Consider the following 144,179-nt stretch of genomic DNA (forward strand, 5'->3'; position numbering starts at 1 on the left):
AAACCCCATCGAGCACGTCTGGGATGCTCTCGGCTGACGTATCGCTGCACGTCTTCAAACCCCTACGACACTTCAGGACCTCCAACTGGCACTGGTGCAAGAGTGGGAGGCTATACCCCAGCAGCTGCTCAACTACCTGATCCAGAGTATGCCAACCCCTTGTGCGGCCTGTGTACGTTTGCATGGTGATCATATCCCATATTGACGTCGGGCTACATGCGCAGGAAACAGTGGCATTTTGTAGAACATGTGTTTCGGGACGGTTTTCTCAACTTATCACCAATACCGTGGACTTACAGATTTGTGTCGTGTGTGTTCCCTATGTGCCTATGCTATTAGCGCCAGTTTTGTGTAGTGCCACGTTGTGTGGCACCACATTCTGCAATTATCCTTAATTTATGAGCATGAGTGTAGTTTCATGAGCCTTCTCCCAGAGCAATGAAAGAAGGCGCAGTTGTGGCCGGATTAAGGTAGTTTCGCCTGGTCGCAACACACATTGTAACCCAGAGACATCTCTGACATACATGAGGCACGGAGAAGCCATAATTGCAGCCCTGTCCAATCTCCTGATAAAGAGATATTGCTAAATACCACATTTGGAATGGTAGTGACATTACGAATCAAATGCACATCAACCACGAACTGACAGAGTTATTAATTCGAAAGTCAATAAAATTAATGAATGAAGGAATTGTATTAAGTCAATTTTCCTCGTCTATCTGAGACCAATGGCCACCGATGGCCAACCCGAATAGGGAATCAACTGGTGGGGACGAAGAAATTTTCAGGACAACATATTAATTATTACAGTTTTAAAATGGCAGTCAGCAACCGCATATAAGTTTCAGCATAGGAACCACACAGTCTACCTGTTGCAAATAGCTGTTTGGCACATTGACCTACGTTTCGACTGCTCTAATGATGTCTTCATCGGAATGAAATTTTAAGAAACAGTATAATTACATTGCAAGAAAGCAATGGTCACAGTTTCGAGCAGATATGCTCAAGACAAAAATTAAAACTAAACGCGTTCATGCAGGGCTTGCAAATCTGTTCGAAAGTTTGACCATTGTTTTCTCGCAACGTAATTTTACGGTTTCTTAAAATTTCAGTCTGATGAAGGCATCCTTAGAGGTTTCTAAGGCTAGATCAATGTACCAAACAGTTATTTCCAACCGACTGGCTGTGTGATTCTTATGAAGAAAGTAATTATTGTTATTATGGACAAGATGGTCAAATTTGCAGAGGTTTCGAGCCTTTAGTTTAAATTACGAGCCACGGCTACATCGATGTACGAGGTTAGAAGACTGGCCTGCTTTCGCAGAATTGGCGCCATTTCAGTCTCTCCAACCCCTGAACCGGGACTTCGTGGCATCACTCGTGGGATTGTAACCCCCATCCACTGTTAGTTTGGCTGCAGAGAGTTCTTTCTGCTAGCGGACGCTTGCTGTAGATGAGCCTCCGAATCAACAAAAGTGCAGAGCCGCTCTAATGGTCTCATTTCGTTACAATTCTAGGTTGAGCCACTTCCTGATAATAATAAAGAGCATGTTGTCACCATTTTCGATATCTGCGAACTTGCTTCCGTTGCTTGGTAGCAGCCATGGACCAAGCAGTTCGGTGCAGTGCCGCTGAATCTGAATAACATGCTCGTGGTAATTTCAGTGCAATCATATGCGCGTCACGATTGATAAACATGGGGACTTTTTCCATGCTGATGCGATAAGCTAATCATTCTGACGCAGTCTGGGCTTTGCTCACATCCGTGGCTGTTGATCATTTCCCTTTTGATTTCAGATTCTCAAGCTTCACCACGATTTGCTGCTAGCACACTCTCTCAAGGGGACTGGGAGAGCTGTTCGTGTTTCATGCCTGCGTTCAGCGATAATTTATCGTTCTGCCTTGACCTACAGCAAGACATTTTTGAGGCAGTTTATTTGATTAATTTTGAGTGGGTCGATCTTTTACAGTGTTTAACAGACTACATCTCATTTCAGGTGCTTTGTTTTGGGGAATATATCTAATTTACATACCGGATCTTTCCATGTATTGGCCTGTAGCTTTCTCTTGTTGTCTTTAATCATTAAGTTCTTATTTAGCTATAAAAACCTCTGCTAGACGTGAAGAGCCCCGATGCCACCACGGTCAAGGGAACAGAAGATTGCCAGGTGAGGTTAATGATCCAGCTAACAGGAAACCAGCGGCAGGCAGTTCATTCATTTCCTTTAGAATCACGCCATGTTCACTGAAGTGAAACAGCTACAACATGATTAAGAATGTGTTGGGCTGACTCCATCCACACGCCGCACAAACGAAATACCAAGTCGACACATGTGAAAAAACCAGCGGAAACGCGCCTGATAACTGCATTTCCCCTCCACTGGTTGTCCCATACAGCCGCAGCTATAAGCGAAATTAAATAATATTGCTTGTTGTATACACAATATCTGTTCTGCAGATTACATGGAACTTATAAGAGCAACAAGGTCTAGCTTATATATAAAACTATTCCCTGAGCAAGGGATTGGTGACATTCCTGTGCAACCACTTGCCGTCGCGCATTATTGCATAACAGTTGTTCGGCTTGAACTTCTATTTATTCTTCAAATTTGCTTTGACGTACTGTCTAGTTTCCTATTATGAAGCGTGGTGCGCCACGTTTGAACACAGTACTCAATGTATAACTCATGAACAATGTTGTTGTTGTTGTTGTTGTTGTTGTTGTGATCTTCAGTCCAGAGACTGGTTTGATGCAGCTCTCCATGCTACTCTATCCTATGCAAGCTTCTTGATCTCCCTGTACCTACTGCAACCCACATCCTTCTGAATCTGTTTAGTGTATTCATGTCTTGGTCTCCCTCTACGATTTTTACCCTCCACGCTGCCCTCCAATACTAAATTGGTGGAGCCGGACGGGGTGGCCGAGCGGTTCTAGGCGCTACAGTCTAGAACCGCGCGACCGCTACGGTCGCAGGTTCCAATCCTGCCTCGGGTATGGATGTGTGTGATGTCCTTAGGTTAGTTAGGTTTTAATAGTTCTAGGGGACTGATGACCTCAGCAGTTAAGTCCCAAAGTGCTCAGAGCCATTTGAACTATTTGAACTAAATTGGTGATCCCTTGATGTCCTACCAAGCGATCCCTTCTTTTAGTCAAGTTGTGCCACAAATTTCTCTTTTTCCCAATTCTACTCAGCAGAGTCGCCGCGCGGGGTAGCCGCGTGGTCTCAGACACCTTACCACGGTTCACGCGGTTCTCCCCATCGCAGGTTCGATTCCTCCCTCCCTCGGGCATGGGTATGTGTGTTGTCATTAGTGTAAGTTAGTTTAGGTTAGATTAACTTACGACAAATTTCCAAAATTTCTTAATTCACAGTATTATACAACTTTTTAAACAACTGCTGAATTAAATGAAAAAGAATGAGATCTCATACTCCGAGGAGCGGAGGGGACGATACGGCAGACCGGCAGCGCCGTATTAGGCAAGGTCCTAGTGGAGGTGGTTTGCCATTGCGTTCCTCCGACCGGAAAGGGGTTTAATGATGATGATGATGCGGACGGCACAGCAACATCCAGTCATTTCGAGTCAGGAAAAATCCCTGACCCCACCGGGAATCGAGCCCGGGATCCCGTGCGCGGGAAGCGATAACGCTATCGCAATACCACGAGCTGCAAACACACGAAAAAAATTACTAAACGATAAGCTACGATAATGCACGGTGCAGCCACATCAATGTGACCACCGCCTACGTTCGACGTCAACGTGGAATAACGACTCGCAGGTGGCAGCATCAGCAGTGAAGGGTATATAAAGTATGTCGGGGAACAGTGTAGTCGTTGTCGTAATGCGGAAAGGAAGCCATCTGTATGACGCCCAAAAGGGAACGATCATTGGCTTTCGGGCCAAGGGTGGAAACATTTCTGAAACGGTTAACTTCTCTTCGCGTGGCGCCGTGGTTAAAGTACACCGTGAATGTCAGGGAGACGCTATCCAAAACCGGCGCCGAGGCGGATGCGGTGCACAACAGGCCGTAGGTGACAGGGGTGAACGACGGCTGCTGTGTACAGGCAAATACACGTGCAACTTCAAGCACTCAAATGAACCGAGGAGCTACCAAAGTGTCACTCGCAGCCGACCGCGCTGCAAAAGGTGGTTATTCAAGCTTTCAGCAGGTGGTCACATTCATGTGACAGAATAGTGTACTACTAACGATAATGACCTTCGAACATGTCACTCAAGTAGTGGCATAACGTGTCTCACACATCCCTGTATTTGGTTCGTCGTATCGAAATCTGTACCATGTTTCTACCAGTCGATTATTATCTGGCTCGGACAACACAGGTAATTGCATCTCCTGTACTTGTTGTGATGTATGACAGTGACCGGGTCTTGGATGGTCAAAAATGTTTCAAATGGCTCTGAGCACTATGGGACTTAACATCTTAGGTCATCAGTCCCCTAGAACTTAGAACTACTTAAACCTAACTAACCTAAGGACATCACACACATCCATGCCCGAGGCAGGATTCGAACCTGCGACCGTAGCAGTCCTGCGCCTAGAACCGCGCCTTGGATGGTCCTTACGGCAGGAGTAGACAGGGGCCCTACGCGGAATAGGCAGTTCCTTAGAACAGGGCAGCTGGAAGCATGGTCAGTGACCTGGACCCTGGAGACCAGGTAGGCAGTTGCCGGACCCAGGAGTGTCCGGGATAGCAAGGGAGTAGTGCGAGTAGTCGAGACAGCAGTGTGCACAGCCAAGCGCTGTGGCATCAAACAGTGTCCAAAAAGAGCCGGTATAATGAACCGTGTCGCAAGTCCGGCCAGTACACAAGTTGCTATTTCTGCTCAAAGAATACCTGGGTGGAATTTTATCTTCCTCCAGCAACGGTTTTCTTAGAAAAAGCGGAGGGTCCCACGTTGTTCTGGAGATTTTCATTCGTGGTATTTCGTGGGAAGCTCAGTCGCTGCTTAATGATTACATTTTTTCTTCTGCCTTTATTGGGGAGAAAGTACGAAGGTCTGACAACTCCATGTGGAGTAAAGACTTCTCTATTTAGTAAGACAATATGAATGCCCTTTGGCTATTCTAAAAAATATCTGTAAGTGGAAGTTGAGGAGCCGTTTTCTAGGAATTTAAGTTGCGAGAGGAGAACGCGAAAGTCGGCACATTGGATGGAGACGCGGAAACAGATACTTGGGGCTTGGAGATGTAGAGAAGCGGACTTTCAGACTTTGGAAGTGCGACGAAGGCCACACTTTTATTTCTGAGAGTTAGTCGATCACACGTCGTCTGAATGACGGACGCGTACAGGTATGGAGACAACCTCATGAACCCGCGGACCTTGCATGTCAGCAGTGGACTGTTTAAGCTGGTGGAGGTTCTGTAATGGTGTGAGCCATGTGCAATTGAAGTGATTGGGACCCCTGATACGTCTAGATACTACTCTGACAAGCGACACGTACGTAAGCATCCTGTCTGATTACCTGCATCCATTCATGTCCATTGTGCATTCCGACGGCCTAGGGCAATTCCAGCAGGGCAATGCGACACCTCACACGTCCAGAATTGCTACAGGGTTGCTCCAGCAACACTCTTCTCAGTTTAAATACTTCCGTTGGTCACCAAACTCCCCAGACACGAAAATTATTGAGCATATCTGGGATGCGTTGCAACGCGCTCTTCAGCTCTCAGTTTCTTTGGCTCTTCAGTGTGTAAGACATTAGTTTCTTGTGTTGGGTTTTTTACATTTACACAACCTTGAAACTGACTATATACGTGCCCTGACAAAAAAAGTGGAGCACCTGGAAGACGTGGTCGGATGTCAGTATAACTTCGTACATGTACTTGCCATCGGCGGGTATGTAAATAGAGTTGCCGTTCTCTGTCACTGTAAGACCGGCCACTAGGGTCGATCAGTATCGCTCGAGTTTAGTGTTGCTACCAGGCCTGATAGGATACGTAAGGATCGTGAAAAGCGTCAGATGTCGAGTGATGACTATGAAGGAGACGAAGAGACCGCGTACTCGTGTGAGACAGCGTAAATAACACCTTAAAAATGTTTGAAAGAGGTTTTAATACAGATCTCCATCTGGCTGGCTTGTATAATCGTGCAGTGTCCAGATCTGTGGATCATTCGAATGTGACCGTGGCCAGATGCTGGTCAGCACGGGAATGTGAGGAAAGTAAAATTGTCGTCAAAGTGGCAGTCGAAAACCACAACAATGGAGGATCGTCGTATCGTTCACCAAGCATAGCCCGTTCAAGCCTACGCGTGCCTATGCGTGCTATCTGAGAACAAGCTGTGGACTCCCTGTAACATTCTGCGTGGTCCCACAACATTGGTCGGTGGCGAACAGGAGTCAGACTAGAGAATGCATAGGCTGCCAGTAACGCCACAACACAAACGGCAGCGTGTGCAGTGGTGCCAAGCCGGGAAGCATGGAATACTAATGAATGGTGTCTTACTGTGTTCAGCACTGAATCGCGGTTCCGCACTACCCTGGATGATCACCGGCAGGGAGTGGTGTGGCATCCTGGAGAGAGGCCTCATTATTTCAAGGATCTGGAAATACACAGCGTCGTGGTGTGAGGGGCCATCGGATATGACGTCAGATGATGGCTGGTAGTGATCGAGGAAGCTCTGACGCCACAACGGGACCTCGCTGACATCCTGTGTACTCGTAATTATCACGCAACAATGTCGTCATGCCATTTTGCAACAAGACAGTGGTCGTCTATACATAGCAACTATCTCTGTGAAGTGTCTACGTGATATTGAGTGTAACGCCGCAAGGACAGAAAACCCCGATTAACAAACTTTATGGAAATTTAAAGTAGGGAAGTGAGTCATCTTAACAGTGACGGCAACTATTGACAATAAAGTCTACACTGGTAATATTTTGATTAACACCTGTATCATTCAAATACTTAGAATAGCATACAAAAAGGGGAGATAAAAGGGAAGGATTATCATAAATTCTTTATCAAACATCTATAGAATAAATTCAAAATCATATGAACGAAGGTTAAATCCAAGAAAGTAATTCAGTCAAAGATAACATTTACCATGGAAGAGAGTTGTAGCCGCATCGAAAAGGAAATTCAGTGCGACTACAATGCAACTCGGATATGGAAATGTTCAGTTAGTAAGTTGCTCTTGAGTCGCTCTAGAGTACTTTTGCGATAGTTGTCTGGACGCAAACGCTATTAGATTGTTTCAGTTTTGGAAGTTTAATAATTCGTGACGTAGAGACTGAAGTATTGCTCAGTCATTCGATTGACGAAAGTTAATATTTACCGTTCTTAACGCGACGGTATAGTAAGACGAGTGTTAGACTTCAATTGAGTGATATTGGTTTATCGGACTTAGCCTTCGTACTGACGAACAGTTACAAACCTTGAGAGAAATGGATCAACGAGAGAAAAACAATTCGTAGTCTCGAGTAGGACACAATAAAAGAAAGACACGAAGAAAGACAAGTACGCCGATTAGTCAAAAGTTGTCGTCAGCGTCACGATTACTGAACTGAAGTTAATCTTCAATGAGATATCGGTGTGCGTGTGTTGTAGGAACAAACAATTAATTACAGAAAGAATAATAAAATCTGAGTCAAAAGGTAAATCTTACGTGTCGCCTAACTCATTAAAGGGACAATACAATGTGTATTAATGCAAGTTGATTGACTCTTTAAACATTTTAAGTGACTAAGTGAGTATATGAATAATGGACAGTGAAAAGTGATTAGTTTAAACCAGTATTATGGCATATTAAAAAAAATGTACTCCACTGAGTTACGTCGGATTATTGTTAATAACTTGACGTAGCAACGGCATAGCACCGGAATAGTAGACAGCAAAATTTCATCCCCGCTATGTATGATGTGAAAAATGACCGTAATGATGAAATCAAGAATCAAGATTTTATTTCATCACGGAACTAACCGGGCATAAAAATAAAAATAAACGATGGCAGTTTACCAGCTCGCACAAGCTGAGAAGACTGTTGCGGACAGATAACATAATATTTCTAAAGCACGTGAGGAGTTGTGTTCTTACGAGAGTTACAGGTTCTGTTCCACGTCATACCGACAGGGACGAACATCGTTACGAGTCGCGTCTCGTGCCGGCGAGTGAAGAAGGAGGGAAGGGACGCCACATGAGGCACTCACATGGCCGGAAGGATCTCCATATCTGTCCCCGGTAGAACATTTTTGGGACCATCCTGGACATCAACACTGTCCCACTTACAGTACCCAGACTACCAGTTACCATTTACAACAGTTCTAGGCCAGCTTGCCTCAACAAAGGATACAACAGCATTGTAACACCTTTTCCAGTCGAATCGTCGAATCAGACATGCAGTCAGACCGGAGTGGGTGCAACGTCATACTTTTGAATTCCAAGTTCTTTGTAAATTTACGTCGATCTTGTAAGCACCGAAATAACATCACATACTTTCTCACATCGTGACATTCATTTCGTTTTCCTCTCCTGTTCTCAGCGTTTCACTTTTCTTGTCAGGCAGGGTAGTCGCTTTAATCGTGTTAATTTGATTAAGCAAAGGTCTGAGAACTGGGAATGGAAGCTTGCGCGTAGGTCACGAATGAGGTAGGTTCCTAGTTGAGCTGGGGCTGATAGCGCAGGACAGAAAACAGTGGTCATTAACGAGCGTAGCGTGGCAAAGGTTTTACTCCACCTCAAGTAGGACTGTGCCCACCAGAACTGGTTCAAATGGCTCTTAACTTCGGAGGTCATCAGTCCCCTAGAACGTAGAACTACTTAAACCAAACTAACCTAAGGACATCACACACACCCATGCCCAAGGCAGGATTCGAACCTGCGACCGTAGCGGTCGCGCGGTTCCAGACTGTAGCGTCTAAAACCGCTCGGCCACTCCGGCCGGCCCCACCAGCACTGTTTTGTGTTCAAAACGATATCTGGGCTGATGACTACATGAACTTTTTAGAAAGTGTAAAGATTTTATTTCTTCAGGGAAGTCATTGTCGCAGTTTTATTGTATAAGTGAGTTAACAGTGTGGCTGAAGCTCCCACAGTGACAAAGACCCTCATAAGGGTGGATTCCAACCTGTCTTGTGTCCGGTACACCACGTTCATAGGTAACCTTCATTGGAGGTGCCATTAGATGGAACTCCCGCCAAACTAATGTGTGGAAAATAGCATGGAAATGCCTAAGTGGGCGAAATAAGCAAATAGAGCAAAAGCATGAAATAAAATACTTATTTCAAAATTAAAAACAGCCTATGCAGGACAATGACTTCCCTGATGAGTTTTACAGCGGCTGTGGGCCCAAATATACAGAAGACTACTGAAGTTAAAGTAAACACAAAGTTACCACACGTAAACTTGAAATTTCCTGTCAGGTTAAAACTGCGTGTCTGGACGAGAATCGAACACCTGCGATTGTTTTCACTTGCGACGCTCTTACATCTTAATGTCCCTTCATAGAACAAAGTAGTAATATATAAAAACTTTTAATCTTGCGGTCGCTTGCGAAAAAACTGCGTAATCGCACCCACGTGTACCCTGTTACGGGAAGTTAGATACTACTACTGCCTTAAACTTAACCCGCTGCACACGTGTCGGCTGGTCACTGTCTGCAGTTAGTGCCACTGAAAGATGATCTCCGAGTGCACGCTGTTCTCCACCGTAAGAACAGTCCATGGAAAAAGTCCCACGGCGTGACGGAGTTAGCCGCACATCCTGTGTGTCCCACGCCGTGTCGTGGCGTAGTGTCCTGTCAAAAGCTTCCGCGACGGAAGCGCCGCCAAGGCGACTTCATTTCCGCTGCAGCAACGCAATTCTAGTGTCTCTTAGTGCATTTCAATAACAGCAAAACTATTTGTTGTTGCGGCCTTCAGTCCGGAGTCTGCTTTGATGCAACTCTCCACTCTGGCCCATCGTTTGCAATTCTCTTCAACTCTGCATAACTGCTGTAACCTATCACAATTTCAACCTGTTTACTGCGGTCAATCCTTGATCACAGTCTGCAGTTTTGCAGTATTTACCCGCCACTCTTCCCTCTATGGAGAAACTAGCTATTCCTTGATATCTCAGGATGTAATCTGTCAACCGATCCTTTCTCTTAGTCAAGTTGCGCCATCAACTTCTTGTCTCTTCAGTTCGATTCAGTACTTTCTCATTAATAATCCGGCCAACCCATCTCTTCTTCAGTATTCTTCTGTAGCACCATATTTCAGAAGCTTCTGTTTCTTCTTGTTTATTGTCTTGGTTTCACTTCCACAGAAGTCCTACGCTCCAGACAAATACTTTCAAAAATGACTTCGTAACATTTAAATTTATATTCGATGTTGAAGAAAATTATTTTTTCAGGAAAGCTTTTCTTGCTGTTTCTAGACCGCATTTTACTTCTCTCATCGTCAATTACTTTGCTGTCCAAATAACAGTCTAAAACTTTTCATGTCTGGCGCTCCCATCGATCTCAGTAGTTCTGAGGGAACGTGGTCTACTCCAGAGGCCTTCTTAAATGTCGGTCTGTCAGTGCTCTCTAAAATTATTCTTGCAGTATCGTATCTCCTCTTTTATCTTAATTTGCATTCTCTTCCCATTCCACATTGTACTATGTTTGTTTGCCTACTGTAACTCCTCAGGATATTTCTTCGCTTTTTGGTCTACCACTTCGCTTAGCACTGCTTTGCCATCTCAGGACCCACTATTAGTACACGTGCTTCTCCTTTCTCCAAAAGTCTCTCTACCTTCCTACAGGCGGATCTATCTTTACGATGAAACTGCATGATTGTGTAGCTATGCATTTCCTTCTTAGGTATTTCTACTTTGTCATTTTGCACTTTCCGTCAATCTCGTGTTTTATACGTCTTGTATTCCTGTTTCCTGCTTCATTTGCTCTCTTTACACATTCTCCTTTCGTCATTTAATCCAATATATCGTGCATTACTCAAGAATTTCTACCGGGACTTGTATTTTTACCTATTCGATCCTCTGCTGCCTTCATTATATCTCAATGTTACCCATTCCTTTCCTCTTTTTCTGTTAGTTGTCGCCTAATGCTCCCTCTGAAACTGTAGACCACCTCAGGTTCTTTCAATTTATCCAACTGCAAATTCCTAAACTTCCAACTTTTTTTGCTACTTCTTCAGTTTTAAACTGCGGTTCGTGAACTACAAATTGTGGTCAGAATCCACGGTTGCCCCAAGAAATATTTTATATTTTAAGTCTTGGTTTCCAATTCTCTTCCTTAACGTGTAATCTGAAAACTTTCTTTGTCTTCAGGTCTCTTTCACGTATACAACTTTCTTTCACTGTTTTACCTCTAAAATATTTTAGCCAAGACGATGCCTTAGAGTTAAATGCGCTTGAGAAAAATGGTATCTGATGAAAAAAAGAGTGTTTAAAATTTAATCTACATTTTCTTTTTTATCATCGGTTCTTTTAGACTTTGTGACCTACTGTGCTTGGAAGTCTGTTCATGCACTCTGTAAATCAGCCAAAATTAAAACACATGGACCATAGATATCATTATTAACAACATGGCACCTTACAGCAATGTGTTTCGACCATCTTACTGCAGAGATGTTCCTTTTTGTACAACTTAGTAACTTAAAAAGTTAAGGGCATTACGTATTTACATCGTAGCTGATTTAACAGTTCAGTTTTATCCACTAAACATCACAGAAATGTCGCCTCTAATGCTACCAGCCATGGATAGCCTCCAGGTTACTGTTCAGCTGACACGATTGTCTTCAGCCGGGTTAACTGACTAGTGCGCTTTGTAGCATAACAGGTACTTGCTGTGGCAAGTTTGTTTATATGCACACACTCCTGCACGCTCGTCGATGATTAGCAGTAGTTTTACGGCCACAGCTACACCTAACTCCATCGATTCTGCGAAAACTGCGCTAAGCTGCGGCCAGGCGCCTCTCTCTCTCTCTCTCTCTCTCTCTCTCTCTCTCTCTCTCCATGTGACCTAATGGACACGCGTCATAGCTCCGACTCCTTCACTCACCCGTGTTCCTCTCTGCCACCGGAAAAACACCGCTTGCAGGGGAGGATTCACAACTTCCACAACAGTGACGACCAAGAATTCATCTCAACACGCTGAAGCACATGGAGAAGCCTGCCAAAACTTCTCCACTGTCGCTTACAGTATGCCCATTAACTGGCCAGATGTTGGTACGCTTACGGCAAGAAAGGCAGAATGAATTGATTGTTCGTGTTAATAGCTATCATCCTCCTTTACCTCCTCAGCATTACTGCGAGTGACGTGTCACTGTGCACATTCGTTCTGTGCATGCAGTACACATGAGGCGCCTAGTTATTTCCACTGTAGTGTGTGGAATACGAAGGTTCTGTTATAGTTCACTAACCTGCTGCCTTCAAGCTGATGTTCCCAGCGCAGGAAACAGCACGCAGGTCGTAGGTGCTGTATCTTGAGGCTGAAGCTGACTTGTAGTGAGGTTCTGTTCTGAAATAATGTATCACTTCTTTGAGATGCCACTCGCGTATTTTAATATAGCCACACGAGAAGACTACATGACCTTAATACAACACCTCGTGATACAGCAAAGTACGTGATCAAACACAATTTTTTACGAAAATGTATCTTTACACTATTTGTGGCACGTGTCTGTGCCTCATGACTACCGGAGTTAATCTTTTAATACTGAATACTGGCAAACACATCCTGCCACAGACAACATGACTGTACATCTCGACTGCCTAATCCAGAGTGACGAACAGCCCGAAACACTTCGCACGCCATACCAGAAACGGCGTGACCCGATCGCTTCCGAAGTGCTTCGTCTGCAATTTCGTCAGTCTTTTGTTTTTTATTTAAATTGTTTTTAATAATTCTAAAATGACTGATTGATAGTCAGCTGTTGAGAGATATTTATATTAAAAAGTAAAGTCATTCCAATGAGTAGTTTAACTAATAATAATAACTATACTTTAACGTTTTGGCGCCCTTGCTCCGAACACAGCAGCCGATCACAGAGCAGTAGCATTATGTAGGCGGTCTTTCTCACGGGAATAGTATCGAATCTAACATCTGTCACAGGTACCTCACACCACATTTCGTCATCTATATACTTCTTGCATCTCCACTGCTCTGGGAGCAGGTGATGGCTGACTAAGCCAGAAATATTACACTCTGTATACAGGGTGGTCGGAAATTCCCGTTACAAACTTCTAGGACTTGTAGTGGGGAGTGAGTACATAATATTTTGAAAAGGCACGCATGTTCAGAAACGTACCATTTCCGTACTATAACCATTTGAAAACGTGTTGCTAAAGCGACCATTTTTACAAGTAGTTGGTGTGATCCAGTAAATCACTTGTTTTACAGTTCCACTCATTAATAGACAATGAGACTGCTCGTGTACTTGTTGACGGGTTCTCATCAACGTGATGCACTACCGCCTCTTCCAGTTCGGACGTGTGGAGCCTCCCTGGAGCGCCACAGTCACGCCTGCTGCTGGTGAAGATACCCTTTCTCGAAACCGCTGCGTGATTGTGGCGAAAAGGGTACGCGATGTAGTCTGAAGTTGTGGAGAACTATCTTGATAAAGGCGACGAGCAGCTCTTCCATTCCCGTGAGCTTCGCCATTCAGGAAGATCATGTCGGTGTTTTCTGCAAACTTGTACTCGACCATGTTGCTCCAACACTGACATACGCGTGAATGAGGCTCAACCAGGTCAGTGAGGTAGGATACGATGTCAAATGACATCAGCCGATCTGACGTAAGCACCCATCACTATGACTATCCTGTTGCAAATCTACCTAGCACACATGTTTTCAAACGGCTGTAGCACGAAAACGGTAGGTTTCCGGACATGTGTTCCTATTCAAAATATTACGTACTCACTGCCCTCTACAAGTTCTAGAAGTTTGTAACGGGAATTTCCGACCACCCTTACACTGTGTCGCCAGTAATGGCTTAGACAGTGCCTATGCTGATGACCTTTCTGATTAGCTGACGTCATCCGGACAGCTTGATTCTGCAATTTTCCCACAGTCAACAAGTCACAACGATACTGTCACGTATTTGTTACTGCCAACAGGAAATCCATATTCGTCACACAAGAAACGCTCAAGCGAGCTGTGATCGCCCTGCTATGAGTTCCAAGAAAACGCCACCTTGCGGAAAACGGAGACCGACCAGCGTGCCGCCACAAGACTTCTGCCAACCGGAACCAAGCAGAGGCGGGCTTCAGCCGTCCCGTATTCACAGAACTGCGACCACCCTTGTCCATCACTGCACCCTCTCAGGCATGTCTCAGCGAAGGGGAATTCACGAATCTCACTAACGATGTACGAGGGCCGTTCAGAAAGTAACCTCTGGTTGATTTAAAAAAATACACCAAGTTAAATAAAAATATTTTAATATATACATCTTACAACTACATCTTTGCACTATTTTTCTACATAGTCTCCATAGCGATTGAGGCACTTATTGTATCTCTTCACAAGCTTTGAAATTCCTTCTGCATAAAAATCACCCGCTTGTGCCTGGAGCCAGCCTGTGACCACATCTTTGAGCTCTTCGTCGTCATCAAACCACTGTGACCCGAGCCATTTCTTCAAATGCATGAAGAGGTGATAATCACTTGGCGCCAGGTCTGGGCTGTAAGGTGGATGGTTGATAACGTCCCACTTGAAGGACTCAAGAACGGCCGTTGTTCTGCGAGCAGAGTGAGGACGGGCGTTATCGTGCAAAAAAACGATACCGGAAGTCAGCATACCACAGCGTTTGTTCTGTATAGCCCGTCGTAACTTTTTTATTGTTTCACAGTACACGTCTTGATTAATGGTCGTACCACGTTCCATGAATTCAACCAACGACACCCCTTTGGCATCCCAAAACACCGTTGCCATCAGTTTTCTGGCAGAAAAATCTTGCGAGGCTTTTCTTGGTTTGGTAGGCGAATTTGAATGTGCCCACATCTTTGATTGTTCTTTTGTCTCAGGGTTCACGTACTCAATCCAGGTTTCGTCACCGGTCACGATTCTGTTTAACAATGGTTCTCCTTCGTCCTCTAATGCAGAGGCCATTCTTTGAGTTTTGTGGTGGTCGGTAAGAATTTTGGGCACCCATCGTGCACAGAACTTACGGTAACCCAATCTTGCTGTCACTATCTCGTACAAGAGAGTCTTAGAAATCTGTGGAAAACCAGTAGACAACTCCGACATTGAGAAACGTCGATTTTCACGAACTTTTGCATCAACTGTCTGAACGAGTTCGTCAGTCACCAATGATGGTCTACCACTCCTCTCTTCATCATGAACGTTTTCTCGTCCACTTTTAAATAAACGTACCCATTCACGGACAACTCCTTCACTCATAACTCTTGGTCCGTACACGGCACAAAGCTCACGATGAATAGCTGCTGCAGAATATCCTTTGGCTGTAAAAAACCTTATGACAGCACGCACTTCACATTTGGCGGGGTTTTCTATTGCAGCACACATTTCAAACTGCCACAAAAACTAAACTAGCGCAGGTACGACGTTCACTCGACCACGGCTTGATGCCGACTGACCTGTTGAGTGCGTGAACGCACAGATGGCGTCGCTACTCCCCCCACAACCCGCACTGTGACCAATCGGACGTTACTTTCTGAACCGCCCTCGTATTTCCCTGCAGCGCAGTTAAGAACATTAAGCCGCTAACTTTTATTTACTATCGCAAAGCGATAAATGTGATGATACTGTCACAAATGTACTGAAAGTGAAGGCCAAGATTGCCGAAAGAGTCTAGGTTCACAAATGTTGAATTGCTGAGGTAAGAAACTATTTGATACCGGGGCTTGTGGACTTCACTTTTAGGTTATCTCGCCTATTTTTTAAAAGATTCATAACAAAACAAGAGGTATCACTCTCTACACAGCGTTTTGGGGCTTCCGAATTGTGTTCAGAAGTACAAATTGTCGTACCCAGAAAAAATAGTGCCCCCAAGATTTCGTTAGCTTAAGAGACCATGACCATTACACCTTTCCAATCGTTCCTTGTCGAAAGAAGCTAATGCTAGACAACCAAAGCATTAAGTTGTGAATCTTCAGCTTTTGGTGGCGCAAAGACTGTTCCATTAAGTTTCGGGTGTGCAGCCGCAAGAAATCTCCTTCCTCTTCTAATATTTCGGCTGCAAAACGTTCAGCCATCTTCAGAGTGAGCCGCAAGACATCACTCTGAAGATGGCTGAACGTTTTACAGCCGAAATATTAGAAGAGGAAGGAGATTTCTTGCGGCTGCACACCCGAAACTTAATGGAAAAGCATTAAGTTGTTAGACGACGACTGGAATGACTGACACAGTCTTCCCGAAAAGTATTTACCAGAATCAAACACTGACATCGATTCGATGGTTAATGTCTCTGACATCTATAGTGGGGATCTCGTTGCCGAAACCTGAATATCCCCTGGACAGCAAAACATTTTAAAGATTTTCCGAAAAAAATAGGTATTTAATAAACTGCTTGTTCTTGTTTTGCTAGTATTGCTGTTAGAGATTACTGAAAATGGAACAAGTCTAATAATATATTGAGTGGTATTGGAGCACAATATACATCGGTTTTTATAGCTACAAACAGATATGTTTTACATATACAAGTCATATTACTGCAATTTAAGAATCGGATGATGATTAAAACTCTCTCAGTGATATTGACGACTGCAGAGAAGTTAGTGGAATGGCACTATTTCCCAATAAACAGATACTTCTATATGTCCCTTCGCATTGAACCCCATTCACTGCAAGACAAGGGCTTAAGAAAGTTACTGTAAGGCGGACAACGACAGCACGAATGTTCCAGCACTGCGCTGTGGAGAATGTAAACACTTGTTAATGCGGAAACATACTAACAACGTGGGAATACGGCCTCCAGATCTTAAGTGCTATTTCGAAATGTAATGTGTTCAACGAAAATCATATGCAATCACTGGTAGCTTAGTTCCGTGTATCGTGATGAAAACAGTTGTGGCTTTGCTGCAGGCCGCACGACAAACACTATGTGATCAAAAGTATCCGGACATCTGGCTGAAAACGACTTACAAGTTCGTGGTGCCCTCCATCGGTAATGCTGGAATTCAGTGTGGTGTTTGCTCACCCTTAGCTTTGATGACAGTTTCCACTCTCGCAGGCATACGTTCAATCAGGTGCTGGAAGGTTTCTTGGGGAATGGCAGCTTATTCTTCACGGAGAGCTGCACTGAGGAGAGGTATCGATGTCGGTCGGTGAGGCCTGGCACGAAGTAGGCGTTCACGAACATCCCAAAGGTGTTCTATAGAATTCAAGTCAGAACTCTGTGCAGGACAGTCCATTACAGGGATGTTATTATAGTGCAACCACTCCGCCACAGGCCGTGCATTATGAATAGGCGCTCGATCGTGTTGAAAGATGCAATCGCTATCCCCAAATTGCTCTTCAACAGTGGGAAGCAAGAAAGTGCTTAAAACATCAATGTAGGCCGGCGCTGTGATAGTGCCACGCAAAACAACAAGAGGTGTAACCTCCCTCCATGAAAGAGGCACTACACACGCTGACAGATGACGTTCACCGGGCATGCGCCATACCTACAGCCTGCCATCAGATCGCCTCATTGTGTACCGTGATTCGGCACTCCACACAACATTTTTCACTGTTCAATCGTCCAATGTTTACGCTCCTTACACCAAACAAGGCGTCGTTTGGCATTTACCGGCGTGATGTGTGGTTTATGAGCATACGCTCGACCGTGAAATCCAAGTTTTGTCACCTCCCGCCTAACTGTCATAGCACTTGCAGTGGATCGTGATGCAGTTTGGAATTCTTATGTGATGGTCTGGATAGACGTCTGCCTATTACACGTTACGACCATCTTCAACTGTCAGCGGTCTCTGTCAGCCAACAGACGAGGTCTGCCTGTACGCATTTGTGATGTACGTGTCCCTTCACGTTTCCACTTCACTATCACATCGGAAACAGTGGACCTATGGATGTTTAGGAGTGTGGAAATCTCGCGTACAGATGTATGACACAAGTGACACCCAATCACTGGCCACGTTCGAAGTCCGTGAGTTCTGCGGAGCACCCAATTCTGCTCTCTCACGACGTCTAATGATTACTGAGGTCGCTGATGTGGAGTACCTGGCAGTAAGTGGCAGCACAATGCACCTACTATGAAAAACGTATGTTTTTGAAGGTGTCCGGATACTTTTGATCACATAATGTAGATTGGCAGGTCGCGCGTGGCCCATGGGCTGAGCTAGGCTTGCAGCATAACGTTTTATGGATCTGAAACGTACAGAAGTATTACAAACGTCTTGCTACAGAAGTACGTTAACAATGGAGCGAAGATGCAGATTAAGATGCAGCCGACACAAGAAGAAAATATTGAACACGACTAATGGAAATGTATGATATTCACAAGCTTTTGCTTTTGCTATTTCTGAAAGTGAGAGATCAGTTATGCATTTTGGGTAATCATTGGTTTCTTATTAACATTTTTGTCATATAATAGTAAGAATAGTAAGAATGAATAGCTCGTGGAGCAGAAAAGCCCCAACCTCTGAAATTGACGCAGCCACCCGTTTTATAAAAGGTTTGTTAAAGTAATGTAATGCCAATACCGGTGCTTTACTCATGGATTCCTTCAGTGCCACAAACGCCAATTCCTGGAAAACGCTCCACTCGAATTTTTTTCCCTTATTTCTTAATTAATTCTGTGGGGCAGCCTTACGAGCATATTCAGGAATGAGCGTTCTGGAGAAGTTTGTCATCCCGATGAATCTCGCCACTCCTTTTCCTTGGGTGGACGAACCGCCAAACCAGTCTTAACGCTCTCCGAAACGACCGTTACTCACTCTGGAGGAACTATATGCACCAAGAATCGCATACTGTGGCAGCACACTTCACTTTGTCAGGATTAACTGTCAATCCCACCTTCCGCAGTCGCTGGAAACCTCTCTCAGATGCTCTAGATGTTCATGTAAATTGTGACTATAAATAACTAAATCGTCAAGATACTGGGAGAAAACCTGAATTTTACTTAGAAACTATCTTATCCATCAGCTGTGACAGAACTGCAGCTGAAGTGGATAATCCAAAGGCCTTTCGAGTGAACTCCAATTACAGTCGGTCGCGAAATCTGCCAGCCTCCTAAAATTCTTAATTAAAAGGATTTGATCATTTGCTTGAATTAAATCCAGTGTAGTAAAGACTCGTGCCATCCTAAACCAACCAAAGCAGATATATAAATCAGAAAGGTGGGACAGAACGTAAGACTATCTTTTTATTTAACTTCTGGAAATCGACCGCCGGGCGGCTACTCCTCACCTAATTTAGGAACTAGGAAAACTGGTGCTGTTTATAGCGACCTGAATGAGCGAAAGACTCCCTGACCCAAAAGTTTTTCAACGATAGCCTTATGTTCCTTCACGAAAGAGGGTGAGAGACGCAGGTGGTTTATGCACAGGGGTGTTATAGCTGAATTCTATCTTTTATTCCACTAAGGATGTTAGCTCCAATCTGGTACTAACCACGTCAGAAAACTCCTGACAAAGGCCCCTTTTTCTACCATACCTGGGATCCAAACGCCGCACATTAACGTCAGTGGATTTCACCTTTTGCTCCTAATTAGCACTACATCCCATTCCAACGCCGTATTTCTCAACGTTACTGCCTAATCTCCCCATGCTGACTAAAGATAACTTTAAGCTCCTGGAGGGATTTAAAAATGTGTTATCTGGTCAGTTAATAGTTAATCCAGCCTTTCTCGTGAAATCAGTGCCTAGAATGAAAGATGTCGATAGTTTCAAGATGACTCTGAACTTAGTTCTCCAAGAACAGCCATTATTGCTAATCTTCACTGAAATGACTCCAATGACCCCAACACGCGTTTTGTTACTTCCAGTGTACTGCTTTCCTCCTATTCAAACACACCCCGCATACAAATACTTTGATTTTCCTTAAACTACCCTTTATCAACAGCACTAATCATACTACCCGAATCAGTAAGGGACCAAATCGGCCCGTTGTTGAAATACCACCAAACGCGACGCATACCCTTTCTAGCCTCACTGCGTACATCACAAATCCTATTACTCTTGCCACACTTCTTTTTACTAATCTTACACCTTTCTGCCTGGTCATAATTATTCCTGACCTTTGGTTGTTTGCCCGCAGTTCCTCGAAATATGAGTCTCCTTTCCACAACTAAAGCATTTAATTGACTTACCTTTCTTCTCTGTAGAAGCCTCAGGCGGATTTCTTACTGGCGGTCCTGAACTGAATTCTTTCCTTTTGTTATCCACATAAGCTGAGGCTTGAATATGGCAGACCTATTGATCCAGGGTTTGAAGATCGTAGAGGATTTCCCCAAGACTGCCGTGTTGTTTATTCTCCTACGTTAACCCAGTTAGAATGTGTTGCACCACTTGCGCTTCAGTATATGCCAAACAAAAAAGCCTCCGCACTCCCTTTCGCCCAGTAGCATATACCAAACAGCATCGCTTCTTGAAAAAAGTAATGTAAATCACTTTATCGATATGTAACTACAATGGAGCCGCTATACGTGCTCAGAGAATTGTAATTACTATTATCTCTCTATCGTAGTATTGTTGAAGCGACGCCATTGCTGTTAAAATTGATAAAAATTTCTTCCTAGCTATTTAATTTTGAAGGTATTGAAAGTATTTAATGCCAGTAAATGTAAACGGCGTCTCATAATAATTTCCATTTCATTTTAGGCCAGAGGTACAGTTTTATTGAAAGGAATTGTTTTAAATGTGTACGTTGCCATTGCACGCAGGCAGCTATGCTGGAGCATCAAGTCCCACAGAGAAAAATTATTGTTTGAATATTCTATTAAATTTGCTTATCGCGTAACATTAAAGAAAGATAATTTTTTCCATCGTGAGTCAGACGGATGTCTTCACGTTGGAATACGCATGAAATTTCTCGTCACAGCACCCTGAGAAAATTTAGCCGTGGGTTTCAATGAACGTAAAAGAAATTTTCTTTAATCAAACACTTTCATTCCAAATTAACGGAACATTTTTTTCTCTCTTTCAAAAAAAGGTAAGTTACGCGATATCCACTATTAATTCATTCCTCCCTTTTTTCCGGCCGTGATTCTCAAGAACTAACACACAGAATGCTCTAGGCGGAATCAGCTATTCTATCGGCTTCCTGCAAAAATCGGTAAAACTAGAACCCTAATTAATTGCCTTTTGCACTAACTGCAACAAAGAATCTTTTACCATAACGGCCATGAAGCGTAACGATAATGATCGTAAATAATCAATACATCACCTTTATTCTGCAAATGCACTAGCTTCCCAGTTCGTTTCTTCGAACAACAAGTCTCGCAAGGGGTTGGGGAGGGGTTGAAAACAACATTCCTGGATACGTTAATCGTTCACAATCACCCTGCAGTCACTAACTTTCTTCCCCTGTTGCCGGCCGGTGTGGCCGTGCGGTTCTAGGAGCTTCAGTCTGGAACCGCGTCACCGCTACGGTCGCAGGTTCGAATCCTGCCTCGCGCATGGATGTGTATGATGTCCTTAGATTAGTTAGGTTTAAGTAGTTCTAAGTTCTAGGGGACTGCCGGCCGAAGTGGCCGTGCGGTTAAAGGCGCTGCAGTCTGGAACCGCAAGACCCCTACGGTCGCAGGTTCGAATCCTGCCTCGGGCATGGATGTTTGTGATGTCCTTAGGTTAGTTAGGTTTAACTAGTTCTAAGTTCTAGGGGACTAATGACCTCAGCAGTTGAGTCCCATAGTGCTCAGAGCCATTTCTAGGGGACTGATGACCACAGATGTTAAGTCCCATAGTGCTCAGAGCCATTTTTTTTTCTCCCACTGTTGCAACTTCCTCATTAACTCCCAGCAACCCTTGGCTAATCGTTCTAATTGGAATCGTCAGCTCGGTGGTTTTGCCCGGCTGTGTCACTCAAACTATTCCAGTAATATTCCAAAAGTTCCCGGAGAGTGACCTGACATACTCCATCCTTAACTAGACAAGGCAGATTGACGTTAGATGAAATCTGGGAAGTAATTTCCGTTAACATCATACAATAATCGCATTAACCATGACTGGAAAGCCGGCCGGTGTGGCCGAGCGGTTCTAGGCTCTTCAGTCTGGAATTGCGTGACCGCTACGGTCGCAGGTTCGAATCCTGCCTCGGGCATGGCTGTGTGTGATGTCCTTAGGTTAGTAAGGTTTAAGTAGTTCTAAGTTCTAGGGGATTGATGACCTTAGATGCTAAGTCCCATAGTGCTCAGAGCCATTTTTGAACCTTACCGGAAGCATCTTGCCGTGCACGCATCTGGTATGACGCACACGTTAGTAACCCTTTAATTAAATCCAAATGGTTCAAATGGCTCTGAGCACTATGGGACGTCTGTGGTCATCAGTCCCCTAGAACTTAGAACTACTTAAACCTAACTAACCTAAGGACATCACATACATCCATGCCCGAGGCAGGATTCGAACCTGCGACCGTAGCAGTCGCGCGGTTCCGGACTGAGCGCCTAGAACCGCTAGACCACCGCGGCCGGCGAATCCAATTAAACTAATAATTTACTAAATCAAACATACAGTAGGCATGCTGAAACTATCCTGGGGGTTTTCATTAATTTGCCAGATAACTACCTAGCTCACAGCCAATCAGTGCCACCAGATAACATCTTCACGTCAAAATTCGTTCAAGGGAGGCACGCATTAGGTAAACTCAAATAACATACCAGCAGTTCACTCTGAAAATCCATCACAGTGTTGGTGCAACGCATAAATCGCTCTTGCGACCCACTGTTTATTCCAAAAGAGGCGATAAAGTTAGCTCCAAATGGCAGGTGGCAGGGCGGACCGACACATATCAGTTGACATCAAAGGAGAACCGAGTCCTCTCAATACAGCACCTCAAAATTCACTGCCGCTGAACAGTAAAGTTCCACGCATTTCTTAGACGATCGCCACAATACCTACTGTCCATCTTTGTGCTCTCCCGCAAATGTCACAGCGACAGAGAGCTTCAAGGCCCGCCGTCCAAAGGCATCGGCCTCTGGCTTCCAAAACAGCAGTCTCTTTTTCACGAGCTCTCCCCAGGCACGTCACTGTCGGGACCTTACAGACTGACTCTCCGCCGCACCAATTCCAGGGCTCAGCGTACCGAGCATTCCAGTAAGGGAGCGGTACAGACTTCATCAAACGATTGGCCGAGTGACAGTAGCAAAATGTTTACAGTATACAAGGTTCAAATGGCTCTGAGCACTATGGGACATCTGAGGTCATCAGTCCCCTAGAACTTAGAACTACTTAAGCCTAACTAACCTAACGACATCACACACATCCATGCCCGAGGCAGGATTCCAATCTGCGACCGCAGCAGTAGCGCGGTTCCGGACTGAAGCGCCTAGAACCGCTCGGCCACCGCGGCCGGCCAATATACAAGGTGTTTGTTTTGAGACAACTAAATATCCCGAAAACGACGCACCGTGCGAAAAAAATGTTCTAGGTGGAAAGTTAATATTAGTAAAGAGAACATCTGACTGTGCTGCTTCTGACCACCTCCTGAAATAGGTACATGTTATGAAAATTGTAAATTTTAACGTGTTATGCAAGAACATAAGAGATTTATCAATTACAAAGATGTACCTTTGAAAGAACGCTGTGAGGCAGCTATTGCTGAGGCAAAGTATGTGTAACAAACAGCTCATGTTAGGTCACGCAGTGGTAGGCAGTTGTTGCTGAGGAATATCAGCAGTAGCGTGCCAGAGGCTGGCAGTGTCTGTTGCGATGCTCCAGAGTCGGAAGTCGCTTAGTATTAATTATTCAGTGTAATAATTTCAGTGTTGTGCATTAATGATTTATGAAAATACGATTTGAAGTAAAATTAATTAAGAAAATGCTACAAACATTATTATGAAATTTTGATGAAGACTCTTTCTACATATTTGAGCCATGGTCGGCTCGCTTAATGCCGTTTTTCCTTTTGGGCATTTTGTCGCCATCGAGTAGCATCTTATTCCTCCCTGAGATGTTTATATTTTTTCCACCTCCGCGTTGCAAATGTTTTGAGTGAAATGCCCAGTCGATGCGCTGTTGTTTTCACGTCAATTCTACCAACATTGAGAGTTGTTTAATTCTCGGGGTTTTGTAAAATTCCTGGATTCATGTCTCGTCGCTATGCAGCCTATGAAAAGGATTGCGGAAGACTCCCAAATAAATTCCTAAGTACAGTGCAGCTTTAATACCAATATATTTCCAGGACTCTGGTGTCCGAGCCTGGTGAACTGTACCGGTTACATCACCCAAAGTTGACATCAAACGACACAGTGTTAAAAACAATCAACAAGCGAGTGAGCCTACAATACATTTGCTCGCAACCCCAGCCGAAAAACGAGTGACCCAAGGCGCCTGCGTGACCTCTATTTATACTTTTGTTAACAATTACCTACAATGAAAATTACAATTTTATGTAAAATCACAATTAAAAGTTAAACCGAATATGAACTACACATTGCTAAAAATTTACAATCTCAGTGCTGAACAAGGTGAACCTATTTTCAACTTAGTTACGAGTTAATATAACATTTTCTGACTAATTATGTTAAGGCAACAATTACATTTCTAAATTTGTTTATAACAAATCAACTAGTGCCTGAATTTTAGTGCTAACATATATCGGAGATTCAATTAACATGCTTTATTTATATGTTCTATTTAATTTGCTGTAGTTATTTTATACCGATAGGTTTACTGGTACATCCTGACCATGTGCTACATTTCTTTCGATTAGTTACAGTATTAACTTCACATTTATATTGTGTTTCCCACATAAGAACAATGTTAATCAGCAAAGTATCGTTTTCGAATTATATGTATACTGAAATAATGGTTATTTTTGTATGTAATTTGGAAACAGGTCACTTTAAAATTAGGACTGCTGTTTATCTTTAATGCTCTCCGAGGGGTTCTGATAGGTAGCAATGAGATACAGTAATATTTCATCCCTCAGTTACTATCTGAACGAGTTACTCACTTGCCTCCGTCGGTGGCAGCAGCAGCGTTTATCGATACTGGTACTGCTGTAACTTCTTTGGTATGGCAGTTGGTCGGTTACAGCGTAGCAGCATAGTCTAACATAACAGTCGCGGCACTCACTGCTGTAAAAGTTGTTGCCGTTTGACAGATGGAGCGACACTAGCGCTCCAAGCGGCAGGTAAGGTGAACGTCGACGCGTTGTAAGCATAATGTTTGTTTACATCAATTTCCTACGTAATTTCCGAATTATTCGAGTTATTTTCTTGCCTCCAAGAGTTTGTTTAGTATCGGAAGGCATGTATGTTTCTATTAATGATTCTAAAGTAAGCGCAAGTATGGGCAAAAACCATGAATAGAGTGGCAAGCTACAACACATTCGTGAAGAAACACTTGTGACATTGGACAGAATTGCAGCTTACCACGTTGATATTAAAAGAATATAAACACACAGATTCACATGTAAGAAGCACAGACATGTACCTCTACATGCAAAAGCGATTGACAGCTCGTTTATCGTTCTGTAGGCCTACTGTGTGTGTCATTGTTGCCTGTTGCCACAAGTACGACCTTAATCTTTATATTATTCAAAGTGGGTAAAGCAACTGCCAAATAGTGGCAGAAGTATGCTGAAAACATTATAATGATCTGATTACATTACATTTCACGAAAAACCAAACATTTGAATAATTTTCAAACAATCTGTCTGTAGGCACTTTGCTTGTCCCGTAATAGTTTCGCTCGATCTGCACATTCTGACACTTCACACGCTTTTGTAAGACACGAACAGCTGCACTTAATCTAACCACTTTATCGTCAAAGCACGTTTGTGGTGACGATTCGCACGAATCTGGCACTGATACATGGAGAGCTGAACTGGCTGCTTCTGTGTCATATGACTGTTTTACAGCTTTAGATTGACTGTCGAATCTTTGTGGCAGTTTTCTCTTCATCGTCAGTTGAGGTGGCTTATTTAGTATGTCAAACAGTGTGGGTACTGCATTCCACACGAGTTTGTTATTGTCTGCGTTCATGAACTGGTTTTCTTCGAAATGTAGCGGACAAAACCTAATATTATTATACAGGTAAACTGGGTCTTTTTTCATATGGTCTTCTCGTCTGCTATTAACAAGCCATTTTCTGCTCCTAAAACGATACATTCATCATTTATACACATATAGTTTGCAAGTGAATCCTGACGATACAGTTTAGTAACATGATGGTATATACCTCTCAGGATCCTTAGGAAACCTAAAAAGAGACACCTGTGGTGTCTTCTTCCTGTTGTTGCTGCAATTTATTGCGCTAAAAACGCTCCCGATGGTAAAAACCATTGTATAAATCAAAATAATCAATCACTATTCGCTTTCACGATCGCGCCGAACTCACAGTTCAACCTGCCAGCCGCTTGGGGCGCTGCTGGCGCTGTAGGCAACAAAATCGAGGCGAAGTGTCGCGACTGTTATGTTAGACTGTGGTAGCAGCGAGGAAGTCTCTGCGGCGTGTGATCAGGCCGGGGCCGCTGGCGGCGTGCACGCGCGGTCGTAGTTGTGTGGCACCAGCTGCGATTTCTGCTCTGCTAAGCTCGTCGCCCACCGCACCTGCATACCGGAGTTCAGTAATCAGTGAACCTGTCATCAAAGCTCAACCATTGTGGCGTCTTTTCGTTAATTGCTGATTGTTGCATCCTGGGCTGTCCCCGCAAGCAGCAACGTGATGGTGTGTTGGAGTCGCCAAAATTTTGCAGCCGTCTCCCTGTATGGTGTTTAACCTTTTAAATGACTATAATTTATTAGTGAAGTGCACCAGCAGTATCTTCTGCCTCGTGGCCGTTAACGTTCCGGTTACCTGCCTTGGTCGTTAGCGTAGTTCTGCGGCAGTGTGTTTTCGTCACCCTGTTGATGCTGTCCGGCGCGGCGTGTAGTTCGACAGCTTGGTGTTGTTCTCTTTTTCTCTTTGAGTGTTTATTCTGCCTTGACTGTTTATATGCAAATTTTTAAGACATTATCCTGCTGCGATCCTCGTCTTCACTGGTACCTTTGGTTGATTAGGCGGTTGGTTGGTTCGTCAGCCGTCCGTTGGTCATGCTGCAACCTGATTGTTTTGTGTTACGCTTGGCTGCCTGTCTCACCTAAACTGTGGTTAGCTTCCCCCCAGGCCGACCCTTGGAACACTTCTGAGCACCACTGTTTGTTGTTTGTGATTGTCATTTTATTTGGTCACAGGTACTGTGCCAGGCCTTCAGCCGTGTATTAATATTGTCTGTTTTATGTTTAGTATATGGCGTTCAGCCGAACTTCATAACATTAAGATTAGGCCTTCAGCCGTGTTTCATTGAAAATTCTTGTTGCTCTGTATTTAACCCTTCAGCCGCGTTTATTTCAGAATCTGTGGCTTTAATATGTAAATCCTTGTCTGTAAGGTTTCTCTTTAATTATCTTGAATTCTTGAAACGGCCTTCAGCCGTGTTCTGTAAATGTTTATTTTAAGGTTGTTTTTAATTATTCTTGAGTAATTGCTTGGGCTATCAGCTGACAAAATACTTCAAGTTTTCTTAAGATGTTTTTCTGTAGTACTGTGTAAAGGCTTATCTTTAAATCTCTCTTGTATTACGTAAAGAAAATTTTTTAACTGGGCTTTCAGCCGAAGAATTAACTTGAATTTTCCTTAATATGGCCTTCAGCCGGAATTTGTAAATGCTTGGCTTTTAAAGAATTTCCTTAGCTGATCTGAAATTTCGGCTTTTAGCCGAGAAGATATTGTAATTTTACTTAAGTAAGGCCATCAGCCGTTACTATAAATCTGGTGTTTTAAAATCAATAATTTCAACGTATTATTACTTGGGCCCTCAACCGTGAATTGATCTTTGTTGTTTTAAAGAGAAAACTGTGCATTGGTTTAAGGAATAAAGATGTGTGTGCTCTTGTATAACTGACAGTAATTGACCTTAGCCCCTTTCCACAATCTGGACCGCTCTGTCCTACGAAACCAGATTTCAATATTGTTACATCGATGTACTACTATGAGGTAATCAGTGTTCATGTATTTATGGGCTTTTGCTGTAGAACGAATTTGAATGAGACCACCTTCGTATGTAACCCCAAGTTTTTATTGTATTTTTTTCTTAAGACCATTTGTTTTCATATATGTAATTTTTATGATACAGCTTAACAATTGCAAGTCAGTTTCACAATATGGTAAGATTTTCAAGTAAGATATTACAGTCATGTTCCTCAGTCATGTTCCGCCTCCCAGTTCAAAGTCATTTTTATTTAAATATAATCTAAATGTAGTTCAGTCAAATATCTTGTATTTTGGCTTTTGCAACTGTAGTTAGTTTAGCAGTGCTGAGATCAGAACAACGTGTTATCTAAGGCGACACCAATAAGAGGTAAGAAATTTATTTCACACAGTTTATGGATTTCAGCACAGGAAGCACTTTTGTACTTCTTCAGATTTACAGGGCCGTAGTAATATGGGGTAGGTCTGAATGTACTTACCTCTAATGTGTCATTATCGAGCACAGGTTTCAATTCCTTTGGGTTTACTGGTGTTGCTTTCTTGCTAGCAGACATTGTTTAGCCGGCCGCTGTGGCTGAGCGATTGTAGGCGCTTCAGTCCGGAACCGCGCTGCTGCTACGGTCGCAGTTTCGAATCCTGCCTCGGGCATGGCTGTGTGTGATGTCCTTAGGTTAGTAAGGTTTAAGTAGTTCTAAGTTCTAGGGGACTGATGACTTCAGATGTTAAGTCCCATAGTGCTCAGAGTCATTTGAACCATTTTTGAACAGACTGTTTAAAACAGGGTCAGGTAAATATACAGATACATGTAATCAGATGCGCAGTCAGCGCACCACTCGATATAACTGCTCTTTGTTAGACGTAAACATCACACCTTACTTTAGACATAAAAAATACACTCCTGCCATCCTTCCTGAGTGGGCAGAGTCAACTTCGTATCTGCAAATGGGAGTACCTCCGTCCTCCGATTTTTATCTAGATTCGGATTCCACGCCAAAAAATACATACTGTTTACGCGAACCATTGTTTTCCATTCGTGGTATATGCCGCTGTAATCGACAAATATCAAGTGTGCCTGTTTTTACAACTAAGAACCGAGTCATTTCATTCTACTTTTAATTTACGATATAAATATATACCTCTGTGTTGTAACGGTTCACGCTGATGTTCAAAATTTACTTTAGTGGTACAGATCTGATTGTACAGTTCAGTATGGTTAGCCGTTTCAATGTCTGGTTAGAAACTACGTTTAGCGTGATCCAGGAACAACGATGTGGATGAAAACGCTTTCTGTTTCCGACGGGATGCTTGATATCGGTGAGTCCCTTTAACCTTCACCAGTGGGGTACTTAACTTCGGTGAGCATCCACGGCAGCTTCACCTACTACTATCACTTCGTAGACATTTTACCTTATTACAGTGGTTGTGGTGTGTCTTCTGATGGTAACCGAGTACCAGCCAGCGCTAGAGTTAAGCCGGTTGCATAGTTACCCCGATGGTGGTGTTCGAGGGCGGCCACAGAAATCGAGCATTCCGATAGTTTGGGAACCGACCACAGTCAATCCTGCAGCGAACAGAAAATTACGTTACCATAAAGGTAGCTTATTTTTCAGAAATATCAATGTCTAGCCATATTATTTTTACTGCACCATCCATCTGCAACACTCAGGTAATGTTTGAACATCAGTATCAACCGCTAGGGCACAAAGATTTAGATCTGTATCTCAAATGAAATGTAGAATCAAATGCGTCGGTTCTCAATCGCAAAAATAGCCACACTTGGTATTTGTCGATTACAGCACCATCTACCACGAATGGGAAACGGTGGTTTGAGTCAACCGTATGTACTTTTCGGCGTAGAATCCGAATATGCAATAAATATGGGGGGTTTTCCATCTGCAAATACAAAGTTGATCCCGCCCACGGAGGAGAGGCGGTTAGGACGTGGCCAGTTGTAGCACAGACAGATGTCTCCTTTACTAACATTAACTTTTCACCTAGAACATTTTTTTTCGCACGGTGCGTCGTTTCCGAGATATGTAGTTAAGTTAAAACGAATACCTTTTATAAGGGTGACTTTTATTAACGTAGATGACGCAGAGACAAGTAAATTAATACAAGAAAAATGGGGTCGCAAATCTCGGGAACTACCCCAAAAGTGGATGATAAATGTTGAACATGTGTCATCATTAGATGACATAGCTTGCCGCACGTGCAGCGGTGGAGCCTATCGGTCTGTCACATATTATCATCCCAACCCACGTGACGTGTACACGTCGGCTGGCTCCGGGCCTATTTGCGCACCTTGAGCGCGTGGGTTTCAGTGTTCGAATCTCGCGTCTGGCAAGCAGTATTTTTTTCCCCCTTGTGTTAGACAATTGTACGTTTACATTCAGGTAAGATTTATTAATTTATTTATGGGTCTTGCGGTTTCCGATGGTTAATTGCAAAGTACAGTACAGCAAAAACCTGCAGCACTGCGGCACAATTATGTACGTATAAGCTTCCGAATTGCATCGTTATCAGTAAATGACCTATGTGCTCTTTAGTAAATAAAGTCTGTTAACAAAAAAAGAAGGGGCAAAAGGAGAGAAACACAAAATTAGAACAGCTTTTGCTTGGTTACAGCGAGGACAATACTTTTCTAACTTCTGCATTTACAACAGGTCACATTTACAAAATGTGTTCGAAAATAGAGTAGCCTAGCGGAGCGATGTGTAACAGTGCCCCCTACCGGCGAGAATAGGAATTGACAAGTCCGATCGCTGCACGTGCGGCGAGGTACTTCATCTGGTGACGTCACACGTTTAACTTTTGTCATCCACTTTTGGAGTATTGACCGACATTTGCGGCCGCATGTGTCTTGTATTAAATTACTTGTCTCAGTCATCTGCATCGTTTCAGGATTTTTGAAGGTTAATAGGAATCGTCCTGCATGCAAGACATTGTGTAAACGTATGAAGCTTCATTAGGTTTTTCGCAAACGATGTACTTGTCAATAAGAAAGCAGCAACGCAAGAAGACACGAATTTCAGGAAAGTCTGTCGAGGTTCACAAACTGGTGCAAGGATTGGCATTTGACGTGAACGTCTATGAGTGTGACACACTGTGCATAAGCAGATAAAGAAGCCTACCGCTTTATAATTAATCTACTGACGCCAAATGATTGAAAAAAATAACTACTGTAAAATATTTTGGAGTAACAACCGGGAGCGACCTAAAGAGAAAGGACGACTGACACAAATTGTAAGAAAGTGAGGTTTTAGGCCGAGGTTCATTGGAAGAACCTTAAGGAAATGTAATTCATCCCGAAAAGAAATGGCCCACAAAATACGCGTTCCAGTCGTTCTTTCGTATTACTCATCAACCTGTGACGCAGACCAGGTTGAATTGATAGAGGAGAGAGAGAAGATCCAAGACTGGGGCGCTACATCACGGGACTGTTTAGCTGGCAAAAGATCACCGCGTAGATGCTCAACAAAAAATAGTAGCAGACGCCACAGGATAGACGTTGTGTATCACGTGGAGGCTTGAAATTCCAAGAGAGACATTCGGGGAAGAGTCGGCCAGTCTATTACTTACTCCCACATACGATTCTAGAAATGAAGATGAAGAAAAAAATGAGAGAAATTATGGCCCTCAAAGATGTTTACTGTTACGGCGTAAAGAAAAGCACCGGCACGGCAGACGAAGACGAGAGAGCAGAGAGGACTGTGAAGAAGGCGACAGCCAATTTTAAATCTGTGTGATGAAGTACGTTAATTGAGAGTATTGGTAGTCCACGCAACAACCAGATTGTGGATATTAAGCATGCGCAGACTGAAATTAGAAACTATACTATGAGTATATCGAATTTAAAACTGAAAAAGGGATGAAGAGTCTACTGAGTTAACGAATAACTTCTACAAGTATGTATCTCTTATCGTTATACAGCATTACACTGCGGCGACAGAAGTCATGAGATACCTCTTTATATGTGTCGGACCTGCTTTTGTCCACCGTAGTGCAGCATTCGACGTGGCATGGACTCAACAAGTCGTTGGAAGTTCCCTGCAGAACTACTGAGCCATGCTGCCCCTATAGCCGTCCATATTAGCGACAGAGTTGCCGGGACAAGATTTTGTCCACGAACTGACTCCTTCATTACATCCCGCAAATGTTCGATAGGATTTCTGTCGGGCGATTCTGGTGGCCAGATCATTCGCTAGAATTATTCCGAACTTTCTTCAGACCTGTGACGAACAGTTTTGGCGCGGTGACGTGACATCGTTGTTTGGGAACATGAATTCCATAAATGGCTACAATTCGTCTCCAAGAAACATTTCTGGTCAATGGTTGGACTGAAATCTGGTTTCGCAGGATAGAGCGGATCAGGTTATGATTGTGGAGGGGGCCGTAATCAGTTACTGTTAGTTGCACAAAACACACAAACTTTTATTTTCCTAAGAACCACTTAATTACGCATTGCCTTAAAAGGATCAAATTAATGCAATATGGCTGAAGGCCTAGTTAAGAAAACTTGCGATACTTCCTGGGCTGAAGGCCCAAAGCCACACCAAAAAGAAGAACGGTTGAAGGCGTGAACACAAGTTATAAAAATCGCTTTAAAGAATACACGCAGCTGAAGGCCTTATTTTAAAAAAATATTTCACATAAATACTTGGCTGAAGGCCATACGCAAGACACTGAACAACTCAGGGCTTACGGCCTGGATAACAATAATTTCAGATAGAACAAACTTTCAAAATTTTAGTTATTAAAAAAATGAATCTTCCGACCTTAATTTAAGTCGGCTGAAGGTCTTTTCTTAAAAATATTTCACGTAAAAGTTCGGCTGAAAAAAAATGCTTTAATGTTTAAAAGCTTGGTTGAGGGCCACACACTGGACATGGAACAACTCAGGGCTTAAGGCCTGGATAACAAGAATTTCAGGTAGGACAAACTTTCAAAAAATAGTTTTAAAAAAATCAATCTTCAAATTTAAATTTAAGTCGGCTGAAGGCCTTATTTTAAAATTACAACAAACTAAATTAATAGACGGCTGAAGGCCTCTGCACAGTACATCAGACTAAAACGAAAATCATAATCTGAAACCTACAGAACAGTGGTGCTAAGAAGTGTTCCAATGGTCGCCCTGAGGAGGTAGCTCAAACATAAGGTGAGGTGAGATAGGCAGCCAAGAGTAAGGCTAAATAATCGGATTGCAACCCGACCCAGGGACGGCTGAAGCACCGACCAACAACCTAATCAATTCCCATCCACCCCACCAACGGTACAGCACCGGAAAATATCAGCCGAGGACGAAGATACCAGCAGCACTACGTCTTCAAAATTAGCGTCTACAAACAGCCAAGGCACAACAACCACTCTTAAGAAAAAATATGAACAAACAACTAAAAGGCTGTCGAACTAAACGCTGTGCCGGACAGCATCAACATGGAGACGAAAAACACAGTGCCGGCAAACTACGCAAACGACCAGGGCAGGTAACTGGGGCGTTAACAGCCACAAGGCAGAAAATAGCGCTGGTGCACTTCACTGATAAATAACAACCAATTTAATAGTTAAAGATCATACACGAAGACAGCTGCAAAATTTGGCCAACTCCAACATACCATACGTTGCTGCTAGCCAGAACGGCCCAAGAAGCAACAATCGGCGATGAACGAAGAAATGTCACAGAAGCTGAGGTTTCATAACAGGTTATCTGATCACGCAACTTCAGTGTCCAGGCTCGGTAGGCAACAAACTTGTAGCTCTCGCAGCTAGCGCTTCACAATCCGACAGTGTGTGCACGCCACCAGCGGTCTCGGCCTGACCTCGCGGTGCGGAGACTTCCTCACCGCGGAGACTTCCTAACTGCTCTGTCCCAACTGACCGACTGCCACACACACCACCACACGGAAATATGGCAGTCACACCAAAGATGGTACAGCAGTACTAGTATCGATAAGCGCTGCTGCTGCTCCTGATGGAGGCAAGTCAGCAACTCGTTAAGGTAGTAACTCAGGGAGAAAATAAGACGCCACTCGATTGCGACAAAATGCCAAAGAACAAACGGCATCAACGCGAGCCGGCCATAGCTCAAGGACCCTCTCCCCTCGATGTAAACACAGCCCATACCATTAAGGAGCCAGCACCATCTTTCACAGTGCATCGTTGACAACTTTGGTCCATGGCTTTATGGGGTCTGCGCCACACTCGAACACTACATCAGAGCTTACTAACTGAATCGGGACTCGTCTGACCAGGGCACGGGTTTCCAGTTGTCTAGAGTCCAACCGATGCGATCACGAGCCCAAGAGTGGCACTGCATACGATGTCGTACTGTTGGCAAAGGCATCCACTTCGATCGTCTGCCGCCATAACCCATTAACGCCAGATTTCGCAACAGTGTCCTAACGGATACGCTCATCGTGCGTCCACATTGATTTCCGTGGTTATTTCACGCAGCGTTGCTTGGGTGTTACCACTGACAACTCTATGCAAACGCCACAGCTCGCAGTCGTTTAGGGTGTCGGCCACTGCGTTCTCCATGATGAGAGGTAATGCCTGAAATTTGGTTTTCTCGACACACTCTTGACACTGTGGATCTCGGAATGTTGAATTCCCTAACGACTTCCGAAATGGAATGTCCCATGCGACTAGCTCCAACTATCATTCCGCATTCAAAGTCTGTTAATTCTCTTCGAGCGGCTATAATCACGTCGAAACCTTTCCACACGGATCATCTGAGTCCAGGTGACACTTCCGTCAATGCACTGCAATTCTGTACATCGTGTACGTAATACTACCGCCATTTCTATATGTGCATATCGCTATCCAATTACTTTTGTCGCCTCAGTGTATGTAGTGTTCTTGTACCAGCAGTCTGGTGCTCAAGCCATCAACGAGTCCAGAACCTTCTTCACGATTTTTCCTGCTCTTCCTCAACAATCGCTAATAACAGAGTTAACGCAGCAATTCTAGGTGTTAAGTGCGTCCATTTTGTAGAGAAACTGTGTGATTTACACTGCTGGCCATTAAAATTGCTACAGATGACGTGCTACAGACTCGAAATTTAACCGACAGGAAGATGATGTTGTGATATGCAAATGATTAGCTTTTCAGAGCATTCAAACAAGGTTGGCGGCGGTGGCAACACCTACAACGTGCTGACATGAGGAAAGTTTCCAACCGATTTCTCATACACAAACAGCAGTTGACCGCCGTTGCCTGGTGAAACGTCGTTGTGATGCCTCGTGTAAAGGAGGAGAAATGCGTACCATTACGTTTCCGACTTTGATAAAGGTCGGATTGTAGCCTATCTGGAACCGCGCGACCGCTACTGTCGCAGGTTCGAATCCTGCCTCGGACATGGATGTGTGTGATGTCCTTAGGTTAGTTAGGTTTAAGTAGTTCTAAGTTCTAGGGGACTGATGACCACAGCAGTTGAGTCCCATAGTGCTCAGAGCCATTTGAACCATTTTGTAGCCTATCGCGATTGCAGTTTATCGCATCGCGACATTACTGCTCGCGTTGGTCGAGATCCAATGGCTGTTAGCAGAACATGGAATCGGTGGGTTCAGGAGAGCAATACGGAACGCCGTGCTGGATCCCAACGGCCTCGTATCACTAGCAGTCGAGATGACAAGCATCTTATCCGCATGGCTGTAACCGATGGTGCAGCCACGTCTCGATCCCTGAGTCAAGAGATGGGGATGTTTGCAAGACAACAACCATCTGCACGAACAGTGCGACGACGTTTGCAGCAGCATGGACTATCAGCTCGGAGACCACGGCCGCGGTTACCCTTGACGCTGCATCACAGACAGGAACGCCTGCGATGGTGTACTCAACGACGAACCTGGGTGCACGAATGGCAAAACGTCATTTTTTCGGATGAATCCAGGTTCTGTTTACAGCATCATGATTGTCGCATCCGTGTTTGGCGACATCGCGGTATTCATCATCGCCATACTGGCGTATCACCCGGCGTCGTCGTATGGGGTGCCATTGGTTACACGTCTCGGTCACCTCTTGTTCGCAATGACGGTACTTTGAACAGTGGACGTTACATTTCAGATGTGTTACGACCCGTGGCTCTACCCTTCATTCGATCCCTGCGGAACTCTATATTTCAGGAGGATAATGCACGACCGCATCTTGCAGGTCCTGTACGGGACTTTTTGGATACAGAAAATGTTCGGCTGCTGCCCTGGGCAGCACATTCTCCGCATCTCTCACCAATTGAAAACGTCTGGTCAATGGAGGCCGAGAAACTGGTTCGTCACGATACGCCAGTTACTACTCTTGATGAACTGTGGTGTCGTGTTGAAGCTGCATGGGCAGCTGTATAGCTGTACACGCCATCCAAGCTCTGTTTGATTCAATGCCCAGGCGTATCAAGGCTGTTATTACGGCCAGAGGTGGTTGTTCTGGGTCCTGATTTCTCAGGATCTATGCACCCAAATTGCGTGAAAATGTAATCACATGTCAGTACTAGTATAACATATTTGTCCAATGAATACCCCTTTATCATCTGCATTTCTTCTTGGTGTAGCAATTTTAATGACCAGTGGTGTACGTGACAGATACAGCTGGGAACTGCCACTGGAGAGCGCCAAGGTTGCAAATCACAATGCGGAGCACGTTCCGTTTTGTAGCACGTCGCTTCAGAGCGCGAGGCTGCCGCGACAGACACCACGTCTGGCGTGCTTCGCGGTGAGGAACACGACCCGTGTGAGGACGGCTTTGCGTAGTATAGGTGTCTAATGTATGGGTAAGTACTGCAGCGTGGTTAACAAAAAGCACTAAGGTATGGAGGAAAGAGGAAACGTCGCGGCGTGCGCTGCGAGTCGGAAAAGACGCCGGCCCTTCCGCCAGGAGGAGACGCGGCCGGCAAGGTGACCAGCGAGTGCCGGCGTTACGAAAGGCGTTGCGCAAGGCCGCCGTAACGCGGCGCCGCGCCGAGACGAGCCGCCACGTGCCGTACGGACACGCCGGGCCCTCGCACAGCCTTCCCGCCGCCTCGCGCGTCGGCTTCGCAAGGTTCCCTACCGCCCGCGCTCCCGCTTTCTCGCCGATCACGGAGCTGGCGCCGTCGTTCAAAAGTGACATCTTACAGAGGAATGTTGGCACCAAGCTTACGGCTTCAACGCCCCGTCGCTATCGACGTTAGCAGCACTATGAAGATTTCCTAAACGAAGCTGTTGTCTCCCGCAGAACATCACCTTGAATGCGATTGCAGGCTTTCTCGGCGTAATCCAGTGATGAACTTGAGAGGTGGCACGAGCCCCCTCTCATATTTCTATCTTACTCTAATTCGATTTTCCTCTCTAATTGCATGCGCTGAAAAGTTGCTATTCCTTCACACGCGGACTTCCCACGCTGCGTCTCTCGTCACCCGGGTGGTCCGGTGACAGGCGAGTTCTGCTGAGCTTGAAAGGGTTAAGCCGACGGGTGTGAGGGTGCCGAGTGGATGCTTTCCAGACGCCGACATTGTCATAAGAGCGGTAGCGACACGCCCAGATAGGCCGGAAGGGGCGGCTGGGCTAGAGATTCCGTTACTTCGCAGAAACTTAAGTGAAAACCGTTTCTGGCGGGCTACCAGCGAGGCGTGGGAATGACTTGTGTTCCCAGGCAGTCTTGGCGGGCAAATTACCGCGTTTTCTGCAAAATCGTAACTGTGATTGGTTTGCTCAGGGCGTAGCTCCGTGACGTAGCAAAATCGGCGCAGAAATTGGCGCCAAGAATCTCCATTGGTGGAATGGTAGTGCTTCGGCAAAAGAGTGGAATTTTCCATCGGTTTTTGAGTTGCTGATTGGAACGCTTAACCACGGCCAATGTCATGGGGGCGGGAATGTTCTGTGTTCGGTTTGTATGGGTGCTCTTGAGAGGGTCGGCTCTCGACTTTCGGTCGGAGTAGGTTACAAGACTGAGCTCTCGCTGCTCTAGACAGCCTGCCTTCTGTTGGCTGTCTAATATACTTTTATTTCATTGTAACTGTTTGACGAAGTTGCTGAACTTTCGATTTCAACGTACCTTTCCGAGTACAGTTGGCAATTGAGCGTTTTGCGTACAAGCAGCCTATGATGTCCGCCTTGAGTAGTTTTGGCTAAAGTTGACTGTATCGGAGTTACTGTGTGACTTCGCTCGTTAAAATTAATCACTGTACCGTCAGTGATTGTGTGGCGGGCCTTCTTCGTCTCCTCAGAGGCGCATTTGTATTGATAGGAAGTCTTTAGTCTGGAGCAACCAGACCAGGATAATTTGTTTCGGGCTAAACTGGCGACATTATCATCACCATGACGGGACGTCGAAGCAACCAGCCATCGCTTCCGGTAAGCCAGATCGTTAAGAAGAAAGCTTGGTAATGTATGTCCGCCGCATCGGCAGATTAGGGAATTTGTTATGTGATAATCAGAGCTCAGCAGAGCACGCCTGTTCCCGTCTTTTCTTACGTGGTTCTGTCTTGGATGTTCATTGTCTGAGTTCTCACTACTGTAGCAGCAATTAATGTTGGGTTGGCTGGGTGTTTCTGTTAAGATTTGAGTTGCAAGGGATTGGCTCCACATACCACTTCGTCATAAATGTCACAATCTAGTTTATGGACAACTTCACCTTCACAGCATTTATTTGAGTATCCAATTTGATCCAATTTGATGTACTGTAAATGTTTCATGTCTCTTGTTTATGATTTTCAGTTTAGTCATAATAAATCAAATTGTTATTTTGGACAGAACTTTCATTCTGTTAATTGGTAGAGCAACCCTTTCATTCCTCACTACGTTACTGAAACGTTCTTTTATTTAATTAATGTCTATCAAATTAAATTACTGCAGGTGCCAAACTCTTTTCTGCAACACGTTTCTTCTGCTCCGCGTTTCTTCTTAATCCATCTGCAACAGCAAAAGTCGGAGTTAGAATAGGAGGGGCTTAGAGCATCATTTACATATGAAGATTCTAGAAGAATTTAGTGTTAAGTACACTGCTAGCCCCGGCACCTCGCAAACTCTAGTAGTAGTACGTAACTTCCCGCAACAGGGTACACGTGGGTGCAATTACGCAGTTTTTCTGCAAGCGACCTCAAGATTAAAAGTTTTGATATATTACTACTTTGTTCTATAGAGGGACTTTAACATGTAAGAGCGTCGCAAGTGAAAACAATCGCAGGTGCTCAATTCTCGTCCAGACAAGCAGTTTTAACCTGACAGGAAATTTCAAATTTACATGCGGTAACTTTGTGATTATTTTAACTTCAGTAGTCTTCTGTATATTTGGGTCCACAGCCGCTGTAAAACTCATCAGGGAAGTCATTGTACTGCATAGGCTATTTTTATTTTTGAAGTAGATATTTTATTTCATGCTTTGGCGCTATTAGCTAATTTCAAAAATTGTTCAAATGGCTCTAAACACTATGGGACTTAACGTCTGAGGTCATGAGTCCCCTAGAACTTAGAACTACTTAAACCTAACTAACCTAAGGACATCACACACGTCTATGCCCTAGGCAGGATTCGAACCTGCGACCGTAGCGGTCGCGCGGTTCCAGACTGAAGCGCCTAGAACCGCTCGGCCACTCATGAACTACCACCTATTTCAAATATGGTGGGAAATTCTATAAACAAATAGGGGTTGCCATGGGTCCCCCTTAGCTCCAGGTATTACCAACCTTTACATGGAGCTCTTTGAAGATGTAGCATTGTATACCGCCCACCTAAAATCAAAGAATTTCTATAGACACTTTAGTGGTGTGATCACGTGGCAAGGAGAAACTACAGGAGTTCCTACGTCATCTCAATAGCATACATGAAAACATAAAGTTCACTGTGGAAGTAGAAGAGAACGGATGCCTACGCTTCCTGGACAGTTTAATCATGAGAAATCCGGACGGTATGTTGGGATACTCGGTCTACAGGAGAAACGACGCACACGGACCTTTACCTTAATGCTCTAGGTGCCACCACCCAGCACAACGAAACTCGGCACTAAACATGTCGGTACATAGAGTCAGGTCCATCTGCGACAGAAGGAGTTTGCCACAGGAGTTGTAGCATCTGCGGAAAACTTACCGAAAAAACGGGTACAGCGAGACGCACCTAAGACGCGCGGGATAGACAAGAGGCGGCAGCCAGAAGAAGACGAAGCAAATCGTGTGGCGTTCCTGCACTATGCCAGCCCGCCAACAACTAAAAGCTCAAGAATACTGAAAAAGCACAGTATAAAATCCATCTTCAACGTAACACGAAAAATAAAGGATATACGAGGGTCACTCCAAGAGAAATGCACAATACTTTTTTAAATCCATGTTTTATTCTAGATGTGTGAAAGTTTTACAGTGTGTAGATACATCATATAGTAACAATATTTTCATTTCTCCACATAATTTCCATCCCTCTCAACTGCCTTACGCCATCTTGGAACCAGCGCCTGTATACCAGCTCGGTAAAATTCTGGACCAATCTGTTGGAGCCACTTTTTGGCAGCGTGCACAAGGAAGTCATCATCTTCAAACCTTGTTCCACGAAGAGAGTCTTTCAGTTTCCCAAAGAGAGGATAGTCACATGGAGCCATGTCAGGACTGTAAGGCGGGTGATTCAGTGTTGTCCATCCGAGTTTTGTGATCGCTTCCATGGGATTTTTGACTGACATGTGGCCGTGCATTGTCGTGCAATAGCAAAACATCCTGCTTTTGCCGATGTGGTCGAACACGACTCAGTCGAGTTTGAAGTTTCTTCAGTGTCGTCACATATGCACCAGAATTTATGGTGGTTCCACTTGGCATGATGTCCAGAAGTAAGAGTCCTTCGGAAACGAAAAACACCGTAGCCATAACTTTTCCAGCAGAAGGTGTGCTTTCGAATTTTTTTTTCCTGGGTGAATTTCCAAGATGCCACTCCATTGATTGCCTCTTCGTCTCTGGTGTAAAATGATGGAGCCATGTTTCATCACTTGTCACAATTCTTCCAAGAAATTCATCTCCATCATTCTCATACTGTTCCAAAAGTTCGCTGCATACCGTTTTTCTTCTTTCTTTGTGAGCCACTGTTAACATCCTGGGAACCCACCTGGCACAAACCTTTTTTAACGCCAACACTTTCAGTATTCTGCAAACACTTCCTTCCCCTATCCCAACCTAGCGTGACAATTCGTTCAATGTGATGCGTCTGTCAGCAGTCACCAATCCGTTAACTCTCTGCACATTGTATGGAGTGTGTGCAGTACGAGGCCTGCCGCTGCGAGGTCAATCCTCAATATTGCCGTGCCCACTTTCATCACGTAACCTTGTAACCTCCCCACCGAAAATTTTAAAGACAATATTTAATAGAAATGGAGCCAAGCGTAACCTCCCTAGCAATTAAATTTAATGACAATAAAAATGAGAATCGCAATCTGACTCAAGGTGTAAGCTGTCACGAAAATAATGAAAAACAATTCAATGCTAATGAGACTTCAGTGACAATGTAAATTCAATTAAACCAAAATATCGGTCTTTGGCCCTGTGCAAGAAAAATCATAATTAATTTCTTACCTCATTGAAACTGCATGTCAAATTTCTGCTCTTATTGTTGGCCACGGCTTGGAGGAACTGCATCGCAAGTAATATTTTTTTTTTTTTTTTTTTGAAATTTAACTGAAACTTTTCTTTAAAGGAAATGGAAGGAAATCGTTCGTTCAATTAAATAGTTCTTTTGTTAAAAATATTGCTTTGAAAACCAAAATTATTATTGGGGCGATTATTGCACAAATTAGTTACAGTTAATTTACATTATTAGCTGAGCGCATTTAAAAATAATATACCTCATCCTGAATCTTGACCAGAGTGCCATGTCGACGCCTGCCGACTCCTCACACACAACTGCACTGGGCTGCTACTACCGACAGACTGCACTGCTCACAGACTGCCCACTGACTACTGCTCGCAACTGTACTGCACGACTGCTACTGACAGACTGCACTGCTCACAGACTGCCCACAGACTACTGCTCGCAACTGTACTGCACGACTACTACTGACAGAGTACCGCTCGCAACTCTCGCGCGGTCAAGCGCAGACTAGCCACGATAAATGGCTCTCTGGTCAGAGACTCTGCAATGTCTCGCCATCGCCGCCACACAACATACGTGTTTCAACCTGCTTGCCCACCGACTAACTGTACTGCGATCGACAGCAGCATCTCCGTACACCTTTCTCATCCTCTTGTGGATGTTTCCCACTGTCTCGTTTTCACAGCACAGGAATTCTATGACAGCGCGTTGCTCCTGAAGAACGTCAAGTGTAGCAGCCATCTTGAAGACATGCTGTGACAGCTCCACTCACGGGAAGAGGTTGAACTAAGTTTGAAAACAAGCGGGAAGGATGTATCTACACACTGTAAAACTTTCACACATGCAGAATGAGAACTGTATTTTTACAAAAATAGTGTGCATTTCTTTTGGAGTGACCCTCGTACTTGGCTCGACCAAGGACCCTTTAGCATTACAGACGCCTGGCATCTCCAGTATCGAGTGAGAATGTGGAAGGCAATACATCGGACAAACACAACGGTATATATCACAGCGCTGTACGGAGCACATCAGAAACGTGCGCTTAGGACATTTGCAAATCCGCGGTAGCAGAGCATAGCGTTAACGAAGGGCACACCTTCAACTTTGAAGAAACGAAGAAGATATGCAGTGCCAACGGATTCTGGGACTCCGTCGTCAAGGAGGCAGTGGAAATACGTCTCCACAACAGTCTGGTCAACCGGGATAGCGGATTTCAACTTAGCGTAGCGTACGACTCCGCAATTGAGAAGATACGTGAGGAACGCTCCGTTCTGAAGGTGGCGGCGTCCGCGGACAGAGTGGACAGCGACCAGGACTCGACGCCCGCACCTGAGCCGCCCCGTGATCCCCCACCACCGGCCGCGCCGCTCGGCACCCGTTCCCGGAGGCGCCTGATTGGCCCACCTGCAGAAGAGGTTAGCGGTCAAGGAACTATACAGATATGAGCAGCACAGCATCCCGACAGCTCGCTTGAGGATGATGGGTACGAAACTCATCGAAACGTTGCGACAAGACGACACCACCACTCGGTTGATCACCCGAGAAAAGTTCATCAATCATCTTGAATGATCGTAAAAAAATTCGGGACGATGTGGACAGTATTTCCATACGGTATCATGAACGACAGCCCCATTTAAAAGCGAACAAATACAAGGTAACGCGAATAACGTAAAAAAAGACCCCTAAACTAATAAAACCTAGTACGTTGCTCTCGACGGCGAGTGTTCATCAAAGACAAGGTTCAAATGTTTCAAATGGCTCTGAGAACTCTGGGACTTAACATCTTACGTTATCAGTCCCCTAGAACTTAGAACTACTTAAACCTAACTAACCTAAGGACATTATACACATCCATGCCCGAGGCAGGATTCGAACCTGCGACCGTAGCAGTCGCGCGGTTTCGGACTGAAGCGCCTAGAACCGCTCGGCCACCACGGCCGGACAAAGACAAGGGTACAGTTAGGTGTGCCAGAGGGATGTGTGATAAGATCGCCCTCGTTCTCCGTACACACAAATCACCTGACACGTACGTCTACGAAGCTGTGTGGTCCGTCTGCCTTCGCCAGGTGCAAGGCGAGGCCGTCTTGTTTGCGCCCCGTCCGCAGAGTCCCGAACGAGTGTAATTTGTTTACTTTCTCGCCGCAGCTAGTACTAGAGTCCGTTGACATTGAGTCGCTATGCCTCATTCCTACAGAAAAGCCACCATCAAGATCAGCTTCCATCCCGGCCAAGCAGGACCAAGAGTTTTCGAAATCGGACGCTTTCATCCGTGACCTAGTTCAAATAGAACCTCAGCACATTGTCGGTATCAACCAATCCATAAAAAAGAAGCGTATTCTACGTCAAAACGGTCGATGACGCGATATCTAACGCTGTTGTTAGCAGATGTGCGAACAATCTGATGGCCACATGGGGCTAGGATTACGCATACTACGAGTTTTCGAACTCACGTTCCAAGCGCCGCCGCACTTAGTCACCGCGGCTTTCCGACTGTGTGGGACGGTAATTAGCCACGTGGCAGAAAAATGGAACACCGTCCAGATGTAACCGGTTCTCGACGGCGTACGACAAGTATAAATTGAATTAACAGTACACGTGGCGACCTACCTAGCCATAGGTGGGTGTTGAGCAATCGTGATATAAAACGAACAGCCACGCACTTGTTCTGCTTGTGGCCAGGAAGGTCATTTACGTTCGACGTGTATTCAACGTCGGCTTATACAGATCCTCCTATGTGACTCGGCGCCACACCCTTACGATTACAGCCCTCCCCCTCAGTAACACAGGGGGTGACGCGGTCGACCATTATGGCTGACGGAGGAATACTTGGAAGACAGGGAACATCAGAGTCCACAATTGTAGGAAGCTTAATATTGACCAGCACCATGACAGAGTCTTCACAGATTCAAGGATGTCGCCCAGCAACTTCACACGGACATCCAAACGAAAGAATGGAACTCAGCACTAGAGTTTACAGACCTCTGCCTCTCCCACTGAAGGGGGGGGGGGGGGGGTGAAGGTGAGAGGCACCCGCATGCCTTGCTCATACTGTGGCATCGAACAGTCAGGCCTGCAAGATGAGTGGTCTGCCAAGCAAGTGGATTCATTTTTTAGTTATCAAGTAACATGAACTCTAGTACTCACAATTAAGTTAAAAGTTATTCTCCTGCTTGGATATTGCGCAACGGAAACGCACCTCTGACTATTAGTAATTTACACAACTCCGACTGTTCACTACGCACTGGCAATACCACATTTTCGTTCTTATTCAACGGCTTTGATCAACACGTGGCCATCGCACTGCATATGAATGACGCACACATTATAAATTCTGGGTATCATGGCAACACACTATTCGAAGGAAAAGGCCACCAATCTTTTTCTTTTCACTATCTTATTTACTCCGATAAATTCTATAACCTAAACACACGAATTCTATAACCTACAACAATAACACATGAGAAATTCCGCCCAGTGGGCATGGCTTTACATTGGTGACTCTCTATCTTATGGTCTCGTAATTATTTAACGCTACAGTGCATTTTCTGGATAGAATGGTGGATCTTTTGCTATATCTCACACTTCACCTCTCACAACCATCATCACGAAACTTTCCTCCAGACCGAGCGGTACAAAAGGAACATGCATAACCCACTACCTCTGAAACTATCTTGCTACTCTCCCATGCAAACCACACATACTTAAATCACATGACATACACCACACTGCAACATGGAATACAGCACAAGGAATAGTCACAACATTATCACTTTCAGCTTTCCCACTTCAATTAGTATTTATCCCAGTTTCACACGACACTGCCCCACTTCGTAATTTTTCTTTCCTACTATGAACTCTGGAGGATATATGCACGTCTTCCTGTCCAATGCAAGCCAAGTGGCGTTGCTGGATACACGGCTGACTCACCTTGCTTCTCTCTCAGAGTATTATAGTTTGATCCAAGCGTCACACGGAAACGTAACACGCAAAGTAATATTAAGAACATATTCGTCACACACGCGAGTCCTCAACTGATACCATGGACGAGTACTTCTCTTTATCCTTTGTCTCATACACAGATTGAGACTCACACAGTACTCACCACGTGGAAGTACTCGTCTCTAATTTCAAGTCCTGCACACGCCATTTCTTAAATATTTCCAACTTATAGTAAACACGCTAGTAATTCAGCTTAACTTAAGCACTCGGAAGTATTTCAACTTATTGGAACACGTGGTTTCATAGTGACCGTTGGTCACTTTCGAAGATTACTACGATCCCATTAATATTACCTGCCTGACATTTAATTCTCCCCACAAAAGTTCCTGAAATAGAGAAATTATTATTCTAAACTACTCTTAAGTATTTCACATGCATATCATGTCTCCACTCTTTTGTCTTTACGGAGCACCCCTAAGACAGGTCTTACCAACACTAGATTCAGCGGCAGAGTGCTGAAACATGGCCGTTCTTCAGGTTCTCTCGCACCTCTGCCGAAGTGGGGGAGCACCTTGTTACCGTATTGGTCAGCCACATTTCAGGCGCTCAAAGCTCCGGTAAATTTCATCTCTTTGGTTCCACCAAAGGTGGCCAAAGGATTGTCTCAAAGATGATCATATATTCACATTCACTATCTGCGGTTAGCAGACGACCATACATTCATTCATTTCACAGATCTCACCAAACTGGATGTAGGGATTTATTTTGTGGGAGTACACATGTGATCAATTAAATAAATAAATTGTCATTCTTTCCCACACTGGTACCTGGCTTCGCTGTATTAATTGAAATTGAGTTATTATTAGAAAAAATATGTTGTACTGACAAGAATAACGAAGAATGTTGTACCTATTTTCAATTCGGGCAATACTGTACCCTTTAAAAGGAACTACACACTCATTCGGACACGAAAACCTGCAAACAGAGATCACCGAGCAAACATACAAAGCGACGCCATACAGCCTCCGAGGAGTGCCTCCTGCGGACGTAAACCCCGGTTGACGATCGGACAGCTGACGACATAGGGAACATGGATGACACAGGGTCGACCTCACCGGCTGCTTTCCCTGACTTCGACACAGCCCTTTCCAGTCCGTAGGGCTAACAGATCATGAGGCAGCAGCCACCACCGCTACAACGCAGGAAATGAGCGCGGTTTCAACTTTGGTCACCCAGCTCACAAGTGCCCTGCCACAGCCTCGGTTAACTCATGGCCCTTGGACGGATGACAGCGAAGAAGACTACGCGTGCCCAGTGGATGAGGAGAGAGGTGTCTCCTCAGACACCTCGGCCCGTCGCGAGTAGCAGCAGACGACGGCGCGGTCACAGCCTGCAGATGGCAGGGGGACACTGACTGCGGTCCCCATTGGTGAGAAGATCTGCAGAACTATCGCTTAGCGACCATCAACGTTAATATCATTCGGACAAGTATGAAATTTTCGCTGCTCGAAGACATGCTCACTGCGGCAAACATAGACAATGTCTTTCTCCAAGAAGTCTACGTCGACGATTTCCCTGGTTCGCATGGTAACACGGCTCATGTGTCCCACGCCCCATCAGCTAACACAGTTTTCCTCAGGGAGGGTCTGGAGGTGGACCAAGAAAGATATCTCCCCGATGCTAGAGGAATGGTTGAAACGGTGCTAAGCATCTAGCTATCACTCTTCTTTGCGGAAGGAGTAGCATTGCTCTTTCAAGGCAGATACGACGACTTGATGCTAGGTGGTGATTTTAGTAGAGTACCGACGCCCAAGGACCAGTTGCCGCGCCATTCACCGTGGCCCGAACGTGGGGTCCAAATGGTTCAAATGGCTCTGAGCACTATGGGACTTAACATCTGAGGTCATCAGTCCCCTAGAACTCAGAACTACTTAAACCTAACTAACCTAAGGACATCACACACATCCATGCCCGAGGTAGGATTCAAACCTGCGACCGTAGCAGTCGCGCGGTTCCAGGCTGAAGCGCCTAGAATCGCTCGGCCACAACGGCCGGTGCGTGAAACTCAAGAAACTCTTTACAGTGACACTGTAAATAACGCAGGAAGCCTACGGTGACGAGTACTTAAATCGTACTCAGTGTTACGAATGGTTCACACGGTTTAAAAATGTTCAAATGGTTCAAATGGCTCTGAGCACTATGGGAATTAACATCTGAGGCAGTCAATCCCCTAGAACTTAGAACTACTTAAACCTAACTAACCTAAGGAAACCACACACATCCATGCCCGAGGCAGGATTCGAACCTGCGACAGTAGCAGTGGCGCGGTTCCGGACTGAAGCGCCTAGAACCGCTCGGCCACCGAGGCCGGCCTAAAAATGGTCGGACGGAAGTTAAAGATGACCGACCGTCTATCGACGACGCTCACGTCAGGAACGTCAACGAAATTGTGCGTGCCAATAGAAGACTGACTGTCCGAGAGATTGCAGAAGAATGTGACATTTCAGTTGGATCATGTCACGAAATCCTTACACAGCGTCCTGGAATGCTTCGTGCTGCCGCCAAGTTAGTCCCACAGCTCAGGAGTCAAGGCCAGAAAGACCTTCGCCTCGCAATCTGTGTAGAGCTTTTGGATCGCGCACATCATAACTGATGATGAGATGTGTGTCTACGGTTATGATGTTGAGAGTTTGAAAGGACGAGGATTTGCAACGATAGACAAGAAAATTCGCAGATGGCGCTTCGCGGGATCCAGCAAAATTGTGTTCCAATTGTGGAGGACAGTATTTCGAAGGAGACCATGCACGATAAGTAAAAGACAAGCGTAGAAAAATTTGTGGACCAAGTTCCGGAATTTTTTGAATCAACCTCGTGGTTATCGACGCCATATATAAAGCAGCGTCCAACGTGTCTCCTGGTCCCCAAGGACTCCCCGTGGAGTTTTACAGAACTTTTCAGTGTTTATTGGCTTCCAAATTGACGGACATCTGTAGCGAGCTTATAAACCCCGCGATGCCACTCCCCGCAGCTTTCATCGAAGGAATGATTATGCCAGACCACAAACTAACAGGTGGCGCACGAATCTAGTCTCCGCAAAGGACGAGATAGACGCTTTACACAGTGCAGGTGTGTACAAGGGTGGAATGTCTGTGTGGAGAAGTATACATCGGGCAGACCAATAGCAACGAGCATACGAGAACATGAGAGCTACTTTCGTCTGGGGTGGTACCAGCAAGTCTGCAGTGGCCGAACACCGGAATCACTGCGGCAAGGTGAAAATAAAAAATCAATGACACCCGCATACTACCTAAGCAGCGGCTTTGAAGAAATGCACGACCAAAGAAGCCATACAAATAATAAAACACCCTAACAACACGAACAAAGAGGATGAATACAGGCTTGCTCCATCCTGGCTGCCAGCCCTCTAGAGTCCAGCAGGCAGCACCAGCAACACGTAACGCGACTGCTACCGGCTAGTAACTCCGTCCACCAGGAGGAAAACAGAAACCCATGCCTTATTCGGCGAGGAGCACCAGATAGCAAATAATACAAGAAACAACAATCAACAGCTGATCCCCCCTCCCTCCACCGTAGCAACCTGTTATAACAATGTTCCCGCTCTTTCCGCCACAAGGTTCGAATCCTTCCTCGGGCATGGATGTATGTGATGTCCTTAGTTAGGTTTAAGTAGTTCTAAGTTCTAGGCGACTGATGACCTCAGAAGTTTAAGTCGCATAGTGCTCATAGCCATTTGAACCATTTTTCCGCCACAAGTAACCAATCATAACAGTGACCTTTTTAAAAGTAAGACGTAACCTCATGCTCAGTGAGAAGCAATCACAAAATATAAGCGACTCCACACAGCTAAAGCACAGTAGCAGACCCAAAAGAAGGCCACTGTAACCGTGGTCGAAGAGTTGATATGACTATACTCAGGAAACGTATATGTCAACAATTTGTACGGTCACTGCAAACGGTTTTATAAACCTCAGTACCGCTTAATAAATCTGCCTTATCGTTGCAGCTGATTAAGATATGAGCTGTGTTGCCTCTCACGTAGAACGAAGTTTTATAATTGCAAAATTTGAGCGTCATGGTTAATTTGTTGAATGATTACCCTATATATGGAATAGTATGCTAATCGACTTTAGTTGTGACTTTCATTGCAGAGGGACAGAAATGTAGACAAGATCCTTCTTATTTGTTCGATACGTACAATGTTTCCATCTGTGTCAGTCATATAGCCGTTGCTAGATGCAATAAATTAATCTGTGTCTACTTCAGTTTGGAATTTTTTTTTTTTTTTTTTTTTTTTTTTTTTTTTGCCACTGGTACGGATATGAAGCGATGCACCGTAGAATGGTAGGAAGCATGTTTTATTGGATGTTGTGAACGAGGGGTATTACAGAGTCTGTTGTTGTAGCTTTCCCGCACATTTTGAAACAATGTGTATTTGTACTGATGTCTGTGTTAAGATCCGAGAAATTAATGGATGTCTCACCAAGCTCCATGTTGAACAATATGTTTTCGGGATTGAACTTTAGATGTCCTAGAAATGAACTGAGTTGTCTGTAGGTGCCAGTCCACAATACATTACATCGCCTTCATATCTAAACCAATGTTCAATATTCTCATCTACATCCATACTCCGCAAGCCACCTGACGGTGTGTGGCGGAGGGTACTTTGAGTACCTCTGTCCAGTCTCGTATTGTTCGTGGAAAGAAAGATTGTCGGTATGCCTCTGTGTGGACTCTAATCTCTCTGATTTTATCCTCATGCTCTCTTCGCGAGATATGCGTAGGAGGGAGCAATATACTGCTTGACTCCTCGGTGAAGCTACATTCTCGAAACTTCAACAAAAGCCCGTACCGAGCTACAGAGAGTCTCTCTTGTAGAGTCTTTCAATGGAGCTTATCTATCATCTCCGTTACTAAATGATCCTGTAACGAAGCGTGCTGCTCTCCGTTGGATCTTCTCTATTTCTTCTATCAACTCTATCTGGTACGGATGCGACACCGGTGAGCAGTATTCAAGCAGTGGGGGAACAAGTGTACTGTAACCTACTTCCTTTGTTTTCGGATTTCATTTCCTTAGGATTCTTCCAATGAATCTCAGTTTGGCATCTGCTTTACCGACGATCAACTTTATATGATCATTCCATTTTAAATCACTCCTAATGCCTACTCCCAGATAATTTATGGAATTAACTGCTTCCAGTTGTCGATCTGCTATATTGCAGTTGAATGATAAAGGATCTTTCTTTCTATGTACTCGCAGCACATTACATTTGTCTACGTTGAGATTCAATTGCCATTCCCTGCACCATGCGTCAATTCGTTGCAGATCTTCCTGCATTTCAGTACAATTTTCCATTGTTACAACCTCTCGATATACTACAGCATCATCCGCAAAAAGCCTCAGTGAACTTCCGATGTTATCCACAAGGTCATTTATGTATATTGTGAATAGCAACGGTCCTACGACACTCCCCTGCGGCACACCCGAAATCACTCTTACTTCGGAAGACTTCTCTCCATTGAGAATTAACGCTACGAGGTTTTCTGTCAAAGAGCAGATTTTCAAATTGGTCCATGAAGATTTCAGCTAAAAGAAGACTGAGAGGAGAGCTCATTGCCAAGCCATCGATTCTTACAGAGTTGTTGGAACAGAAAATAATTTTGTTACAAGGATGTCTGGGTGGCCAGCCTCTTTTATCTTAGTTGGTCAGCGTGACACCAGCTTTGTAGTAGTTCTGTCAGTACAGTGAGACATTAAAAGGTACCAGTTAATCACCATGTGGGAGAGGAGATGTTTCATTCTGTTAACTAGTCCACATAATTTAAAATCCAAACTTGGATTTAAATTTTAAATGTTTTTAATTCCGAAGTGCAGTTCCATAGCAATTTTGTAGCTTTAAACTGTGCAAGGTGGTAAACAGGTCGATCTACCTCACGAAGTTTAGGAAGTTCACACAGTTTAGGAGCCACTGGGTTCATGTTGTTCAAAGACTTAGCTTCACATTCAGGTACTATGTTTTTGCAGGTTTGGTCAAGTTTTTAATATTTTCACTAAATGTTTTGGAGGAGTCTTTGGTGAGAATATGGTAGGAATAGAATGTGAGGAGTTTTTCCTATTCTCATGGTCCAGGGATCGATTCCCGCCGGGTTGGGGATTTTCTCTCCCAGAGGTTTGGGTGTTTGTGTTGTCCTCATCATTGCATCATCAATCATGAAAAGTGGATTGTGTCCAGATTGGGAATGTGTACGGGCTCTGATGGCCGCGCAGTTGAGCGCCACACAAACCAAACATCATCATCATCATCATCCGACATATCGAACAGGGGACTACTCGACGCGCCACCGTGGCCGTGTACCGAACTACGACGTATCATAACAGCCAGTATCACTGCGACTGGAGGTCACGAATCTGCAGATGTAGAATAGATACTTGCTCTATACAGTATAATGGTGGCACACCTACGTATCACTTCGAGACCAGACATGCAAGTGCACGATGAATGTTGCAACCACAGAAGAAAAAATTGAAATGATCCGGCATAACATGCCTTACATGAGTGCAGACAATCCCCATTGGTTACGCCAAGCTGACCATCGATGTCCTTGGTCGATTAACGTATGGCGTGGAATCATGGGAAACAAACTCATTAGCCCGTATTTTATCGACGGCTCGTTGAATGGACGAAAATATCGAACGTTTTCGGGATAGAAACTACCGGTACTACTGTAGGATGTTGCCCTGGACGTTCGACAACGTATGTGGTTTCAGCATGACTTAGCTACGCGCGTTACGCAATTGAAGCACGGGAGGTAATAGAGTGTGTTTACACTTCTCGGTCGGAGGATCGGCAGAGGTGGCCCTATTAACTGGCCCCTAGCTCATCGTATTTGACATCGCCGTATTTCTTTCTGTGGGGATATTTAAAAGACAAGGTGTACCAGCAAACAGACATGGTCGACCAAATCAGAAACGGCTGTGCTGACACTGCTCCAGATATGATTCTGTCCTGCGTACGGTCATTTGAAAAGCAGATCAGTAAGTGTGTTGAAGCTGGCGGTACTACGTTTGGAAATTTACTCTAACTTCAAAAGTAGAGTAGCGCTCACCTCAGGGCAAGGCAACAGCGGTGTGTCGAGCAGTCCCCTCTTCAGTATGTCAGAGGAATACAACGTTGTGAATGGGGTTACCTATTAGAAGTCATGAAATACCGTCCTACCCTCAGGGCCACTGAGTAGCATGTCATAAATTACGGTTGTGTACCCATTTCCACTCCTTCGATTACAGCGCTGTCTCTGGCGAAATGAAGAAAATGCTTTAGACGAAACATATGTGGATTTTTCCGTAGAATCGTGACCTGCAATAGAAAACAGGGATTCCCATTGAATGTCTCAAAGTTGGCCTCTGTGACCCTCGTGATGTGGGGTCGAGTGTGGTATTCTTGGATGTCCCCCTCCGGGACAAACAACTTGGAATTATAACTTTTTTTTGATCCGATATATAGTTTTTGAGATATTTCAATGTCTTTAGTTAAAATGAACAGCCTGTATAAGCACAACAAGGAATTAATGTGGCATTAGTGACTTGCCGACGTGCGTGCAATAAATGCGGAAACGAGAACTGTGGCGACGTTATCACCACATGCGTCCAAACATGACCAACAGTCTGTTATTCTATTCTTGGCTGGCGAAGGACAAACACCGGCAGACATCCATCGGAGAATGGAGACTGTGTAATGGGTAGCATGTCTGTCGAAAATCGTGTGAACTGCAACAACGGGTGCTGCTGTTTCATGATGATGCACGTTCCCATATAGCAAATGTCGTAATGCAGAAGTTATGCCAACACAGGTGGGGGACACTCGAGCCCCCGTCCTATAGTCCTGATCTCTGCACGTGCTATTATCACGCCTCCGGTGCCTTAAAAACGATCACAACGGGTAATGATTCCTGTCGAACGGGGATGTACAGCAGGCAGTAATGGGCTTCTTTACGCAGCAGGTTCGATGGTTCAAATGGCTCTAAGCACTATGGGACTTAACATCTGAGGTCATCAGTCCCCTAGACTTAGAACTACTTAAACCTAACTAACCTAAGGACATCACACACATCCACGCCCGAGGCAGGATTCGAACCTGCGACCGTAGCAGCTGCGCGGTTCCGGACTGAAGCGCCTAGAACCGCTCGGTCACAGCGGCCGGCCATGCAGCAGGACACAGAGTTTTACCAAATGAGTATCTTCAACTTGGTGCCTCGGTGGGATGATGGTCCCAGCACTCATGGCGATTTTGCCTGGTTGGCATACCGATTTTTGGAATGTACAGCTTTAGAAAGGAATCTTTTTGATGGCTCTTTATTGTATTTTATGCAGTAGGTAGCAAAGTAGAAGCAACTGAGGACCAAACTGCGAATGTACGAAGTGTTTTTCCTCGGTTGGATGGTTAGGAATGGGGTCCACTTACCCATGTGAGAACGAATTACAGTGTCGTGGTAGTAAACCTGCCTGACTGACCTCGACATCTCACGTTATGTCGAAGGAAGCAGTATTGCATTTGCTGCCTGGAGACGAGGTTTTCGGATGAGTACTCAACAAGTCATTCAGTGACATCGGTCGATGTATTTCTGGCAATCTCTGTGTTGAAGTAGCAACTAATGCTTTCGATATGTGGCTCTTAAGGAAAGACTCCACCAAAAAAAATAATTTTCTTATGCTTTGCCAATATCAGTTGAATTTTGAAGTCATGTCAATCACATAAAGATGTAGCAATACCCAAGCTTTAAAGTCCAGAACTTCTTTGTCTTTTGGGTTTTCAATTTTCAATACGAATTTAATGGCATTTTCGAAAACCAATTTTAGCTACTCAGATCCCAGTTTTTCACATTCAGGACATTTTAGGAATACTGATCAAAAGTTCTGTGCATTGATTTGATGAGAAAACTTATTAATTTACTCTCAAACATAAATTTTTCTGAATTATCTGTACATAATTGTGATAATAAAATGGACAAAATATGTTTTCGATAATATTAATGCATAGGAGTATGGAAATACCTCAAGAATACTTCCTGCAAATATCTGTATTTCAGTGAAACCTGTTAATTTTAGAATAAAAGAAGTTGACTTCTTAAAAAAACAATCCTATGGAAAATGGATTTTAACATTTTGTTACAAAAAGAATGCCAATAAAAGTCACATACTTACTAAAATTCGCCAGAACGATACGCTTTCCCCTCCTGCTCCTGTAAGGCTTCTTCTTCCTGTAATTTCAAGACAAGAGTAGCCTTTTTCTTGAATATTTCCTTCTCCAGGCAGCATGTTGTGGACCGCTTGATTCGTCGTTGATCTCTAGATAAGCAGATCTTCTTCTAGGAGGATGATAAAGGAGTCCTTAAAATCTTGCTTTCTTCAGTCTTCAAAATTCACATGTTGAACTGAAAAACAGCTTCTAGGAGACCCAAATGTATATTTTTTTCTTAATTTACTTTGGGACACTTGATCAAACGACACTGCAAACTTTCATTTGCGTTTTGTGTCTTACATCGGTGTACCTTCCCAGTAGTGCATCAGTGCACGTCTCTAATAGACTGGTACTATCTTCACCACTTTTGCAGCTGTCAGAGTGCCACGACTCCTCGGGCAGTCCATATTTCTTGGACGTACTTGTAACTCGAATACAGCAAAATCGTCTTGCGATCTAAGAATAAACACGCCAAAGACGTGAAGTGACCATTAACAGTTTGTTGGAAAAATTGATAGTTTAGGGTGGAGTCTCACCTTAACTATTCAAGAGTATAATAGCCGAGATCCTCTTTAAACTCACTGTTTGATAATAATCTTATTCTCTAAACAAAAAGTCGGTAGAGTCGACAGTAGTGAACATCCACAACGAACTCTCATCACTAACAATCGCCGGCCGGAGTGGCCTTGCGGCTCTGGGCGCTACAGTCTGGAACCGAGCGACCGCTACGGTCGCAGGTTCGAATCCTGCCTCGGGCATGGATGTGTGTGATGTCCTTGGGTTAGTTAGGTTTAATTAGTTCTAAGTTCTAGGCGTCTGATGACCTCAGAAGTTAAGTCGCATAGTGCTCAGAGCCATTTGAACCATTTCAACTAACAATCTATTCGCTGAAGAGTAGCAGCTCGCTGACCTCGAGACACAGCTGACTTCAAGACACTTCAGAATTCACCTTGAAACCTTCCCGTCCCCTCTATATCTCTTTTGTTACGCAACCTTCCCTTCTACAACAACCTATGAAACCTTCCCTTAGGATTTCTATCTCTTGCTTAATGATAACAAATGATATCTTCCCTTTGAAATTTATTCTCTTTCTCAATCTTCGCATACAAATTTAATTGCTGGTCATTAAAAGTGATTTTCTGATTATTTCGACGAAACATAGAATGTGTCGTGTCGTCGTGGCCCTCAGTCGTTATCTGCAATAACCCAAAACTGTTCCTTACCTTTTTTTACTGTTACTGGATCGCCATCTGACTGCTACATCAAACTGCGACATGAATATACTTACTCTGTTTTACTATACTCTATTATCTGCTGCTAGGCTGTCATAATAAGTGGCTGTATTTATTACCAAAGCTGACGTTATTCTTTCATTAATTTGACTGAAGTTACGTAATTCACAGTTAAACATTTTGTTGACAACAGTAAAAATTTTGCAAAGTTCTACGTTGATGGTTTTTGGGAAGGATTATAATCAGTAATGCAATATTGCTGGCAAAAATTAATTATATTCTGAATGAAATGATTTTACAAACGTTCAAATGGGACTTACTTTTTACAATAATCTTACAACTAGCAATGCGCAAACATACCTTCAGTAGTCTTGAGTTTCTCAAAAAATTAATTCAGTAATATTAGTTCCTCTTATTGTAATAGTTAGCTGATGTCTCTGTACATCCGTTTATAATCTCTTGTAAATCACAGCTGGTGGCTGGCAGGCGCACCGCTCCTCTCAACCTCTCGCTTCAGACCTGCTACCGACTCGCTTCACATCTCGCTTACTACTGACTTCCTACGAACGCTAAAGTGCGGTCTCTCCTGCCAACCTGTCTCCTGATGCAGACAGTCCCTGCTACCATTACAAAATGTATCAATGTGCGGTCTTTCCCGCTCTTTTCTTAAAATGTATCCATACGCTGTCTCTCCTGTCCTTTTTAAAATTATATCAATGTGAGGTCTCTCTTGCCAACAATACTTTGGTGCAGACATTCCCTGCTACCACAATTATTTCCAGCATGACAAATACTAATTATTCCTACTTAATCCTATTAATAAAATGTCAACATCTTTCATAAATTGTGGTTTGACAGTATACAATAGAAATATACACGTCTTACAACCTGGCTTGGTTTAGGAGAAACGCTAAGAAATCGGAACAGCTGGATGCAGATATAAAGCCCTGCCTTACAAGTGCGGCATGATGCCCACTTTGCTGTCTCGGTCGGTAGGCTGCATTACAGAACGATTGTCATGTTTACTCCTGTAGCAACCGTGCGCACCATGAGAAGCGAATCTCCAGGAGCCGGTTACGTCATTCTTCCGTTTCGCAGTGCAGGGAAGGCCAGCGAGCTACACAGAACCTAGTTGGGGGCAGACCGGCCTGCCGTCATAACCACGGTCAAGGTCCGACCGCAAGCGCAAGATGGCCAATCGTCTGGCGCAGCCTCGCAGCCACGCGTGACCTTCACACGCGCCACAGGCCTGCAAAAACAAGAAGCACACTCGCACGCACGCAGGTGATGGACCGTTGGCGCGTCATTAGCGAGTGAGTGCCACGTGTAAGTCAACATCCGCGACGCGACGCCACCTAAGCTAGCTAGCTGCTAATTGCGTCAACCAACCTGGGCCGTCCACCGCACAAGGCCTTCCGCACTCGGTCCAGACTCCACGGCCAACGATTCCGGTATCTGCAACCTTATCATTACTGACGCGTCTCGGGAGGAGCTGTGTCAAGAGTTACAGGTATTTCTCGAGAGATCCGCTGGCGATTCTAATCAAAAGACTTGCTCTTCTAAGAAAGCCATATGAACGTTCAACCTCAAAATTTTTCAAGCATTCAATAAAAAGATAGCGCCGGTTCGTATTATCTGCAATCTAACTAAGGCATTTGACCTTTTGAATCACAATATTCTCTTAGATAAACTGGGCTTTTATGGTATTAATGGTACCGCCAACCGATGGATAACAGTCAGGTCTAACCACAAGAATGCAGGAAGTTAAACTTAGTAATTCAATCAATGTGGTCAGGGGAGATTATCTTGACTCAGCAGAAATCACGAATGAGGCTCAATATTAGGGCCGCGATTGTTCTTCATATATTGTAAGTAGGCTGTTTAGGTTTTTATGTTGGTAATGCCACGTAGCGCTCTGTATGAAAATCACTGGCTGTGCTGTGTGCAGTCTGTGGCTGGTTGGACTCACTGTTGAAATATTCGCTATTGTAGTGTTGGGCAGCTGGATGTGAACAGCGCGTAGCGTTGCGCAGTTGGAGGTGAGCCGCCAGCAGTGGTGGATGTGGGGAGAGAGGTGGCGGCGTTTTGAGAGCGGACGACCTGGACGTGTGACCGCCAGAAAAGGGAATTTGTAAGACTGGATGTCATGAACTGATATTTATTTAGCTGGCAGTATTGGCGCTCGTTGTATTGCAGTAGTTTGAATAACGAAGATTTTTGTGAGGTAAGTGATTCATGTAAGGTATAGGTTATTGTTAGTCAGGGCCATTCTTTTGCAGGGATTATTGAAAGTCAGATTGCGTTGCGCTAAAAATATTGTGTGTCAGTTTACTGTTGATCAGAATAAGTAAAGAGAGAAATGTCTGAGTAAGTTCAGTTTTGCTCAGCTGTTTGAAAATCAAATAACGTCCAGCACTGTCATTTATAAATTTTTCTATGGGGATGTTTCAATATGTAAGGTAAACGATCTTCCATCTCATATACAACAACCAGAATTCGTTCTTTTGGTGGATGTCATTATTATGGTAATCAGTTCAAGCATACATACAGCTGGCCGGCCGTAGTGGCCGAGCGGTTCTAGGCGCTACAGTCTGGAACCGCGCGACCGCTACGGTCCCAGGTTCGAATCCTGCCTCGGGCATGGATGTGTGTGATGTCCTTAGGTTAGTTAGGTTTAAGTAGTTCTAAGTTCTAGGGGACTGATGACCTCAGATGTTAAGTCCTATAGTGCTCAGAGCCATTTGAACCATACAAATAGCAACAGAAGAAATGGTAAACAGTGTTCTCAAAAGTATCGTTGACTGGTTTTCCGTGAATGAAAACTGCCTAACACAGATAGTTACGAACCCGACTCACGATGGAAACATATTGGACCTAATGGCAACAAATAGACCTCACCTCTTTGAGAATGTCATATCTCAGTGAGGAACTTGAAACTTTTGGCACAGGTTGGGAGCATATAGAGGAACTCTGGCTCAAGTTTAAAAGAATAGTTGACCACGCACGATAGATATGTACCCAGTAGAAGAGTTCATAATGGGAGGGAACCTCCGTGGTATACAATCTCCGGAAAGAAACTTGTAAAGAAACAAAGGTTACTGCATAATAGATGTAAAACAAAGCGTAGGGCTACAAATAGAGAGATGTTCAATGAAACACGATTGGCTGTCAAGAGAGCAATGCGTGATGTCTTCAGTGACTACCGTAGCAGAATATTGTCGAATAACATTTTATAAAATCCAAAGAAATTTTGGCAATATGTAAAGGCTGTTGGTGTCACCAAAGTTAGTGTCCAGTTTCTAACGAATGAGAAAGAACTGAAATTAAGGGTAGCAAAGCAAAAGCTGAAATGCTTAACTCCATTTACAAATGTGCTTTTACAAAGGAAACCCCCGAAGAACTGCCCCAATTTAATCCGCGTATCGCTGAAAAGATTAATGAAATATGTATTAGTGTCAGTGGTGTTGACAAACAGCTGAAATCGTTGAAATTGAACAAAGCTCCAGGCCCCGGTGGAGTCCCTGTCAGATTCTATACTGAATTTGCAGCTAAGTTAGCCCCTCTTCTCACTGTAATCCATCGTAGATCCCTCGAACAAAAAACGTGCCCAGTACTTGGAAAAAGGCACAGGTCACACCCATCTACAAGAAGGGTAGTAGCAGTGATCCACAAAACTACTGTCTAATATCCTTGGCATCGGTTTGTTCTAGAACCCTAGAATATATTCTGAGATCAAACACAATGAGATAGCTTGAACAGAATGACCTTCTCAATGCCAACCAGCATGGTTTTCGAAAACATCGATCATGTGAAACCTAGTTCACACTTCTCTCACATGACATACTGAAAGCTTTGGATCAAGGTATCCAGGTGGATGCAGTGTTTCTTGATTTCCGAAAATCATTTGACTCAATATCCCACCTACGTTTATTGTCAAAAGTAGGGACGTTTGAGGTAGGAAGTGTAATTTGTGGCTGTACTGAGAACTTTTTGGTAGGGACGACACAACATGTTATCTTTGATGGGGAGTAATCGTCAGATGTAGAGGCAACTTCGGATGTGCCCCAGGGAAGAATGTTAGGATCCTTGCTGTTCATGTTGTATATTAATGACCTAGCACACAATATTAATAGTAAAATCAGGCTTTTTACGATGATGCAGGTATCTATAATGAAGTACTATCTGAGAGAAACTGCATAAATATTCAGTCAGATCTTGATAAGGTTTCAACATACTGCAGAGATTGGCAACTTGCTCTAAATATTCAGAAATGTAAAATTGTGCACTTCACAGAACGAGAGAAGGTAGTATCGTGTGACAATAATATTAATACAAATACTTGGGTATAACACTTTGTAAGTATATGAAATGGAATGATCCTGAAGGTTCAGTCGTGGGTAAAGGCTGTAGCAGACTTCGGTTTATTGGCAGAATTCTGGCGAATTGCGATCAGTCTGTAGAAGAGATTGCTTACAAATCACTCGTGAGACCTATCCTAGAATATTGCTCAAGTGTGTGGGACCCGTAAAGGATAGGACCAATGGGATATTGATGGTATACACAGAAGAGCAGCACAAATGATCGCAAGATTGTTTAAGACATGGGAGAGTATCACAGAGATACTGAAGGAATTGAAATGGCAGGTAAGCCTACACGTGGGCTCAAATATCTCTAATTTGTCTTTGTGGTCCTTCCGCGATATACAGGGTGAAAAAAAAAATACCGCACTTGGCAGTCGGTCTGCGATTCCTCAGCTCGGTTCAATACAAAAGAGACCTAGCAAAACCTAATCCTGCCGATACATTTAATAGGAATACGATTTAAAGAACGAGGCCCTGGCAATGATGTAACTGTGTAGAACAGGTAGCATGAACTCTGCACTGTGCCGGACCCGTCGCATTAGCTCAGACAGACGAGGTAATGCTGTGGAGAACGGATACGCAGACTTACGGATGTTCATGTTTTTTTTTTTTTTTCAGTTACATCATCAAGTAGTATCCAGTTTACACATCCACAGTGCGGTATCTTGTGTGTTTATTTCTGTTACTGTTAAACATTAACACATAAGATGAACTTCTTACAAACGTCAAGGACCACTTTCTTTCGTCCTTGACACAAATAAAGCCAACAGTAAATAATAGTGGATACAGTAACATGGTCTTTATCCGATGACGTACAAAAGACACAACAAGTAGGCTACACTAGATTGTACATTATGCTATACATAGTAATTCCATTCTCTGCGCTTGACATTCAGGCTCATCTTCACAGAGCCGGTACGTACACATACGAGCAATGCTTAGTTTAGAGAAAACATTGAAAGCGATCACTTCACCACTCGCTGGATCATACTTTGTTACACCCTACCAAATACACCTGTATCCACCATTGCCGGAGCAGGATGCACGCGAGCTATTAGTTAGTGTACATCCACGGGTGGAGTATTATCAACTTGTTCCTATAAGTGTGACCAAAACAAAAATCTAGTGGGTTAAGGTCCGGGGAACGCGGAAGCCAGAACATTGGACCTACACGACCAAGCCTTTTCCCCGGAAACGCTTCATTTAAAGAGTTACACACTTCCATTCCAATTGTAACGTTCCCTGGCAGCACACACACTATTAATAAAATGAAATGACATTTAATAGTACTATGTACGCTATGAAGCAATTCGTATGTACTGTAATTGTTTAACAAAAAATTATTATTTAATTTTGTATAAAGGACATTCGTTATTATTGTAATATTTTCTGTAATAATATTCTCGATGTATTTATGATTGTAATATTTCAATACTCATAATGTAATTACGAAATATGTTAATATCTGCGATTAAAAAATGTAAAATACAACCACAGAGGAAAATAATGTTGTAAGATTACAAAGAGACATTGACAATAAGCAATAGTATAAATAGGAATACATAATGTGCATTCTTTGTCGTCTTCCTCAAGAGCTGAGAGAGAGAGGAACCTGTGACGTAGCATTTTATCAATGAGTAGACTTCTTTTGTCTGTATCTATCTTTAGCCGCCATTAGAGGAGAAATTGCAAAGTATTGTAAGTTTAATTATTGTGTGGTCTAAATACATTATAATTTATCAAAATTGTGTATTACTAATCTATAATATTTCTTTAAAGAATTTTCAGCATTTTTAGCGATTATCGTTGGTGTTGCTGGGCTGTGCCGTGACCGAACGATTTGCAGCGGCGGCACATTTAAAACATTGTTCCGCTAAAAAAATTAACCAAACCCGTAAATCGGGAGCAGATAAAATTAGCAGTGAATTACGAAATATTTTTCTTTTACAGCGATCCTAAGGCTGACGGAATTTATTACCGGTTTTACATTTGTGCATTCATAGGCGGATAATTAACGTTGAAGTTGTTAATCTGTTGGTTCTTTCAATTTCTAAAGCAAATCACTTAAACGTATAGTGAAGTGTGTTTTGTCAATGATAATTAAACGTTCAGGTCGGCGTGGCAATATTTAACCATTTTCCGCTAACAGAGACAGTCTTATGTTCCATAGCTAACGCCGGGAAAGAATTCAGTAAAATATTAAAAAAAAAACACTGCATCTAGAAAATGTGTGCCAAGGCCGAAATACGTAAAAAATTTAATTTATACAATTTTCAACTAAATGTTCTTAATCAGTTAATATGAATTTATCAGCATGAGAGGGTTGCTAAGGTTCACGTAATTTTAAATGTGCTTAATTCTGTCTACATGAATTTTTATTACCACACGTAAATAAGGAGTTCTACAACAAAGTTCGTACTGAAAGAGCGAATAACAAAAATATTTAAAGCAACATTTCTTCTCTCCACATTATCAAATCAAATCTTTTCATTCATTCAATTACATTTTTAAAAAATAATAAATAAATATTTTCTTTTTTTTATTTCATTAAACAATGTGTGACGGTGCAGCATCATGCTGAAACCATAGCTGTCCTAGAACACCAAGTAGAACGTTCTGTAACCGGTCGGACAAAGTATTGTAAAGAAACGTACTTGTCCGGCAATATGTAAGGGCCCAAGAGCACTCCTCCCACAATTCCTGTCCCCAGGCTTATGCCAAAGCGTGCCTGAAAGTCATGTTCATGGGTGAGATGTGGGTTGTGTCCGGACCAGTTATGGCTGTTGTAGAGGTTGAAAATACCTTCACTCGTAAAGGTAGATTAGTCAGTCCAGATCACGTTATTTATAAAATGTTCGCTATCTTCCATTTGGTACAGAAGCCATTCACAAAACTCTACACGTCGAATGCGTCTTCTGGTCGCCGGTGTTGCCTTAACATGTAATGACATGGATGCAGTTCTTCACCGGAAAAACTTCAACAACCAGTCTAGATAATGACTTCGGCGAGGTTTCAAGAGTCGCGTCCTCTGTTGTGGAGTACCTCTAGCCCTGGGACAGCCTCTGCCCATTCATTGCGGACGAAGATTATAATTTCCCGAAGGTGTTGTTTCAGGCAAGGAAAAACGTTTTTAACGGTATGGCAGCTTGGTTATCGGACGCATCCAGCACCAGAAGCATGTCGACGTATTCGTCGTCTGTGTACTCCATCGGAAAGCCGTCCTTCATGAACTTGACAGGACCAGTTACGGTTGAGCATTGTGAGGTTAGTGGACACAAGCCCTCAGTTTAATGGATCCCACTGTCGTGTGATAGGCTACTGTAATGTGATAAAATGATCCACACCTTATAAACGACGAGAACTAGGGAGCGTATGACTAAAAAATGAAGTAAAATAACATGGCGAGCGTGCGAACCATAGCTCTACGGTGGATGAGAGTTTGATGTCCTAGCAGACTTTTCACAGTCACTAAAATACGGCGGCTAGTAAGCTTCTGTGAGGTGATACACGTTCCTCTGTACATTCCGATTCGCTGCAGCATGTGACAGTGTTGCCAGTTCCTCGTTTACATACATGAGTTTTCAAAATCCATCCGATCTGCTCTTGCTTATCTTGTCTTAAATCTCGATGAGGAATCGCTTGCCGACCTCCAAGTGCAGCATTATTCTTCACCCCGTATACATAGAAAAAAAACTCCGCCCGAGCAGGCCAGGAAGACTCAACGGTACCTACCGGCCGCCGCGTCATCCTCAGCCCACAGGCGTCACTGGATGTGGATATAGAGGGGCATGTGGTCAACACACCGCTCTCTCGGCCTCATGTCAGTTTACTAGATAGGAGCCGCTAATTCTCAATCAAGTAGCTCCTGTTTGCATCACAAGGGCTGAGTGCACCCCGCTTGCCATCAGCGCTCGGTGGACCGGATGGTCACCCATCCAAGTGCTACCCCAGCCCGACAGTGTTTATCTTCAGTGATCTGACGGGAACCAGTGTTACCACTGCGGCAAGCCCACCGTGTATACATAGGAGGGAGCAATATATTGACAGAATCTTCTAGCACAGTACGCTCATGGACTTTTAACAGAAAAACACACAGTCATGGACGACTCGTCGTCTGTAAACTCCTGCCACTGGAGCTATCTGACCATCTCCATGACGCTTCCGCATTCACTAAACGAACCCACGACGAAACGCGCTGCCGTTTACGAAGGTTTCGTAACTTACCTCCTTTGTCGGGGGACTACACTTCCGGAGGATTCTTACAAGGGAACCTCCCCATCGCACCCCCCTCAGATTTAGTTATAAGTTGGCACAGTGGATAGGCCTTGAAAAACTGAACACAGATCAATTGAGAAAACAGGAAGAAGTTGTGTGGAACTGTGAAAAAATAAGCAAAATATACAAACTGAGTGGTTCAAGGATGATAGGCAACATTAAGGACGATGAGAACGCAGGAGCGCCTTGGTCTCGTGGTAACGTGAGCAGCTGCGGAACGAAAGGTCCTTGGTTCAAATCTTCCATCGAGTAAAAAGTTTAATTTTTTATTTTCAGTTTATGTGACAAACTCTTATGTTTTCATCACTTTTTTTGGAGTGATTATCACATCCACAAGAAAACCTAAATCGGGCAAGGTAGAAGAATCTTTTTACCCATTCGCCAAGTGTACAAGTTAGGGGGGTCGACAACATATTCCTGTCATGTGACGCACATGCCGTCACCAGTGTCGTATAGAATATAGCAGATGTGTTTTCCTGTGGAGGAATCGGTTGACCTATGACCTTGCGATCAAATGTTTTCTGTTCCCATTGGAGAGGCACGTCCTTTCGTCTACTAATCGCACGGTTTTGCGATGCGGTCGCAAAACACAGACACTAAACTTATTACAGTGAACAGAGATGTCAATGAACGAACGGACAGATAATAACTATGCAAAAATAAAGAAAGTAAAATTTTCGGTCCAGGGAGACTTGAACCAATGACCTCCCGTTCTGCAGCTGCTCACGCTACCACGGGACCACGGCGCTCCTATACTTACATTGTCCATTATATTGCTTATGTGGCCCATGGACTATTCAGTTTGTATATTTTGCTTATTTTTTCAGTTCCACACAACTTCTTCCTGTTTTCTCAATTGATCTGTGTTCAGTTTATCAAGGCCTATCCACTGTGCCAACTTATAACTAAATCTGAGGGGGGTGCGATGGGGAGGTTCCCTTGTTAGAATGAATCTCATTCCGGCGTCTGTCTTACCTGTGATTACTTTCATGTGGTCGTTACACTTAATCGATCCGTACGCTCACTCCCAGATATTTTATTGATGTTGCTTGAAATGATCGTCCAGCTTTCGTATAATCGTGCAGTAACGTTTCTTTCCGCCTATTTACGCCCAATGCGTTACAGCAGGTCAACTACTAATCCCTGTACCAATTAACGATTCTCCGTATGTCTTCCTGCATTTCGCTATAATTTTCTAGTGTTGCAACTTACCTGTATACAACAGCATCGTCCACGAATATCCTCATGGAGCTTCCGATGTCACCCGCTTTCATGATGAGCTAAGTGTTGTCTGCAACTACGTTCGCTTATCAGTTGTTTTGTTATGACAAGTGATGGTGAGCAACTAAGCTACTGTATGTTCAACAACGACAGCTAGCCTGACGTGTATGCCTGTGTGGGTAAGCATAGCTTACAGAGGGGCATGCATCGTGCCACAGAGGTTTGGATTAAACAGACTGAAGAATGTGAAGCATTTTGTTCATTATTTTGGTTCGTATCACGTAGCACATTTCAACTAATAAACACATTTTAACAAATTTTATGAAGCTGAAAAGTCAAAGAATAAAAGCTTCTCCTAATACGTGTAATATTCTTCAAATCAATAAGTATATCGTACTACACACTTCCTAAAGCAGTCTGTATTCTTCCTCATGGTTAGTAATAACAAATTTGAACGTCATGCATAATGCGACGGTTTGTCACGCATCTCAGGGTTTATGACATCATATATGCTGAACTATGCCTCGTACAATGGCATCTCTTTGCAGATATATTCAGTGGTGTATCTTAACACTGCAAAATATGTCGCGAATACACTTCATAGTCAAGAAGTAATAAATTAAAACGCTATACATGATGCCAAAATGAACAACGAAAATGTTGTAGCAATAAACTATTTTACCTTTCATAATTTTGTGTGTGGGGGGGGGGGGGGGGGTGTAAAGCAGAAAAAGTTTCATAAAAGTTTGAAATTATGTGTAAAGTTTATTGCAAGTCATGTATGTGCTCTCGTTCTCAAATACTGGAGGAATAAAACCTGGGCAATTAGCCCGTCGTGGCCTACACTACTTCTTCATCCCCACCCCGTCCGCTTTGAAACGTAGGTGGTTCTTACACCAACAGCGATTCTTTCTATAAAGTAAGTGATATGTGTACCGAGTTTGGTTGAAATCGGTCCAGTGGTTCTGGAGCAGATGTGGAACATACAGACATTTTTATAATACGTACGCATTTTTTTTTTCGTTATTAGATTGTAATGAAAAACACTGATACCGACATGCACGTATGCAGATGGCGGTAGGATAGCGAGCACAAGGTATAAAAGGTCAATGCAATGGCGGAGCTGACATTTCTACTCAGTTGTTATGGCTTTCGTGGCCATTTGTCGACAAACTGCCTACTGGCTTCTGTCTCGCGTTCTTCGGCCGACGTTCATCTCCGGTGGTGAACTGGAGCCGAGATCAATCAACACCAGGATCAAGGAAAATAAGCGACGTTGCAGGTTGGGGCAGGTGGAGAAATCGGCCGTGGCAGAGCACGCACTGAATGAGACCGACCACGTAATAAAATTCGCCGACACGGAAGTTCTGACTATAGAGAAGCACTATCACACGCGCTTGTTCAGAGACGCTGTAGAAATACAAAAACACGCGAACAGCTTCAACGAGAAAGAGGAAAGCCTTAAAGTAAACGGATCCTGGCTTCCCGTACTGCAGCGAACGACCGTCGCAGGTAGCAAGAGGAGAACCGCACCTGGAATGACCGCGGAGAAGCCCTCGGACGTTGGCGCGCCAGGTACATATAGTCTGCGGCCGCGAGCTCGGCTCCAGTTCACCACCGGCAACGGAGGATGAAGCTTTGACAATACCAGCCACTCGTGCTGGCGAAACGTCAGTAAAATCATTAGATGAACGTCGGCCGAAGAACCCGAGACAGAAGCCAATAGGCAGTTTGTCGTTTGTACTTAGGTCGTTCACGTGAAGAAGTTTCCGACGTGGTTATGGCCGCACGACGGGAATTAACAGACTGTCAATGGGGAATGATATTTGGAGCTAGAAGCATGGGACGTTCCATTTCGGAAATAGTTAAGAAATTCAGTATTCTGAGATCTACAGTGCCAAGGGTGTGCCGAGAATATCAAATTTCAGGCAACGCAATGGTCGACGGCCTTCTCTTAACGACCAAAAGCAGAGTCGTTAGTGCTAACAGACAAGAAACACTGCGTGAACCGCTGAAATCAGTGTGGAACGTATGACGAACATATCCGTTAGAACACTGTGGCGAAATTTCACGTTAATCGGCTATGGCGGCAGACAACCGAAGCGAGTGTCTGTGCTAGCAGCATGATATCACCTGCAGCGCCGCTCCTGGGCCCGTGACCTTTTCGGTTGGACCCTAGACGACTGGAAAACCGTGGCCTGGTAAGATGAGACCCGAGCTGAGGGTAGGGTGTGGTGCATCCCACGAAGCCAATAGACCCATGTTGTTAACAAGGCACCGTGCAAGCTGGTGGCGGCTCCACAATGGTGTGCGCTGTAGAATCAACTCAGTCCCGGGTCCAACTAAACCCGAAAACCATCTGCAGTCACTCATGGACTTCATGCTCCCAAACAACGTCGGCATTTTTATGGATGACAATGCATCATGTCTCTGGTCCACAATTATTCGCGATTGGCTTGAAAAAATTCTGGATAATTCGAGCAAATGATCTGGCCACCCAGACCGCCCGACATGAACCCCGTCGAACATTTATCGGACATAATCAAGAGGGCGGTTCGTGCACAAAATCCTACGCTGGCAACACTTTCGTAATTATGGACGGTTATCGAGACAGCGTGGCTCTATATTTTCGCAGGAGGCTTCCAATGACTTATTCAGTCCTTGCCACGTCCAGCTGTTGCACTACGTCGCGCAAAAGGAGGTCCCAAACGATATTTGGATATCATGATTTTTATCGCCTCAGTGTAGGGCCTAAAGGGAAAACCACTCTAATGACCTCAATGTCAACGGAACTTTAAACCCTGATGTTCTTTCCTTCCTCCCTTGACTTCGTAATTGACATGTAGAAAGACATACACAGTATACCATAATTAATGGCGAATATTGATACGGGTAAAAAATATACAATAAGAGAAGCAAAAACATTATAATAAATATGAATTCGCAAGCCAGCCGTTGTGAGATAATTGCCAATGCACAGTTACGAGCCGCCACTTACTTGAGTGTAACACACAGTTTTCGTTACTACAAATGTTTTTAAATGTAAACTTTTCGATTAAGTTGCCGTATTGTAGGACTCAAATTTCACCCACGGTCTACCTAAACTTCAGATACGATTTACAGTTTACTACCAGCTTGTATCTGTTTCGTTTAATGTCTTTGAAAAAAAAGGATGGATGGCAATCTGTGGCAGATCTAACAACAGAATTCTGTTCTGATGCAGATACAAGTGTTTCGGAGCATGACGTTTAGCGCATATTATTGAACACGGGGCATGGAGGGTGCTGCATAGCAGGAAACTGCTAAGCGTTTCCATGTTGACCGGACAACATCGTTAATCAACACGATTGGAGTGGACACGGCGTCAACGATATTTGAGCATGGATCAATTGAAACAAGTCGCCTCCTCGGATGAACCATGTTTCTTGTTACACAATGTCGGTGATCGTATAGAATGTCTCGACCTCCAAATTCTCTTGATTTAACGTCAACGGAACACATCTGGCGCCAGCCGCTGTGACCGAGCGGTTCCAGATGCTTCAGTCTGGAACCGCGCTGCTCTTACGGTCGCAGGTTCGAATCCTGCCTCGGGCATGAATGTGTGTAATGTCCTTAGGTTAGTTACGTTTAAGTAGTTCTAAGTCCAGGGGACTGATGACCTCAGATGTTAAGTCCCATAGTGCTTTGAGCCATTTGAACACATCTGGGATGCCATCTGGCTCAAGCACTGCACCCAAAAACCACTGGCCCGCCATTCACGTGAATTGCGTGACCGTTGCGTAAACATGTGGTGCCACATACCACTGGAAACCTAATAAGGATTTGTAGAATCCATGTCAGGCAGAAACACTTCTGCATTGAGTTCTGAATGCGGAACAACGCGCTATTAAACAATTCGTCCAATATTTTCGTCCTTAACTGTACGTCCGGGGGGGAAGCGTTTTCTCCCGGCCAGTTTTGGTTTAAAAAATGGGGAATTGGTTGTGGAGCGTCGTGGAATGTCCCAGCTTCAGCCCACTATAATTTCATGAAGTTGTGACAGATGGCGGCGCTATACGTAGCTCTGAAAACGACGTCTGTAACGGAGATCCGTTCCAGTCAGAGATCTCTCATCGAGTTTCTTTTGGTGAAAATCAGACCTTCGTAGATATTCTTAGGGGCTTGCAGAATGTCTACTGAGACAGTGAACAAAAGCACGGTGAGTCGCTGGGCGAAGCGTCTGTCATCACCGCAACAAGGCTGCACATTGAATGGTGGGTTCCATTGTTGTTGTTGTTGTGGTCTTCAGTCCTGAGACTGGTTTGATGCAGCTCTCCATGCTACTCTATCCTGTGCAAGCTTTTTCATCTCCCAGTACCTACTGCAACCTACATCCTTCTGAATCTGCTTAGTGTATTCATCTCTTGGTCTCCCTCTACGATTTTTACCCTCCACGCTGCCCTCCAATACTACATTGGTGATCCCTTGATGCCTCAGAACATGTCCTACCAACCGATCCCTTCTTCTGGTCAAGTTGTGCCACAAACTTCTCTTCTCCCCAATCCTATTCAATACTTCCTCATTAGTTATGCGATCTACCCATCTAATCTTCAGCATTCTTCTGTAGCACCACATTTCGAAAGCTTCTATACTCTTCTTGTCCAAACTATTTATCGTCCATGTTTCACTTCCATACATGGCTACACTCCATACGAATACTTTCAGAAATGACTTCCTGACACTTAAATCAATACCGGATGTTAACAAATTTCTCTTCTTCAGAAACGCTTTCCTTGCCATTGCCAGCCTACATTTTATATCCTCTCTACTTCGACCATCATCAGTTATTTTGCTCCCCAAATAGCAAAACTCCTTTACTACTTTAAGTGCCTCATTTCCTAATCTAATTCCCTCAGCATCACCCGACTTAATTAGACTACATTCCATTATCCTTGTTTTGCTTTTGTTGATGTTCATCTTATATCCTCCTTTCAAGACACTGTCCATTCCATTCAACTGCTCTTCCAAGTCCTTTGCTGTCTCTGACAGAATTACAATGTCATCGGCGAACCTCAAAGTTTTTATTTCTTCTCCATGAATTTTAATACCTACTCCGAATTTTTCTTTTGTTTCCTTTACTGCTTGCTCAATATACAGATTGAACAACATCGGGGAGAGGCTACAACCCTGTCTTACTCCCTTCCCAACCACTGCTTCCCTTTCATGTCCCGCGACTCTTATAACTGCCATCTGGTTTCTGTACAAATTGTAAATAGCCTTTCGCTCCCTGTATTTTACCCCTGCCACCTTTAGAATTTGAAAGAGAGTATTCCAGTCAACATTGTCAAAAGCTTTCTCTAAGTCTACAAATGCTAGAAACGTAGGTTTGCCTTTCCTTAATCTTTCTTCTAAGATAAGTCGTAAGGTCAGTATTGCCTCACGTGTTCCAGTGTTTCTACGGAATCCAAACTGATCTTCCCCGAGGTTGGCTTCTACTAGTTTTTCCATTCGTCTGTAAAGAATTCGTGTTAGTATTTTGCAGCTGTGACTTATTAAGCTGATAGTTCGGTAATTTTCACATCTGTCAACACCTGCTTTCTTCGGGATTGGAATTATTATATTCTTCTTGAAGTCTGAGGGTATTTCGCCTGTTTCATACATCTTGCTCACCAGATGGTAGAGTTTTGTCAGGGCTGGCTCTCCCACGGCCGTCAGTAGTTCCAATGGAATATTGTCTACTCCGGGGGCCTTGTTTCGACTCAGGTCTTTCAGTGCTCTGTCAAACTCTTCACGCAGTATCGTATCTCCCATTTCATCTTCATCTACATCCTCTTCCATTTCCATAATATTGTCCTCAAGTACATCGCCCTTGTATAGACCCTCTATATACTCCTTCCACCTTTCTGCTTACCCTTCTTTGCTTAGAACTGGGTTTCCATCTGAGCTCTTGATATTCATACAAGTCGTTCTCTGATCTCCAAAGGTCTCTTTAATTTTCCTGTAGGCGATATCTATCTTACCCCTAGTGAGATAGGCCTCTACATCCTTACATTTGTCCTCTAGCCATCCCTGCTTAGCCATTTTGCACTTCCTGTCGATCTCATTTTTGAGACGTTTGTATTCCTTTTTGCCTGTTTCACTTACTGCATTTTTATATTTTCTCCTTTCATCAATTAAATTCAATATTTCTTCTGTTACCCAAGGATTTCTACTAGCCCTCGTCTTTTTACCTACTTGATCCTCTGCTGCCTTCACTACTTCATCCCTCAAAGCTACCCATTCTTCTTCTAGTGTATTTATTTCCCCCATTCCTGTCAATTGCTCCCTTATGCTCTCCCTGAATCTCTGTACAACCTCTGGTTCTTTCAGTTTATCCAGGTCCCATCTCCTTAAATTCCCACCTTTTTGCAGTTTTTTCAGTTTTAATCTACAGGTCATAACCAATAGATTGTGGTCAGAGTCCACATCTGCCCCTGGAAATGTCTTACAATTTAAAACCTGGTTCCTAAATCTCTGTCTTACCATTATATAATCTATCTGATACCTTTTAGTATCTCCAGGGTTCTTCCATGTATACAACCTTCTTTCATGATTCTTAAACCAAGTGTTAGTTATGATTAAGTTATGCTCTGTGCAAAATTCTACCAGGCGGCTTCCTCTTTCATTTCTGTCCCCCAATCCATATTCACCTACTATGTTTCCTTCTCTCCCTTTTCCTACACTCGAATTCCAGTCACCCATGACTATTAAATTTTCGTCTCCCTTCACAATCTGAATAATTTCTTTTATTTCATCATACATTCCTTCAATTTCTTCGTCATCTGCAGAGCTAGTTGGCATATAAACTTGTACTACTGTAGTAGGTGTGGGCTTCGTATCTATCTTCCATGTGGTTCCCAAATTGTGCAGCGACCGTAAACCATAAGATTACCAAATATGCAGCAACCAGTCGCAAAATCATGTTTTATTTATTCACTTTTGCAAATCGATTACAACTGATTAACAACTATCATCGGTGCTTTCAACCAATATGTGCCCTCAGGGCACCGATGATGGCTGTTAATCAGTTGAAATTGATTTGCAAAAGTGAATAAATAAAACATGATTTTCCGACTGGTTGCTGCATATTTGGTAATTTTAAGACTGCACAAACCTGTCCGGTCTCCCACGTGACGGCAGGCCGCACACAGGTGTGACCCCGGCAGTTCAAAATGGTTGAAATGGCTCTGAGCACTATGGGACTTAACATCTGAGGTCATCAGTCCCCTAGACTTAGAACTACTTAAACCAAACTAACCTAAGAACATCACACACATCCATGCCCCAGGCAGGATTCGTACCTGCGACCCTAGCAGCAGCGCGGTTCCGGACTGAAGCGTCTAGAACCGCTCGGCCACAATGACCGGCATCCCGGCAGTGTTGGAACGTGCGGACACTTTCATTGGAAGTGATCGACGGATTACAGTCAAACACCTCGCTGCATAACTGCATGTCTTTGATGGTAGTGCTGACGCAGTCGTCCACCAGTTGGGGTACTCAAAGATGTGCTCCTCGCTGCATAACAAAAGATGATAAAGAGCAACGAAGGACCATTACATGCACGTTACGAAGCTGATCGTGATAATATTTTGTCGAACAACAACACAGGACGTGACATTGGGTTCATAATTTCGAACCGAAAACAAAACGGCAGTCAGTGGAAAGGTGCCACACTACCTCTTCTCCAAAGAAAAAGTTCAAAGCCGTACCCTCAACAGACAAACTGATATTACGGTCTTCTGGGACTATGAAGGGATTATTATCTTTGCTGTCCTCTCTCTTGGTGCAAGTATCAACTCTAAAATTGTGGTGTCACCGCCAGACACCACACTTGCTAGGTGGTAGCCTTTAAATCGGCCGCGGTCCGTTAGTATACGTCGGACCCGCGTGTCGCCACTATCAGTGATTGCAGACCGAGCGCCGCCACACGGCAGGTCTAGAGAGACTTCCTAGCACTCGCCCAGTTGTACAACCGACTTTGCTAGCGATGGTTCACTGACAGAATACGCTCTCATTTGCCGAGACGATAGTTTAGCATAACCTTCAACTACGTCATTTGCTACGACGTAGCAAGGTGCCATTATCAGTTACTATTGATATTGATTCATGTACCGTCAAGACCGACGTTCTTCATTAACGGATTAAAGTTAAGTATTCCACCAGCTACGTCCGTTTTTCTAAATTGTGATTTCCTTGCCGTGTTCCAGACCTCACGCCAGCCTGCGTGAGCTAAAACGCGTGCCTTTCGGCCTCCTTCTAGTAACACGGTGTTGGCTCTCCTGCCAACCAAAACAAAAATGTACTGTCTACCTTTAGGAAGCTGAAGAAACAACTTCAGCGTGTTCGTCTCCACAAAAATGCAAACAACCTTCTCCTTCTCCGTGACAAGGCAAGGCCTCACATAAGTCTGCGCACCCGAGAGGAGTTCACATGACTTCATTGGACGGCCCTTCCTCATCACCCCTTCAGCCCGGATCTCGCGCCTGATAACCCCTTCACACAGGATGGAAGGGTAAGGAAGCGTGAGGGGGCAACCCAGAGAAGTAACGTTATGTGTGTTTGACATACAAGGTTTAAATCCATTCCCCCACAAATAAAAAAAAGGCAACTGCTAAAATAGCCAGCAGCAGAAAATACAATTAGTACATTTAACTGGCTGTAGACTCAGGTGATCATATGGCTAATTAAACATTTCAGTTCAAACAGAATTTCGCGTGGGCATCCATAAGAAAACTCTGACCTAGTTAAATCACAAAATTGTTTAAAGAATACTAAATGACTAAGTCTCAATTAACAACATTCTTATTACAAAGGGGGGACCACCAATATTTAAATAAAACAGGTCAACTCTCAAAGTAATCACCAATACAAAAAAATGGTTCAAATGGCTCTGAGCGCTATGGGACTTAACATCGGAGGTCATCAGTCCCCTAGAACTGAGAGCTACTTAAACCTAATTAACCTAAGGACATCACACACATCCATGCCCGACGCAGGATTCAAACTTGCGACCGTAGCAGTCGCGCGGTTCCGGACTGAAGCGCCTAGAACCGCTCGGCCACAATGGCCGACAATGACCAATACAACAGAAGGATAACTAACATTTGTTATGTAACTGCCGTTGCCCACTGTAATGGGACTTCAGCGACCAAATTACACGTGCAGCATGTTATGCAGAAAACCACCCTTAGAGAAGCACTGAAAGGCACAAACACACAATTACTAAAAAATATCAATAAATTAAAAAATGGGGCTCAATCAGTAATCACATTAAATTCAGCCCTTCAGGAAGCCACCAAGACTAGGCAAGGCCAGAAGCTCTCGTAGTGTTGTGCGTGAAAGGTGCAAAAGGGGAAGGCAAGTTGGATATTGTCAGAGCAGCATTAAATATCCAGTCGCACACAGCTCTGAATCGCCTGAATCACAAACCAACGGACGTCAAGACGAATGGAATTCATACAACAGGTCACCGTCTCCCCAAAAATTGCAGCAGGCGAGAAACGCTACGGCCCCGACCAAAGCAAGAACCTTACAAATAGCTGCCGCTGGTAGTCCAGGTCGCTGACACCTCGGCGCATCTCAATGAGACTGCCACACCAGAAGAACAAAGATAACCACAGTATTTATGTAACATCAGTATGATCTTATTGTAAAACTGTTTTTGTAATGCCATTTAGCCTGAAGATGAGGTATTCCCTCGAAACATGTTCTACAATAACAAAATTTGTGACTGGTAGCGGTAATTTAAAAACCCTTTCAAAGAAGGTAACTGCGAAGATGGGTAATAGAAGAAATACTTCATTTGATTGAAGAAAGGAGGGAGTACAAAAATATTGAGGAAATTCAGGAGTACAGAAATTCAAGTCATTTAGGGATGAAATAAATAGGAGGTGCAGGGAAGCTAAGGTGAACTGGCTGCATGAAAAATTTGAAGAAACTGAAAAAGAAACGATCGCCGAGAAGACTGACTCAGCGTGTAGAAAGGTCAAAATAACCTGCGGTGAAATTAGAAACAAGGGCTGTAAGATTAAGAGTGCATTGGGAATTCCACTGTTAAATGGACTGCAGAGAGTGGATAGGTGGAAAGAGTACATTGAAGCCCCACAATGAGTGGGAGGACTTGTTTGATGACGTGATAGAGGAGGAAACAGGAGTCGATAGGGAAGAGATACGGGATCCAGTATTAGAATCAGAATTTAAAACAGCTTTGGAGGGCTTAAGATCAAATAAGGCAGAAGGAACAAATAACATTCCATCGGAATTTCTAAAATCACTGGGGGAGGTGACAACACAACGACCATTCACGTTGATGAGTACGATGTATGAGAGTGGCGATATACTATCAGACTTTCGGAAAAACATCATCCACACGATTCTGAAGATAGCAAGAGCAGTTAAGTGTGAGAATTATCGCACAATTAGCTTACAGCTCATGCATCCTAGTTGCTGACAATAATAATACACAAAAGAATGGAAAAGAAAATTGAGGATCTGTTAGATGACAATCAGTCTGGAAAGGTAAAGGCACCAGAGAGGCAGCTCTGACGTTGTGGTTGATAATGGAAGTAAGACTGAAGAGAAATTAAGACAGCTCCACAAGACATTGTAGGCCTGGAAAAAGTGTTGGACAATGTCATATGGTGCAAGATGTTCGAAATTCTGAAAGAAATTGTGGGAATCTATAGAGAAAGACGGGTAATATACATTACGTATAAGAACCAAGAGGGAGCGATAAGAGTGGAAGACGGAGAACGAAGTCCTCGGAATAAAAAGGGTGGAAGACCGGACGTAGGCTTTCGTCCCTACTGTTCAATCTGTATATCGAAGGAGCAAAATGGAAATAAAACAAAGGTTCAAGAGCGGGATTAAAATTTGAGATGAAAAGTTATCAGTGATAAGATTTGCTGGTGACATTTCTATCCTGAGCGAAAGTGAAGAAGAATTACAGTATTTGTTAAATGGAACTAACAGTCGAGTACAGAAAATGGACTGAGAAGAAATCGATGAAAGATGAAAATGAGGAGAAGTAGCAGAAATGAGAATAGCGGGAAACTTTACATCAGAATTGGTGATCACGAAGTAGACTAAGTTAAGGAATTCTGCCACCCAAGTAGCAAAAGCCCATGACGGACGGAACAAGGAGAACGTAAAAAGCAAACTTGCACTGGCAAAGAGGGTATTCAAGGCCAACGGAAGTCTACTAGTGCCAAAGATAGGTATTAATTTGAGGAAGAAATTTCTGAGAACGTACGTTTGGAGCACAGCATTGTATGATAGTGAATTACGGACTGTGGGAAAACGGGAACAGAAGAATGTTGAAAACCTCCATGGTACTACCGGAAGCTGTAGAGGGCAGAAACTGAAGAGGAAGACAGGGATTGCAATACATCCTGCAAATAATTGAGGACGTAGGTTACAAGTGCTACTCTGAGATGAAAAGGTTGGCTCCGGAGAGCAATTCATGGCGGGCCACATCACGCCAGTGAGAAGACTGATAATTCTTAATGCTTTGTTTGCTAAATAAGTTTGACTAATTACAGGGTAATTTGTTGAATTTTCCCCTACTCAACCAATAACCAATAAAATAAGGGGTGCTTCAAAAACATTTACTCTATTTCACAAGGTTAGATCTTCTGCGTGGGTACGACGCTCTAGTTTTTCTTAACACATGCATAGTATTACAAAGTATTTATTTTACAAGCTAATATCTTTTGCATGCATCCACATACTACTTTGGGCACTTTTTTACGATTACGCGAAGAACCGAAGTTTTCATTTAAATCTCACAAACTTTATTGGCTCTAAGCACGATGGGACAACATCTGAGGTCATCAGACCTCTAGACTCGGAACTACTTAAATCTAACTTACCTAAGGACATCACACACATCCATGCCCGAGGCAGGATTCGAACCTGCGACCGTAGCAGCAACGCTGTTCCGGACTGAAGAGGCTAGAACCGCTCGGCCACAGCGGCCGGCACAAATTTTAATAAGCATCAGAAACATAAAGACTCATCCCCTTTTGCTAGCGTCTCTGGAGTTACTGCATTCACTGCTGTTGCTGTGGTATGCCGTAGTTTACCCGAAGTTGTAAGAAAGTGCGGTACATAGGTGAAGTTTTTCACGAAACTCCACCCAAAAATTTGACACCTTGAGGTCAGTCGACCTTGTAGGGCAGTTACACAGTGAGAGATCTGTAGGGCTACTCCACCATTCAAGTAGCTCATTGTTAAGAGGAATTTTCTTACATGCAATACGGCAATACTGCGTGCTGTTGAAAATGAAATTTTCGGTGTTTTCCACTATTTTAGAAAAAGCTGGATCTCTAACGTATCATGTAGAGCCCTTTCCACATAAAAGAACGGGCAGTTAATTTTTACGCGGGAAACGACCTAAAACATTTACGAAGCTTAGGAGAGTCTCTCTCGTGGTCGGCTGTGCATTGTGACAGCAGTCTTTCCCGTATTCTTTCGTTCCGACGGTTTATTTTTCCACTTATATAGAACGTTGCCTCATCGTTGAATATTAAACGCGGAAGGAAATTATCTTCCATCTCCAGAGATACAAAGAATTTATAAAATTACATGCTGTTGTCTATCGCCTTCATAAAGGGCTTGTAGCAGTGTAATCCTGTACGGTTTCAAAGACAAAACAAAAATGGTTCAAACGGCTCTGAGCACTATGGGACTTAACTACTGTGGTCATCAGTCCCCTAGAACTTAGAACTACTTAAACCTAACCAACCTAAGGACATCACACACATTCATGCCCGAGGCAGGGTTCGAACCTGCGACCGTAGCAGTCGCGCGGTTCCAGACTGCGCGCCTAGAACCGCTAGACCACCGCGGCCGGCTTCAAAGGCAAAAGTCAACACAAAACACCAGACAAACACGAGAGGAACTGCTAACTGTCAGCTGCCACTGAGACTATCATTCAATGGACTGCAGGAAAAGCTGTGTTGAATGGTCTTTACGCCTTGATGCGCACGGAGACGACCTTTGGATTTCCCCTTGAGAAATTACTAGTGTCCCGAAACTGCTGATGCCGTCGTCGAATGCTTTGAGCTGTATTGAGGTGCAGAGGCGTGCCATCAACGAAAATCGAGCCGCAAAGTTGTAACATTGCACCTTCTGGAACAGAAACACAGGGCTAAACGCCTTTTATTGCTGTGTTACCGCCATCTCGATTCGGCGCAAATTGGACAATGAACGAGCTAGCTAGCTGCACCAGGGAAGCCCTGCAGGCGACGGTCAATTACGCAAAATAAAGTAACTATATCAAACAGTTTTCACTTGGGAACTTAGTAATTACATCTGTTTTACAAGGAAAAACACCGCCACAGCAAGGAAAGACGAGACTGAAGCCATATTTATTCAGTTTACTTACTCAATGCAGTTATAAATTGTTGGGCACGAGATGTACACTGATAGACGCACAAGTACGCAAGAATTATTGACATCAGTTATCAGTACGAGATTATTCAGAGCAATTGATTTTCTTTATTTGTGCCAAAGGCAACTGAATTGCATGTGGTAGGTTGCTGCAGGATAAAACAAACACGTAATTTAAGTCTGAGCAGCTCACAAATACTACTAAACTGGGGAAGATTGGTTCAAAATTCGTGTAGTGAAATGTCTCTACGATAAATAAGAAAACAACTCCTGTTGCAGAATGATTATGTAAATTGCGAGCTGCGCAGAACACAGAGCAGCTGCAAAGTCTTAAATGCCACGTTTCCTCAGAATAACAGCACTGTAACAACGTCACTCAGCACCTGGACGGTGGATCTCTGGACATCGCCCCGCAGATACGAACACCGTAAGTGTTGGACAGTGAGTGTGTCGAATACAAAGTTCAGTACCGAAGAGAGGCTAATACATACGCCTGTACACCTCGCATTTCAGACGTCAAAGATGCATATCTCTTGCGCTCTGTCCCACTCATGAATGGTATCCCATGGAGGGAAGGACTTGCAAGTTCTGCCACACTGAAAATAGAGAATTTCTCCATCCCCTTCGAGATATGAGAACAATAGCGCAGAACTTAAGCAATAGGCTCTAGTATGCCGCTAAATTCACTAGGAGTTATCACTGTACACTGTCGCCGCCACTGACTGAGGATTTTTCGGAGGTACCCGCCACGAATTCCGCTCCTGTGCTAACCTCCTCATCTCAGAGTAGCTCTTGCAACCTACGTCATCAATTATTTGCTGGATTTATTCCAATTCTGTCTTCCTCTACAGTTTTTGCCCTCTACAGCTCCCTCTAGTACCATGGAAGACATTCCCTGATGTCTTAACAGACGTCCTATCATCCTGTCCCTTTTCCTTGTCAGTGTTTTCCGCATATTCCTTTCCACTCTGATTCTTCGCAGAACCTCCTCATTCCTAACCTTATCAGTCCACCTAATTTCCAACATTCGTCTGTAGCACCACATCTCAAATGCTTCGATTCTCTTCTGTTCCGGTCTTCCCACAGCCCATGTTTCACTGCCATACAATGCCGTACTCCAGACGTACATTATCAGAAATTTCTTCCTCAAATTAAGGCCGTTATTTTACACTGCTGACCACCGTAAATGCAACACCCTGAAGGAAGCATCCGAATCAAGTGAAATTTACACCATGGGTTTGCAGCGATGAGATATGCAACTGATTAGAATTTCAGCGCAGACGCACATCACGCGCGCCTGTGGCGCCACCTCATAGCGCCATTTAAGGCTTGGCGATTTCGACGAGTGTACGTTCGGCACGTGTGTTTACCTTGTGGTTGTTTCACAAGACGATCAGTTATGCCTCGTAGACAACAGCGAACATAGTTTGATCAAGTATCCGAGTTCGACAGAGGAAGGATAGTGGCTCACCGAGATTGTGGATTATCATACAGAGAAATCGCTAGTCGTGTTGGACGAAACCAAACAACTGTAATGCGGATATGTGACCGTTGGATGCAGAAGGGTACGACGGACCTACGTGGTCGATCGCATTCACCTCGGTGCACCACTGCACGTGCTGATAGGCAAATTGTGCGCATGGCAGTGACGGATCGCTCAGTGACATCCCGAACCATAGCACAGCACATTGCGTTTGAAACGCATCATCCAGTGTCTGCGCGTACCATTCGACGCCGTTTACAGCAGAGTGGTCTGTCCGCAAGACGTCCATTGCTTCGTCTACCATTGACGCAGAACCACAGACGTCTCCGCCGCCAATGGTGTGATGACAGACGGATGTGGACGGCAGAATGGAATGACGTTGTCTTTACTGACGAGGCACGCTTCTGTCTGCAGCACCACGATGGTCGGATTCGAGTGTGGAGACACCGTGGAGAGAGGATGCTGGACAGCTGCATTATGCACCGCCACACTGGTCTTGCACCGGGTATTATGGTATGGGGCGGTATTGGATATTACTCTCGCACGCCTCTAGTACGCATTGCCGGTACTTTAATTAGCCGGCGCTACATATCCGAGGTGCTGGAGCCAGTTGTCCTTCCTTACCTTCAGGGCTCGGCCACAGCCATATTTCAACAGGATAATGCGCGACCACACGTGGCACGCATTGTCCAAAGGTTCTTCGTCAATAACCAGATTGAATTGCTTCCCTGGCCGGCTCGCTCTCCGGATCTTTCGCCGATAGAAAGCATGTGGTCCATGGTTGCTCAACGAGTGACCCAGATTACATCCCCAGCTGCCACACCAGATGATCTTTGGCAACGTGTGGAAGCTGCTTGGGCTGCTGTACCCCAGGAACACATCCAACGTCTCTTTGACTCAATGCCGAGACGTGTGGCAGCGGTGATCTCCAACAATGGCGGCTACTCTGGCTACTGATTCTGGCAGGAACCACATGTCACAGACGTCTTTAAACGTAATCATTTGATACTTGGTCAACATGTTATCTACAAAATAAATTTTGTTGTGCTACCTCTTGTCTCTCTTGGTGTTGCATTGAAAGGGTACAGTACCGCCCAACATTGAAAATAGGTACGAAATTCTTGTCAGAACAACACATTTTTTGTGTAAAAGTAACTCAATTTCAACTAATACAGCGAAGCCGGATACCAGTGTGGGAAAGAATGACAATTTATTTATTTAATTGATCACATGTGCACTCCCTCAAAATAAATCCCTACATCCAGTTTGGTGAGATCTGTGAAAGGAATGAATGTATGGTCGTCTGCTAACCACAGATAGTGAATCGGAATATATGATCATCTTTGAGTCGATCCTTTGGCTACCTTTGGTGAGACCAAAGAGATGGAAGTTACCAGAGCTTTGAGCGTCTGAAATGTGGCTGACCAATAAGGTAGCAGGGTGCTTCTCCCACTTCGAGAGAGGTGCGAGAGAATCGGAATACGGCCATGTTTCAGGCACTCTGCCGCTGAACCTTCTGCTGTAAAGACCTGTTTTTTTTGTTGTGCTCCGTAATGAAAGAGTGGAGGCATGGTATGGATGTGGAATATTTAAGAGTAGTTAGAATTAATAATTTCTCTTTCACAGGACCTTTTGTGGGGAAAATTACAAAGTGAGGCAGGTAATTTTAAGAGGATTGTAGTAAACCAACGGTCACAAAGAGCCCACGTGTAGTTATAAGTTGAGATACTTCCGTGAGCTTAAGCTGAAATATTTAAGAATTAATAGCGTGTGTACAATAAGCTGAAATATTTAAGAATTAATAGCGTGTGTACAATAAGCTGAAAAATTTAAGAAATAGCGTGTGTATCATAAGTTGAAGTATTTAAGAAATATCATTCCGTGTGACGCTAAATTTAAACTCTGAGAGAGAATCAAGGTGAGTCGGCCGTTTTTCCAGCAACGCCACTTGGCTTGCATTGCACAGGAAGACGTGCGTTTATCTCCAGAGTTCACAGTAGGAAAGTAGAATTACAAAGTGGGGCAGTGTCGTGTGAAACTGGGATAAATATTGATTGAAGTGGGAAAGCGGAAAGTGATGAAGTTGTAACCGTTCTTTGTGTAATATTTCATATTGCTGTGTTGTGTATGTCTTGTAATTTGGGTATGTGTGTTTTGCATGGGAGTAGCAAGGTAGTTTCGAAAGATTTGTGGGTGTGCCTGTTCCTTCTGTATCGCTCGATTTGGAGGAAAGTTTCGTGAGGATTATTGTGAGAGGCGAAGTGTGAGGTATAATAAAAGATCCACCATCCGATCCAGGGAGTGCACTGTTGCGGTAAATAGATTACGAGACCATAGTATAGAGATTCACTAACGTAAAGCCATGCCCACTGGGCGGAATTTCTCATGTGATTTTGTTGTAGGTTGTAGAATTTGTGTGTTTAGGAATAAATCAAATAGTGAAAAGAAAGAGATTGGTGGCCTTTTTCATTAAATTGTATGTTATCGTAATGTCCCGAATTTATATAAAAGCCGTTAAATCAAAGACAAAAGGTAAATGTGGTATTGCCAGTGCGTAGTGTACAGTCAGAGTTCTATAAATCACTGATAGTCAGATGCGTGTTTCCGTTGCGTATTATTCATACAGGAGGATAATTTGTAACTAAATAGTAAGATACGAGAATTCATGTTGCGCGATAAATTAAGGAAGATTCCACTCGCTTGGCAAACCACTCATCTTGCAGGCCTGACTGCTTGATGCCACAGTATGAGAAAGGCAAGTGGGTGCCTCTCAGCATTTACGGTGGCCAGCAGTGTATACTGATAGACTTCTCTTGGCCAGGAATGCCGTTCTCTAACACACATACGCAAATGGGAGAGTACGTTGCCCGTTCTAGCTTCGCTCAGGGCCTCTCCAGGGTCCTCTTGCCTTTTGGAAACACACACCGTATCTCTGGCTCCGACTCCGCCACCTGAAGTGAGCCCATTCAAGTCTTTCGACCGCCGAAACACGGGTGTCCTTTCCGGTAATCCTTGCTTTGTGCTCGCACTGTCCGCAGCCCTACCGCCAGCTACTTTCGCATCGCACCAAAAGCGGAGAAATTCTGCTCGCACGCTCCAGAATTTACGCACATTGTCACTTTCCCCAGGAAAGCTCCACACAATACTGCATTAATCAATTTATATGCAGTCGTAGTGCGTCATATAGCTACAGAGTTACGTCACACTTTTTATGTATAAATGCAAAGACAACTAAAAAACACTAAGACAATAAACGACGCAGCCCAAAAGAATCATCCAAATGGAACGGAAATCGGTAAATCTGATGTACATGTACAAACGAACTAATGACTATAATTTCAGAAAAAAATTGGATAATTCATTCAAGATAAAGAGCTTCACAAATTGAGCAAGTCAGTAACGCATTGGTCCACTTCTGGCTCTTATGTAAGCAGTACTGGGCTTGGAATTGATTGACAGAGTTGTTGGATAGCCCCCTGATGGATATATTGCCAAATTCGTCCACTTGGCACTTTAGAGCGTCAAAATCCCGAGTTGATCGGCCGGCCTCCGTGGCCGAGAGGTTCTAGGCGCTTCAGTCCGGAACCACGCGGCTGCTACGGCTGCAGGTTCGAATCCTGCCTCGTGCATGGATGTGTGTGTGATCTCCTCAGGTTAGTTAGGTTTAAGTAGTTCTAAGTCTAGGGGACTGATGACCTCATATGTAAAGTCCCAGAGTGCTTAGAGCCATTTGAACCATTCGAGTTGGTCGGAGGGCCCTGTCCGTGTACTCCAAACGTTTTCAGTTGTGGGGAGGTTCGCCGACCTTGCTGGCCGAAATAGGATTTGGCAAGAAAACAAGCAGTAGAAACTCTCAATGTGTGTGGGCGGGCGTTATCTTGCTGAAATCTCGGCCTAGGCTGGCTTACCATGAAGGGCGAGAAAACGGGGCATAGAATATCATCTACGTACCGCTGTGCTGCAAAGATACCGCGGACAACCAAAGGGGTCCTGCTACGAAATAAAATGGCACCACAGACCATCTGTCCTGGTTGTCGGGCAGGATGGCGGGCGACAGTGAGGTTGGTAACCCACCACTGTCTGGGACGTCTTCTGTTGTGACCGTAGAAAAATTTATTTTAATTTTTATTCTTGCTTTTGTGACCATAATAAGAGTCCAGGCTCCATAGGCAAGCAGCCAGCCGACATTAAGAAATAGTCCACCAGGACAAAGGGACAATGGCGGAGGCTGCCAAGTATGGATTGTTGATCAAATAATTTAGTGTTTTACATCCTGCCAGAGAAAGCAGCATGAATCAAACTTGCGCAATGGAAGACGCAAACACCAGGGCGATAAGACAGCAAGAGAGAGTGTCAGTCACATGTGGAAAAAGACTCGTGAGGAACCAAATTAAGTTGTTTGCAGCTAGAAACGAAAGTGTCGTGTGGAACCGAAGGCATTCTTGAGCAAGCCGACCAATCAGAAACGAGAGTGTCGTGTGGAACCATAGCCATTCATTCTTGTGCAATCCGATCACTTAGAAATGAAAGGGTCGTGTGAAACAAATTAACTCACGTGCACCCAAGTACACGAGAAACGAAATAAAAGGCCAGGCAGCGGAATAGGTAGAAGCGGTGATTCAGATGGAGATTCTGAGCCAGTGGCGGCAGTTTGGAGATTCTGCAGCAAGACGCCAGGGGGGCCGAGTAGATCCATAGCAGCCGATACAGCTGATAAAGACTTCAACTACGAGAAGACGGTGATGGACTCTGGTGGACACTCAGGAACAGGTCTAGTAGGATTTTTAGAGTTTCGTTGGAATAGTGTTGAACAGAGGCTGCCAGTGTTTGCCTCAATCACTTAGAGAGATTTTAGTGCTAACCAAGAACAAGTGATTGCTTTGTTCTTGTTTCTTATATGTACCGGCAATTAGCTTTGAAGTAACAAGTCCGAATAAATAGACTGAATCTTACTAAGGGATTTATGATCCAACACCTCACATAAGTATATGTGAGAATAAACTTGATAGAAACTAACCAATCTTTTCTGCCTATTGCAATTCTGTAACCTAGGAAACTTATTTGCTTCAAACCAAGGAGATTCTCTCCCTCTCATCTCTGATATAAAGGTTGACAGCAATTGATAACGAACGCATTGTCGTTAACGTCCCGATTGCACTTACTTCATTCTGGTATAGTGAGACTGTGCCGGGACGTGACACTTCAGACACGTCGTCGCTGGTCTTGGGAGGTCAGTTCGGAGTGGGACTCATCAATGAAGACAACTGTACTCCAGCCAATGAGCTTCCAGGCCGAAGACGGGTCTGGAAACGTCCCGGACAGCAGTGAGATACTGCCCGCACGACAACCAGGAGTGACGGTTGGGGTGCCCTTTTTTTTTTTTTCGTTTCAAGACTCCTTTGACTGCTGTCTGCGTTTTCCGTTGTATTCCGACAATTCCGTCGTCATGTGTCTTTTTTTCTTAGAATGTATTTAGAAGGCAGCGCACCATCTATTTTATTCGTATGTTGTGTGGAAGACAATTGTGAGCCGGCCGAAGTGGCCGTGCGGTTAAAGGCGCTGCAGCCTGGAACCGCAAGACCGCTACGGTCGCAGGTTCGAATCCTGCCTCGGGCATGGATGTTTGTGATGTCCTTAGGCTAGTTAGGTTTAACTAGTTCTAAGTTCTAGGGGACTAATGACTTCAGCAGTTGAGTCCCATAGTGCTCAGAGCCATTTGAACCATTTTTGAAGAAAATTGTGACTTTTCGCTGTGATATGGAAGGAGTCACTTTTACATTTATAGTAGACCTCAGCGGATAATCGGGCAACAAGCCGACCACTCACATTATTTCACAAGGTTTTTATTTTTACTCTCCATAATCTGGTTTATGCTTCTACTTGAGAACGTATGTGATGTTTCAGTGATTACAGAATCGAGTCCAGTTTACAGGAGTTTTGCAATATGAGCCCACTTCCCATTGCGATATTGGCCCACTCTGACCTAGATACTTGCACTGATACGGTTTGTAACGGTGTCATTAAGCCATTGTATCCTCTCCTGAGACAGATGACCCACAACTGTTGTAACTCGTTCTTGGTATCCTGGATCCTAGGACTGGGACGCAGCTGAGATCCTAACTGGTACTATACATGTTTTAACGGGGACACAGCTGGGGATCTCGCTGGCCACAGGAGTCCTCAGCATCACGTAGGCGGTTCATAGAGACACGTCCCATGTGTGGACGAGCATTGTCATCTTCAAAAATAGTACCACGACAATTTCACATGAGAGGTAACGTATGAGGTCGCAGGACACCCGTAACGTATCGTTATGCCGTCGGAGTTAAGTCAGTCACTGCCATACGTGACTTAAAATCGCCCCCGAGGGCTCCCCACACCTTGATGCCAGAAGTGACAGTGCTGTACCTCTCCAAAACGCTGCAAGGATGCGATCTCTCCTCACGTCGCCGCTGTACTGTCGGCAGACGGTCATCCTGGGTAGTCCACAACCGCGATTCATCGCTGAACACAATGCGATGCCAATCACCAGCAGTCCATGCATCTCGACTACGACAACGCTTCAAACGCAGCCGTTGGTGCGCTGAGTGTTTCGCCACATAAAATTGCTCGTTAATCGTTGTAGCTTTCTGGACATTATCGCAAGAAGGGGAAAAATTTGTGCAACAAAGCAGACATTGCTCAACACATACTTTTCCAAGGTCCGAATCTGATGAAGTAATGAGAGGGAGCGATACTCGTGTTCAAGGATCGCTCCTTGAATCCCGTCTCTGACGATCTTTCAATTTAACGCAGTCATCTTCATCTTCAATAACACCCAACGATCGATGGCGGGTGACCGCCACAGCTCATGGAATCTCAAACGCGTCAAATTCCCGCAAACTGGGTAACCAACAGTGCTCCCGTAAGACGACAACACGCATCAAAACGTCCTTGAGCATCGAGTCACTTAACCAAGAAGAACGAGCGGAATAGCAACCTTTGTACTGTAACTTAGACTTCTTGAAGGCCTTAACAGTCGATATATCATTATGTGACGAGTAAGTATAACAAATCGCACCAAGAATAACGTGTTTTTGTAAATCTTCAATGTACCATTGGCTTGTAACGGCATACTCTCATAACACGCACGTTATGATACGAAATTACAGAATCCAATAAGGTGTTTCCAAAGCACCCTACATTGAACGTTAACGAAAGTCAGTAGCAGTTCCCGGGGTTCTCCAATAAGTGTGTGTTAAGTCAAAATGACGTCATGTTCGTACAAAGTGTCGTGAGTTGTCGGTTTCTCTCCGCGTCAAGTATTTGAAAAATTCGCGAACGTTTAGTGGAACTGTCGGGTAGACAATGCGCATGCGCAGAGAATTACTCTTCAGCGTTAATACATTTGGCCGCCTTCAGTTTGTCACGTGTGTCCGTTGTGTGTTTTTCCGTGTTTGTATTACTAGTATGCAGTAACTTCAGATTAAGATTACAAAGCCTGTTAGACTGTAATTCAAAAGCGAAAGCCAGGAAACTGATTAGTCAGCCTCGGGAGATTGTACATAACGTTTTAATGTTTACGGAAGATGACTCCACTGAGGGGAAGCAATCCGACTCAGCAGATTCAACTGAGAGCCGACGTGGCCACAGACATTTCGCCTACCAGTATCCAGAAAATTAAAAGGGAAGGCTGGCTATCGGAGTCTGGCGGAGGTAGGAAATTTGTAACTGCAGAGGAGGAAGGAAATTTGTAACTCCAGATAAAATATGTAAACGCAAAACAATTGTAGACATTGATAGTTTTGACGAGGCCGTTGTTGGGAGAATTATTTACAACTTTTATCTGATCGAAAATTGAGTGCCTACAGCATAAGGAATTAAAGAGGAACTGAAGAAGCTGTAGACTTTCAAGGCCGTTGTTAAAGAAATTAGGTTTCCGCTGGGAAAAAATCAAGCAGGCTCATATTGTTAGAGAGAAGCAACATCCGAGAAAAAAGTATTGCGTTTCTGAAGTCATAGTTTACGCTGATGAAACTTCCAGCTGTGAAAACATGGAGCAACAATACAAACCACGGTTTCCTCAAACCGGTATTGAAAGGACAACACATAAGAATAACTCATGCACGCGGTGAAAATGGCTTTATTCCTAATGCGCTTGTCATGTGGAAGTTAATCAAGCGACGGGAGATTACCTCAACCACATGAACCATCAAAATTATGAAATATTGTTTACAGAAAAGGTGATTCCTAATTTAAAACCTGATTCTGTATTAATTCTTGACAGTGCTCTATATCACGAAGTTAAAGTAAAGCGCCAACATCCAGTTCTACTAAAGACCACATCGGGAATTGGCTAACAAACGTATCCCATTCTCGGATGACATGCCGAGCCCTGTTCTATATGAGCTTGTTCGAAGAAGCAAGCCAAGGACCGTCGGGAATTCCGTCATGAGATTCTACAAACTGCAAGTCACGTTGCTTTACGCCTTCGTCCTCTCCACCTGGAATTAAATCCTATAGAGAATTCTTGGTCTATTGTAAAGGCTTGGGTCGCTTCTACGAACATTTCCGCAACGTAACGTCCGTGAAACATTTATGCGAGGAGAAATTTAATTCGGTGACTCAATAGGACTGAATTCTATAACACCTCAATTACAGAAACCCTAATAAACAACCCTTTGCTGTAAAAGAAGCAGGAAAATTAGTCATCCTGACAGTGACGTCAGCTACTGACGACAAAATTTATACTTTTGATAATTTGATCAACAGGAATGTCATGGGAATAATAATATTTGTCATGAAATAGAGGCTGAATGAAAGAATATGATAGGATACGCAACAAAAATATCAAAGAAGGAATGGCAAAATAATTAATAACGAAGGTTAACGCCCAGATGGTAAATTGGCCAAAGATAACGTTTACCATAGAAGGAGTTGTAGCCGCACCGAAAAGTAAGTTCGATGTGACTACAATGTAACTCGGAAATGGAAATGTTAGCTTCAGTTGCTATCTAATCGTTCTCTAGTACTATTGCAATAGTAGCATGCATGTAAGCGTTACTAGATTGTTTTAAGCTAATCGGAAGTTTGAAAGTTTTGCGATATAGACTGAAGTATTATTCAGAAGTCATACCGCAGCAAAGTCATCTTTGCTGTTAGCAAGACAACGGGATACGGAGATTCGCGACGAAATTAAATCGTGTGAGAATTGTGATGGGACTTAGCGTTCGTGATACTGAATAAGCACGAACATTCAAGGACATTGAAAAAGAAAGATCGCCAACAGAAAAACAATTATTAGTCTCGAGTAGGTAACAAACAAACGCAAAAACGAAGAATGTACAACTGCGCCGAGTTGTCAGAAGTTGTCGTCAACGACAGGATTACTGATGCAAACAGATGCAATTCCCTGAGTGAGAAATCGGTGTGCGTGCTCAGAGTAGGGACAATTAATTACAAGGAACAATAATATTGGATTGAGACTTTAATTCTTCGTGTCGCCTACATAATTGAATAGACATTATCATGTGTATTAGTGACAATTAATTGCCTATTAGAATATTGTGAAGTGAAAAGTGAATTCATGATTATTTAACAGAACAATCATCTATTTCTCCCAAGATACTGAACATTGCTTAAGTATAGGTTATCTCTGGAATTACGTCATGTAGTTTGTTATTGAACACGCGACGTAGCGACGTCTTGACGACGGAATAACAATTCATTAACTTACATCCTCGCAATTCCATAGTGAGGCCACGACTTGGGTGATGGATTGCAGATTAGAGACTTTATATTATTAATATTCAGTATCCATTACCTAACCGGTTATAACAAAAAGAAGAACTACAGTTAGCCAGTTCGCGCAAGCTGAAAGTCTGCCGCGGACTCACAACAACAAAAAATTGGTGGTGCAATTGCCGCGTTTATCGGCGAAGAAGCAAGAGCGGCTTACACATTCTGACGCGCTGCTCTATCGAAATATTGACATTAATCACGAAAGACGGTGTCTGGAATATTACCAAACCACGCGAGGAGTTTATCTTTTTCTACACTACTGGCCATTAAAATTGCTACACCATGAAGTTGACGTGTTACAGACGCGAAATTTAAACGACAGGAAGAAGATGCTGTGATATGCAAATGATTAGCTTTTCAGAGCATTCACACAAGGTTGGCGCCGGTGGCGACGCCTACAACATGCTGGCGTGAGGAACGTTTCCAACCGATTTCTCTTACACAAACAGCAGTTGACCGGCGTTGCCTGGTGAAACGTTGTTGTGATGCCTCGTGTAAGGAGGAGAGATGCGTACCATCACGTTTCCGACTTTGATAAAGGTCGGATTGTAGCCTATCACGATTGTGGTTTATCGTATCGCGACATTGCTGCTCGCGTTGGTCGAGATCTAATGACTGTTAGCAGAATATGGAATCGGTGGGTTCAGGAGGGTAATACAGAACGCCGTGGTGGATCCCAACGGCCTCGTATCACTAGCAGTCGAGATGACAGGTATCTTATTCGCATGGCTGTAACGGATCGTGCAGCCACGTCTCGATCCTTGAGTCAACAGATGGGGACGTTTGCAAAACAACAGCCATCTGCACGAACAATTCGACGACGTTTGCAGCAGCATGGACTATCAGCTCGAAGACCATGGCTGCGGTTACCCTTGACGGTGCATCACGGGACAGGAGCGCCTGCGATGGTGTACTCAACAACGAACCTGGGTGCACAAATGGCAAAACATCATTTTTTCGGGTGAATCCATGTTCTGTTTACAGCATCATGATGGTCGCATCCGTGTTTGGCGACATCGCGGTGAACGCATATTGGAAGCGTGTATTCGTCATCGCCATACTGGCGTACCACCCGGCGTGATGGTATGGGGTGCCATTGGTTACACGTATCGGTCACCTCTTGTTCGCAATGACGGCACTTTGAGCAGTGGACGTTACATTTCACATGTGTTACGACCCGTGGCTCTACCCTTCATTCGATCCCTGCGAAACCCTACATTTTAGGAGGATAATGCACGACCGCATGTTGCAGGTCCTGTACGGTCCTGTACTGTGGTATCGACTTTAAGCTGCATAGGCAGCTGTACCTGTATACGCCGTCCAAGCTCTGTTTTGACTCAATTCCCAGGTGTATCAAGGCCGTTATTACGGCCAAAGGTGGTTGTTCTGAGTACTGATTTCTCAGTATCCATGCACCCAAATGGCGTGAAAATGTAATCACATGTCAGTTCTAGAATAATATATTTGTCAAATGAATATCCGTTTATCATCTGCATTTCTTCTTGGTGTAGCAATTTTAATGGCCAGTAGTGTAATAGTGACAGGGTGGCGTTGTCTTGAGGGACGGACGCCGTTCCACGTCATACCGACTGGGGCAACAATCACCGCCGAGTCTTGTCAACTCTGAGGAGACGTGGACACCACAATTCCGACGTGCGAACACGTTAGGAAAATCGAGATCGAATACATGCAGCAAGAATCGCTTTCGACGATGAAACAGATATAATAATAAGTTTAGGTGGCGTAGATAGTGATAGCGAAAATGATTACGGTGATTCCCACTCTGAAGATGATGGAGAACAGGATGGGGTAACCGAGCTGCCTGAAGTGACTGCAGGTGAGTGCTCGCAGTCAATGTTTTCTGTTCAGCGCGGCCGTTCTCTCCGTGACGTCAGTCATGCCTGGCGCGGAGTGTACTTGTCGTGGTAAGCAGCCGCCCTGTCCCGACCCCATACGACTCGAGGCCGCCCGCCACCTCGCGACGCCTCTTCCAGCCGCGACCACCTGCGCCGTCCCCTCCCCTCCTCCCCTCACCCCTCCCCCACCCCTTCCCGCACCTTGCCAATCGCGTGTCTGGCGGGTGCGCCGTCGCCACGGGGCGCGACGACTTTAACGTAATATCCGGGTGCGCCGGTTTCGCCGCCTACAGGAAATGAAGCCATTCATCGCTGGCGCGCACCCTACCGCCGCGCCGCCCCTCTCACACGCAAAATTCTCCCCCCCCCCCCTTTCCCACTCTCACCACGTGGGCACCGTGCTAGCTCGTGACGCACGCACTAGACACGATCAGACCGCCCACTTACAATCGGCGCCCACTCCACGACTCCAAACCTCAGCTGAGGGTCATCTGCGTCACGCAAAATCAGCGTACAGGTTGTAGTCTCTTAGCAACAAGAAACTCCTGTCGTGGCGCTTTACTAAGTCGGACGCACTAAAGTGTAAGCTGTAGTTCACGGAGGATTTCACGTGGAGAGTTACGGTGAATGAATAGCAAAAGTAACTGCTAACAAATTCCTCTTGATTCTTCCTAAATAATCAAGTAGATTCTTGCTTACCCATAATTTCTAAATGTACATCGATATCCCATTTCAATTTCTTCTTCGTAGGCAGTGGCTCCTAATAGGTGATCTACAGACTGTGAATTTTGGAGTAGCTTTTGCGGTTACTGCTACAGTGCTACAATAAAGTCTCAGTATAAGGGACGCTACCTCATTTATTAATTCAAATCAAAATGAGGAAAAGGCATCTTTACTATCGACCCCGTCTGAGAGCCAGCTTGAACTCATTAATCACAGTAACTCTTGCACAATCTGATTATAACTCTGCAAGCACCATAATCTTCACACAAAAAAAGGTTCAGAATTTGTTTCTGTGTTTCTCCCGTTCAAATCGTCGCACAGGACAGAATAACATTTTAGGTTATTTTCTTCAGTGAACTTGTAAGGTGGCTATAAATTCGCACCTTACAAGCATTCATCCACATGCTTTTCCATGATCTATAAACACAATTAGGTATCATGTAATAGGTTGTACGTCGTATATAAGAATATTTAAAGGAGACTTGACATTGTCCGTATGCCTTGTAAGTAATTGTTAACGCTTATTGCATGAAAGGTGACGGAGTGTATTTATTAACAGAACGGCGCAATGAATGATTGCCTATACTAGTAGAGGCTAGATCGCCAGTGGAGATGAAATGGCAGGCAGAACTCAAGCTCTGGGTGGAAGGCCTGCACAGGTGTTGATCCTGCTTAAAAACAGGAAATAGCTAGACGGACATCGTGGCACCTAAGCTCTGGAGCACAACAGGGTTACAGCCGGCCACTATTGTAGCAGGACCGGAAGAATAACCAGGAACTCTGCAAATCTTTGATGCAGGTGAGAGGAACGAAGAAGCGGCACCTCGGAAACCACGCAGGCTTGGTTATTTCCGAGGTTTTTACTCAGAAGCGTACCACTTTAAGAGTATAGATTATTCCTCGCAAACTCTCCGCGCTGGACGACAAAAGACTAAAATATGGTTGGTCGGCGATCGGAAGAATCTGTAGATAGGGAGAATATTCCGTGGTTTCGGGAATATGATTTGTTTTCGGAATTACGAGGGTGGGGAGCCGAGCTTTGCTGGGAAGCCAGCGGTGGAGAGACGTGGTCTTCCATTGTGAGCGCTCGAGTGTGACGGTCGCTCGGTATCAGTTTTGTCGGTACAGACGGACTTGCTGTCTTTGCTCTCAGGAGAGTTTAAAGTTAGAACAGTTAGGCACTGTACTGTTGCGAACCTATATGGTTCTGGACTTCACCTCAGGGTTGGAAGTCGGCGTTGAGTACGCAGCGTTCAGTAATTGAGAGCACTTCCTCTGCCTATACTTACGTCGAGACGTTATTTTAACTCCGTCCTTGTGGCTGGGAGTTCGCGTTTCTCGTCTGTAGAACACAGAGAGGAGAAGACAGTACTAGAGGATATTAGTCAGACGACCGCCTTCTGCCGTCCTACTCATTGAAAGAGTTTATTTGTGGCTAGAGTTCTTCCATCGTCGCAGTCGAGTACGAGAACCATCACTTCGACACACCGTACGCAGTACATACGGTGATATCGCAAATTGCTTCGGCTTACTAGAGCTATGAAGCTAAACAGCTGTGATCACGTTAGTTTATTTCCAATTAGGTTCCACACCACCGTAGATCATGTTTGAAAGTAGTGTCTTCTAGTGTTTGGTACGTAGATGATGTCAGTCACTTTGCGTTAGTGATATTAGACTGCGCAGTCATAATAAGGGGCAGAGTTGGGCAACTGATTAGTTAGGAAATACAGACAATTGTACTTACAAGGTGATTTTAATCTATAATAAATATATTGAACAACAACGTTTATCATTAAGAGATCCTAAGATCTGCTTCAGGGGGTAGACAGGGCAAAATCATCATTTTAGCGTTTATTATTTTCCGTGGCGCACATTCATTTTTACACCCATCTGGAGTAGCACTTGGAAACTGAAGCATTCGTCATATAAACTTTTGTTCATTATGGATCAAGATCACTGCGACTGTGATGAATAAATGTTTCTTGAAATTACTGCAACGAGTCGCCTTTTGTTTCGGTCTTAAATTTTTATTATCCTGTTACCAGTTTCGAAGCGCCTAGCGAGTCATCATCAGATGGTACATACACTCCTGGAAATGGAAAAAAGAACACATTGACACCGGTGTGTCAGACCCACCATACTTGCTCCGGACACTGCGAGAGGGCTGTACAAGCAATGATCACACGCACGGCACAGCGGACACACCAGGAACCGCGGTGTTGGCCGTCGAATGGCGCTAGCTGCGCAGCATTTGTGCACCGCCGCCGTCAGTGTCAGCCAGTTTGCCGTGGCATACGGAGCTCCATCGCAGTCTTTAACACTGGTAGCATGCCGCGACAGCGTGGACGTGAACCGTATGTGCAGTTGACGGACTTTGAGCGAGGGCGTATAGTGGGTATGCGGGAGGCCCGGTGGACGTACCGCCGAATTGCTCAACACGTGGGGCGTGAGGTCTCCACAGTACATCGATGTTGTCGCCAGTGGTCGGCGGAAGGTGCACGTGCCCGTCGACCTGGGACCGGACCGCAGCGACGCACGGATGCACGCCAAGACCGTAGGATCCTACGCAGTGCCGTAGGGGACCGCACCGCCACTTCCCAGCAAATTAGGGACACTGTTGCTCCCGGGGTATCGGCGAGGACCATTCGCAACCGTCTCCATGAAGCTGGGCTACGGTCCCGCACACCGTTAGGCCGTCTTCCGCTCACTCCCCAACATCGTGCAGCCCGCCTCCAGTGGTGTCGCGACAGGCGTGAATGGAGGGACGAATGGAGACGTGTCATCTTCAGCGATGAGAGTCGCTTCTGCCTTGGTGCCAATGATGGTCGTATGCGTGTTTGGCGCCGTGCAGGTGAGCGCCACAATCAGGACTGCATACGACCGAGGAACACAGGGCCAACACCTGGCATCATGGTGTGGGGAGCGATCTCCTACACTGGCCGTACACCACTGGTGATCGTCGAGGGGACACTGAATAGTGCACGGTACATCCAAACCGTCATCAAACCCATCGTTCTACCATTCCTAGACCGGCAAGGGAACTTGCTGTTCCAACAGGACAATACACGTCCGCATGTATCCCGTGCCACCCAACGTGCTCTAGAAGGTGTACGTCAACTACCCTGGCCAGCAAGATCTCCGGATCTGTCCCCCATTGAGCACGTTTGGGACTGGATGAAGCGTCGTCTCACGCGGTCTGCACGTCCAGCACGAACGCTGGTCCAACTGAGGCGCCAGGTGGAAATGGCATGGCAAGCCGTTCCACAGGACTACATCCAGCATCTCTACGATCGTCTCCATGGGAGAATAGCAGCCTGCATTGCTGCGAAAGGTGGATATACACTGTACTAGTGCCGACATTGTGCATGCTCTGTTGCCTGTGTCTATGTGCCTGTGGTTCTGTCAGTGTGATCATGTGATGTATCTGACCCCAGGAATGTGTCAATAAAGTTTCCCCTTCCTGGGACAATGAATTCACGGTGTTCTTATTTCAATTTCCAGGAGTGTATTTATTGATCTCTGTAGCAGTGTGGGTGTCGTGTAGCTATGGCAAGATGTACAAACGAAACTTGTAAGTACTGAGTGTGATAAGAATTATTCATATTATGAGATCGATTTTCTTGAATTACTTACAGTTATAAGTATCCGTTGGTTGGTTGTTGGTGTACACAGTATTCTGGAAAACATACTGAATGTTTTCCAGTGACGTTAATTTTACTATATTTCACTCATTTAGTCACAGGTAACGCGCTCCACTTCCTTTGCAAAACGTAGATAAACCAAGGAGTATAGCTAAACTTACAGAGTTTGTGTTAGGGCAGAGAGTCTCTGTTCAACTCTTGTAAAACACACTGGTGACAGTAAGTATGTATCTATTGCTCTCTGCAAAAATAACATGTACTTACGTGGAAAAATTTAAATGTATATTTTTGTAAAAATCTATTCACAATGAGTTTGGACAATATTTCATCTAAAATTTTGGTACGGAAGTTTCGTTTGAGGTTTCATTTATCTTTAGTTTAACTAACACTGATCAACACTTATAAAATAAACAATAAACATCATAGCTTTACTCTTCTTTTTTATATATTTTTCTATTTTTTATTTTCTTTTTTAACGTTTCATTATTAAAATCTAGAAAATTTATAAAAGATATCTGTATAGTGCGAAAAGTGACAGTTAACCCTAAATAATGAAATGTGTGAGGTCATCCACGTGAATGCTAAAAGGAATCCGTCAAACTTCGGCTGCACGGTAAATCATTCAACTAAATAACTAGGACAAACAGTTACGAACAAATTAAATTGGAAAGAACACACAGATAATGTTTTGGGGAATGCGAGCCGAAGACTGCATTTTATTGGCAGAACACTAGAAAATGTAACAAATCTACTATAAAGACACTGCCTGCACTACGATTGTCCGTCTTCTTTTGGAGTACTGCTGAGCGGTCTGGGATCCTTAATAGACACGATCAACGAAGTACATCGAGAACGTTCAAAGAAGAGCAGAACGTTTTGTATTTGCGAAAAATAGGGGAAAGAGTGTGACGGACGTGATACAGGAGTTGGGATGGACATCATTAAAACAAAGCCATTTCTCGTTGCGGCGGGATCTTCTCACGAAATTTCAACCAGCAAATTTCTCTTCCGAATGCGAAAATATTTTGTTGACGCCGACCAACATAGGGAGAAACGATGATTATACTAAAATAAGGGAGATATAGGTGTTCGTTTTTTCTGCGCGTTGTACGAGAGTGGAATAATAGATAATTATTGTGAAGGTGGTTCAATGAACTCTCCGCCTCGCACTTAAGTGTGATTTGCAGAGTATCCATGTGGATATACATATAGAGTTGTAAATATTGGAGAATATATTATTGATGCGTAAAGCGTCTATGATGTGTATCTGTTGCGTTTATTAAAGTTATGGAAAATCGCTACGACCATATGCAGCAATCCAATAAATCACGGCCTGCAGTGTGGCATAAACTCCAAAGGCTCTGGTCTGTTAACAAATACAGCTCGGTAATACAACGGGTAGACAGCCCGGGGTTTGTCTTTGCCCTAACGCTAGTTGACAGTAGACAAATCTATTCAATTACATCTTTCGACCTGCCACTGACTAAAAAATGTGGCAACGATCCATGTTTCTACAGACCACTAAATGCATATTACAGACTCTTATTTTCTCGTTTTATCTTCTTGTCTAGCTATTAGAGCTACTTCGGAATTTGAAACACCTCTGACGCAAAGAACCGAGCGCCTCGTGCGAGTATTGAAAACAAGATCTGTGTTTTCGCGACTCACTTGACATGACGTCACATGAACTTCCACCCAGTTTAAGACTCGTATCGGTTGGCGGAAAAGTTCTCTGGTGTGAGCGAGCAGTTGAGGCAAAAACAGTCGGAACAAATGGGGTCAGCAGCGTGCAGTTAGAGTTTTGGGAACTGTTTCGGTTAACCTTCATCTTGGAAGAACCCCCCCCCCCCTCGCCCCCACCACTTGCACGAAACCTGCAGGGATTTTTCAGTTTAACGAGTGAGTCCGTAGAGGATGTTATAAGAAGGGTGCAGCATGACTGGTCATGGTTTCCATTAGAGTTTTGCAGAGAATAAGACAATCCGTTCTTCGACTGTGTTAGCGCGTCGTCGCTTAGGACGACCTGTTTTGCCGAGAAGCTCTCGGAGTTTATGTCCCTCGCAGGAGCACTACCAGCGCCATCCCGTTCTTTGAAAACTGCATCACTTCCTGTTATTCTAAGTGAACCTATATTATTCGGAATAACGTTCAAAAGAGATGCCATTAAGATGTATTTATTTTCTAAGCCCCATAAACTGGTAATATCGACACAATCAATAATGATTTACTGGAAACAAGCAATTTCCCGAGAACATGGACTTACGACAGTACTAGATAGGAAGGCATCCTTTCGGCGCGTTGCCTATACCTCGCTATTACTATCGTGATATTTCGTAGCCGCTCGTACATTTTCGTTAGCTTGAACATTACTCGTTTATTTATTATGAAGATCGATTTCTGCCGTTGTAATATTGTTTTAACGAAGCACTTATGACCTGTAAGCTCTGTATTAGAAAAATCGAGTTTTATTAGCAAATTTTTATCACTTTTTCGCGACTCACTTGACATGACGTCACATGAACTTCCACCCAGTTTAAGACTCGCAGGAGGAGGAAATTTATATTTCGGGCCAGAATAACTGTGCTTCCCCTACGTACCTCGCTGCTGATGAAACGGTTGTTCTGAAGTCTAGACACAGCGCCTCACACCACTGTCGTCCGCCCCGATAGCTGAGTGGTAACCGGCACGGTAGCTCAGCGTGTTCGGTCAGAGAGCTATATTAATAAACTGAGCAAAAGGATCAACAACGTACTTGCACGGATGTCATGTGACGTCCGCAACTACCAAACACAACGATCAACAACAAGCAAAAAGGAAAAAAAAAAGAAAAAAGAGGGGAAAAAAGTGGTCAGTGTGACGGACTGTCGTCCTAAGGGGCCCGGGTTCGGTTCCCGGCTGGGTCGAGGATTTTATCCGCCCATGGACTGGTTGTTGTGTTGTCTTCATCATCACTTTATCCCCATCCGGCGCGCAGGTCGCTTAATGTGGCGTCGATTATAATAAGACCTGGACCAAGGCGACCAGACCTGCCCCGTAATGGGCCTCCCGGCCAATGACGCCAAACGCTCATTTCCATTACACCATTGTCCACTGGCAACGCCTATGCTCGATTGGCTCCGTCAGCTAGCATGGGAACTGAAATCTTGCCCTGACTGTGTGCCCTCTGCAGTAGCACTTTACTCTCTGAATGCTACACGATATCTGTAGAGACAATACAAAATTGTAACAGTGGAAAATAAGGAAATAAAATGTGGCTTGAACAGAAGGGGTACCTTACAAGCCGTGTAATTCGCCACGTTGTTTAGGTACAATTGCAGACAGCTTGTCTTGAGCCATCCTTATATTTCTACCTTGACTTGTGTATTTTGGTAGGCGAACTACAGAATGATCTGAGCTAGTGTGACAGCAAACTATCGAAGTCTCCGTCGTCGCAAGCACATGTATTGTAGTTCTCCTGCAACACGAACTTGCCCGGCTAGTTGAAAATTTCATCTAAAATAATAAGAGAGCACCATCGCTGTTGAAGGCAATTTTTTGTCTCTCTCTCTCTCTCTCCCTGTTTTAAATATTACAGAATGAAATGTAGCACGTGAGAGACGATGGAAAAATCACGTAGCAATACATTGTGGGAAACGCTTTCCTAGTACGGTAGTGACGACACAAAACACAAGAGAGGAAGAACACGAACATGATGAGAAAACATGTTTATTATACTTAGTTCAGCAGCATTCCCGTGCTTTGTGGCGCCACTACCGCTCCCAGGTAGTGGCGATTTTCCATCGTCGAGGTGTAATTTGTCTCTCCTAAAAGTTTGTAACCGCTGTGCTGAAACACCCTGTGTAAACAGATTTAGACAGTTACAACGGACCACCCCAAATGTGTCCAGAATGTATATCGAGGTGCGAATTTCGTCAGTTTATAGGTGACAACATGTCGAATTTCCCGACATTTCTTAAGTATTTTTTATCTTTTGTAGTAGCCGAATTACGACACCGGCTTTGTTTTCTTTTATAATGGAACTACATACTTTTTTTCTGTGGCATTTTAAAGAGGCCTGTAAGAGAAACTCAGCTACAACACATTGTATTGTATTGTGTGTTAACCGGGGGACTAGAAACGACGGAGAGGGTACGTCCACTCCACAACCCCACGACTACTACCGCAGTCCACTTCACCACTTCACTCCTCCGCCGCCCCACACCGAACCCAGGGCTATTGCGCGGTTCGGCCCTCGGTGGACGCTCCCCCCCCCCCCCCCCCCCCGCCCCCCAGCGAACGTCTCACACCAGACGAGTGTAACCCTATAAAGGCACATTTGCATGCCGAGCGTGAGTTTCCTCGGAAACTCGAAATATTAATTAAATAAATAATCAGTGACAAATAAATAAAGCCTATGGCACACAACTGCAGCGCTGTGTCGCTGATAAAACAAAAGCATAATTACGTTACTCTTATGTTTGATTAAGAAAGGAGAGCTCTGGTAGAAGTGGTGCGAGAAGCACGTATTTTTATTTTATTGTCTGGCACACCGCCATATTTCATGTTATAGAAGAATACTGCGAGTTGCAACCACACTAGGCACTCGATTCTGTAAAGAATTATATTTATAAAAGTAAGTAGGATTATGAACTGTAGGCTTATTCATTGAATATATCTGATTTAACTAACTGTGTAACTTTTTTATGTTTAGTAGACAATCACCTCTGTACGACGTATTGGCATGGCTGGCAAATTATTGTAATATTGAGATTTAGATTATGAGTCCGCACCTACCGCAGCAGTCTTTGGAAACGATTTAATTACGAAGTCCGATTATTCAGTTTTATTTCACGGTCAACTACGAGTAACATTGCCTTTACGAAAAAGCCATTGTCAAGCGTCTGATACCGAATAATTAAACGTCCACATTCCAGATAAGCAAATACAATTGCAATCACAATCACCATCATACAGATAGAATAATTAACATATTTAAAAAATAACAACAACATATTTATTTTATTTATTTTATTTATTTTATAACCCCTATGTTTGCATGGTAGAGTAATGGTGGTGTACGCGTACGTGGAGAACTTGTTTGCGCAGCAATCGCCGACATAGTGTAGCTGAGGCGGAATAAAGGGAAGCAGCCCGCATTCGCCGTGGCAAATGTAAAACCGCCTAAAAACCATCCACAGACTGGCCGGCTCACCGGTTCTCGACCCAAGTACGCCGGGCGGATTCGTGCCGGGGACCATGCGCCCATTCCCTCCCGGAAAGCCGTGATTTAGACCGCAGGGCTAACCGGGCGGGCTACAAAACATTTATGAGACTTGATCAAATAGTATCAAGATAACTGGGCCGCAAACCGCTATCCTGCAATCACGACAGGAGGCTCTACCAAGGTCTGCCCGATTATACTAAATAAAAGCTAGCGCGTAACTCAGGCATGGTTCTTGGGCGCTTGAAGCCCTTCAATGTATGTTCTGCAGTCGTAGCAATCAGACAACTTGCTTGTGAAGCTATTGAAACATTCACAATGTATGTGCCAGTCGGAAAAGTGAATATCGTTAATAGCGAATATCCCCAAATTATTAGAGCAGCGTTGCGTTGGTATGTTGAGGAGTATCCAGATCGTGCCAAGCACTGACAATCTGTCTCTGCAAACACTGTAAAAAATTTCTAGAAACTGGAAGCGTGGAGGATAAAATACGTCAAATTATTAAGACTCGTAAAAATTTCACAAAAAAATGGTTCAAATGGCTCTGAGCACTATGGAACTTAACATCTGAGGTCATCAGTCCCCTAGACTTAGAACTACTTAGGACATCACACACATCCATGCCCGAGGCAGGATTCGAACCTGCGACCATAACAGCAGCGCTGTTCCGAACTGATGAAATGAAAAATAGAAGAAATAAAACACACACGCACACACACACACACACACACACACACACACACACACACACACACACACGCACACGCGCGCGCAAGAAAAGATCTTACGTACATTCCAGTCAAAAGAGAAATCAGGCAATTGAACTTTAAACCTGTGCTGGGGTAACGAACTTTCTACACCACGTGTTCTGGTTACACAAAGCAAGGATCGGAAAAACTTACTAAATACAGAAAATATAGTCGTGACTACATTCTGAAAGATATACGGATTCGACTACCGAACTTTAAAACTGACTAACAAATCAAACACGTATATCAGAATGGCTACACACCATCACACATTAAAACACACTCATCAATGCCAAGTCGCTCTTAAGACTACCATCTTCACTCACCTAAGGTCCAGTCCAGAGTGCCAAGAGAACGCTCCCCCTGCAATGACTTCCCCCAGAAAGAGACCTTTCTGTCACCCACTTAACCACTCCCGGCGGAGGTTCGAGTCCTCCCTCGGGCATGGGTGTGTGTGTGTTTGTCCTTAGGATAATTTAGGTTAAGTAGTGTGTAAGCTTAGGGACTGATGACCTTAGCAGTTAAGTCCCATAAGATTTCACACACATTTGAACATTTTTTTGAACTTACCTACTGTCGAAAGACTGCCGAAAAGGCACAAATCTCTTTGTCTTGACTGAGAAAGCTAGTTGCCTATGCTGTTGCTACCTCAGCAGCCAGCCCGATATTGTACTGCTACCGTATATAAAAGACAAATTCAACATACACACTCACTCATTCACTCACTCACTCGTTTATACAGATGATAAAGAGATAGAGGGAGTCTGGGAGCACAAAATGTAGGTAATGTAGGATTAGGTGTTTACTGGAAAAATTGATACTTTAATGTAATTGTGTACCAATGGAAAATGGACATGATCGTTTGGCATCATTGGCCGGGAGGCCCCTTGCGGGGCAGGTCCGCCCGCCTTGGTGCAGGTCTTATTAAAGTCGACGCCACATTGGGCGACCTGCGCGCCGGATGGGGATGAAATGATGATGAAGACCGCACAACACCCAGTCCCTGAGCGGAGTAAATCCCCGATCCAGCCGGGCCCGTAGGACGGCAATCCGTCACCCTGACCACTTTTTTTTTTTTAATCTCATTTTGTTCGCTTTTGTTCGTTGCATCTGCTCGGGGCGGACGTCATAAGACATCCTTTTAAAATCGTTGTTGATCGATTAACTCAGTTTTTTTTTTTTTATTACAAAGGGCAGCTAACCCTCTGACCGAACACGCTGAGCTACCGTGCCGGCATTTAAATGGTATGAAATGAGTCTAACAGAGACGTATAAATAGTCAAACTTTATATTTGGTTACAGTTGACTTATATTACATGTTAATGTATGCTGTTCTGGAGACGGAAAGTAAATAAATATATGGGAAAATTTGAAGAAGCGACGCTTCAGACCGCGGAGAAGAAACTCTCATGCTGGTTTCGGTACGTGGATGGCGTCATGGAGAAAAAGGACTAAATTTTCTGAATAATGTTAGTTTTACAGCGAAGAGCCAAAGAAACTAGTATACCAGCCTAATATCGTTTAGGGCTCCCGCGAGGACGCACAAGTGCCGCAACACGACGTGACATGGGCTCGACTAATCTCTGAAGTAGTGCTGGAGGGAACTGACAACATGAATCTTGTAGTGCTGTCCTTATATCCGTAAGACTACGAGGAGGTGGAGGTCTCTTCTGAGCAGCACGTTGCAAGGCATCCCAGAGATGCTCAATAATGTCTGAGGGTTTGGTGGCCAGCGGAAGAGTTTAACTCAGAAGAGTATTCCTAGAGCCACTCTGTAGCAATTCTGGACGTGTGGGGTGTCGCAATGTCCTGCTGGAATTGCCCACGTACGTCGGAATGCACAACGGACATGAATGGATGCGGCCGACCGGAGTGGCTGAGCGGTCCTAGGCGCTACAGTCTGGAACCGCGCAACCGCTACGGTCGCAGGTTCGAATCCTGCCTCGGGCATGGATGTGTGTGATGTCCTTAGGTTAGTTAGGTTTAAGTAGTTCTAAGTCCTAGGGGACTGATGACCATAGCAGTTAAGTCCCATAGTGCTCAGAGCCATTTGAACCATTTTGAACCACGCCATTACAGAGCCTCCACTAGCTTGAACAGTCCCCTGCTGACATGCAGAGTCCATGGATTCATGAGGTTGTCTCCATACCCGTACATGTCCATCAGCTCGATACAATTTGAAAAGAGACTCGTCCGACTAGGCAACATGTTTCCAGTCATCAACAGTCCAATGCCTGTGTTGACTGGCTCAGGCGAGGCGTGAAGCTTTGTGTCATGCAGTCATCAACGGTACACGAGTGGGCCTTCGGCTCTGAAAACCCACAGCGATGATATTTCGTTGAATGATTCGCACGCTGACCCTTTTTGATGGCTCAACATTGAACGATTCTCTTCAGTCGTCCTTGGTCCCGTTCTTGCAGCATCTTTTTCCAGCCGCATCGACGTCGGAGATTTTCACGGAACACTCGTGAAATGGTCGTAAGTGAAAATCTCCTGTTCATCGCTACCTCGGAGATGCTGTGTCTCATCGCTCGTGCGCCGACTACAACACCACGTACAAACTCAGTCTAGACAACCCACTGGTGTAACATCAGTAGCCGATCTAACATCTACGCCAGACACTTGTATTATACAGACGTTGCCAACCGCAGCGGTGTATTGTGCCTGTTTACATATCTCTGTATTTGAATACGCATGCCTATACCAGTTTCTTTGGCGCTTCACTGTACGATAAGGTTCATTGTGGAAGAAGAGAAGGGAGGTAAAATTTCATTTTTGGATGTGTAGGTACTTAGAAAACTTGAAAAAAATTTAGGGCATAAAGTCCACAGAAAGCCTACTCACATAGATCGATAACTGCACAGAAATTCCAATCATTATCTTAAACAGAATAGAGGTGCGATCGAAACATTGGTTGGGTTGGGTTGATTTCGGGGGAAGAGACCAAACTGCGGGATCATCGGTCTCATGAGATTAGGGAAGGGTGAGGAAGGAAGTCGGCCGTGCCCTTTCAAAGGAACCATCCCGGCATTTGCCTGAGGCGATTTAGGGAAATCACGGAAAACCTAAATCAGGATGGCCAGACGCGCGATTGAACCGTCGTCCTCCCGAATGCGAGTCCAGTGTGAAAACATTGGTGGACCGGGCTAAAGAAACCTGTGAACCACAGTACGTAAAAGACGACCTCGATTATTTAAGAACAGCCTTCAGAAGAAACGGGTATTCTGACAAAGAGGTAAATAGGGCTCTGCATCCTGTAAGATCTATACCTTCTAATGAGAAAGAGCCAACTAAAAGAAAGTTTTCCTTCCATCTGTAAAAACTGTTACAGATCGCATCAACGAAGTACTCGGGAGGCACGGTATCGTTACAAGGTTTGAACCAACAAGAAACTTGCGCAAACAGTTGAACAATACAAAGGACCTACACTTGCCGCTGGCTACATCGGGAGTACATTTAATCCCTCGCACTTGCGGCCAACAGGAAATACAAAAATAATCGTTAACACACGCCTCCAGGAACACAACAGCAGTTGCCACCTGTGCAATACGAATAAATCAGCAGTAGCAGACCATGCGTTAAGACCAGAAAACCCCAAATTCACGTCTCTGACACTGTGGTTTTAGCAACATCGAATAATTACTACGGTAGGATGTGGTGAGAGACCATAGAAACTCAGAAGCGCAAAAACAATTTCAACGGAAGTGAAGAAAGATTAATTAGACAAGTTGTGGGCCCAAGTGTAAAAAAAAAAAAAGCCAACTCTTGCTCATCTACGAAAAATGCAGACCTGAGCGCACGGTCTGTGTGACGTCAGTGTTCATGGCCAACGATAAATACTTGTCAAAGACCTTTGGTCAAATCTTTGATAGTGTAGTAGGAACGCTTTTAGCAAAGCTCTTCGATAAAAGTTCGAGGGATTAACTTTGATCAAAGGTTGCCATTGCATACATATCACTTCGCTTGCTTTAATGCATTTAAACTATAAAGTGACAAACTATACCTGGTGTGTGGCTACCGCCATAACGATCGTTGCCAAGAATAAAGAATACGAAATTCTTTACAACACAAATTACTCGGACTACAGAAACGTAATTAGCAGCTGGAGTCTTACAAAGAAATTGCTGCAGCAGTCAGTTGCATTCGAAGTGACTGCGCTGTGGATGATGTTGAGCTTACGAACAAAAAGGAAGGACGCGGAAGGGTATGGAGATGTGAAAATCCAAATGTGTTAAAACTATTTATTTGTACTCCAAATAACCTATTTATCGATCATAAATTCCTCCTTCGGTGATCAATGTACTGGTTCACACGTTTCACACCCAAAACGGTACACTGTGCGATTCGAGTACTATATTACAAGTTGGAATAGCTTTCGCCTTTTGACAAAAATCTTAACTTAAACATGAGACAATCTTCAGCAGAAATAGGATTCATGATTTACGTAATGAAAGACTGTATCAGATACGCGTTTTTTTCACTATTTACACTATTCTTTGCGAAAATTTATTCTCATGCTCAAATACGAGTATTTATATTTGTATTTTATGTAATGTTTTGGAAAAACGGGCAAAAATATCTATCCGACTGCAGTAAACCATAAAAACACAGCTGTAGGCAAGAGGCAGGAAAACGCACATACAAACACCACATTGACACCTATATAAATATTTCCTCTTGATAATGAGAACAAATTCTCGAAACAAGTCATATTAAGCACGAAAAAATATGTAAGTACGCGGCGCTTACACCTACGAATGTGCTATAAGTAAGGACAAAGCAAAATATGTAGTGGTAAATAAAGCCAATGCAAATTTAAAAAATTTAAAATAAGCGACAGAAGTAAAATGGATACAAAAGCAGTTGAAGAAGGAATAAAATATCTAACACATGGCTCCATTTGTTAGCATCAAGAGTAAAGACAAGAACAAAACGAAACTCTGCCCAAACAGGCCTCGGAGGCCACAAGGTACAAAGCCACTGCCGTGCCATCCTCAGCCGAAAGGCGTCACTGGTTGCAGAGATGGAGGAGCTTGTGGTCAGCACATCCGGCCGTTGTCAGTTTTCGTGACCATAGCCGCTACTTCTCAATCAAGTAGCTCCTCGATTGGCCTCACAAGTGCTGCGTGCACTATTGTAGTTAAAACAATTTTACCACTTTCTGAAGTTATATAGGATCATACCTTCTTTTTCCCACGTAGAAATTCTGAAGACGCGACAGACAGGCGAAATATATCACTACGGCTGCTGCACCAAAGTCATGAACTGGGAGGATTTATATCTTGAGAAATAGTATTGAGGTAACAAAGACTGATAGGCCGGCCGGTGTGGCCGTGCGGTTCTAGGCGCTTCAGTTTGGAACCGCGTGACCGCTACGGTCGCAGGTTCGAATCCTGCCTCGGGCATGGATGTGTGTGATGTCCTTAGGTTAGTTAGGTTTAAGTAGTTCTAAGTTCTAGGGGACTGATGACCACAGATGTTAAGTCCCATAGTGCTCAGAGCCATTTGAACCATTTAGACTGATAGGTTAAGGAATCTGAGGATCAGGGAAGGAGGAACCGTCACAGGGTATGACACAGAAACCAAAGCTTAGATGGTAATGGCTATGTTAAGCGAATGAAGCAGAAGAGGATACCCACAAGGAAACAAGAGATGAAAAGGAAGGGAAAAGTTACAAGAGGAGGACCACGAGATATGTGGGTGGAAAGAGTGAAGGGATGTGGGCAAAAAAAAAAAAGGAGAAAATTGAATCAAGGTGGAGACAGAGAGATGATGAAAACACAGAAGACGATAGAGAAGTCATGTTTCAAACCAGGCCAGCAGTTGCAGACTGTACAAGATGATGATGATGATTATTATTATTATTATTTCGAGTTGATTATGAAAGTGAAGAAGAATTACAGGATCTGTTTCAAGGAATGAACAGTCTGATGAGCACAGAATATGGATTTAGAGTAAATCGGAAAAAGATGAAAATGAGAAATAGTAGTAATGAGAATAGCAAGAGACTTAACATCAAAATAGGTGATCATGAAATATACGAAATTATGGCATTATCCTACCTAGGAAACAAAATAGCTCATGGCAGACGAAGCAAGGCCGACACAAAAACCAGACTATCACAAGCGAAGAGGGCATTCCTGGCCAATAGCATTCGACTGGTGTGAAACATAGGCCTTAATCAGAGGAAGAAATTTATGAGCATGTACGTTTGGAACATAGCAGTTTATGGTAGTGAATCATGGAGAGTGGGAAACCCAGAGCAGAAGGCAATAGAAGCATTTAAGATGTGGTTCTATAGAATAATGTTGACAATTACATGGTCTGCTAAGATAAGGAATGAGAAGGATCTCCATAGAATTGGCGAAGAAAGAAACATGTGGAAAACAGTGAAAAGAAGAAGGGACATGTGTTAGGACATCATGGAATAACTTCCATGGTACTAGAGGAAGCTGTAGAGATAAAAAGTGTAGGGCAAGACAGAGATTGGTACACAATAAATACGAGGGGGTACTCAAAAAAAAAAAGACTGAAACAACATAGCTGTGGGTGTAGCTATGTAGTGCGCATTTCTGCCGCTAGGAGTGTGTAGCGGAAGTCATTGCCAGTTCAGTGCCGTCTGCGTCGTCGATCTGGCTTGTTCTCTTCATCTGCAGTGACTGTTTCTGCTACCGCGGTTTTGTTCTTGTTTCGTTTTTTATGAAGGCAAGTTTAACTAAACAACGTGCAGCTCAGAAATTGTGTATTCTACTCGGTAAAAATGCTGCTGAAACTGTTTTAATGTTGAAAACAGCTTATCAAGATGACGGTCTGGGAAAAACTCAAGTGTAAGTGTGGTTTGTTCGATTTAAAAATGGTGGCATGTCGATTGATGGCGGGCCTCGTTCTGGATGTCCATCAACTGCCCAAATCGACGAAACTATTGAAAACATTCGAGAGCTTGTGCTCACAGACCGTCGAGCTGTCAGAGATGGGTGGGTTATGTTGCAGCTCGATTTTTGGCAGACAGGAGGCTGGTTCTTCCACTACGACAACGCACCTGCACACACACACAGCCATTTCTGTTAGACAGTTTTTGGCTAAAAATGGCATGGTTCAGCTGCCCCATGCATCTTACTCGCCTGACCTTGCTCCGTGCGACTTTTTCTTATTTCCAAGAATGAAAAGAGGCATGAAAGGACACCGATTTGACGATATTGAAGAAGTCAAGAAGAAAACGAGGGAGGAACTTTCAGCCATTTCTAAAGATGTCTTTAAAAATTGTTTGGAACAGTGGAAGCACCTGTAGGACAAATGTATTACTTGTAATGGACAGCATTTTGAGGGGGATAAGGTTGTTTTGTAAACAGTTTGAAAATATATAGCTTTTAAAAAACAATTCCGGTACGTTTGAGGTACCCCCTCGTAACTGAGGGCGTACGGTGCAAGTGCTACTCTGAGATGAAGAGTTTGGTTCTGGAGAAAAATTTGTGGCAGACAGTATCAAACCTTCCACAAGACTGGTGACTAAAAAGAAATTAAAAGTTTATGTGTATCGTTCGTAAAACTTCGCTACACCGTAGTCTGCTATGACGACTGGCCCAACTGAGATAACGGACACCACCGGCCACCTGAACCTCTGTAGCGAATTGTTCTCAATCTCTGCGTAGCCATAGTGAGCACAAAACCCCCTGTTCTGGTGCCCTGCCGCGAAATTTGAGGACGGCAAACGGTGAGCAGCGCCAGGATGTGGCGGCTGGTGCAGGCGCTGCAGATTGATCGCCCCGGGCAGCGAACAGCGGACCGCCGGCCGAGTGGCTCGCCCGGGAACCGAGCCCAGGTTGTGCGTGGGCGGCCAGCCCTCCGTGCGCGCACGCACCGGCAGTCGTACACGGACTGCATCAAAGGGCAGCGAGCACAGTAGCTCGTGTAACAGGCCTAGCTCGTCAGTCTGATACGTCTCCAGACTGCACAATTAAAAATAGAGAAATGGTAACATGCTGATTTTAATGCTTTAAGTCAATAGTTCCCAACTTGCACGTCATTACACCCTCAGGGCTAAATGAAATTTCCTAATGGGTAAGAAAAAGGGTTCAATAGTGTTTGGGTCTCGAAACTGAACTATTTTCAAAAGATCATTATTATTATCACCACCATTTCGTGAAACTGCAATACTGATTACATAAGTAACCTATAATTACATTTTTTATTTAAAACACTAGCATTGACGCGTGACACAATGCGATGGTGGTTACAGCTTGTGAAACGGACGTATGAACATCTCCCTTGTTTCTAACATAGTCCACTCACTGCATATACACTATCACTGATACATGATCAAAAGTACCCGGACATCTGGCTGAAAATGAATTACAAGTTCGTGGAGCCCTCCATCGCTAATGCTGGAATTCAATATGGTGTTGGTCCACCGTTAGCCTTGATGACAGCTTCCACTCTCGCACGCATACGTTCAGTCAGGTGCTGGAAGGTTTCTTGGGGAATGGCAGCCCATTCTTAACAGTGTGCCGCACTGAGGAGAGGTATCGACGTCGGTCGATGAGGCCGCACGAAGTCGCCGTTCCAAAACCTCCCAAAGGTCTTCTATACGACTCAGTTCAGGACTCTGTGCAGGTCAGTCCATTACAGGGATGTTATTGTCGTGTTACCACTCCGCCACAGACTGTGCATTATGAACAGGTGCTCGATCGTGTTGAAAGATGCAATCGCCATCCCCGAATTGCTCTTCAACAGTGGGAAGCAAGAAGGTGCTTAAAACATCCATGTAGGCCTACGCTGTGATACTGCCACGCAAAACAACAGCGGGTGCAAGCGCTCTCCACGAAAAACACCACACCATAACACGACCGCCTCCGAATTTTACTGTTGGCACTAGACGCCCTGGCAGATGACGTTCACCGGGCATTCGCCACACCCACACCCTGCCATCGGATCGCCACATTGTGTACCGTGATTCGTCACTCCACGCAACGTTTTTCCACCGTTCAACCGTCCATTGTTTACGCTCCTTACATCAAACGAGGCGTCAGGTTTCCACTTCACTATCACATCGGAAACAGTGGACCTAGGGATGTTTAGGAGTGTGGAAATCTCGCGTACAGACGTATGACACAAGTGACACCCAATCACCTGACCACTTTCGAAGTCCGTGAGTTCCTCGGGGCGCGCCATTCTGCTCTCTCACGATGTCTAATGATTATTGAGGTTTATGGAATGGAGCACCTGGCATTAGGTGGCAGCACAATACACCTAATATGAAACACGTATGTTTTTGGGGGTGTCTGGATACTTCTGATCACATAGTGTATATGCTTAAAATATCTCATGAAAATGCCTTCTCCAAGTTGTATGTAGTTTCCACAGTGGACCAAAAACTGCTTCATTATTCACTTTGCTACAATTAACGATCTAATTAAGGCCACAACACAGCAGTAATTATGTCAAGGCTACTACACTGTTGTGGGGCAGTGGTCAGATGGAAATCATTGGCAGTCTAAAGACTTCCAGTTTCTACCATTTCAGGGGTAAGGACTCCAAGAATCTAAAGGTACTCAAGCAGTAGATATGGTGTGTACCATTTCACTTGGTTGATTTTAAAATGGGATCACAGAATGTGAGTGAAGCAGATGTCACTAGGCAAAGCAGCGGTGCAGAGGAAGCACGTTTTGTAACAAGTATCTACCGTCAATCTAGACAATTAGCTTTTTTTTCTGAGGAGGAATTGTAGTTATCACCCGCGATGCACTGAGAATCACTTCATCTTCCTATAAATATAAAAAAAAGGTTGTTAGAATTAAGCAGTACCAATTGTCTCGCTGACTCATTATTGCGGGGTTTAACAATGCACCTACGAAAACTAAGTATCATTTATCTTCCATCTTTTTAAAAATAAAAGCGTTCAAAGAAAATTCTTTTTCATTCTAAAGTTTATTTAGGCGCTAATGTTGTTGATGGGGAGAGGGGGAAGGTAGTAGCCAAAATCTCATTGCATTCAGGGGTAATAGCCTCAGAAAGGTTGCCAACCACTGCTTTAGGTGGTGTATGTACTCTCTCCCCCCTCCCCCAATTTGAATACAACACATAGAACGCTCACAGAAACATGTGAAGGTGTGAGAAAATTCCTTCTTTAGAATGTTGTTCGACTATGCACCACGTTGGCTTGAATGTCGGTTATGTCGTCAAAGCGATAATCCTTTATGCGAATTTCTGCACTCGGTCGTTTTATCTTAGGTTCGTACTGATAACACCAAGGCATGTCACCGCTGATGATTTCTCCCAAAAAAGAGTTTTCTGCCTTTTAGACATCAATGAAGCCGCACCAGGCTTCCACAAAAAGTTGTTTTTGTTCAGCAGTCAAGATGTGGCGGTCATACTACCACACATTTTTCTCTTCATAAAAATGTTCTATAGAATGTCTTGAACGTCTGATTTAGAGATCTTCAGTTCGATTCTGAAGTGTGATTTGTGACACAATAAAGCCTACACACTGCAGTCGCACGTGGCCTACTGAACACTGCCTTCTCACAACCGACTTGTCGAATGCACACCTCTTGTTTATACTTATTAGTTGCAGTTACAACCGTGTGCTGGGCAGCCTGGATGTGGTTTTTAGGCGGTTTTCCACATCTCACTAGGTGAATAGCGGGCTGGTCCAAACGTTCTACCTCAGTTCCACAGCTCGCAGACATCTGTACACATTCGCAATATTGCATGGATTACACATTACACTAGACACAGACAGTTGGGATGCAAAAAATTCCGTCGCGGTGTGTGTGTGGAGGGGAGGGGGGGGGGGTACGGGGTGGTGACAGGAAGAGCATCTGGACACCCCTTAAAAATTAACACGCCAAATCCTGTTAACCATGACAGCAGACCAGCAGACCCCGCCAGTCAGGATTAAAGCTTGGAAAGAGAAAGTTGCAGCCACAGCCATAGTTACTGCCCTGACGTACTTGTATTTTTTTTCTTTTGCTTGTACCTTGTCCCGCAAATTTAGCAGGGTCGGCAGTCGGCATTGTGACAACGGATTTGGCATGGTTAATGTAAAGGAATGGCCGGTGCCTTTCCCGCCGCCACCCCATACCCATCGAGTATAGGTTTAAGTGTCAGGAAGTCGTTTCTGAAAGTATTTGTATGGACTGTAGCCGTGTATGGAAGTGAAACGTGGACGATAAATAGTTTAGACAAGAAGAGAATAGAAGCTTTCGAAATGTGGTACTACAGAAGAATGCTGAAGATTATATGGGTAGATCACATAACTAATGAGGAGGTATTGAATAGAATTGGAGAGAAAATAAATTTGTGGCACAACTTAAATAGAAGAAGGGATCGGTTGGTAGGGCATATTCTGAGGCATCAAGGAATCACCAATTTAGTATTGGAGGGCAGAGTGGAGGGTAAAAATCGTAGAGGGAGACCAAGAGATGAATACACTAAACAGATTCAGAATGATGTAGGTTGCAGTAGGTACTGAGAGATGAAGAAGCTTGCACAGGTTAGAGTAGCATGGACAGCTGCATCAAACCAGTCTCTGGACTGAAGACCACAACAACAACAACATGGGTATTTAGGCAAGGCGTTCTTCTCTGCAACTCACAAAACAATAAGTGAGAGAAATATTTATTTACATAGGAAAACTTGAGATATGGTACTCTTTCTCCGGAGCTATGAGCATAAACTGCCTAGCAAAATAAGTGATACACAGCCAGAAGGGGAGTGAGGTGAGGAGGGGGGGGGGAGGGAGGAGGGAAACGACATGAAACTTCATGGGTACAGGCAGAATGTGATATTATGTCAATCATTACAAAACTGAGTCAGATTTACAAAGAACTTCACATTATGAGCCCACCAATCAGCAAGCCGGTGCATTCCCTCTAGCCTGGATGCATGCACTGATTCGGTTGGGGAAGGTGTCACAAAGTCGTTGTATTCTGTCCTGAGGCAAGCTGCCCCACATCTGTAGAAAGTAGTCATTGATATTCTATATATTGGTACTGTTGTGGAGCTGACGTCCGATCTGGACCCATACATACTCCATCGGAGACAGATATGGCGATCGTTTGGCTATGCAAATATCTCAACAAGGCGTAGCCAGTTCATAGAGACATTTGACCTATATGGACGAGCACTGTCCTGTTGGAAAATGACACATGAGAGATAACACACTATCTACATTTACATATATACTCCGCTAGCAACCAAGCTGTGTGTGGTGTGCCGTCAGAGGTCCCTCAACCACTGCCAGCCATACCCGATGGTTCCCCACACAGTGACGTCAGGAATAACACCACTATATCACTCCAGAACATTGGAAGAATGGGACCTCTCTCAACGACGATGACCATCCAGGTGGAACTGCGTTTCCACAATGAACAAAATGTGATGCTATTCATCAACAATCTATGTCCGCCCCCAGTAGCTGAGTGGTCAGCGCGACGGAATGTCAGTCCTAAGGGCCCGGGTTCGATTTCCGGCTGGGTCGGAGATTTTCTCCGCCCAGGGACAGGGTGTTGTCGGTTTACCCGACGAGAGACCCTAGTCACACGACAGTTACATTTTTATCAACAATCTATTCTTCTCGCTCACGGCGCCACTCCAAACGTAGCCGTTTATTGTTCTGGTGTGTTAAACGTAGCCTATGCATGGGACGTTGATTCCATAGTCCGATTGCTGACACCTTCCAGTCAATGATGCGAGATGAAACAGAATGTTGCAAGGACTCCATTTCTTTTCTCGGACGGCAGGGGCATGAAGGGGTTACGATGTGCCTACTACGATCCTCCCTTGTGGTGGTGAGACGCGGTCGACTGGAACCTTGAAGACGAGTCTGGCTCGGCCAGATCCCCATGCAGTCCAAAATAGGGACCCTGTAACATCCAAATGCGTCACATATCTGGGTACAGCACGATTCGATATCGGGCGACCGTGCAGGCCATTCCTGAGAACAACGGTATCCTAACGATCCTCCATTAAATCCGTTGTCCAATTTTTGCTCAACATCAAGTGCATAATTGGCTTGGTGACCATTATGTTGCATCCACATACGGCCTAGACTGGGATTTTCAAGGAGGGCAATTAAACTGCGACGATAAAAGCTTGATACAACTCACTTACCAGAGGATTTGCGAAGCAGTCTGGCTCGATGATTCCATCTTCAAGGACTCCTTTGACGATCGACATGACATACGTACCAAGGATTTTCTGTGGTCAAGTAAAGCGAATAATGGCGGTTCACTGCACCACATTTTGCGAACGTAGATTCATCAGATAACGTGACACATTTTAAAACATCCACAGTGAAATTATTCGCTGTCCATTAGCAAAATTACTCTCCGACTGAAATCTTTCCCATGCAGCCCCATTACCAGTGGGACTCAGCACTGAAGACAATTCTACTACACTCAATGAGATACCACGTAGAAGGCGTATCTGGAGAGGCCCCCGACAATGGTTGGATACCTGACTGTCTCCCGCCATACGGTCCGACAACCAGAAGTGATGATCTGGGATGCAGAATCCTTTTGGTTGTCAACGTGGCACTCTTACAGCACAGCGGTACGTCGAGGATATTATTAGGCCTGTTTTGTTGCTCTTCATGGCAAGCCATCGTCGGCTTACATTTCAGTAAGATAATGCCCGACCAGACACGGCGATAGTTTCTATTGTTTCTCTTCATGCTTGCCAAACCCTGCCAGCAACGTCTCTCCTCATTTGTAAATGTTCGGAGCATTGTGGGCAGGGCCGTCCGACCATCTCGTGATTTTGAGGATATAACACACCTGTATTGGCACAATATCCCTCTGGAGGACAACCAGCAGCTTTATCAATCAATGCCAAAAAATCAAATGGCTCCAAGCACTATGGGACTTAACATTTGAGGTCATCAGTCCCCTAGACTTAGAACTACTTAAACCTAACTAACCTAAAGACATCACACACATCCATGCCCGAGGCAGGATTCGGACCTGCGACAACAGCAGCAGCGCGGTTCCGGACTGAAGCGCCTAGAACCGCTCGGCCATTCTGACGTATGAAAGCTGATAAATCTTAACTCATGAAAAACTGATAAATTTTGACGTAAGCAGCGCCATGCCATGGCCCTGTGAAATCAATCTGAATCTGTCCGTGAGAAATAAACTGAAAAATTCTTACCTCGTGATGGTGTCGCCGGATAACGCTGCCTATATATCTGCTCGTAAACGGCACAGCTTAGTGCAATGCTGGCCTATCTACTAATACTGGACTACATTTGTCTGAGATCTGAATTACTAGAAAAACTGACTTTACATAGGAACACAGCTGCACAGCCGGTTGTCTGATTACTAAAGAACACATGACTATGATCTGACAAAAATCCTGGAATATTTTAATTTAGATAAATGACTGGATCGGGACTGGCAATGACTTAAGGGGAAATTATACTTTCATAGTTGACTGGTAAAAACAGTAATGAAAATTTTTTACGTTATTGATAAAGATCTACAATCCATTACACGGGAAAATTGAATATGTTACAAATCTGGGTCAACTGGTGCTGACGAATCACAAAAGAAAAGATTGAAATAAATTCATATTAACATCTCAGACAAGTGACTTAACTACGCGCATGCCAATAAAAATAATAAAATTTACCTTAAAATAGATGGTTGACTTAATTACACTGTTGAGTTTTCATTATATTAACAATTATTCATTTGTTCATCATCATCTCATTCCATGGTATCATTTAACTCCGCAGCTGGTCACAATTATTATTCAATTCTATATAATAAAATTTTACAGTTTGTTCGGCATTGTGACTTTAACAACTACTAACTGTAAACTGTGCTGTACCAACGACAGACTACAACTACAATGCAGCAGCGAGCGACCGTGTGGCAGAGATTGCTCTGACCTGCGACTCTATTGCAGCTCTCTTTTAACAGGGGCAAAGGTATTTCATGTCTCCAGCAGCGCCTGTGAATTGTCATTCTAGAAAGTGAGCAATACATCGAGATTACATTTGCCCCAGCAGGGTGGTGAACCCCTTACAAGGGCTTACACACCAGGCCAACGAATGTCAACGAACAGCAGAGACTGCATTCAGCCGAACGTTGGTCGCCTTTGCATTGGCGTTCGACTTCTCGTGCACACCAAACGAAAGGCTTGGGGCCAAGAGATTCGGCACTGATAACTTGCCGACATTGCTACCGTTCAGTAACTGATATAAAGAAGCGTTCTAATTACAATTTCATTGGTCAGTATTACGAGGGAAGAAGACGGTTTAGCAGTTGTCACACATGCAGCATTTATTTTATCGCAAGAAGCTGATCATAAGGAGAAGAAGAAGAAGAAGAAACGACGCTAGTGGACGACCTCTCTTATCAAAGTAAGGGAGCAGTGTGGTGGGACAAAACTGTCAGGCTACTTATTTTTTTCCGACTGAAAGCTACAGATTTCCGATTGTTACTGAATTGGGTTGGCCCTAAAATTTCCTACGATGACACCCCTTTCAGGGGATCTGAACCTCCAACAGAAATATTAATGGTCACAATCAATTTCGTTCGTTTCTTTTGGTCATTCAGCGGTGAATAGATGTCAATAAAGACTCAATTTTATTTTTAATGTCGTGCACATTTCTTTCTAACAGCTCACTTATGTCCCTCCAAGCGTCTGAACTTTCCAGTTTCTTCTTCTAATCGCTATCCGTAGGAACCCGTGAACATTCTCATTCACAATAAAACTATCAGCTTTTAAAACTTTCTACGTATTCCACGTCATATTCCACTACTTTTAAACACAATAAATTCACACTTTTAGCGACAGCAGACGTCTGCGGGGGAAACAGTGACTCTTGAAATTAAGTTTTTCAGGACAGCCACAAGTCGCTCCCATTATGTTTTATTGACTAGCTCGCCCATTACTTTAATACCCATCTACTGTACTTTCAACGGTAGTTACCAGAGTTTATGATGATGATTTTGTTAAATTAACAAGCGAAACCCGTCAATAGACTTACTAAATGCGATTTCTGACTGTCCTGAATAAGTTTCACATCCGTTCAAGAGGCACAGCAAATCGCTACTGAATCAACGAACATCCGACTAGGCGTCCACACTTCGAGAGGGTGTCCCGAAGACCTATGAACTGCCAACACTTTAACGTTACCACCAGCAGACGGAGCCGATTTTTCGTGCGCAACCCTGTATTTAAAAAATGTGTAGGCTATGTCCGTCCGAACATTTATTAGAGCGTCGTGTAAAAATCTGAACTAAACCGGTTAAGAACTTTTCGAGATTTTTGGTAACAACGTTAGACGACAACCTGTGTTTGGCTCTGAGCACTATGGGACTTAACTTCTGAGGTCATCAGTCACGTAGAACTCAGAACTAATTAAACATAACTAACCTAAGGACATCACACACATCCATGCCCGAGGCAGGATTCGAACCTGCGACCGTAGCGGTCGCGCGGTTCCAGGCTGTAGCGCCTAGAACCGCTCGACCACACCGGCTGGCTCAACCTGTGTTTATATAGCAGTGTATAATAGACAGATAACGCAAGGTGCTCCATGACGTTTTTCGCAGACGATGCAGTTGCATGCAGGAAGAAGGCAGCGCCAGAATACGCTGCGAAATGCGCGAAAACCTTCGGAAGACAGACGATTCGTGCACGTACTGGCTGTTGGCCCTGAAAGGAAGTAAATGTAACATAATGAGCCTAAAAAGGCGAGGTCATCTACTGTTAGACTACGCTATTGGAGGAAACTCACTACAAACAGCAAGTACCGTAAAATACCTAGGAGTAGCCATCCAGAATAGTCTAAAGTTAAAAGACGACATAAAATAAATTTTAGGAAAATCAAACGCCAGACTGAGGTACGTTAAAAGAATCTTAAGGAAATATGATCCATCAATGAAATAAGTAGCTTACAAAACGCTTCATTGGTCAGGGAATTTTATCAAGTAGGATTAACGGAAGAAAAAGAGAAGAGCAAAGGAAGAGCGGCATGTCTGAGCAAGAGATCGTTTAGTCGTCGCGAGAAATTACGGAGATTCTCGATAAGAGAAGCATCGTGTATCGCTAAGAGGTTTACTGCTGAAGTTCCGAGAGCGAAGGAGAGTCGGGCAACGTACCACTCCTTCCACGTGTGCCCCACAAAATGATTACGCCCAAAAAATAAGAGGATTTAGAACTCATGCGATAGTTTATAGAGAGTCGTAATTTCCATCTACTATTCGCGGCCGGCCGCGGTGGTCTAATGGTTCTAGGCGCGCAGTCCGGAACCGCGGGACTGCTACGGTCGCAGGTTCGAATCCTGCCTCGGGCATGGATGTGTGTCATGTCCTTAGGTTAGTTAGGTTTAAGTAGTTCTAAGTTTTGATTAGGGATAGATAATTGTTTTACTTCCGTTGTGCATTTAATATAAAGACAAGCTGCATTCAGATCAGTTATAGCTCAGTTCAAATTAAGTTCTGTATTGTCAAAGGTCAGCACACTGCGACACGAGACGATCAAATTTTGTTTCGTAGAACGCTGTCAGCCGCTGACTGATCCATTACCGCACGCACTCTTGCACTTCCTCGTCTGAACGAAACCGACGCCCATGCACGTCTTCCTTCAGGTCTCCAAAGATATGAAGATCCGGGCTGTGCAGAGGATGTCTCAGTGTTTCTTAACCATATGCTGAAGCGTAGTCTTCTTGCGACTGGCGTTTAGGGGGCGGGCCTTATCAAGCGACGGGATGATTCCGCCCGACAAAATTCCTGGGCGTTTTGACTTTACAGCGCGTCGCAATTCTGGAAAGTGTCTTCCCAGCGCTGCGCATTGATTGTGCTTTCACGCCCGAGGAACTCGACGAGCATAAGGCCCCCGCAGCCCCTGTTTTCATTGTTCCCTTCGCTGTTTGCTCTCGGACTCGGAATGTTGGCATCACCCTCTCGTCCCCTATGACGATTCTGGACAGAATCGTGTGGCTTTCCTTCGCCCGGTGATGCGGTACCCATCGCTTGCAAAGTCTGCGGTAGCGCATGTGGTCTTTGATGATGGCACGCACGGAGCCACGGCTAATGCCGACCTGAACACTAATTTCACCTTTTGTGATTCGTCCGTCTCGCCAGGTAAGGCCACCAATCCGCACCATCACATCAGTGGCTCAATGGGCCTGGCTGGGGCGTAGATAGTCTTGCAGTGATGCGCACCATTCCCTGAACCTCCTCTGCCGTCCGTGCACACACGTCAGAACATGCACTGTTCACTGCACACAGCGGATATGTGACGAAGAATCCTCAGTCAGCAGAAATAGAACCACACTCCTCTGTTTTTTTTTTTTTTTTTTTTTTCTGCATGTCAACAGCTGGACGAACACACTAGACCTGTACAGTCAAGGTCGTAACCCAACAACTGCGTGCGCATGTAATGTAGCACAGTATCGTTCCTCTACCATGTCGACAGTATTGAAACGTAACAACAGTGGAGACATTTGCCTCGCGGACTGTGTATTATGGCCCGTGTTCGGCTCTCATTTGACTGCCGCTTATATAGTTGGTAAACAGAGCCGCAACCTCTGGCAGCAACAATGATTTTAACTCGTCAGGACATCAACTAGAACTGTGCTTCGATGACAGATACAAGTGTGTCATTCTATACAGCTTCAATTCTTTGCCAGAAGACATCAATCGTAGGGGCTGATAAATGGTGCCGTGCCAGTCCCTCGTTAGTCCATGACCAGATGTAGTTAGTGACCGAGAGATCTGAGGAACGGACTGGCCAGGGCACTAATCGAAAACCTATGTATCGAAGTAGGCCACGACTTCACAGATAATATTCCCATAATGAAATTTCCACTTTGCAGGGGAGTGTGCACTGATATGAAACCTCCTGGAAGATTAAAACTGTGTGCCGGACCGAGACTGGAACTCGGGAGCTTTGCCCTTCGCGGGCAAATGGTCTACCATCTGAGCTACCCAAGCACGACTCACGACCCGTAGCCGGCCGTTGTGGTCGAGCGGTTCTAGGCGCTGCAGTCCAGAACGACGGCCGGCCGGGGTGGCCGAGCGGTTCTAGGCCCTACAGTCTGGAACTGCGCGACCGCTACGGTCGCAGGTTCGAATCCTGCCACAGGCATGAATGTGTGTGATGTCGTTAGGTTAGTTAGGTTTAATTAGTTCTAGGTCTAGAGGACTGATGACCTGAGATGTTAAGTCCCATAGTGCTTAGAGCCATTTGAACCATTTTCACGACCCGTCCTCACAGCCTTAATTCCGCCAGCACCTCGTCTCCCACCTTACAAACTTCACAGAAGCTCTGCTGCTAACCTTGCAGAGCTAGCACTCCTGGAAGGAAGGCAGAGGTCTCGAGTTCGAGTCTAGGGGCGGCACACGGTTTTAATCTGCCAGGAAGTTTCAACATTCCCATACTTGCGATATCTTGAAAGATAAAGTCATGGAGACCTACACTGAGGTCACAAAAGTCATGGCCTAGTGATAGGAACATACACAGATGGCCGTACTATCACGTACACAAGGTATAAAAGGGCAGTGCATTGGAAGGCATTATCCCTCACTGAGGACTACTCAGTGCCCGACGGAACCACTGAGAGCAGCAGCGTTTGCATAGAGTTGCCGGTGATAACAGATAAGCAACACAGCAGAAATCAATATGGGACGTACGGCGAATGTAACCGCTAGGACAGTGGTATTTGGCGTTAAAGGGCTATGGCAGCAGTCGGCCGACGCGAGTGCCTTTGCTAACACAACGACATCGCCTGCAGCGCCTCTCCTGGTCTCGTGACCAGGTCGGTTGGACACTAGTCGACTGGAAGATTGTAGTCTGGTCGGATGAGTGCCGATTCCAGTTGGTAATAACTGATGATAGTGTTCAAGTATGGCGCACACCACATGAAACCATGGACCTAAATTGTCAACAAGGCACTGTCAAGCTTCTGTGGCTTCAAAATGGTATGGCCTGTGTTTAAAAGGAATTAACTTGGTATTCTCGTCCAACTGAACCGATCATTGGCTGGAAATGATTATGTTAGGCTACTTGGAAACCTTTTTCAGCCAAACAACGGTGGAATTGTTATGGATGAGAATGCGCCTTCTCACTGGGCCACAGTTTTTCGCCACTGGTTTGAAGAACTTTCTGGACAATTCGAGCGAATGATTTGGCCACCCATATCGCGCGGCATGAATCCCATCGGGCACTTATAGGACATAATCGAGAGGTATAGACTCAGCATGGTTCAGTATCCCTGCAGGGGACTGCCAACGATGTTTTTGAGTCCATGCCACGTCGAGCTGCTGCACTATACCGGGCAAAAGGATGTCCGACACGATGTTAGTCACCTCATTGTATAAGACAAGGTACAGCCACCGGCGTTAACGGGTCTGAAATGCAACAGTTGCTGTCCAATTACCATCTATGCGAACCGGTCGTGATCGTTTTGTGTACCCACTGTCACCCAGGACCGCCACGCCAGGTACTGGGGCAGTGATTATGAGCATGATGACAGCAATCTGGCAACGTTAGTTCTCCTCAGACCCTCGACATACGCATACGCCCATAGTGCTGTACGCTGAACTGGGACTAGTCTGAAAATTTGAAGTGCTTCCACTTCAGTGTCCAGGGTTGCCACTGGATGTATCACTGTCGGCGCACCAGTCTCAGCTGCTGCGTCATGGAAAGCAGGAACAACTATCGGCGTGCTGACAGCCCGTAGTGCTCCAGACGACTCACAGTTCGTGTGTCTATTTCCGTACCAATCATTGGGGCCCACTTCCGGACTCAAGGTTCGTGACGTGCGCGAACAGTATGTGTGTCCTCTCGGGCACTAGTCGAGTGGTACTGTTGAGAACCTGCGTGTCATTGAGTGCGTCCCTCGTGAGCGTCGATTCTACTTTCATAAGACTAGATCCTGACAAAGGCAAGCAGCAACATTGCGGAACAATAAACTGGAGTCTCGATTAGGAATGATCCTACTGCAGTCTAACTCCGAATGTGCTGCCAGTTGATCCTCTTTCTTACAAAATGCATAACACGATACGCGACCAGCATTCAAACGGGATTTCTAAATGACTAACTTGCTGAGTAGTGTTTCTTACACACAGAATGTGCCGTTAAGCTTAAATACCAATAATTTAAATATCCACTCATATACAGCAGATGGACAGAAATATGGAAAAACCAAAAACAACACACATTACCATGCTTAATACGGCGTAGCAGATCCATTGGTATTCGAAACAGCTTCCAGTCGTCTCGGGATAGATAAATACAGAACCTGAAAGGTTTTCAAGGGTCTCTTACACGATCCTTCAATACGGCGTAGCAGATCCATTGGCATTCGAAACAGCTTCCAGTCGTCTCGGGATGGATAAATACAGAACCAGAAAGGTTTTCAAGGGTCTCTTACACGATCCTTCCTACAAAACAGTGGCAACGTCAGGTAGTGATAATGGAGATGGATAGCGATCAGGCTACAGTCTGGAACCGCACGACCGCTACGGTCGCAAGTTCGAATCCTGCCTCGGGCATGGATGTGTGTGATGTCCTTAGGTTAGTTAGGCTTAAGTAGTTCTAAGTTCTAGGGGACTTATGACTTCAGCAGTTGAGTCCCATAGTGCTCAGAGCCATTTTTTTGATAGCGATCAGACATTCTTCTCTCCAAAGTAGACCACAGAGGCTCAGTACTGTTGAGAGCTGGTGAAATGGTGGCCAGGGAAGAAGCGACAATTCATCGTCGTGCTCACAAAAACAGTCCCGGATTATGCAGGCTAGGTGAAAAGGGGCCCTGTCGTCTTGGAACACAGGATCACCATTGGGGAACAAATATTGTACCATCGTACAGACTTTATCAGCCAGAGTGGTCACATAATCCTTGGTAGTAATGCGACCTTCTGGAGACTAGAAATGTACTCTGTAGGAATCAGCATGGGTTTCGAAAAAGATGATCGTGTGAAACCCAGCTTGCGCTATTCGTTCACGAGACTCAGAGGGCTATAGACACGGGTTCCCAGGTATATGCCGGGTTTCTTGAGTTCCGCAAGGCGTTTGATAGTTCCCCTGGCCGGGCGGGATTAGTCCAGCGGTCTCAGGCGCTGCAGTCATGCACTGTGCCGCTGGTCTCACGGGCATGGGTGTGTGTGTTTGTCCTTAGGATAGTTTAGGTTAAGTAGTGTGTAAGCTTAGGGACTGATGACCTTAGCAGTTAAGTCCCATACGATTTCACACATACAGTTCCCCACAGTCGTTTAATGAACAAAGTAAGAGCATGTGGACTATCGGACCAATTGTGTGATTGGATTGAAGAGTTCCTAGATAACAGAACGCAGCTTGTCATTCCCAATTGAGAGAAGTCTTTCGAAGTAAGAGTAATTTCAGGTGTGCCGCAGGGGAGTGTCGTAGTACCGTTGCTATTCACAATATATATAAATGACCTTGTGGATAACATCGGAAGTTCACTGAGGCTTTTTGCAGATGATGCTGTAGTATATCGAGAGGTTGTAACAATGGAAAATTGTACTGAAATGCAGGAGGATCTGCAACGAATTGATACATGGTGCAGGGAATTTAGCTACAATACAGCAGGTCAGCAACTGGAAGCAGTTAATTCCATAAATTATCTTGGAGTAGGCATTAGGAGTGATCTAAAATGGAATGACCATATAAAATTAATCGTCGGTAAAGCAGATGCCAGACTGAGATTCATTGGAAGAATCCTAAGGAAATGCAGTCCGAAAACAAAGGAAGTAGGTTACAGTACACTTGTTCGCCCACTGTTTGAATATTGCTCATCGGTGTGGGATCCGTACCAGACAGGGTTGATAGAAGAGATAGAGAAGTTTCAACGGAGAGCAGCGCGCTTCGTTACAGGATCGTTTAGTAATCGCGAAAGCGTTACATAGATGACAGGTAAACTCCAATGGAAGACTCTGCAAGAGAGACGCTCAGTAGCTCGGTACGGGTTTTTGTTGAAGTTTCGAGAACATACCTTCACCGAGGAGTCAAGCATTATATTGCTCTCTCCTACGTATATCTCGCGAAGAGACCATGAAGATAAAATCAGAGGGATTCGAGCCCACACAGAGGCATACCGACAATCTTTCTTTCCACGAACAATACGAGACTGGAATAGAAGGGAGAACCGATAGAGGTACTCAAAGTACCCTCCGCCACATACCGTCAGGTGGCTTGCGGAGTATGGATGTAGCTGTAGACCTTGCTGAGCACCCATATGGCGCATGGAATACCTAGTTACAGCTACCCGCACGTCACCGATCCCGACCATATTTCACTCTTGGGACGTAAAGTAGGCCAGAAGTTGGAAACAGTGAGAAACAACGCACATCCGACCAGATGCCTACGTTCGAATTCACTTAACTCCGAAATGATGTACTCACGGCTACACGTGACACTGCTCTGACCACGGCTGACACTTGCAACGTATTGAGCGCGTTGCACAGGTGCTGTTCACGGCCAAACACAGTAGCAACACCTGCAGGCTTGCCTGGCATCTGCATTTACACTCCAGCATGCGTTTCTCGCGCTGTCTCCCTATTTTTGTCCACGCCCTGCAGTACACTTCACGTCAATTTTACGTTTGTTGCATGCTGCCTTCGTGCCGACGCATTTTGACAATTTTAATCTCTTTGGCTGCTACAGACGTGCTCTCTGCATTTCCTGCTGAGGCGGCTTTTGTTGTGGTTGTACTGCTCGCCAAATGCTGGTGACCGTGCTGAGACAGAGCAAACCGGCCGACATTTTTTCGGAATCTACCAGGTGAAAAATCTGATTTTCGCACATCTTACAGTCTGATATCTTCGCTTTATAAATAACTGAATTTCTTTCCGCTATCCGTCATTCTTACTGCGCTGTATCAGATTAAGAGAAACATTGAACGAAATTTTAAAGTTCGCAGAGGTAAAAGCGCATTGTGTAAATTTTGCGTATGGTTGATTTTAGCTCATACAGTGTAGTACACAAGATGTAGATAATACGAGGTGCAACAATAAAGTAATGAGATTGATGTGAAAAAAAATGTTGCTTACGGTTTTAAAAATGGTTCAAATGGCTCTGAGCACTATGGGACTTAACTTCTCAGGTCATCGGTCCCCTACAACTTAGAACTACTTCAACCTAACTAACCTAAGGACATCACACACATCCATGCCTGAGGCAGGATTCGACCCTGCGACCGTAGCGGTCGCGCAGTTCCAGACTGTAGCGCCTAGAACCGCTCGGCCACCCCGGCCGGCCGCTTACAGTTTTAGTCGAGTTTAGTGTTGTCTGCTTCAAAGTAGTTCCCTTCTCATTGCACACACTTTTCCAGCGCTTCTGCCATTGATGGTAACATTTCTGGAACTCATCTTCTGCAATATCCTCCGAGAACCTCGTCACAGCTTTTTGGATATCTTGTGTTGTTTGAAAATGGTGTCCCTTGACCACCGTTTTGACTCTTGGAAATAGAAAAAAGTCGCACGGAGCGATATCTGGTGAATAAGGTGGCTGTGGTAATACTGAAATTTCTTTTGAGGTTAAAAATTGCTGCACTGACAGAGCAGTATGGGATGGCGCATTTTCGTGATGCAGAATCCAATTATCAGCAATGTTGCCACGGACAAGTAGAACTCTTTTATGAAGACTTTCTAAAATTTCTTTGTCATAATATTGGTTAACTTTCTGTCCAGGAGGCTCCCACTCTTTATGAACAAGTTGACATCCATCTGTGAGGCTGATGGTCGTCCATTGCGGTCTTCATCTTCAACATTCGTTCTGCTTTCACTAAACATTTTATGCCAACGAAAAACTCTTGACATAACCTCCTCTCCAAAAGCTTTCTGAAGCTTACTGTAAGTTGTCATCGCGTTTTCACCCAATTTAACGCAAAAAGAAATGGCATACTGTTGCGCAATGTTATGCGGTTCCATTTCCGTGACGAGAGACACAAACACGTGTTAATTTATTACAGAACAGCTCACGACTGAGCAGTTGCATCGATGTGCCGCTTGGACTAGAAGCAGCTTATAGACCAAGGTCAAAGATATTTTGCCTACGCAAGCCTTCAGGGTTGTCTTATCTTGCAAAGAAAATCAGTCTCATTACTTTATTGTCGCACCTCATATACCGAAATTTTGTTTAAAATTGAGAACGACCGATTTCTCATTTCATTCTCGAGTTATTGTGTTTTATATCCGACGGATGGTCGGCCGCGATGCGTCCAGTTCCTTCCATGCGGACTTGCCGGCTGCTACGAAATACTTGTCATCCGTTTTTGAGAAAACTATCAGGTGAAAAAAAGTTATTTTTGCGCATCTTAGAGTCTGATATCTTCGCTTGAAAAAAGACTGAATTTTTTTTTCGTTATATGCGATAGTTACTGTGCTGCGTCAAATTAAGTAAAACATTGAGTGAAATTTTAAATACACTGGTGTCCAGAATTAAAGCAACAAGCGGAAAATTTTGCAAGGTTGGGTTTGGTTCAAATGGCTCTGAGCACTATGGGACTCAACTGCTGAGGTCATTAGTCCCCTAGAACTTAGAACTAGTTAAACCTAACTAACCTAAGGACATCACAAGCATCCATGCCCGAGGCAGGATTCGAACCTGCGACAGTAGCGGTCTTGCGGTTCCAGACTGCAGCGCCTTTAACCGCACGGCCACTTCGGCCGGCAAGGTTGGGTTTAATTTGCCACAAAACAGTATCAATAACTGATAGCAAACTAGAAAAAACGTAAATAATACAGAACGTAGACAACTGCAACATGCGTAACAGAAGACGAAAATGTTCTTCGTTTTTTCCAACTTAACAGATTAGCAATCACATGGCGACAACTGGTTAGTGTGCTCACTGAGGGGTGTGACCACCCATGGCAGCAACACAGGCCTGACAACGACGGAGCATGCTGAGAACACAGTCATCAATATCATGTTGAGGCAACAACGCCCATTCATCCTGCGAAGCTGCTCGCAAGTCTTGGAGAATGGTTCGTGGATGTTGACGTGATGCAGCCAGTCTCCCTAGGGCATCACATACATGCTCTGTTGGGTCCATGGGATTTAAATAGGGGGAGCGAGTAGGCCACGCCATGGGTGCAGTATCTTCCAGTTCCAAGGAAACATCAACCACTCATTGTCTATGAGGTCGAGCACTATCTCCCATCAATACAAAGTCTGGGCGCACAGCACCTCTTAGCAACCGTACATGAGGTCCCAAGACCTCGTCACGGCAGTAAAATCTTTCCGATTCATCCGTACAGTTGCATGAAGAGGTATTCGAGTGGTCAATATAATGCCTGCCCACACCATTAGCGATCGTCCTCGATATCGGTCTCTTTCTACAGTGTTCGGGTCTCGAAATCGTGTCGGACATTCCCTTCAGATGCGAATCCTTCGAGAATCACTCACCGGACCAAATCGGGACTCATCTATGAAAAGAACATTGGCCCATTCTTCGACTGTCTGGGTGGCATGCTGCCGACTCCACTCTAGAAGTTCCCTTCTTTGAAGACGTGTCAGAGACACACATACAGCAGGTCTCCGACAATAACAGCCAGTCGTCGAAGCCTTCTCTACACCGTTTGCCTCGATACGACACGTCCAGTGCATGCTGCGAGATCAGATTCCAGTTGCCGAGCGGTACGAAGCGGTACCGTCATGCCCTTACAGTCAATAACGGTGCTCTCTTTTTGATGTCACACTTGTCGACCCTGCCCTGGTCTTCAGGATATAATTTTGGTCTCTATAAACTGTCGCCACATCGGCGAAACAACAGAACGATCACATTAAGCCATTGGTCATATCAGTTTGCGACTGTCCTGCTTCCATTCTTCCTATGGCCCTCTACCGCAGAGTGTCTGGTTGGCGTCTTCTCTGTGTCATACTGCACAATGTGTACACAGCGATTGTGGATGCGGAACTACCCAGCAAACAGCACTCCGTTTGATAGGTGTCCTGAGATCGTGTTGGCGTGGTTTTCCGCTAAGCGAAATGCTATCTTCCATGCATAACACTATCGTACGGACATCTGTTGACAGTTTGTATGATTTTATCGTGAATTAGACACAGGACGGGGAAACAGTGGTTTGTTGCTTTAATTTTGGACACCAGCGTATTTGACAGAGGTAAAAACGTATTACGTAAACTTCGCGTATGGTTTATTTTAGCCCATACATTGCATGAATAAAATGTAGATAAGATGTGGTAATTTTAGTTAAAATCAAGAGCATAAGCGTATCTCATTTTGCTATCGAGTATGGGGTTTTACATCGGAAGGACGGTCTCGTGCGGGGCGCCCATCCACGTCCTTGCCCATCGCGAATCATATGGTCATGACAATCGCCATATCTAATAAACGACTCAAGATATCTAAGAAGTTTTCTTCAAACAGTAGTACGCAACGAGGCACATATGTTGTGTGATAAATACTCGAAACTTTTTTATTCAGCGAGATGTGGAAAAAATCCGTCTGCAGCAGTGCTAGGTTGGTGGCTCAGGACGCATTCAGACGTCCATAACTCAAACGTCCAAACGTCCAAAACTCAAGCAATACACATCTTCAACACCTGGGGAATGGTGCAGCAGGGAATGTATATACGACCATAGCAGCGGAAGGTTGGCTGGTTGGTTGGTTCATTCGGGTGGAGGGGACCAAACAATGAGGTCATCGGTCCCACTGGATTAGAGAAGGATGTCTGCCGTACCCTTTCAAAGGAACCATCCCACCATTTGCCTGACGCGATTTACGGAAATCACGGTAAACCTAATTCAGGATGGCCGGAAGCGGGTTTGAAGCATCATCCTCCCGAATGCGAGTCCAGGGTGCTAGCCACTGCGCCACCTCGCTCGGTAGCGAAAGGTCGATGGCCAACAGTGTAGTTTACATTTCTTGGGATTTGAGGTCCGCCAGTTACTCAAAAAACCGTTTTTCTCAGTACCCAAACATGTTTAGGCGCCTCTGTGCCGTCAACAGTGGGTATTCGTTTTTATTTATTCTGCAATGTGAACATTTTTGTTACATGATTATAAAATTATGTGCATTTTTAGTTAAAAAAACCAGATAGTTTCTTTTTGTAAATACCTTTACATTTGGTGAGCATGAATTTTCAGGACCGCTTTTGTGTTAATCGTTACAGGTAGCGTGTCCTCTACAACCAAACGATGTTGATGAGAAAGTTTTTTTTTTTTTTTTTTTTGCTGATAGTTAACCTATCTTCTAGAGTGTAATTTAGTTTCTCACGATGTTTTTGCGCCTATTTGCGTATTTACTTACGTTTTTGTGTGGCAAGCACTTCCATTCTCAGCATCATGCCGAGATGTTGTGATGCATACGTAGCTATAACAAGTTGTTGTTGTTGTGGTCTTCAGTCCTGAGACTGGTTTGATGCAACTCTCCATGTTACTCTATCCTGTGCAAGCTTCTTTATCTCCCAGTACCTACTGCAACCTACATCCTTCTGAATCTGCTTAGTGTGTTCATCTCTTGGTCTTCCTCTACAATTTTTACCCTCCACGCTGCCCTCCAGTACTAAACTGGTGATCCCTTGATGCCTCAGAACATGTCCTACCAACCGATCCCTCCTTCTAGTCAAGTTGTGCCACAAACTCCTCTTCTCCCCAATAAGTATTTTCCACAAATAACGTAGTAAAACGCTTTTCACTACACCAGAACACAGTGTGATTGTGGTTTGTTGTGTCCCAGCCCAGTCAGTGTTCATTTGTTCACCAGAGAGTTTGGAGCCAAATTTGAATTTTATTTGCATTTTATTTGTGTGTGTGTGTGTGTGTGTGTGTGTGTGTGTGTGTGTGTGTGTGTGTGTGTGTGTGTGTACATGCGTGCGTGCGTGTGCTTGTGTCTTGACTTTATGTGTTTGTGCTGTTTTTATTTGTAAAGTTCCTTTAATGTGTTAAATGTGTGCCAGAGTGTAGTGTATTCGTTTAAGACCTGTTTTCCTTCCGCTATTGCCTTCTGTATATGGAAGTTTTCCTCAATGGTTCTGTCAAACTTAAAGAGTAGTACTGCAGCTGGGATCCCTTACTCTGCAAACACATCGCCATGACACCAAAAAATGTGTCGTCAGAAAATATTTCAGTTCATTTATGGAGAAGACGTTCCCAATTTATGGGAGAAATGAGACCGCCGAAGACTCATCCGAGGGACGACCCAGCCGTGCACCATAAGCTATCCGGAGCGATAGCACTCGAGAGAGGATGGCGGCAGCGCTCGTCTTTGTCTGCCCTCTTCCTCTTGCCCGGCTTCCGACAAGAGACACGCGGCGACGGCGGCGACGCTATGCGACGGCCGTGCGTGCGTGGCGCCGCGTATTGACGCCGCCGCTGGCGCGGGCGAAGCGAGCCGCGGAGTGATAAGGCCGGCTCTTCCGCTCTTCCTGCCGGAAATAGAGTTGCCCCTACACCGCCCCCCACCGCCGCGGCGCCCTGCCTCCCGGGGCGAGCGGCACTTCCGGTTCCGGCTGCGCTGACGTCAGCACGGCGCGCAGCCAATCGATAGCGAGTCTGGCTGCCGGCGTCGGGCTCCGCCGCTAGTTGAGCGTGGCGACTGCTGGCACCTACCACAGGCCCGCCACCTCTCCTGTGGTGGGGCACCGCTGCTCCACCACTCGCTTCTCGAGCAGCCTTCTTTCCGGCAAACACTTGTTATTTGACTTGTCGTTCTAACGAAGTAGGCGAGTGTCAGCAATATGTCTCGTGATCTTATCGTGGCGTGTTTATCTTCTGCCGTTAGGTCAGACGATAGAAATGCCACCTGCACGCTTAGAGTAGCAGATTGAAGGTGACCAACTTTAAACAGAACTTCATTAATTTTCACACACATTTATTAAAATAATAAAAAGCATAGACATTACGTAACTTGATTCTGGATGCTATTTACAATTGACAATCTGAAGTTCCTTTGGTCTTGGTACGTTAATCTTATTCTCACATATCTCTGATACTTGACAAAGTGTCTATACATTTATCTTCATGGCTATGTACAGGAATATGATAATCTTCTTAGGTGCAGACTGAAACTTGACTATAGACTGGTACAGACTAATGCAGACTGTTACAGACTGGTGCAGACAAATGCAGACTTGCTAATCGGAGGTCTGTACACTCGTTATAATACCTCGCGCGTTCATGTATCACTGCGCGAGTGTGAACCATGAGCAGAAAAGGTCCTACGTTAGCAGCAATCTCATTGGCTGCATTACATATTAATACCCGGATCGGCGTTACATATTAATTCCCGGATCGGAGGAAGCAGAATTTGGTCCGTCTCTAAGGCAGCGCCATCTCGTAGTGCGGAGACAGACGAGCGCTGTTGCGCTTAGCGGGGCACGCTCTACTGGGAAAGTTGTGTACGCGGAACTATGTACACAACATCCAGCCAAACAATTCGGCTCATTTCTACGAGGGCTGGCCAGAGAGTATCGAACTATCGGTTTGGATATAGAAACCACCCTCCAAAATCAAAACTGTTTTATTTGCAACACTTAGTACACCTGCAGCTACATGTGGCAATACTGTATCAATAGCCGTGATTTTGACTGTTTTATTAGGAAACCATCTTCACATGAATGACACTAACAAGGGGAGGCCGCCAATTGTGAAATTCAGATTCGATTCATACTGCGCATAATAAAAGCTCATGGCCAGAGGTGTAATGCGGCAAAGCACCAAGATGCACTTCTCAGCCGTTGTCGAGAAAATCGACAGTTAAAAGAAACTGTTGCAGTGAAATACTCTCTGCGATTAATAATTTTCCACAGCATCGTGGCGCAGCACTAAGCGCTCTGATGTGTCATCCGAAGGTCACCGGGTCGAATCTCACACCATGCAATTTTTTTTTTTTAGTATTTGTTTTTTGTAATTCAAATGTGTATACACACACACACACACACACACACACACACACACACACACACACACACCGGCAATCAGTTGCAACGATAATAAGTTGTTGAATGTCGTTTGTCGTGGAAAAACTGACGACTTCGAACATCATTATGTTTTCCGCAAACAAAGTTGTATTTCACAAATGTTATTAATTGTCTTCATAATGTTAACCACGTATAGTTACCGGAAGACGTTGAAACGATATTCCGAAACGAATACGTATAGCGTAAGTCAAACGTTCGAATTAGAATAGAGACCCCACGAACACAAATTCGCTGTGGCAGGTATGAAATATAAACTCCGTTACTCGCTCGTTACACTTGAAGGACAGATGTTGAATGGGCCGAAATGAGCCGCCGCATAACAGCGTAGTTGCCTGCTAACTTCGAAAGAAGGTAGATGCGGTCCCTAGCACAACTTATAACATCGTCGAAAATCAGTGCGAACGGGAGAGGTTTGGTACACCCTGTTAAAAAACGGAAAAATGGAGGCGGTACAATTGGAGAGCGATCCGCCTTCACCAACATGCATAAGCAATTCATTAATATATATATATATATACAAAAAACTAATAATAAAAAAATTGCATGGCGCGAGATTCGATCCAGCGACCTTCGGATTACGAACCCAAGCGCTTACCGCTGCACCACGACGCTGTGAAAAGTTATTAATCGTAGAGAGTATTTCACCGCAACGGTTTCTTTTAACTGTCGATTTTCTCGACAACAGCTGAGAAGTGCATCTTGGTGCTTTGCCACATTACACCTCTGGCCATGAGCTTTTATTATGCGCAGTATGAACTGAATCTGAATTTCACAATTGGCGGCCTCCCCTTGTAAGTAGCACTCATGCCTGTGTAAGGCTCTGTAGATGTTGTTGTTGTGGTCTTCAGTCCTGAGACTGGTTTGATGCAGCTCTCCATGCTACCCTATCCTGTGCAAGCTTCTTCATCTCCCAGTACTTTCTGCAACCTACATCCTTCTGAATCTGCTTTGTGTATTCATCTCTTGGTCTCCCTCTACGATTCTTACCCTCCACGCTGCACTCCAATGCTAAATTTGTGATCCCTTGATGCCTCAGAACATGTTCTACCAACCGGCCCCTTCTTCGTGTCAAGTTGTGCCACAAACTCCTCCCCAATTCTACTCAGTACCTCCTCATTACTTATGTGACATGCCCATCTATTCTTCAGCATTCTTCTGTAGCACCACATTTCAAAAGCTTCGATTCTCTTCTTGTCCAAACTATCTATCGTTCATGTTTCACTTCCATACATGGCTACACTCCATACAAATACTTTCAGAAACGACTTCCTGACACTTAAATCTATACTCGATGTTAACAAATTTCTCTTCTTCAGAAACGCTTTCCTTGCCATTGCCAGTCTACATTTTATATCTTCTCTACTTCGACCATCATCGGTTATTTTGCTGCCCAAATAGCAAAACTCCTTTACTACTTTAAGTGTCTCATTTCCTAATCTAATTCCCTCAGCATCACCTGACTTAATTCGACTACATTCCATTATCCTCGTTTTGCTTTAGTTGATGTTCATCTTATATTCTCCTTTCAAGACACTGTCCATTCCGTTCAGCTGCTCTTCCAGCTCCTTTGCTGTCTCTCACAGAATTAAAATGTCACTGGCAAACCGCAAAGTTTTTATTTCTTCTCCATGGATTTTATTCCTACTCCAAATTTTTCATTTGTTTCGTTTACTGCTTGTCAATATACAGATTGAATAATATTAGGGATCGGCTACAACCGTGTCTCATTCCCTTCCCAACCACTGCTTCCCTTGCATACCTCTCTATTCTTATGACTGCCCTCTTGTTTCTGTACAAATTATAAATAGCCTTTCGCTCCCCGTATTTTACCCCTGCTACCTTCAGAATTTGAAAGAGAGTATTCCAATCAACATTGTCAAAAGCTTTCTATAAGTCTACAAATGCTAGAAACGTAAGTTTGCCTTCCCTTAATCTGTCTTCTAAGGTAAGTCGTAGAGTCAGTATTGCCTCGCGTGTTACAACATTTTTACGGACTCCAAACTGCTCATCTCCGAGGTCAGCTTCTACCAGTTTTTCCATTCGTCTGTAAAGAATTCGTGTTAGTATTTTGCAACCGTGACTTATTAAACTGATAGTTCGGTAATTTTCACACCTGTCAACACCTGCTTTCTTTGGGATTGGAATTATATTCTTCTTGAAGTCTGAGGGTATTTCGCCTGTCTTATACATCTTGCTTACCAGATGGTAGATTTTTGTCATGACTGGCTCACCCAAGGCTGTCAGTAGTTCTAATGGAATGTTGTCTACTCCCAGGGCCTTTCTTGGCTTAGGTCTTTCAGTGCTCTGTCAAATTATTCACTCAGTATCATATCTCCCATTTCATTTTTATCTATGTCCTCTCCCGTTTCCATAATATTGCCCTCAAGTACATCGCCCTTGTATAGACCCTCTTATACTCCTTCCACCTTTCTGCTTTCCCTTCTTTGCTTAGGACGGGTTTTCCATCTCAGCTCTTGATATTCATACAAGTGGTTCTCTTTTCTCCTAAGGTCTCTTTAATTTTCCTGTAGGCAGTATCTATCTTACCCCTAGTGATACATGCTTCTACATCCTTGTCCTATAGCCATCCCTGCTTAGCCATTTTGCACTTCCTGTCGATCTTGTTTTTGAGACGTTTGTATTCCTTTTCGCCTTCTTCATTTACTGCATTTTTATATTTTCTCCTTTCATCAATTAAATTCAATACCTCTTCTATTACCCATAGATTTCTACTACACCTCGTCTTTTTACCTATTTGATCCTCTGCTGCTTTCACTATTTCACCTCTCAAAGCTACCCATTCTTTTTCTATTGTATTTCTTTCCCCTGTTCTTGTTAATCGTTCCCTAATACTCTCCCTGAAACTCTCCATAACCTCTCGTTCTTTCAGTTTATCCAAGTCCCATCTCCTTAAATTCCTATCTTTTTCCAGTTTCTTCAGTTTCAATCTACAGTTAACAACCAATAAATTGTGGTCAGAGTCCACAACTGCCCCTGGAAATGTCTTACAATTTAAAACCTGGTTCCTAAATCTCTGTCTTACCATTATATAATCTATCTGAAACCTTCCAGTGTCTCTAGGCCTCTTCCACTTATACAAACCTTCTTTCATGATTCTTAAACCATGTGTTAGCTATGATTAAGTTATACCCTCTGAAAAACTCTACCAGGCGGCTTCCTCTTTCATTCTTTACCCTCAGTCCGTATTCACCTACTACTTTTCCTTTGCTACTATCGAATTCCAGTACCCCATGACTGTTAAATTGTCGTCTCCCTTATCTATTTGAAAAATTTCTTGTATCTCATCATACATTTCTTCAGTATCTTCGTCGTCTGCGGGGTTAGTTGGCATATTAACTTGTACTACAATGGTAGGCGTGGGCTTCGTGACTATCTTGGCTACAATGCGTTCACTATGCTGTTCGTTCCTTACTTTCCGAATAACCCTCGTACATCTACATACATACTCCACAAACCACCATACAACGTGTGGCAGTACCAGTACTAGTCATTTCCTTTCCTGTTCCACTTGCAAATAGAGCAATAGAAAAACAACTGTCTGTATTCCTCCATACAAGTTCAAATTTCTCTTACCTTAGTTTCGTGGTCCTCACGCGAAACGTACATTTGCGGAAGTAAAATTGCTCTGCAGTCAGATTCAAATGCCAGTTATCTGAATATTCTCAATAGCGAAAAGAACATCGTCTTCCCATCTGAGTTCCAAAAGTTCATCGTAATACTTCCGTGCTGCCCGAAGGTGCTGGTGACAAACCTAGCAGACTGCCTCTGAATTCCTTCGGCATCTTCCTTCAGTCCGACATGGTGATAATCCGTAGCCTAACACTCGAGCTCATATTTTGCACGTCGCTTTGTACAACCTAAAATGAAATGAAAGACTCTTATGATAATTTGATTCAAATCCCCCCCCCCTCCCCTGGCCACCCGCTTATAAGAAAAAAAACCTCAAATTCATAACTCGCAATCGACTCAAAATTGACGGGATCGATAGATAATTACAGAAATTAACATTTTTCATCGTCATAAATGGGGTCCGCAAAGGCGTATTTTCCTAGAAATCGAGGAAAGAAGCCAACGAAAGCGCCCCTAGCGTGTAGACCAAGCCATCTCGCTGTGGAGCGGAGAACACGGTTTCGATTGCCAAACTCATTCTGTTCTTTTTTTTTCATTTGTATTTTTTCCGGATCGAATTTGGTTATAGTGGAAAGCTTAATAATGTAAGTAGAACAATCTACATAAATAAATAAGAAGGAATATTTTCTTTCTATGTTTGTCCTCTATGCGTTCCTAAGCCATTCAACCCATTGTGATGAAACTTAAATGAGTTGTTCTCCGTAGGCCCGCAAATGTTCCTAGAAAAAAAGAGAGAGTATGACACATAATTCAGGATATATGACGTCATAAACAATGAGGTGCCAAATTTGTTATTGTTTTAGTCTTCACTCTGAGAGCGGTTTTGACGCTACTATTCACATTAATCTATCCCTTGCAAGCGTCTTCATCTTCGAGCAACTGCTGCAACTACATTCAGTTGAGCACATTTACTGCATTCATGCTTACGTCTCCCTTTACAATTTTTACCTCACACGCTTCCCTACGTTACCACACTGAATAGTCCTTGACGCCTCAGAACATATCCTGTCTATCGATCCCTTACTTTAATCAAGTTGTACCATCAATTATTTTTTTACCAGTTAGATTCCGAGCCTCCTTATTAATTATCCGATCCATCCATCTGATTTTCAGCATTTCAAAAGCTTCTGTTGCCTTTTTGTTTGAACTGCTTATCGTCCACCTTTCAGTTCTGTACAAGCCTTCGTTCCAGACAAATGCCTTCAGAAAAGACTTCCTAACACATTTTCTTGATTTGCCAGACTTCATTTTACATCCGTTCTATGCTGCCGACATCAGTTATCTTGCTATCTAAATTGCAAAATTAATCCACTATTATTTAATTGTCTCGTTTCCTAATCTAGTTCCTTCAGCACTGTTTCATTTAATGCTACGTAGCATTATCTTATTTTACTTTTTTTGTTTATCTTATAATCTCTTTTCAAGATACTGTTCATTCCACGAAATTGCCCTTCCCAGTCCTTTGCTGTCCCTCTAAGAATTACAAGCCCATCGGCAAACATCAAGGTTTTTATTTCTTCTCTCGGAATTTTAATTCTCTTTTCCAGGTTTGTACTTGGTCTCCTTTAGTGCTTGTTCAATGCAGAGACCGAATAAAATCGGGAATAGGCTACAACCCTGTCTACTCCCTTCTCAACTAATGCTTTCTTTTTAAGTTCTTCTTTTCTTATAATTTCAGTCTGGTTCAGTACGAGCTGCAAATAGTTCATCTTATTTTCCGTTAATTAATTTACCATCTCCATCCACATGAACTGCAGTCACTCTTCTTTACGCACATAAGGCGAGAGGTAGGCGAGCAGTGCTTTGAGAAGACCATAACGTCTGGCAATACAGTTCAGGTTCTAATTATTTATGTAGCATAGAACGTGACATTTCTGTTTTATCGAGTCAATCCTGGCCCGAGTTCAAGCTGCGTATCGGACAGCAACCATCGCTGGAAAGTAAGGAACATGCAGTGGGTCAGACTGAGTGTATTCTGTGAAGAGTTTTAATGGTCCTGGGATCGACCACTGATCCACATTTGTGCTTGGTAGAGGTTGAATCTTGGGTCCTGTGTCTGGTCTATTTTAGTAGTTTAGCAGTTTGCGTATGAGTATATGTGTGTGAGCGCGTGCGTGAGCGCATTTCACTGTCTGATTTCGTCAGTAGTCTAAGTCAACTTTACGTGTTTAAGTATTTATGAGATATTGAAATCTAGTCTAAATATTCCAGTAACTCGAAAATTAAAAATGTTTCCTTATGAGCTTAACGTAGTTCACCGATTTTGAAATCGGTGATGCAGGACGGATGTGCCACACGAACCTAATTAGATCTGTATTTTCAAGTAAAATCAGGATTTTCAGAGTTAAACTTTTCTTAAAGAGTGATTTTATCAGACTGGCAAGCATGGAAAACAAATCAGTAACAAAAACACATTTATTCTCGTCCTAATGAAAAACATGAAATATCGGACACAAATTTTGCTATAAAATTTCAATATGACTTTGACGTACCATATAGCAATGTTTTCCATGTTCTGTGAAGGTTTCTAGCGCATATACGTCCCTCTAAATACACATTATGTATAAGCCAGCAGAATTGTTGTGGAATGTAGGAATGTTTCAAAACGATGTCTTTAATATGTGAGAAAACACAATTATTTTCTTCAGACATTATTTGAAGGGAGAAGATGATGATTTGATCTAATTTTCGTGAAACCGAAGAAGCACTGTAACAGGTATAAATACCCGCCATCCCGCTTGATCTTTCTCAGACTTCTATATATCCACCCCTTGGTCCTTAGTATTTTCTCCAAGTTCCGAAAGCATCTCACTATATGGTAGCACTAGACACATGGGATATAGACATCCCAACGCTCGAAACAGCGTGTTACTTTAGTTGTACATGTGTACCCATCTACTACGAAAGGATTAAACTGTAATTACAGTGTACCAGGACACTCTTCAAATGTTATGGATGTCTAAAATAAGTGCCGTGGTGTAGCCCAGAGTTACATTATATTTATGCTTCCCAATATCACAGGAAATGGTGAAGAGATTAGGAAAGACTAAATGGTTAGGCAACGAAAAGTTGAGAAAAAACTCTATGAAAAACATGAAGCAGGCTAGACGGTCTAGTCACATAAATGTGACCACGGCCCGTGATTGACACCAACCGGCAATAACCACTCACAGACGGAAGGTGGCAGCACTAGCAGTGGAGGGCATATAAAGCGTGTCGGGGGGGGGGGGGGGGGACTAGTGTTATTAATAACTCAAATCTGCATTCGTTGTAGCATTAATGCATTTAGTGGAAAATAAACACTCCCCAGACATGTCTATACACTGAGTCGCAGCGATTCATAAGGTGCACTGTGGGAGGCCCGTGTAGCTTTGTGAAACACCTGCAGTTGCTTCTCGTCACGTAGTGGGGTAGGCAGAGTAGGGAATCACCTGCTCGACTTTCAGTTTGCAGACCTGTGAAGGAGGGAAGTGCATGAACGCAATCTGTCGACCTACCCTCCCTCACGCTTCAACCACACACATCTTCCACCTCCATCTTCTTACACCCTCAGAACAAAATTTATCACTTAATATAGCTCTATATTATCTTCCCTGCTTAATGCAGTCTCCATTTTATGCACAAAAATGGCTTCTTTTCATGTTAAATCAGTGTCCGGAGGTACAATAGTCCCCCATTCGGTTCTCCGGGGGAGGGGACAACTTGAAAGGAGGCAAAAAATCAAAACGATAATTGGCACTTGGAATGTTAGAACTCTGCTACAAGCAGGAAAACTAGAAAACCTTAAAAGAGAGATGGAAAAGAATCATGTGGACCTCGTAGGAGTTGCTGAGGTAAGATGGAATGGACATGGAGAGTTGCAGTCAGATGAATACGTGTTGTACTACTCAGGAGGAGAAGTAAAAGGAATGAATAGAGTAGGAATGATTATGACAAAGGAATTGACTAAATGTGTGGAATATGTAGACTATGCAAATGACCAGGTTATTGGTGTAAGGCTGAGAGGAGCACAAAAAGACTTACTGATTGTCCAGGTGTATATGCCAACTTCAGAACATGATGACCAAATTGTAGAGGAAACATACAATGTAATAGAGAGAATAATGGACGAAAATAAAAAAATCTGCAAAATAGTGATGGGAGACTGGAACGCCGTTATGGGGAAAGGGAAGAGGGAAACATAGCAGGCAGTCATGGTCTTGGAAAGAGAAATGGTAGAAGTGAATGGCTAATTGACTTCTGCAGGGAAAGGCAGCTGACAGTGGCAAACACATGTTTCAAGAACCACACGAGGAGGCTCTACACTTGGAAATCAGCAGGGGATAAATACAGAAACCAAGTCGATTTTATACTGGTAGAAGAAAGATACAGGAATGGAATCAACAAGGTGCACACGTTACCAGGTGGAGATATTAATAGCGACCACAACTTACTTCTGGCAGAAATAGAAATAAGAATGAAAAATCTGAAGAAGGCGACCATGATGAAGAAGTGGGATCTAGAAAAGATAAGATCCAACAAAGAACAAATTTCAGAAATGTTGTCTCGGGAGTTTCTAAACACATTACGAGACAAATAACCACATGATAATGCCAACGAGTACTGGAATATGCTGAAAGAAGGAATCATTAAAGCAGGACAGCAAAATATAGGATATGTAAAAGGGAAAAGGTCAAAAAAACCATGGGTCACACAAGAATTGATTTCCAAGATGGAGGAGAGAAGAAAATTGAAAAACAAGAGCACTGAATATGTAAGAAAGATATACCGAAGGTTAAATAATGAACTGCGAAGAGAAACAGAACAGGCTAGGAAAAAATGGCTAAAAGAGGAATGTGATGAAATTGAAGAACTGGACAGGAAGGGAAGATACGACTTACTATACAACATAGTAAAGACTATGACATGGGAACAAAACAGAGCAGGAAGTGCTACTATGGAAATTTTGAATAAAGACGAAGAGGTAGTGTACAAAGATCGTGACGATGTCCTCCAGAGATGGGAAGAATATATAAAAAGCCATATGACACAAATAGCAAACCGGAAACTCTGGAACTTGAATCACACAACAGTGTAAGTCATGACGAGAAAGGACCAACCATCATAATGGAAGAAGTAAATTCTGCCAAGGAACCAAGAAATGCAGCGAGCACAGGACAATCAGCCTCATTTCACATGCAGCCAAAGTGATGTTAAGAATAACTAATAAAAGACTTGAAAAAGTAATGGAGGAGAATCTTGGCGAGGAGCAGTTTGGCTTTAGACGGAATACGGGCACCAGAGATGCAATAGGGCTCCTACGAATCTTGGGAGAAAGGTTTATTGAAAAAGGAAGAGACCTATATGTTGTGTTGGTAAATGTGCCAACACCTTGTAGATAGAGGAGGCCTAAATGCACGCTATCTAACGCAGACGGGCGTGAATTCTGGAACAGGATAAGTAGTGAAAGCTAATAAGAAAAGTATGCAGCTCCTCGAATACTTAACTTTTATTCCTGGTGTGAATACAGCATTCTTGATGAGACATTTCATACGATAACTATCAAACTATGTAAGGCTAAGGGCGCCTTGCTAGGTCGTAGCCATGGACTTAGCTGAAGGCTATTCTAACTGTCTCTCGGCAAATGAGAGATGCTTCGTCCGTGTAGTCGCTAGCAATGTCGTCCGTACAACTGGGGCGAGTGCTCTTCCGTCTCTCGAGATCTGCCTTGTGGTGGCGCTCGGTCTGCGATCACACAGTGGCGACACGCGGGTCCGACATGTACTAAATGGACCGCGGCCGATTTAAGCTACCACCTAGCAAGTGTGGTGTCTGGCGGTGACACCACACTATATATGTGCTTCATCGATCTAGAAAAGGCATTTGACAATGTGGTTTGGGACAAGCTGGCGACTACAATGAGGGAAAAAGAGAGTGGACTGGAAAACCAGAAGACTTGTAAACTCATTATATCTTAATCAAAAAGTTTCAATTAAAGTGAGAGGAGAAAGTACAAACTGGATCGGACTTGGAAAAGGAGTAAGACAAGGATGCTGTCTATCACCTACTCTTTTCAACCTCTACTTGGAAAATATGATTGACCAATGCTCATTAGATGATAAAGGCGTAGAAACTGGAGGAAGAAGAATAGGGTGTTTGAGGTTTGTTGATGACATGGTCCTTCTAGCCACAGGAGAAAAATAATTACAGGATTTGGTGGACACCATTGAAACTAACGGAAAAAAAATATGGAATGAAAATTAAGACAAATAAAACAAAAGTATTGGCACTAGGAGGAAATAAGGAAATAATAAATATGCTGAATGGAAAAATACTAGAACAGATGCAAAATTTTAAGTATCTTTGAAGCAGGATAGACACCGACTGGAAGTGCGCCACAGAAATTAAAACAAGGATAGCAACGGCAAAAGAGGCGTTTTACAAGAAAAGGAGAATTTTCTGCAGCGGTCTGGACAGAGAATTCAGGAAGAGATTCATAAAATGTCGTGTATGGAGTGTTCTTCTATATGGCGCTGAAACATGGACTATGAGGAAGAAAGACAGAGAAAGGCTGGAGGCTTTTGAGGTCTGGACATGGCGGAGGATGGAAAGAATAAGTTGGATGGGCAGAGTAAAAGATGAAGAGGTACTGAGAAGAGTTGGAGAGAAAAGACAGTTACTAGATGTAATAAAGAGAAGAAAAAGAAATTGGATTGGGCATATATTAAGAAAGAATGACGGACTGATAAAAACAGTTTTAGAAGGTTATGTAGAAGGGAAAAGGAAGCGAGGAAGGAAGAGATTCCAAATACTGGATGACATGATGGACGGTACAACATACAGCAGCTTTAAGAAGGAAGCAATGGATCGCAGAAAATGGAGAGGCGAAGGACCTGCTAATATAGCAGATAACTGATGATGATGATAGCTCTATTGCGATTAGATATGGTACAT

The sequence above is a fragment of the Schistocerca serialis genome, chromosome 7 (genome assembly GCF_023864345.2).
Source record: "Schistocerca serialis cubense isolate TAMUIC-IGC-003099 chromosome 7, iqSchSeri2.2, whole genome shotgun sequence".
In the NCBI taxonomy this organism is placed as follows: domain Eukaryota; kingdom Metazoa; phylum Arthropoda; class Insecta; order Orthoptera; family Acrididae; genus Schistocerca; species Schistocerca serialis.